The 144,179-nt window shown below is 38.1% G+C and overlaps 11 protein-coding genes across 26 annotated transcripts; 6 read left to right on the forward strand and 5 right to left on the reverse strand.

The window, feature by feature from the left end:
• Positions 1-30,556: 30,556 nt before the first annotated feature.
• On the reverse strand, positions 30,557-31,288 carry LOC144706056 (uncharacterized). Its single transcript, XM_078578930.1, has one exon. It carries the CDS (start codon positions 31,191-31,193, stop codon positions 30,642-30,644), a length of 552 nt encoding a protein of 183 aa, XP_078435056.1. The 5' UTR covers positions 31,194-31,288; the 3' UTR covers positions 30,557-30,641.
• Positions 31,289-31,683: 395 nt separating this feature from the next.
• LOC144705375 (Rhodanese/Cell cycle control phosphatase superfamily protein) lies at positions 31,684-36,194 on the reverse strand. The gene is made up of 13 exons (XM_078578004.1): positions 35,903-36,194; positions 34,342-35,334; positions 34,153-34,253; positions 33,502-33,616; positions 33,294-33,371; positions 32,951-33,043; positions 32,795-32,878; positions 32,626-32,724; positions 32,505-32,567; positions 32,405-32,435; positions 32,243-32,289; positions 32,072-32,130; positions 31,684-31,988 (listed from the first exon to the last, which is right to left on the reverse strand). Exons 1-13 carry the CDS (start codon positions 35,951-35,953, stop codon positions 31,778-31,780), a joined length of 2,025 nt encoding a protein of 674 aa, XP_078434130.1. The 5' UTR covers positions 35,954-36,194; the 3' UTR covers positions 31,684-31,777.
• Positions 36,195-40,511: 4,317 nt separating this feature from the next.
• LOC144705773 (uncharacterized) lies at positions 40,512-44,555 on the forward strand. 5 transcript variants are annotated; one of them, XM_078578594.1, is made up of 5 exons: positions 40,512-40,950; positions 41,402-42,507; positions 42,695-43,142; positions 43,279-43,603; positions 44,271-44,555. In XM_078578594.1, the coding sequence occupies exons 1-3, from the start codon at positions 40,611-40,613 to the stop codon at positions 42,761-42,763; spliced, it is 1,515 nt and encodes a 504-aa protein (XP_078434720.1). In that variant the 5' UTR covers positions 40,512-40,610; the 3' UTR covers positions 42,764-43,142; positions 43,279-43,603; positions 44,271-44,555. The 5 variants fall into 5 exon arrangements, with proteins under 5 accessions (XP_078434720.1, XP_078434723.1, XP_078434721.1 ...); XM_078578597.1 differs by lacking the exon at positions 44,271-44,555 and having other exon boundaries at positions 42,695-42,882; positions 43,041-43,142; positions 43,279-43,801; XM_078578595.1 differs by lacking the exon at positions 44,271-44,555 and having other exon boundaries at positions 42,695-42,864; positions 42,949-43,142; positions 43,279-43,801.
• A 4,994-nt stretch (positions 44,556-49,549) lies between these two features.
• LOC144705869 (Haloacid dehalogenase-like hydrolase (HAD) superfamily protein) lies at positions 49,550-51,212 on the forward strand. Its single transcript, XM_078578713.1, has 6 exons — positions 49,550-49,721; positions 49,809-49,878; positions 49,948-50,107; positions 50,171-50,252; positions 50,317-50,533; positions 50,741-51,212. Exons 1-6 carry the CDS (start codon positions 49,632-49,634, stop codon positions 51,046-51,048), a joined length of 927 nt encoding a protein of 308 aa, XP_078434839.1. The 5' UTR covers positions 49,550-49,631; the 3' UTR covers positions 51,049-51,212.
• Positions 51,213-52,536: 1,324 nt separating this feature from the next.
• Positions 52,537-55,103, forward strand: MRL7 (polyadenylate-binding protein 2-binding protein). The gene is made up of 5 exons (XM_078578341.1): positions 52,537-53,121; positions 53,224-53,308; positions 54,069-54,180; positions 54,267-54,388; positions 54,871-55,103. The coding sequence occupies exons 1-4, from the start codon at positions 52,559-52,561 to the stop codon at positions 54,368-54,370; spliced, it is 864 nt and encodes a 287-aa protein (XP_078434467.1). The 5' UTR covers positions 52,537-52,558; the 3' UTR covers positions 54,371-54,388; positions 54,871-55,103.
• Positions 54,468-56,369, reverse strand: RNS2 (ribonuclease 2). Its single transcript, XM_078578342.1, has 9 exons — positions 56,080-56,369; positions 55,776-55,804; positions 55,582-55,655; positions 55,410-55,511; positions 55,289-55,292; positions 55,107-55,198; positions 54,869-55,030; positions 54,672-54,771; positions 54,468-54,597 (listed from the first exon to the last, which is right to left on the reverse strand). The coding sequence occupies exons 1-9, from the start codon at positions 56,352-56,354 to the stop codon at positions 54,530-54,532; spliced, it is 906 nt and encodes a 301-aa protein (XP_078434468.1). The 5' UTR covers positions 56,355-56,369; the 3' UTR covers positions 54,468-54,529.
• A 19,299-nt stretch (positions 56,370-75,668) lies between these two features.
• Positions 75,669-84,954, reverse strand: EMB2754 (Vacuolar sorting protein 39). 4 transcript variants are annotated; one of them, XM_078577798.1, is made up of 15 exons: positions 84,735-84,954; positions 84,304-84,427; positions 83,219-83,711; positions 82,573-82,781; positions 80,710-80,841; positions 80,451-80,594; positions 80,177-80,289; positions 79,531-79,948; positions 78,633-78,962; positions 77,741-77,962; positions 77,415-77,657; positions 76,946-77,341; positions 76,618-76,716; positions 76,259-76,474; positions 75,669-75,839 (listed from the first exon to the last, which is right to left on the reverse strand). In XM_078577798.1, the coding sequence occupies exons 3-14, from the start codon at positions 83,649-83,651 to the stop codon at positions 76,292-76,294; spliced, it is 2,922 nt and encodes a 973-aa protein (XP_078433924.1). In that variant the 5' UTR covers positions 83,652-83,711; positions 84,304-84,427; positions 84,735-84,954; the 3' UTR covers positions 75,669-75,839; positions 76,259-76,291. The 4 variants fall into 4 exon arrangements, with proteins under 4 accessions (XP_078433924.1, XP_078433923.1, XP_078433922.1 ...); XM_078577797.1 differs by having other exon boundaries at positions 83,219-83,706; positions 84,293-84,427; XM_078577796.1 differs by having other exon boundaries at positions 76,284-76,474; positions 84,293-84,427.
• A 14,205-nt stretch (positions 84,955-99,159) lies between these two features.
• Positions 99,160-103,306, reverse strand: LOC144705684 (GDSL esterase/lipase). 9 transcript variants are annotated; one of them, XR_013582083.1, is made up of 6 exons: positions 103,185-103,306; positions 102,963-103,110; positions 101,824-102,264; positions 100,488-101,177; positions 99,534-99,643; positions 99,160-99,415 (listed from the first exon to the last, which is right to left on the reverse strand). XR_013582083.1 is itself a non-coding variant. In XM_078578455.1 (3 exons), the coding sequence occupies exons 1-3, from the start codon at positions 103,107-103,109 to the stop codon at positions 100,521-100,523; spliced, it is 1,245 nt and encodes a 414-aa protein (XP_078434581.1). In that variant the 5' UTR covers positions 103,110-103,304; the 3' UTR covers positions 100,448-100,520. The 9 variants fall into 9 exon arrangements, 1 of the variants encoding a protein (XP_078434581.1); XR_013582085.1 differs by having other exon boundaries at positions 100,488-100,566; positions 100,654-101,177; positions 102,963-103,304; XR_013582086.1 differs by having other exon boundaries at positions 99,534-99,664; positions 100,488-100,566; positions 100,654-101,177; positions 102,963-103,304.
• A 3,467-nt stretch (positions 103,307-106,773) lies between these two features.
• Positions 106,774-112,447, forward strand: LOC144705140 (rab GTPase-activating protein 22-like). The gene is made up of 11 exons (XM_078577683.1): positions 106,774-106,953; positions 107,293-107,454; positions 108,426-108,524; positions 108,780-108,883; positions 109,017-109,663; positions 109,768-109,890; positions 110,007-110,095; positions 110,185-110,385; positions 110,464-110,838; positions 110,904-110,987; positions 112,156-112,447. The coding sequence occupies exons 2-11, from the start codon at positions 107,332-107,334 to the stop codon at positions 112,210-112,212; spliced, it is 1,902 nt and encodes a 633-aa protein (XP_078433809.1). The 5' UTR covers positions 106,774-106,953; positions 107,293-107,331; the 3' UTR covers positions 112,213-112,447.
• A 109-nt stretch (positions 112,448-112,556) lies between these two features.
• LOC144705141 (histone H2A deubiquitinase (DUF3755)) lies at positions 112,557-116,304 on the forward strand. Its single transcript, XM_078577684.1, has 7 exons — positions 112,557-113,123; positions 113,918-114,017; positions 114,482-114,544; positions 114,838-114,952; positions 115,370-115,452; positions 115,533-115,594; positions 115,879-116,304. Exons 1-7 carry the CDS (start codon positions 112,900-112,902, stop codon positions 115,991-115,993), a joined length of 762 nt encoding a protein of 253 aa, XP_078433810.1. The 5' UTR covers positions 112,557-112,899; the 3' UTR covers positions 115,994-116,304.
• A 14,143-nt stretch (positions 116,305-130,447) lies between these two features.
• Positions 130,448-132,795, forward strand: LOC144706131 (uncharacterized). Its single transcript, XM_078579028.1, has 2 exons — positions 130,448-131,340; positions 131,425-132,795. Exons 1-2 carry the CDS (start codon positions 130,779-130,781, stop codon positions 132,630-132,632), a joined length of 1,770 nt encoding a protein of 589 aa, XP_078435154.1. The 5' UTR covers positions 130,448-130,778; the 3' UTR covers positions 132,633-132,795.
• Positions 132,796-144,179: the final 11,384 nt, after the last annotated feature.

Consider the following 144,179-nt stretch of genomic DNA (forward strand, 5'->3'; position numbering starts at 1 on the left):
GTGGTCTTCTCCTTTAGTCGGAACAAGGCCCAGAGGCCAGATGGATTTTCATCAGAATTCGACATAGCTTGCTATGATATAATAGGCACGGACTTAGTGTGAGTTATCAAAGAGATCTTCACGCGTAAAGTCTTTCCCAGACGTTGGAAATCCACTTTTCTTGCGCTTATCCCAAAAGTTGATAATCTAGTTTTTTTAGAGACTTTTTCCCCATTAGTCTTTGTAATGTATGCTACAAAGTCACATTCAAAATCATTTCAGATCAACTATGGACCGTCCTTGATACACTCATATCTCCAGAACAATGTGGTTTTGTCAAGGGTCGACAAATCCATGATAGTATCATGCTAGTTCACAAGTTAGCATAGTCAATGGACACTCATATTCCGGGTTCAAACATCATTATCAAACTCGATATGTAGAAGGCTTTTGATAGAGTCGAGTGGAATTTCCTTACCATAATGTTACGTCGCTTTGAATTCACCGATGTATTCATCGATCTAGTTGATACTTGTATTAGAGAGAATCAATTTTCCCTATCGCTGGACGGAAGCTCCACTCGTTTCTTTACTGCCACACGAGGTATACGGCAAGGTGACCCTATCTCACCCACCCTTTTCATATTGATGAAGGAGGTCTTTAGCCGATCAGTCACACGAGCCATTGCCCGAGGATTCATTCAACCGTATTTTTCATAAAGGTGTTGCCTGGTAATCTCACGTTCTCTATTTGCATATGATGCTATACTTTTCCTTAATGGATCTAAAAAATCTATTAAGGGGCTTATGAGTGTACTCAATGCGTACGAGTGAGCTTTTGGCCTCAAATAGTAACTTTATGGTTGGCCCATCCACCGCCGTGAAGCACTCACATATCATCTGAAAATATAAGAGATACTCATGAAGATGCCTTCCTTTCACTTATCTTGGATGCCCCATCTTTCTCGGCGGAGCACGAAATCATTATTTTGATGCCTTGTTGGCCAAGTTGAGAAAGAAGCTAGATGAATGGAAACTTTACTCTCTATCCCTTGGGGGACACATCCAACTAATCCGACACGTCCTCTTGAGCATTCCACTACATACCCTAGCAGTACACTCGTTATTGCTCACTGTTCTTTGCTTTGTGGAGCGTCTATGCGCGCATTTCCTATGGTTGGTTCACCTTTAGTGAGGCCATAGATACCATTAGATTTCTTGGCATAAAGTATGTTGACTGACGAAAAAAGGGGGTCTAAGGATCAGGTACCCTTAGGACATTCAAGACATGCTTCAGAAGAAGCTTGCATGGCATATGCAAACTAGGAGCTCCCCATTGGGGAGCTTCATCTCGTCCAAGAATGGTGAGTGGGCTAGTATGGAGTCTGATATCAAGGGCCAAGAAAGGTGGCAAACTTACTAGCGACATTGGTTAGAGGTATCCAATGAGACCCGTTGGCACCTCAACCCAGGCATGATTAGTGCCTGGAATGATATCTGGCTCGCCGACACACCCTTAGCCCACCACCCTCATTTTGTCTATCATCGACCACTGTTAACTGTGCCATAGTTTCCAACGAGGAACACACGACTCTTATGGGAGCAGCATGATCTCCCGTTAGATGCCTTACCGCAAGAAATGGCTACTACCATAGGGCCCTCACCCGGTCAACCTATTTGGACACTCACGATTGATGGGAATTTCTCTTGTTAATCCTCTTGGGACCATTTTTGAGAGGGATTCTCTATACATACCTGGGGTTGCAACATATGGTGATTCTCACTCGTGTCTCATTCTTCCTTTGGAGGCTCATGCATCATGGCCTCCCTACTAATGATTGGGTGACTCGTATTAGTCAGTCACTCAGTTCGTGCTGCCACTATTGCCCCGTCTCTCCTCATGTTGAGACTATGTAACACATTTTCTTCTATAGTGAGATTGCTATAGAATGTTGGAGCCAATTTACTCTTCATTGGCACCCACTCCTACGCACCCACACTGATCTAACACCATTAAGCATTTTTTTACAAGATCTTTATCACGTCAACACATCTTGAGTGGAGCCTCTATCTACACATCACCATAGCTTACTTACTATGGGACATATGGAAAGGGTAAAATTCCTCTCGATTGAAGGGTTCCCCTTGCGAGCACATGATGCTACGTGATGCGTCAAGCAATGGTTAAGGCGCACACACCACCTCATACCGCACATTTCCTAGAGCTCCCCAATTACTTTTAATTTACTTTTAATTTACTCAGTGGCCTTGACACCCATCACCACTCGGCTACAGATTGTCCATTGGAAACCACCACCAATTGGCATTCTAAAGCTCAATGTGGATGGTTGACTAGTCGGACATGGTGGTATTCTACGAGATCACAGAGGGAGTATCATTTTTGCCTTATCATATGTCTACGGAGTCCAAACTAACACAACAACCGAGGCTATGGCGATTCGTGATAGTTTGCTCATCTGCGAGGAGCAAGACCTTCACAATATCATCAAAGAATTAGACTCAAAGTTATTGGTTAACATGCTCTGTGCATGTTCATGCTCATAGCAGCATTTTCGGAGCGTATGGCAAGACATCATGTGGTGTCGCCCCCGTGTGACCAGCATTTGCTACTAGTTACATGAGCAGAACCATGGCAAATGCACTCGCCAACTATGCAGTACGCTCCCGCACCCCCTCTCTCTTCACTACTTGGCAAGACCTCCCTCATGTGGTTCGTGGTTGTCATTGTGTTGAGAACCTCAGCTTGCCTGTTCTCCGCATTGTCACCTCTGGTCGAAGGCTAGCCCCCGAGAGTGGCATATCGCACAGAGCACTAGTGGTGGGAGTGCGTGATCTCCTGCCAAAATGATGTCCCTCAACGCACTTCCATGCTCAAATCCAAAGATGGCGCGAGGACCTTCATACTCCGCATAGCATCAACTCTGAGGTACATGCACATGGCGTGGAAGCCTACGGCCTTCTCCAAGAGCAGCCTCGGTGTAATCTCTTGTAACTTTTCCTTTATTGCACCATGGGTGTGGGTGAGAATGGTCGATGTGTAGTTGGGACATTTATGCTCACCTCACGCCTATAAACTCTTATAAACACTCCACTTAATATATAAACCCACCCCCCCATGGCATCCAAGGCATGACATGATCGGTCTACGGGCACGACCCTTGGGTTGGCCATACTCGGCACCATATCTTTTGCCAAAAAAAAATTATCAATCTAGTTAATGACTCCTTTGATCCAATAACCTCTATTTGACTTCCAAATTAATTAGTTATATCATCATATAACTTAATTAATGTTAGATCAATTAAACAAAATTGATAGGTTGAGTCTCCAGCTCGTGAGGTACCAAGCTACACCTCATGCTCTAGAAGATACAAAGAGTATGCATCGACTCACTCATGGAACATGTTTGCCATTGATTAATGTGTACATATAATCTCCCATTTTCTTGATGCTCCTAGGATGACTAAGGGTATGGTCAACTGTCAAACCCTAATCACTTACCCGAGTTAGTGCTAATGCATTTGGAAATCATCGGAGAACTCTTCTCAATATTTTACTACCTTGGCCAAGGACTTCATTGCATCGTGTTCCTTGATAGGTTGAGTCTCCAGCTTGTGGGGTGCCAAGCTACACCTCGTCCTCTAGAAGATATAAATAATATTCTTCAACTCACTCATGGAACATGTCTACCATAGATTATTGTGTACATTTAGTCCCTCATCTTTTTAACGCTCCTAGGATGACTAAGGGTATGGTCAATTGTCAAACCCTAATTGCTAATTTGAGTTAATACAAATTTATTTTAAAATCAATGAAGAACTCTACTTTGATATTTCACTACCTTGGCCAAAGGCTTCAATACATCATCTTCCTTGAGATGTGTACTCATATATGTAGGGAGGACAATTCAATCTTGATTAATCAATCATCATTATCAATTTCTTGCATAACTTGAACGAAGACCGTTTAGAATTTCATGGTTAGGAACTCATGGTTCATATTTAAAGTAAAATCATCCATCAACAAGATATCTCTAGTGTCTCAGGTTTAAGGACCACTTACACAACATGGACATGAATCAACCTAGATGACAATTTACTATAATACCATTAAGGGATTCACTTGGATAAATTCTGTGAATTCTTTTACATTAAAGGGCACCTACTATTTATCCTTAATGTACCCACACTAATGGTTATAGTTCCAACCATACTCATCATATGATTGTGTCTGGATAGTGTTATTCTATCCAGATACTTTGATATCCTTCTCAAGTATCCTTCGAGTAAGAATATTTAGAACACATGCTTAAAGACTAGTGATCTACATACTACGATCACAACATAGTTCACTAAGTTCAATCGTGGAATTCATTATAAGCATCACACATGCACTTTAATGAATACATTATATAAATGAACGTGGAACGAGACATGGAATGTGTGATTGGCTTGTCAACCACATATATTTCTATTCCGATGAATACATTCAATTAATGAACATGGAACGAGATGTGGAATATGATGAATATGGCCAGTTACATATCCTTAGTGTCTCCACACTAATGGCTATGAGTTTGGCTAAACTCATCATATGAGTGACGATGGATGGTATTATTTAATCTGGATACTTTGATGTCCTTCTCAAGTATCCTTCCAGTATTAATATTTAGACGATGTGCTTTTAGACTAGTGATCTCTATATTACGATCACATCATAATGCACTAAGTGATGAAGCAAAATTATTTGTTTTAATATGTCTTTGTTATTAATTTCACTTCAATCAAATAGTTTTGAAGAATATTTAATCTTACTCAAAGATTCATAGTAGACAGCAGGGAAGTCTCCGCAGGGTTTGACTCTTGGAGATAGAATTAATTAAGGAGTTAGAAAAGAGGGATAAGAGATATTAAGATAATATTAGTAATATGCAAATTTATTATTATTATTTAAATTCCAGATAAGGAAAAGGTAGGAAGATATCCCTAGAGCGGTGAAGAATTGTACGAAAGGAGGGAAAATAAAGATAAAATATGAAGTAATTAAGATGAATTTCAAGATGTTTGTGGGAATGATCAAGTGAGAGAGTAGTTATCTAATATTTTATTTATAAAAAACTAAAATTATTTTTATTTTATTACAAGCATTAAAATTGTAGAATAAGATGGCTAATGGTTTTAGGGGCATTAGGAATTTTTATAAGTTATGTATTAAAAATGTGGGAAAAGCAAGCAAAAAATAATTTGAAAATGAATGATTATGAGGTGTTCAATGAAATGCCTAAGAGAAACAATATTACCTTTTTTGTTTGACTTTTAGTTAATATATTATTTTATTGATTCTATTATTTCTAATCACCTAAGTGTGACCTAATATGAATGTAGCAGACTTATCAAATGTCACTGCCATGAGAGATCGCCGACGGCTTCAGATCCCTCTCCTAAAATAGCGTACTGTCAAGCTCTGCTTTCTCAAATCCTCTATTTTGTCCTCTCATTCAATGCCCTTCCCTTAGGAGCAAGGAGTTGTCACCCCCTAGTTCTGAAAGGTTCAATGAACAAGGAAGAAGATGCAGAAGAGGATCTTCCTCTATTTATTATTACAAAACTCAAAATTGGGATTCAACAAAAAAAGATGATTTAACAATGATACAATTCAATTTTTAAGGGGGAGGAAAGCTAAAGGAGGGTATACTATTGATATGGGATGAAACCCATCTTTTCTCCGGCATCTAGACAGTCGTTTCATCTATCTCTGTCATTAGAAATTGTTCGATTGTGACTGAGGCAATGGTCAGGGGCAAAAATAGATGAGATAGCCCCTAGCCATTTGATTTCTATGATGGAGGGTTTAATGAATGCTACTAAATTACAGCCGAGGACCCTCACAAGTGGTTGTGATCCTCTGTTCACGTCAATATCTAATAGTACGCATTGGTGTTACGTGTCACATGTATGTTTGGACATGTGGGCCATTCACATCGTGAAATAATAATAATAATAGCATAGTATGTAGCAGGATTAATCATTATTTTTCTGTCTCCTTTAAGATGATCCACAATCACAATTAAAACATTTCTTTTTGTTTTGTTCATACTGTGGCCCATGGTTAGTTTTTTATATGTGCCTTGGAATGTCGTTCACTGTATCTAAAAGTGTTAGGTTTGTTAATCCCTTTTCAAAATGTTTAAAAATAATCAACACTATTTAAATCTCAAGATCATATTCTATGTGAATTTCAAAGACACACCTCCTTGTGCATGTACGCACAAGTCTTGGTAAAATTACCTCTCCTCTAGCAACAACTGCCCACTCTGCTCCATAGTTGCCTCCGGCTGTGCTCGCGTACGGACCTATAGTGATGCCCATGGTTGTGGCTGCGGCCCTGTGAGTTTGGTCTAGCACTTGCGGCCGTTGCTGCTACTAAGACCGCTTTCATAAGCTAAAAAATATTTTGGTTGTTTTTGCAAAGAAAATTCAAGCATTAAAATGTACTTAAAATGACTAAAATGCACTTCAAGGATTAAAATTCTCTATCTTATTTTTGCAAAAATCATGCTTAATTGAAAAAAAATGAAAGCATATATATAATGTGAATCAATGCATGAAACTGAATTATCATTCAAACACAAAGATATATGCATCATATTTAAATGCATGCATGAATTTTGATATGTCACTAAGTTGATCATGGACTTCATTATAAGCATCACACAGGCACTGTAAATACATTATATTAATAAAAATGGAACAAGATATGGAATGGGTTATTGGTTTGTCTGCCACATATTTCCACTATAAAGAATACCTTATGTTAATGAACATAGAATGAGATATGGAATATGATGACTATGGCTGATCCCATATCCTTAGTGTTTCCACACTAATGGCGACGGGACCCACCATACTTATCACATGAGTGAGTTTGGATAGGGTCATTCTATCTGGATTCTTCAATGTCCTTTCCAGGTATCCTTCTAATATGAATATTTAGATAACATGATTTAAGACAAGTGATCTCGGTATTAAGACCTAATCATAATTTACTAAGTCTGATTATGGCATCCCACATGCACTATAAGGAATAAAGTCTATTAATGAACATGGAACGAGGTATGGAATGTGTGATTGTCTTGACGGCCACATATATTTCCATTAAGGGGTTCCTAAGGCTGATTTGCACGAGAACTTGATAATTGGTGTCCCTTATTTATCTTCTTTTGGAAAGTTTGCATAGAAGCCCTTATAATTTGAGTATATACACCAATGTACATAGATCTGATGTGTGTGACCCTCTAGGTGTATGTATCAGCCTAGTTGATACTATTAATGACTTAATATCATTTAGTAACCAGCTTTATTAAACTAAATACATCAATATTTAGAGTAATTTATCAATTTAACCTAATGATAGGTTCCATTTCAAGCCAAGACAGTGTCATACTACATCCCGTGATCAAGAACAGACAATGGAGTAGAACAACTCTCTCATATAATCTTTAAATTCATCAGTTATCATGTATATATAATTCTTTGTCTAGGGCAGTCTCCCAAATGATAAAGGTTATTGTTAACCATCAAACCCTAATCCAACATTCTATATAGCAATCATGCTTAAAAAAACATTGTACAACCCTTTCCACAAACCTACCTAAGGATCGGAATCCATCTTCTTTGAGTCAATATCTTCTTATACCAAGGGCAGACGATCCCATCTTGCCCATCCAATTATATTCATAGAAATATTTCTACATCAAAGATTGGACTCGTTCAAAATGCATGATTAATGATCTTTAAGTCAAACTAAAAATATTATCATATATCCACAAGATTTCATTTGTGTCTCGTCATAAGACAACTTATATAACCGTGATTCGTCGTTAAGTATAATATTATTAAGGGACTCGTAAGAAGTAAATTATTTAACTCTTTCCTTAACGAAAAGCCACCAACCATCCTTAATGTTTCTCATTAATAGGCATAAGATCACCCATACTTATTATATAATTAGCTTTCGATAGTGTTATTTTTTCTACATATTCGGATGTCCATCTTGAGAATCCTTTGAATAATAATATGTATAAGCAGGTTTAAATACTAGTGATCATTATGTGATCGTCACATTATTATACTTATTGTAGTAATTGAATATCGTCAATGACTTCATTATAAACATCACAGGAGAATAATAATCAGTGAAATTACATTTTAATTAAGTTAAATGATAAACGAAGTGTGATTGGTATGAAGGCCACATAATATTCATCAGAAGTAGTTGGACAAACGAGTAGGTGGTCACCTCTTTCATCTTATCCAGCTCCAAAAATGATATGTGATATTTGGGATAGACTATTGCGTGCAAGTAATACCCCTCAGTTCTTTGCGGACGACATTTACCAATTTTCAAGTTTTTACAACCCCTACCTTTTCTCTCACTCCACCCATCTCTACATGACCCTCATCACCAAATTCCTGAAAGCAAACCCACCAGTCCACAATAGCCCCTTCACACCCTCCTCTCATTTCCCTTCTTGGTTTCTCCCTCTCTCCCAGTATTCTCTTTTCCTTCCCCTAGTAGTAGAAATAGTTGGAACCACAAGGAGCATCATCAATGTTAGAGTGTACTATGTGCTCATCTCTCGCTCCTTAGTTTATTAATATTCATCGGTTCTAATCTTTTTAATTTTCATTTATATCTTATGAATATCATTCTGTCTACAAGGGGTGGAATTTTTTGACAATATTTTACATGTATATTCAAAAATGTAAATATGACTTCCATTACCTAACCACATAAGTTTTTCTTTAATGGAAAAATACTCAGTGCCGGGTATGTCCAACCTTACGGTTGTGCCCGTAGACCGATCTAACCGTGCCCTGGATGCCACCTAGGGGATTTTATACATAAGTGGATTGTTTATCAATGTTTATAGGTGTGGAACGAGCATAAATATCCCAATTACACTCGGATCCTACTCGTCCACGCCATGTGCAAGAAAATAAAAAGGTACATCAGTGATACCTAGCATGTGCTCGGAGAAGGACGCTTGTGTCGATGTCTCAACAAGTCCCCCTGCAATAGTGATGATGCATGGAGTGTGTGGAGCTCTCCCCACAATCAATAGGTGGCATCGTTGAGGCGTGTGGCAGGACATCAGTCAGGCGAGAGGGCAAGCACTCTTGCCTCTAGTGCTCCATGCAATACGCCAATCACAGGGTCTATCCTTAGAGTGCGACGCGTGCGAAGAGCCGGCAAGCCGAGGAGCTCAATGCAATGGCAACCATGAGCTGCCCGAGGGAGTTCCTACCAGGAGGAGTAAAGAGTATAAGGGGCTTGTGTATACCGCATGGTTGGCAAGGGCATCTGTAGTCTGGTTGCCCTCGCGCAATTGGTGTCGGATGCTAATCAACTAGGGGTGACACCATATGATGTCCTTCCACACTTGTTGTAGCCGCCACTAAGAGCAGGTACGTGCACGGAGCATGTTTACTAACACATGTGAGTCCGATTCTACGACAGCATTGTGAAAGTTTTGCATCTCGTAGAGGAGCAAACTATCACAGATCGCCATACCCTCGGCTATTGTATTAGTTTGGATACCATAAAAAGATGAAAAGGCAAAGAGAATACTCACTATGTGTTCGCGAAGGATACCGCCCCCTCTTGCTAGTTCTCTTTGGCCACACCATCCATATTCACCTTGACGATGCCAATTGGCAGTGGGTGCCAATGGACAAGCTGTAGCCGTATGGTGATGGGGAGGAGGGTCACCGATATGCCCCAAGTGTGAAGAAGATCGCATGTGAGGGTTGAGCTGCGGGCGAGGGGCGGTATAAGATGATGAGTGCGTCGTATCCACTGTTGGACTCGTTGCATGATATACATTGCTCACATGGCGCCCCTCAAAATGAGAAGAATTTTGCCCTTTCGAGATCTCCTATAGTAAGTAAGATATGGTGACATGAAGGAATGGGCTCCACCTAGAGCGTGGTGGTGAGAAAAAAACCCTGCCAAAACACTCTAACAATGTTAGAATAGAAGGGGTATATAGCAATGGGCGCAAATGATGTGTAATTTGGCGCTAACAGTCTAGGGATGTCTCACTGTGGAAGAAAAGGTGCTCCATAGTCTCAGCCTAGGGAGATGTGGGACAACACTAGCAATGAGATCTGAGTGAGTAACCGATATGAGTCACTCGATCATCAATCGAGAGGTGACGATGCATGAGTCTCCAAAGGAAGAAGGAGACTCAAGTGATGATCGCCTGATGCTAGATGCAGCGACCCTAGTGGAGAATGGGGAATTTCTTACAGAAATGCTACCTAGAGGATCGGCAGGAAAAGTACCCATCGAGATTAAGTGTCCAAATAGGATGATTGTGAGTGGTCTCGATGAGAGTACTCTAGGCCTAGGATATCATGTATAATGGGAGGCCATGTTGTTCCCAAAGGAGTGTGTGTTGCCCGTGAGCAGTTCTGCCACAATCAATCATAGACGGTGGGGTGCCAAGTGGGGTTGGTGGGCTAAAGGCTCGTCAGCAAGCCATATATCATACCAAACACTAATCGCACCCTAACCGACATGCCAACTAGTGACATTGGCTATCTCTAGCTAGTGGCACTACAAAGTTGCCCTCTGCGAGGGTCTCGAATGTCCAACTCTCCACGAGCCCACTCACTGTACTTGGCCGAGATGAAACTTCCCAATGGGGAGTTCGTGGTCCACATACGCCACACGAGCTTCTTCTGAAGCATGTCTTGGATGTCCTAAAGGAGTCTAATCCCTAGACCCCCCCCCATTCGTTAGCCGACAAGCTTTTTCCCAAGAAACCCAGTGGTGGCGACGCTCTCTTGCAAGGTGACCAGACCATAAGAAACGTGCAAATAGTCGCTCCACATATTGGGGGACTATGAGTGATAATAAGTGGACCGCTAGGGCGTGCAGTGGGATGCTCATGAGGACATGTCGAATAAGCTGGATGAGGCTGCTAGAGGATAAAAAATAAAGTTTCCATTCGTCTAGTTTCTTTCTCAGCTTGGTAACCAAGGCATCAAAATAATGATGTCTAGCAGGTCTAAGAAAGATAGGGCATCCTAGATAATCGAAAGGGAGGCATCCTCGCAAGTATCAGGTATATTGTTGGATAATTTGATAGCGCTTTGCGGTGGTAGATGGACCAACCATAAAGCTTCTCTTTGAGGCATTGACGAGCTGGCTAGAAGACCACTCATACGTAGTGAGGACACTCATAAGTTATGTAAATAATTTTTTAGATCCATTGAGGAAAAGGATGGCATCATTTGCAACTAGAGAGTGTGAGAGGATTGGGCATGCCATTTTTGTGAAATATGGTTGGATGAGGACGCGGGCGATCGCTAGTGTGAGCAATCGGCTGAAGATCTCCTCCATCAATATGAAAAGGGTGGGTGTGATTCTCTCTAATTCATGCATCCAGTAGAGCAATGAATGAATCGGTAAACCCAAAGCGATGTAACACTTTGGTAAGGAAATTCCACTCAACTCGATCAAAGGCCTTCTCCATGTCCAGTTTGATGATGTCATTCGAGCCCCAAATATGAGTGTGTAGTGATTGGGCTAACTCATGAACTAGTATGATATTATCACAAATCTTTCAACCCCTGACAAAACCACATTGTTCAGGCGAGATAAGTCTATCAAGGAAGGTCCATAGTCAATTTGTAATGATCTTGGATGCAACTTTGTAGTATACATTTCAAAGACTAATAGGGAGAAAGCCTCTAAAAGAAGCTGGAGTGTACACTTTTGGAATAAGCGCCAAGAAAGTGAATTTTCAACTTCTAAGTAGGACTTTACGCGTAAAGATCTCCTTGATAACAAGCACCAAGTCCATGCCTACTATATCCCAACATGCTATGTAGAAATCCGTAGAAAACCCATCTAGTCCCAAGGCCTTGTTCAACAAAAAAGAGAAGACCACCTCCTTGATCATGTAGAGATCGTTCCATGATAATGATTGTGCACAAAGCTATGAAAGTCTTCATGCTCTAGCCACATAGCTTGGAATCAGAATGAGAGGCAGCGAACTCGAGTAATCGAGTCCAAGAGAAGGAGAATCAGTGAGTGGTCTAAGTAGTATCTCAATCATGATAGTACAGTGCATCAGCGTAGTGCTATTAGTAAATTAGCGATTGAGCCGCTCATATGTGTGTGCATCTGTCTGGCGCTCATTGCACCATGTCCACTTCTCACCTATAGTGGAGGCTCCACAAGTGAGGCCTGATGAATAAAGTCATTGAACTCCTACATGGATAGTGACCTGTGAGGACGACCTCCATGGCGTTCACTGACTGCCCGTATGAAATTGAAATCCAGGGGAGGTCAACAAGCCGATGGTGGGCCTGGATATGTTAAGTGAGTTCCTCCAAGAGGGCCTCTCCTACACTTGATGTCTATGAGAGGTATGGACTACAGTGAGCGTGTAGGGCTTCAGGGAGTACGATATAGTCAAACTAACGTATTGTGTCCCTTCGGCAAGTAATTCCAACGAATAATTCTACTTCCAAAAATCTAGAGCTTATTCGAAGGATGACAATAAATGTGGTCCATTCCGAGTTTCCCCGTAATGGATGATTCGATGTGGTCCATTCGAAGGATGATTCGATGTAGTCATCAGCTCAATAAGCCCAACTATCCCTAGGTTGTGCGTATTGATTAGATAAAGAAGATGTGACTGGGTTTGAGGGTTGTCAATCCCTCTATAATTCCAAACAAGACTTGGGATCATAAAGCTATTGGCTCGCGTGATGCACCCTCAATTGGGTGTTATATGTGCAACATGTATTAGGAGCATCCCAATGATGTTCCGAAGGAAGGGAGGTGTCCATGTCTGAGTCCTCAGAGATGGAGGCATCGTCCTCGTCTTCCGTGGAAGCGTGACCGCTAGTATCCCCACAAGTATCCCTAGAACTAGTGAGAGAAGCTTGGTGGTAAGTCAAACATTCCTCTCGATCGAACGGGATATGGGATAGTTGGAGGTCAGGCAGGGAGGGGATTATATTGGGTGGGGGCGATATATGGCTAGGATGAGATGGTGGGCTAGGTTTGTGGGAGTGTGGAGGAGGTGAAGGGGATGGAGGTGGAGCGGCTAGGGGGGGGAGCATGATGATGAGGTGACACGAGGGGGTGGTGGAGGGGATGATATAAGGGATGATGATCGGGGTGATGGAAGAACAGGGGAAGATGGTGAGGGTTGGGAGGATATAGGGCGAGGGGATGATGAGGGTCAAGAGGAAGATGAGGGGCGGGGGCATGTAGACCGAGAGGATGGAGAGGGATGGGTGGGGATAGATCCAGAGGGGCGCCTGACCTCCGTGCAATCATGGATATCAGGTCCTTCTAGTACGTCCAAAAGAGCAAATGTATTTGCGGTGAGGGTGTGTGCCCTAACCTCTTTACCCTTGCCCCTCTTGGTGCTAATAGAAGGAACATCCTAAGCCCGGGGTAGGGCATGAGGGCGCTTATCAGCACCCTTCTTCACCCATTATGAAGTTGTAGGTGTAGGCTTGGCCGAGACAGGCTTATTTGACGTAGGATCCCGAGGTAGGGGGGTGGTACACTAGTCACAACCTATAGTGTGGGGATGGGCCATGTATGTGGAGGCAACTTTTTGTTAGGGTGACGCCCTTGGGGGGTGGACTCTGCCTCTACTATGTATTCATCATTGGGCAAGGGATGAAGGTACTCTTCCGAGGAGGGCAAGGTGGCCTACGATGTCTTTTGCCGACACGTATGGAGAGGGTGACCCAAAAGGATACAATGTGTACAGAACTATGGGAGGTTCTCGTACACAACGGTCTGGCGGATCAACTCATCACCGTTGTGAATGAGTATCATACGATGAATAGGCTTGAGTAGATCTATCTCTACACATACTCTGGCATATCTTGGGCCGTTGAACAGATGTTCATCATTGCCAAGACGTATAAATGTGCCAACATCACTAGTTAAGGATTCCAAAGCAATGGGCATGAAGAGATGTGGCTGTAATCCAAGGAAACCTATCCACATTGGGACAGAGTGGGGGAAATGATCCTGTGAGCTGCTCATCTGCTCGGCCGTCCATCGATAGGTGTGCATAATGGAGCCATTGATTGTCCAAGAGGTGCAGCTCCAAGCCTTTTGAAAGTCATCTTCCACTTAGAATCGGATAAATACACTCATATGATTGCAAGCTCTGATGACCACCGGTTTGAGATAGTGCCCTTGTGCTAAAGATATCTAGGTAATGTCATCGATTAGGGGGCGCTTAGTAGCAAATCTGCCTAATGGCACTGCCATTTGTGACACCTCCTCTTTAGAGAATCAACGAGCCACACTCCCTCAGATTCGGAGTAACCGCGGGTCGGAATCCTATCATCGTAGAGGGGCAGAAGTATGGTCTTTGAAGTTGGTTGGGTGGCAGCCATCGGTGAAGATCCAACCACTCTCGTTGCCTAGGTCATCTGTGGTGATGGTCCCCATGGTTGCCTGTCGTGCGAGTCCCATCTGGGTGGCAGACAGTCAAATCTACTTGAATAGGGCCAATCAAGCCAACTCTATGGGGCCCTTCCAAGCCCCCTTGGCTTAGGTCGCCCACTACAACCAGGGAGGCCCCCTATGTGTTAATCGAGTTAAAAGCGGACTGTTACTGTCGATTCGGCCTGGTCAAGCTCGGCTGGTTTGACCAAGTCGGGCTTGACAAAATCAACTGAGTCGACCCCTCTTGGGTCGGCATGGTCAGTAGGGTCAATTTTGGCCATTTGGACCCGTACTGGGTTGGCTTTGGTCAGTAGGGTCGATTTTGGCCAATTCGACCGGTATTGGGTCGGCTGGTTTGATCGGGTCGGATTCGACCAGTTTGGGTAGGCTGACTCGGCCTGAGTTGGCTGGGTCAACTAGACCGGGTCTGGTCAGGTTGAGCAGGTTGACCCAGTCTGAATTGGCTGAATCAGTTGAGATAGACTCGATCTGGTTGATCAGGTCAGTCTGGTTGGAATCGACTAGATTGACCGAATCAGCCAGGTCTGGATCGTCCGGGCTAAACGAGTCGGCCCAATCGAGATCGGTCGAGTCGATTGGATTGATTGGGAAGGCATCGGCCGAGGCGATCACTTTGGATCCAGCCGAGTTGACCAAATTGACCAGGTCAGAATTGGCCAGGTCAACCAGACCGACCAGGTCAGAATCGGCCGGGTTGATCAGATCGAACCCGGCCAAGTAGACCTGGCTGAGCTCTACCGGGTCCACCGGGTTAACCCGTTCTGGATCGGTCAGGTGAACCGGATAGACTCAGCCTGCCTCGACTGAGTCGACTTGGTCTTACTCTCCCGGGCCGACCAGGTCAACTCGGTCTGACTCGGCTGAGTGGACCGGGTCAACCCAATCTGGTTGGGTTGAATCCTGACCGTACGATCGATGGGCCATGGGGGAATCGGATAGTGATGATGCGGAAAAGGGCTGCGGCGTGGTAGATGAGATTTTAGACAATTCATTTAATGCATTGTCGGGGAGTCTGATTCTCATCTCGAAAGCATCTGATGTGGGAGATGTGATGATTGGCAGGTGCTCAAAACTGATGAGATTTAATATGGATTGTTGAAACTAGCGTGTCCAGCTCGCAGCTCCTAATAGAAAAACTCATGTTTTATGAGTTGCCGGCATTTAGTGCTAATGACTCATTTTTTTGAATCGCAGGCCACTGGTCCACGGGTCCATCATCTAGACCATCGTCATTGCGACACATGGGCCAAACAATGGTCCAGATCGGCCCGTTGGCTGACTCGCTCCGGATAACATTAAATGTTGTTGGGGGCAGGGGAAGAGTAGTTATTTTTTTTATTTATTTTTTGCTTTTTATAATAAACCATGAGTGTTGGATTTGTCCAAGCTGTCAGATCGGACGGCCTGGATGAGTCCTTGCGTTGACGTGGGCTTCAGGCTGCCATCTAACGCGTAAAACATGCCAAATGGAGTCTTTGTTGGTTAGTCCACGGGGACCGCTAGCTTGAGTTGGCTCATCAAAGTGGCGTCCATGTCAAGTGGCCAGCTAAGGGCAGCCTCCAGCACAGCCGCCCGCATCGAATTGTAGGCCGCGTCATTTTTCAACGAAAAAGCATATTTTAAGTCATGAAAAACTCATTAAAATAACAAAAAAGTATATGAGATATGTATACCAATCGATTCAGTTCATTGAGACGAACAAATTAAACTTAAAATTGATGTATAAATGCCTCCTAAATCGAAAGAAAATTGAAAATAAAAGTCGAGAATAAAAATTAACCTTGGAACTTTTATCAATTTGATTGGGAGCCATACTGCTCTGTTGGAAGCAATTTTGTAGTTGATTCCTATAGGTAAGGCCTTCCGAATCCAATGAAACAAAAATTAGCTCGATCAGAGGCATGTAGCAAAAGTTATGGCAAAATCGCCAAGTTCAAGGGAGATAGACTTTTTCCTAGTTTGGGGGAGAGGCGTGTAGCGAAAGTTTCCTAACCACATAAGTTGCTACCTCTAATTTTAAAAATCACAATACACAGTTTTTTTACCATATAATATTTTGTGCACAATATTTTCCAAAATTCTCAATTTGAACTGATTTGACTTATAAATAATAAAAATTATAAATCCAATTTGTGTGATATTAAATAATCATACCTATAATGAGACTAAAATATCATTTTTGGTATTACAATGATAATAACAGTACTATATTCATTTGTAAATTTTCTCATAATACGCCTACAAGATTTATTTTAACGTCATGATGATGAAAAAAATGGTATACGTTTTACATTTATTGGGTACTACCCGTGTCAGATTCAGACCAGAGTGGCCATAAAGAATTCAATTTCAAGCCTCTAAAGAAAAGTTGAGATCCATAACAAAGTTCCAATAGTGTTCACAAATGCGTGGCTTACACTTAAGATGCATGAACTTTTCTAGATTATTATATTTATTAAAATGTATTATATGTGACAAGTTCTAGTGTGATTCAATCTTACCTTGAAAGTTCAAATTTCTTTGTGATTGTTCATATATTAAAGTTCCTCTAACAAACATTTACTATCCAATAGTCACCTTGTTTTACTTACATCACTAAAATGATTTAAAGATCTACCTTGTTAGAGCTCGCAAGATATCTTTAACAATTCAGCATCTTCATTGTCAGGAGGGAAATTATGGTCCCCTTTTATTAAGAGGGTGCAAACATCCCAATTATAGGTATTGCATGGGAAATCACTCATTTCAGAAAATAAACGGGGTATCATTTCTTTCATTAAATTATGATGTATCACTCATTTTGTGAAAGGATGGGGTCATTCATTTTTGTGGGATATCTCATGTTGAAAAACTATTTGGGGATCATTTATTTTAGCAAGGAGAGATCCTTATGATCTGAGATACAAAAAAGATTTTTGAGTCAAAGCCATGGTCAATGGATGACCCATTGATATATGGGTTATTCTGACAACTGACATACGAACAAAAAGATGGCAAACATGCTGACCATCCCACCCACATGTCCCTAAAGTAGGAAAAACACCTCGAAACACCAAGTAGCCGGATACTAGACAAGACACATGCATTCAATCGAGGCTTTTGAAGCTCACTAATGTGGATTATCAAGCCCCTAAAGCTCAATATTTATGCTATCAGATACATGACATCTCATTTATAAGCACCAGTGCAGTAAGAACCTACACCTCATTGTGTTCATGAATCAAAAAAATGCCCAAACTTCTGAAGGTGATGACTGGGATGGGGAGGTGGAGGAAGTTGCACCAGATCTAAGCCATGTTGGATTTTAAAAGGGGAATGATGGTTAATATATGACGGTTAATCCAAATCACAATACCATGTTTTACTTAAGTTCAATGAATAGAATATTAGTTCATTATTATTCCAGCAGGAATTTTATAATGAAGTCCATGAATTCATGAAATGACTTAGTGAATCATGAATGAGATCATATAAAAATGATCGCTAGTCTTTAAAAATATATAATGAACATTCCTATTGAATGGATTATCTAGATGGGCATCGAATTATCCTGATACAATAGCACTATCTAATCCTACTAATACGATAAGTATGGGTTATCATGTGACCATTAATGTGGAGACACTAAAGACAGATGGTGGGTGCTCTTTAGAGAAAGAGTTCACTGAATTCATATTTACGAATCCCTGAATGGTATTATACCTATACATAAATCATTTTGATTCAAGTCACGGTTGTATAAGTGATCCACTGATCTGGGACACCAAAGACATCTCGTGGATAGACAACTATGTTTTTACTACAAATTACAAGTCTCCATTCATAGGATTCAAACAAGTTTTAGCTCGGATATAGAAAGAATTCCACGTAAATGGTTATGTAGCCAAGATGAGATCTTATGTCCTCATTACAAGAGGAGATTGACTCAAGGAAGACAATGCATCCAAATCCTTGGCCAGGGTGGTGAGGATATTGGAGCAGATGTTCTCGAATGATCCCTGTTACACATCAGCACTAACCAAATGATGGATTAGGGTTTGACAATTAATCATACCCTAAGTCATACGCGAGTCTCATGTGGATGAAGGATTATACATGTAAGGTACCCGATGATGGAAAACATTCCATAAAAAAGTCAAAAGACTACTCAATATCTTCTTAAGCATAAGGTTTAGCTTGGCACCCCACGGGTTGGAAACTTAACATATTGATTGGGTTAAATTGATCCTCTATTAATTAACCTATATGTTTATATATTTAATTCATAAGGTCAGTCAATAAATGTTATTTGGCCTGCACGGCCACATCCATAAGACTAAACAGATATTGGATGATATAATTTATTTTAAGGGATTTTATTAAAAAATATTAAATAAGTATAAATAAGGGGGCCACCTATTTTAGGTGCCCATGCAAGCCAGTACTGCCCGCCTTTCTTCATTCTCTAGCTTCTCCACTCATTCCACAAGTCTCTTTGATGGTGAGAAGAATCAACAGATCTTCAAGAAGAAGTGGTGAACCAGGAGAGGAGATCTAGCAAACTTCAAGTCTTGTGGATACTGTTGGAGGCTGATTAATTGATCGACTTGAAGAAACTCTCCCTGGAAGCAAGTCAAGGGTGCAAAAATTTCTCAAAAAATATACTAGTTGCATTACATGTTTTATAGATCATTTGTGAAATGATCTAATGCTTCTGATGATTAAATAAATTTCATGCATCAAAATTATAGGCCTACAACCCAACATAAGATTCATAAGAAAACCTAGAACACCAAGCATAAACAAGTTCCTTTGGACATCAAACATAGAATATAAAGGTAAGAAAAACACCAAATTATGCCAATAAAGGAACATAATAAAACATACCACATAAATAACACCAGAAGTTTGTATATATAGGTCTCCATCTTCCTCAAATGTTCAAAAGAACCTTCCTAGGCTCAATTGGAAAAACAAAACCAAAGGGAAACAAAGGAAGACTACTAAAAATAAATCAGAATAAAAAAATTAAAATTATATACTTATATATTTGAGTATGTAACCTATATCTCTCATCTTGGTCCTTCATTTTACTCTATCTTCATCAGAAAATCTAAAAAAATAAATACAAAATGTAAAAGATAAACTGGAAAGTATTAAAAAAGTATTAAAAAAGTATTAAAAAACTAACCAAACAGCAAGTATTAAAATTTTCATTTGGACATCAAACTTATAAGATGAAGTTAAACATAACACATAAATAACATCACATGTTCTGATGTAAGTCTCAAAATCTAGAGCATAACATCATAAGTGCAGAAAGACATCTCAAAATACCCACCCAACCTGCACATGAGAAAGCAACAAAATAGTTAGGAATAGAAACCAATAATACAAAGCACTATCATTCGAGGATGGAAGAGAGATGAACAAGTGTATACCCAAGCATATGAAGATGAGTGCAGCAAAAGATGGGTGTCCAGAAAAGCCAAGTATCTCCCTTCTTGATTCTTTGTTTTACAATTTTGGCTTAAATGTACCTATGCAAAAATAAAAAAATGTATCGGATAAATGTAAAAAACTAGATTATAAAAAATGCATCTTGATTATAAAAATACTAGTTTCAGAAAAGCATGAAAAAACAGCAAAAAAGACAAAAGTTTCAAAACCAAGCATGGAAATAAAAATCATATTATATAGCATCTTTCACACAGATGAAAACTGAAAATATCAAAATAAAAAACATAACATTAGAAGTGTCGAAAGATATCTATAGACATCCAGTCAACCTGCACATGAAAAAATAACATAATTACCTATAACAAACTAAAAATACAAAGTGATATCATTCAAGGAAGGATGAGAGATAAACAAATCTATATCAAAGCATATAAAGATGCGTGCAGCAGAAGGCCGTTGATCCAGAAATTCAAGTATCTACCATGTTGATTCTCTGTTTTACAGTATCTGCAGAAAATTATCTATGCAAATAAATAAATAAATGTATCAGAAAAACTTGATTTAGAAAAACATGACAAAACATAAAAAGAAGAGAAAAGTTTCAAAACCAAGCTTGCTATATAAAATAATATTATATAGCATCTTGCACAAACATAGAAACATAAAATATCATAATAAAAGACATAACATTTTTAGTGTAAATATTTATCTAAAAATACCCACCCAAGTTGCATATGAAAAATAACAAAATAATTAGCAATAGCAAAGCAAGCATGGTAAAAATCATGTTACATAGCATCTTGAACAAAGATAAAATATCATATGAGATAAATATCATTCAAATCAACTAGATGAACAAGAGAAAAAAAAAGAAAAACTCCAAAACCATGTGTGTCACATAAAATCATATATAATAGCTTTTTGGACAAAGTTAGACACATAAAAGAACATAATAAAAAACATGACATCACAAGTGTAGAGGGATATTCAAAAATACCCACACAACCACTGCATGAGAAAAGAAACAAAATAATTAGCAATAGCAAAGAAAAAATACAAAGCATTATCATTCAAGGGTGGAAGAAAGATAAAAACATCCATATCCAAGCATATAAAGACACGGGCAGTAGAAGACAGTTGTGCGGAAACACCAAGTATAACCCATCTTGGTTCTTTATTTCATAGTACCGCCATAAATGAATCTATCAAAATAAATAAAAAATGTATCAGATAAATTAGATTCATAAAAAAATTAAAACATCAAGTATCAAAAATTTCATTTGGACAGCAAACTTAGAAGACGGATGTAAATAAAACAGCACATTAGGCCAAGATAAAAACATGATAAAACGTAACACATAAAATAATAAAAGGTCAGGTATAAGTTTCTATCTGTTTACATATTATAATTTTCAAAAAAAATGGACAGAATCTCAATAGGAAAAAGTATCTCCTTTTTGGGTCCATTTTTTTGTATTATCTTCATAAATGGATCTTAAAAAATGATAAAAATGTTGTGGATAAGTTAGATTCGGGAAAAAAAACATAAAACAACAAGTATAAAAAAGTTCATTTGGACAGAAAACTTATAACTTAAAGGTAGATAAAATACCACGTAACATGAAGATAAAAGCAGGATAAAATATGATAAAATATAATGCATAAATAACATCATAAATTCAGATATAAGTTTCTTTCTACTAATAATAACGTTCAAAACAGTCATCAAAATGTTAATCAGAAAAATAAACAAAGAATAAAAAGGGGGAAATTACAAAGCATTGTAAATGAATCATAGAAGGTAAATTGGAACAGAAACGAACTGGATAAATATAAAGAAGACAAAAAACGATACTGGTATAGCAGAAGAGATGGTTGGGAGCAAGAGAGAACAGAAACAAGCATGAAATGAGAGGGGACGGAGTAAGGGACAGGGAAGAGGGGGGTTCGAAGAAAGGAGGGTGTTTGAATTGCAAGGGGAGGGAGAGAGAGAGAGAGAGAGAGACAGAGAGAGAGAGAGATCAAAGAAACCCATTGGAACATGAATTTATTAAGAAGCACTTTCCATTAAAAAACAAAGAATTAAAATTAAAAAGGTATGTGGTTTTGTCTATACCTCTCTTCACCAATGTCTTTCCCTCTTTCCCTTCTCTCGATCACCCTCTCTCGATCCCTCTTTTTCTTCTCTCAATCAACCTCTCTCTTCTTTCTCGATCTCTCTCTCTCTCTTCTATCAACCACATTTCTATAGATGATCATTTATTTCTCTCTCTTCAAAAAGGCATCACTTCTATAGGCATTTGCCACATGATCAAATCCAAAGCTAAGAACGATGCTCAGATCAAACACGTGCCAACCTCAACACTTGGGCAGGAATGCTAAGTAGTCTTCACTTGTGGAGCACAAGTTTCTTTGGACAGCATAAGATTTCTTGGAGGTTAAGGAGAGAGGGTAGGGCTAGGCCCTTAGCATGAAATCTGAACATTATATTATAATGAGTAGAATTACATCAAAGGTTGTATTCATTACAAAAGAGATGACCAGGGATGATACAGAGGTAATGAGTCAGGGCGCAACACGCACCATTGGGTAGTAGCGTTTGTGAGCCTTGAGCTCGCATCCCTGTGGAAACTGCCACTACAAGCCTGCCCTCGGGTCACGCATTGTGCGTCTATGAGCCGTAGCCCTCAGTGCTCCACCCGTCAGTCATACCACATGTCCCCAATGTCCATCCGTAGCACCCTCTGTGATTGGTGCACATTCTTAACCCCTATTGTTTTGGCCTGCATCAACACCACTGTGCTCGGTGCCCCAAGCCTTGGCACCTACATGCTGCAACACTACACACAGGAGTGCCCCACGTCCCACAGTAGTCTCAGCGCTCCATGCACCATGCCTTAGTCTCCATGCGCCATCCCTCAACAGCCTTAGTGCACATCCTGGATGGCTCGTGCGCCTCTTCTTGCACCCATGCTGTGTGTCCTCGGTGGCATACGAGCGCAGCATCCACTGTCTGTGTGCACAACCTACCCTGATCCCCCACACTTGTGCACTGGAGAGTACGAGCACCATGTAGGCCTTGGCTTCAAATATTAAGGATGTGCATCACCACTCATGATGCGTGTGGTGTCCACGCTACAAACTTGTTCTCGTATCTCGAGCCCAATTATATGGGCATATCCTCGACAGTTAGCATGCATGCCTCAATGCAGAAATACCACGTACTTTGGGGCCTGACAGCATTACATAGAAGCTTCAATTACAATTGCAGGAGAAACAAAAAAGTTCCAGATTAGGAGGAAGAAAAGAAAGATTCCCATAAGTTGACCTTACTAAAACTCTATGGATTACAAAATCATGAAACCCAGAGAAGACTAGGAACAAAATTATACATGTATTAATTGACTTCAATAAGTAAATGAAGATACATTAAAGCTCTCGAGTTTTCTCCATAATTTTAATCGAATCTCTATGATTCCTATGCAAATATAATTTAAGACATAAATACATCTAGAACTATTAGCATGCCCATTATTTTGTTGAATGTAGAATGATTTATACTGATTAAAAAAAATCATCTAGCAGTAGTTAATAACTCGAATGATTTAGCCGTGCATGTATTATACAGTCCATATGTGTCACTTATAACTTAAAGTAAAGCCACTCCCTAATATTAAACACATCCACATTACATTATTACTCATCATTCAAAGAGTTCAAAAATTATTGTTGAGAGATTCCATGTAAAGCAAAACTTATTACCCGGCTTTCAAATTATTACAAATAAATTCCACGTGATACAAAACTTACTACCCAGCGTCTAAAGGGTTCACAAATCATTCCTGAGAAGTTACACATGATACAGAACTTATTACCCATCATCTAAAGAGTTCACAGATTACTATTGAGAAATTACACCTAACACAAAACGTATTACCCATCATTTAAAGAGTTAAAAAATGATTACTGAGAAATTACACCTAATACAAAACTTATTACCCAGCATTCATAAGTGCACATTTTAAAGAAAAAACATCAACTTTAAAGAAACCATAACATTATAGCGGGGTTGTGCAAGCACCTTCATAGGTAGATGGATCGGGAGTAGGAGAGAGCAGCATTACATCAACATCCATTCATTTATTACATCAGTCCATCAACAACCATTACAATATATCCATCAACATCCATTCATTACATCATTCCATCAGCATCCACTAAGTGTCCATCGGCATCCATCCACATCCATCTATCCATTACATATATCCATCAACATCCATCCATCCATATGTCCATCAACATGAGATCCATTCATTGCAGGAAATAAAGTGAGTTTAAGATACATCAATTTTCATGGTGAAATTTGTTGATTAAATCAGAAATGCATAAGAGAAGTAGGAGGGCTTTCTCCTATTACCACAAATCACTTTTTTCCTAATGGAAAAAAGTTCCTTAAAATTAAATAATCATCGTATTCAGCATGCATCCTTACACATCCATCACATCCGTTTATCAACAACCATCCATCCATTACATCTGTCCATCAACATATATTAATCCATTACATCAGTCCATCAGCATCCATTACATATGTCCATCGACATCCATCCATATCCATCTATCCATTACATATGTCCATCAACATCCATCCACATTCATATATCCCTTACATATGTCCGTTAACATCCATCCACATCCATACATCCATTACATATGTCCATCAACATTCATCCACATCTGTCCATCAACATCCATCCATTACATCTTTTCATCAACATTCATCCACAAGCATCCATCACATTTAATTTGAATCCCCCATAATCATCATGACTATGACCCCCATATCCATATATATGCACAAACTATTACATATATCTACTATTAGTTGTGAAATTCTCATGTCACATATTTCTTACATATATCTTATAAAATATATCTTTTCATTTCCCAATCATAATATCAAAAGTCGTTGATTTGGTAATCTTCATTTCCTATAGGGAAGACCCTTTTCATCACTATATAATCGTATTTATTATATCCAAGGTTTCATCTAAATTTTATTAACTGAATTTATGAATGACAAATTAAACCTCGAAACTTGACGTTCATCAACAACCGTCCTCTAACTAGTCTTTCACAGGATTTCCATTCAGTCTCAACAATAAGCGCTCCACCTGACTGCTTCCTCTCTATCAACACTGAAGTATAGTTGAAGGGGTGCAGCTCACTATGTGAAGCATCTGACATCATGTGATCATTAAATGTTCATTTTGTGCTGAGAATAAACTTTGCAATCGATATGGGATGATGGAGAAGAGGAATCAGACAACGTTAACAAGTACAACATCAAAACCTTATGACCTAAATCATCAACAAAAATATTATAAAGAACCATGTAAAATCATATAAACTTACTGTATAAATAATCATGTAAACATATCATAAATTTATATTTTATCTTTAAAACAACTCCCTATTCTCATAACAATATTAATAAGTTACTGATCAGAATAATTTGGCTGATCATGAGAAGAGATTTATTTTTTTATAAATTCATCAAAAATAAGATATTTTGGAAAAATGAAGATTTTAATATATGTGAAATGAAAATATTACTCACAGTGTTTGATATTTTTATACTACAGACTGACTGAAGGATTTTAGCATTATATGATACACATCAAAATTTTCAGATTTTAATCAGAATGTATCTTCAATTTTCCAATATGCATATTAGATGATATCTTGTAAACATTTTCCTGCATAAACATCATGTATAATAATCAAAAATGGGTATGCGAGAGGATCACTATGGTGTATCAATATAATATCAGGTCATTATTAACTTGAGCTAGAATCATAGTTATTTTATTAAATGACAATACAATGCAAAGTAATGTAGGAAACTAAAAACAGTAATTATCTTTCATACCATGCCTTTTTATCCGCATACAAATATAATACATCATTTTTATTGTTCACCAGAGATATTGATGTTGATGATATATTCATATAATTAAGGAGAATCAAAGGTTTTCTCTTGAAATGTTTTCTCAGTCCCTAGCCTTTCCAGTCAACCTAACAGTCATTATGAGATTATTTTTAAAAATAATATGTCCATAAAAATTAGATTAATGTACCCCTCAAGTGCACAATATGGCCAGATTCATATATGAATATTATTATAATGATATTAGTTAAATTATGAAAATATTGAATATATAATTATTTAAATTAATCAAAAATATTATGTAAGTGGCTTAGAGTTTGAAAACTAATAAAAATATTATGTACATGATTTCATTTGACCATCACTAGTCGTGGTGACCAAGTCAAAGAGGAAGCATTCTGCAATAGTGCTGAGAAAAATGAGCATGTAGTATGTATTACAACCAATCATTGGTTCATGATATTCTTTTAATAACTTAGTAATATAATTTTGTATGATCTATGGAATTTAACCTAGGACTCTTTATTTTATTATCATCAAATTATACATTATAATAGGTCAATAACAGATGGGCGATTTGGTTCTTTATTAATATAATTAATAATGATAAAAAATCATAAATCTCCACTCAAATTTTGATTATCCTGATGTGATTTATAAATGTAATAAGTTTCATTCTGAAAGATAACGCAAAATCTTATATCCACATATTTCGTTGTTCCAATTTTTTATTTTGTTGCTGGTCGCATTTTCACTTCCTCCTCTTAAAGTTGTGTATGTGGATGCTTTATCAAAAAAAATTTCTTAATAATGCTTAATCCTTCCATTAAGATTTGTTCCTTTGAATTTATTCTCTTATAATGTATATAACCACTCAAAACACATTAATTAATTAATAATATGGGAAATACCGTGATATATTCTTATATTTTATAAAAAGTATTTTTAATATATCTTGTTGTATTTCTCTTCACGTTTATTCTTGTATATTTGGTCCAAGCATGTCTAAGGTGTTTTTCCCCTTTGAAAAAGAGATTTGGAGATTCTACTGTGATCTAAAATTTATTCAAGAGAATTAAATACTATAATTTATAATGTTAATTTTTTTAACGACCTCTTAACGCTTGAGGAAAAATATCTGAAGCCAAATATTCGAGATTAATTCCTTCAGATGGCATCTATATCATATTAAGTTTCATTAGATAATCTTAAGGCTCATCCATAACTCAAAATGTCAAGATTATGGTATGCAAAAAAGATTCCGGCAAGGAGAATTCTCAGAATAGTAGACTTGAGGACTATTCCAAAGTTGCATGAAAATAGTTGTAGTAATTAGTGTACTCTATATGATTTTTATAAGGATGAATTTATTCACATCTAAAATAAATAAAATATCTAAGAATCACACATAGAATCTTAAATTAGTCACCAAAGTCAGTATTCATTTATTAAGAAATAACTAAATGACTAAAACATCAGTAAGAATGTATTCCAAATGAATAAGATATAACCACTTTAGAAATAATCACTCTTCCCATGTCTTCAGAGTATATTTAAGATTCTTGGAGTTGTGAAGAAATTTTATATTTTTAATAAAATTAAAATATATACTAAAACTTAAAAATCAAATAAAAATGCTTTTAAATTTAAAATGAATCTTTTATACTTTGACTCATTAATTAAGTAGATTAATTTGAGCTTATCTTCCCTTAGAGTTAAAAAATCTTAAGAGTCGACTCGTTTGGATGCAAATTTGATTCTAGAATTTATGCCAAATTTAGAATAACAATAAAAAAATGACTTATATGTGACTGATGGGTCCATGATGATGATTTTAAATATGAAAAAAAGACAATAAAATTATATTCTAAGATAAGGATCCTCAAATTTCCTATAATAGTGCAATACTAAGAGAAGGGGAACAATTTAATGTTTTTAATGCATGCATAGTGGCAAAATCATTCAAAATAAGTTTGCTTAAAATTTTCCTTCCTCAGTACTCTCCTCTTATTTCCAATACTAAAAAACCATTCGACAGATTAACATATCGTAATATTTTTATCATTATATTTACATGAGGACATGAGTTTCATAACAATTTAAGTAAATAGGAAAATATATCTGTGACCTTAGACAATTGGGCATAAAATAAGTGTATCATATTGTTTGGATTTTGTGTGTCCCACCAACATCTAGAATATGGGTGTATAAATTAAGACAATGATTTTGATGAGTAACACTAAATAAACATAGATGTCATTTCATGACTTTAAACCATAAAAAATATATGTTTTCCTTCATTTCCTTCTATCTATTTAACCATTAAAATTAGTATAAGTTTATTAAAATAATTGAGATAAAAATCAAATACAAATTACATTTTCAACATCTTTATCATTGGTAACATCGCCACTTTAATTAATACATGTAATATATTAACCAATCAGTTTTCCGTGCAATAACTTCTTGAGAACTCAAAGAGAAGTGTATCCTTAAGAATTTAAGGAGTGGCTAAATCTGGTATATCTGTATTAAGTCTTTACAAACCTTTATGAATTTATACCATATCATCGGTGTCGAGGTATTATACAAAATGAGGAATTGAGTAGAATATTTTTCATATCTCATCATCTTGGGGGCTAGGTTAGGTAGAGTAAAATTTTCTCACATGATTCATACAAGAAATTTATACATTATTATAAAATTATCTTTGTGTAATTATCGCAATGAATGCGCTCAGTATTTTGTAACATCATTAGTGGAGATATATCATTATCACGAAAGACTTGTGACCAATGGTGTAATGCGGATACACAGCAAAGTGGTTCTTTACCATTAAGTATATCAGATCCTGATATCATTTATATTTACTAAGTTTTTGATAATATTAATCAATCATGATATCATATTGTAACATTACCTAGTTAGTTAAAAGTTTCACTGAGACAGTACGGCTTATTAAAATACTTGACCCAAGACATGTATCAGAACAATATCTTACTCAGGGAGAGGTAAAACAGACATTTTTGATTAAAAATAACGGAGGGACGAGGGAGGAAAAATCATTAGGAATATATATTTTTTAATGGGTAGGCCCAATATTTGGACTTAGTGCATCATCCATACTTTTTGCGAAGAGATCAATGTTCACCAAGCAATATTCATTGGCAAATGTTGGTATACCGAGACAAAAAAAAATGAACATTTATGTATTTAATTAACTAGTGTCCACTTCACACAATCCCCTTTTCTATTCCAAATATTTATCAAAAAAAATTTTGAATAATAGCCATTCCTGGTCCTGTAATCCTCCAAACGAAATTTAAGCCTTAGGTTAATGTATTTAAAAAATATTTTTTCTTGGTCCGGGAGATCATACTCATAAAGGATATTTATGTCTTTGTATTCTATTTAGGTATGAATTTACATAAATATGGTGTAAAAATGCATTTCTCCTATAGATTTGATAAAATAAATTGCCATATGAGCGAAACTATTTGGGTACTAAACAGTCTCCCAGGGCTTTTTTTTTGGAAATTTTTCTTCTGTAGAGAAACACTTAAACAAAAATAAAATTAATCACTACCATACATTATTCATAAACAGAATATGAACAAAAAAATGGGCAAATGAGTTAGTTTATGTAGATTAGATAACAGTAACAGGTGGCGATCTAACAGAAATTAAAGTGTCTAAAGAATTTGAAAAAAAAAAATCATGGATGAGTTATTGAATTGTCTTATTTACCTTTTGGCACATCGCTATCTCAATAGGATTGTATTCTTGATTTTTTAGCCGAGATAGGTTTTCTAGACAGTATACCTTGAAAACAATAAGTACTAACATTAAAAATACAGATCACAGAGTAAAGGAGTGAAACGTGTGGATCAAGTAGTCTACCAAAGGTTTATTGGGAAAGTGATTTGCTTATCTCATGCAATACCAGATATTTATTGACTTGTTCTGGCATTAAGCAGATCCATGTATTCTCCTTACATCATGCATCTCAAATCTGCACATAACAGAACACGTAAGTATCTGAAATACACAACATCAACCACAAGTGAGTGATTTGAGATATTTCCTCTACTTAGCTTGACGTGATTTGAGAGACACATAATTACAACTTGTCCTTACTTCTGGTGATTTTTTCCCTCGTCAGTAATTATTTTCAGCAAATTATTTATATTTATAATTTAATTTTTTCACATGTTGCTTCATGATATCAAAACTATTTATTTTAAAATAATTAATATGAATAAAATAAATTATTTTAGTTTTATTACTAATAGTTTATTATGTAAAAATATTGTTCGTGAAAGGTGTTTTCAGATTTTTTTATTTTGTGAATGATTTTATTTTAAACTAATCTTTTTATTTTAAACAATTTAATTTATTCATTTTAATTTTATTATTTAATATCTTATTTAATGATTATGTAAAAATATGTCACTAATTTACGTTCTCAATCAGACTCGCTTAGCTGACAAAGATTTTTCTTATATTTTATTATACGTATTCTTTCTTGGCTACAGGAGGAAAATAACTAAATGGCACTTATTCAGCGATCAAATGATGCAAATCTCTCTTGTTTTCTCGCTCTGTTCATCAGAACGTTATCATATGCAACCGAACCGACGAACCCATCAAAGAAATGAAAAAATTTAATTCCCGGAAAAAAAACTACAAACATCAGAATCTTGTGATTCACACAGAACCGCTAAGGATCGGCACTAAACCTGGAAGGGCCAAGGCCAGGTGGACAAATCATCCTGCTGGACCTTGTTGCTCCGCCTGGCAGCATCAACATAAGCATAGTACCTGAGCATGAAGGCGAGCCCAAGAACAACCCACTCGAGGCAGAAAATCGCGGCACAGAGCCCCCCCGCCATCCTCAAAATCACCATCCCGTCCTCCTCCCGAACGTAAGATTTGAGATCTCCGAGGAAATCGCCCGTGCGAGAGAACACCAGCACGGCCACGGCCCCTTGGAAGATGGCCGTGAGCACGGTGGACACCATATGCGCCGCGTACCAGCGGTCCGATCCCGATCCTGAGGCTGTGGCGCATCCCGAGACGGCGCCGGCGATGGTGAGAACGTGGAGAAGGATGAGGAAGAAGCCGCACAGAGAGGGAATTAGGCGGAGCGAGAGAGTGAGGAAGATGCAGCTCGACGCCGCGCCGAGGAGAACGTAGTTGCAGAGGAGGAAGGCCTTGTGCGCGTGGTAGTGCCGCGGCGACACCTCTACTCCTCCCTGCGGCGGCGGATTCAAGGTGATTCCCATGGCGATCTCGCTGATGATCAAACGATCGATTGATTGAAGATCTTGATCGAGGTTTGTGGAGAGGAGGAAGAAGGGGGCAGAATTAGGGTTTCTTGCGATGATCGAAGAGCGATGCTCGTGAGTGAATTTATGGAGACAGCGTCTTGCAATGTGACCGTTGCGGCAGAGAGACGTTGCGCTGGGCCCCGTAACGGCTAGTTCTTGCTAAAGGAAATACCGTGAATGCCCTCAAAGCAGGTTTTAAACAGGGTTAGTACTTTTCAAATTCTTATTTAATTAGGTTATTTATACCAAAAGATTTAAACACGGTCGACGTGTTGATGACGTCACCATTGCCTTTAATCGAAATACAAATACGCTTGTTAATATTTTAATTTTTATTTAATAAGTTAGTTTATACAAACTGATGACGTCATGAAAGAAAAGATTTGAACAGATTTGACGTGTGAATGACGTCATCGTTGTCCATGAATCTGATATTATACAGAGATAGCTAAGATTGTTAATATTTTCAAATATTATTTGATAAGTTTATTTATACAAAAAAGGAAAAAAAGAGAGATGGAACGGGGTTCGGGTTGCCGTCAGGCCTCCGCGGCGGGGGCGGGCTCGACGGGAGGGGTCTGGCCATCGTCGGAATCGGACGGCTGAGATTCGTGCTTGGCGGCGGCCTGGATGACGCGATCTTGGACAGCCGTCGATGATGGTGACGTGGCAAGCCCAAGCTTGCTCTCCTCGTTCCCGGCGACTCGTGACAGCGCTTGGGCCCCCAACGTCAGCGGACTCAGCAACCGGCTAAAGAACAAAAAACAATTAAAATTCTAAAAAAAGTTACCTCAGAAAAAAATAATTAAAACATAAGTTTAAAAAAAAGTTACCCAAGATCCGCCTTCAGATCCTCTGAACTCTGGTAGGAAGAAAACCTCCTGTACAAAGACTGCCCAACAAGGAAAATAAAAATGGGTTTCAAACCCAATTATAAAAATACAATTAAAGAAGAGGATATATTGTATTCATCGTTATAATTTTGAAACAAAATTATAATATACCTGACCCAGGCCGATCACTCCGATGAGTTGTAACGTCTTCTCCCACTCTGCAGAAAATACAACTAAGTCAAAAATTCTGCCCACACTAACATCAGATGTTATCTCACCCAATAATTTATTCATTATAGAGATAAAGATTAGTGTGATTGGAGGTGAGCTCACCGAACAAAGCGTACAATGAAGCAGCGGCCCCCTGTTGATGAACTCAGAATTAGACGCATTTTATAAAGGAATAAATAAGTCTACGAAGCTCAATTCTTACCAAACTATAGCCAATGATAGATACAGGCGTTGGCTTGATCTCCTCCAAGATTGCCTCAGCTTCCTGTAAATTAGATATTATTCGAATTTTCCGAATAAGTAGCCGAGAAGGAAAATTTTACCTCATTAATGATATCAAGAGCGGTCTCAGGTTTTAGTTCCTTGATTCGAAGACCATTTTTCATCCAAGAGCGGTAGCCACCTCCAACCAGATAAGTTGTCTGCAATTCCGAAAAATGAACTTCAGAATAGATTTTTAACATATAAATTTATTTTCGCAATCACACTTACCTTGACACCAAGTTTTCTCAAGGATCTTGCAATACTTTTCGACTGCTCGCCGCCGGCATCCAAAATTATCACCTTCGTTCCGTTCTACACACAAGTAAAAGTTGTATAATTGAATCAGTATCTTATTCGCTTCATGACTCTAAGAATATTACTCACTTTCACAATCTTCAGGTTGCGGATGATCGATGCGGTTAAGGCTTCGTTAACTTCTTCGCCGCTACGAAGTAGTTTTTTCACAGAACCATCGACCTGAAACGATGAAATCAACCAAAAATAATTGAAAATTTTCAAATTGACAGTAATTAAAGTTATAATCTCATCGGGTTGAGTTATAGAAATAAAAGAACTGACGAAGAAGAATGCATGAATAAACAACGACGCAAGGGAAAAACTATTCGACAAACAAAGAGAACTGATAATCTAGAGGTATAAAAACCCATAAAATTCAACCAAAGGGAGAGGCGAAATAATGCACAAAAACCCATAAAATTCAACCAACCTCAGGAACACCGACGCTTGCATATTTGAACCGCGCTCTTCTCCTCAGGTCAGGAATCCCGTCTCTCTCCCTCAGATCCTTCAGCCAATTCACACAAAAAATGCGAAATCAGAAAAATTATAAATAAAAAAGGGATCATCTCATTGAAGTGGTATAGAGTAGAAACGTTATATTAAAGCAAAAGTCAGGTGAAATTACAGCCTCTTGCCTCAGGCCGGATATCAACGAGCGCCACATTGTCCTCTTTGTTTAGCAACTCAAATGTTAATTCTGGGGACAAGTCTCCGGAATAACCGCCATAAAGAAGAAGCCAGTAAGAATACCTAGAAAAGAGGTAGAATTAGATGTATAGTGCAGGGACGCGGACGGGACGATTTTTTGTCCCTGGATGAAAAAATTGTCCGGTCCGAGGGTATGGACGAATTTCGGGACAAAAATTCGTCCCCGGGGACCACAGGATGGGATGGTTTTCGTCCCGTGGGACGAAAAAATCGTCCGTCCGGAGGTCTCCGGACGGTGGACGGACGAATTTGGATGGAAAACCGCCGGATTCACATCTGACGGTTGAAATATTGCCACGTCGCCTCGCTAGGACAATTTATAATATATTATAATCTATTATAATATATTAAAAATATAAAATGTGTTTTTTCATCCTGGAAGAATTTCAGGACGAAAATTCGTCCCGGGGAGGACTGGACAGGATGAAAAACCGTCCCGAGATTATTGGACGGGGCGGTTTTTTTGTCGATGGACGAAAAACCGTCCCGTCCTTTGTCCAGGTCCGAGACGATCCGGAACTATAATTAGATGTGATACTTGAGAAAAAAATGCACAGTTCAAAAGGTAGATGACGAACCCAAAAGTGGCAGACCCTGCAACAAGTAGTATGAGATGGACTAGCGGATCATTAGGATCAATGCCAATACTCCTCTCAACTCCTTCAATAGCAACGTAAGCCTGTTCAACGACATAACCAAATAATTAACTTATCGAATAATCAAAGTAAATAATCAAACTATTAGCCATGGTGTGTCCATAAGCTTACCTTCCCAAAAGCAAAACTGATTGGAGTAAGGACTAGCGAGGATTTCTCTTCTGCAGAATTTACTGCCTCCTGAAGCTCAGAGGGAAGGAAAGACTTGGCTAATTCATAAGAGAACACAAAAAATGTCGTTGCATTTGACAGGAAACCTTCAAATGATACAACGGCTTTCCTTAACGCATCAACAGCAATACCACCAGCTTCACTAAAGTTCCCCTTCAGATTGCTCGAGACGACTGTTAATTTGTCTCCGGCTTGATCCTTGGACTTCTCAAACGAAGACATAAATCTGCTGATTACACTATCCATTGAATCCGTTCCTTTCTCAGCAGTTTTCGTGATGGATGAAACAAGATTTTCGTATGCGTCTTCAATTGATTTTTGTGTGTTAGATACAGAAGCATTTGACGAATCCCGAATTCCGGCAAACAAATCGCTAACATTCTCTTTTATGCTGGAAATATCATCTAGAGAAAAGGAAGATGAACTTTCAGGGATGGAGCCAGACACTGAAAGAGATCCAGAAACTGTAGATTCAGAAAGAATATCGGAGTTATTGGTTGAAGATCCATCAATGTTCAGTAGCACGTCGCCAGATTGGGGAGCATCAAGAAAATTTTCAATATTTAATGGCGGTTCTGCTACAACTGCTGCACTTCCCTGATCAGCTTCTGTTGAATAAGTCACATTTACTGCTTTTGCGTAAGAATTCCACTTCTCTGGCAAAGTGTCAGTGTCCTCACTTGCATAAGTACGAACATTGTCATCAAAATAACTCGGGTATGGAGAAAATATGGAGGAGTCTGTAGAACTAGGGCAAGACTCCGGTGCTTCCATGACAAGTGAATGCGAATATCCCGAAGCATGGGGTCTGAAGAATGTTTCATGTTTATGAATCCCACCTTGTGGGTAGATAAATCCTTTTCCATCTAGAAGGCATTTCTCATCGCTTCTCCATAATAAAGATATCTTCCTTGAACCTGCAGGAAAAGAAATCTGAAGAAGCACCATTTAAGAACTTGCATTGAAAATTTTAAAAAAGAGGAGAATAATTGACAATAACAAGAGTAATAATTTTCATCCAACAGATGTAGCTCCTGGCCACAATTTAAATTGGAAGTTCGGATTCATCGACGTTCTCGGGTGATCTTCCCTCTTTTCTTAAAAATAAAGTTTTAATTGGAAGTTTTTACTGTGAGTAGACCTAAACACCATCGGCGTTTATGAAATTTGAGGAGCATGAAAGCACACCCGCGTGTAAAAAAATGAAGAACATGAGTACCAGACTTCAAGCCCAATCTAAATAACAGTCTAAGCTTTCTCCAATTAAGCTGCGATCATTCATTGATTACTGCACAATTAAGCTGTCACAGATGGATACCAGGCCGGCATCATGAACAGACCAATAATTGATCATTCAAAAAAGGAAAAGGTCTGAAGCCCAGTATCATCCAACCTCTGCATCTCATCATTTCCGGGGGTGAAAAATGCGTAATAAATCCAAACCCATGAAAATGCAGATCGGCAAAGCACGGTAAAACAACCCTAAACGCATCGCACTCACCGGGAAGTGAGAGGAACAGCTAGGCGAGGCCGAACAGACAAGCGGCATCATCGTAATCGAGGTCTTGGGGAATCAATCGGCCATGAACCGGAGAGGAAATCACGATGTCAAATTCGAAATTCGCTCAAAACTCGGGGTTCCCGGGATGAACTCGAAGAATTGAGGAGGACGGCGTCGCCTGGCAGGGAATCTTCCATCCAGTGAGAGAGCTTCGATGGAGATTGGAGAAGATCTGATCGGATATGATCCAGACGATCGATCGTGTGGCTGATCAACACCGCGGGCCGGTTCTTCGGATCGTCCTCACCACTCGTTCCCTCTCTCTCGCTATATTCAAGACTCCACTTCGGAGACACGTGGCATTTTACTGCCACGTGTCAGTGATGACTATTCCACGTGGACTCATGTGGCCCACGTATTGGGCCCGGTTGACGGCCCGGAAATGCTCGGATGACGGAGATAACACTCTCCCTCCTTCCACCACTGGTTTAGTTTTTTTTTTTTGCCAAAAATATGGTGCCTAAAACGACAAACCCAAGGGTTATGAGATTTTATATATGTAATAGTTTTTTTTTTCTTTTTTCATATATGTAATAGTTGAAGGTTTCTAAGAGTTTATTGGCGTGCTCGACACCCCCTGCGTACTGCTTGGTTTATCATCGTCTTTGTTTAGTGAAACTCCTAGTCTGCACTGATGCTCTTACTCTGATGTGCAGTAATGCGGTTTTTGGTGGTGCTGAAGCAGCTTGCTTTTGTTGCATGGTTAGTCCCGAACGTGGACAAAGGACGGGGGGGGGGACAAATTTCATCCCGTCCTACGTCCGATGTTAGCTCAGGGACGAAGGAGGGGACGGTTTTTCGTCCACTGACAAAAAACCGTCCCGTTCAATGATCTCGGGATGGTTTTTTGTCCCGTCCAGTCCTCCCTGGACGAATTTTCGTCCCAAAATTTGTCCCAGACGAAAAAATCTCATTTTATATTTTTAATATATTAATATAGATTTTTCTAAGTATTTTAAGGTAAATATGGAGGAGAGAGAATGCAAATGGACATATATACAATTAATTCTGAGCGGCGTCAGTTTGCACGTGCGAAAAAAACACAAGGACCTTGATGCAAATTGTCATAGCGAGGCCCCGTGGCGAGATCTTAACCGTCGGATGTGAATCCGGCTGCTTTTCGTCCACATCCGTCCGTCCATCCATCATCCGAGACCTCCGGACAGACGGTTTTTTCGTCCCACGGGACGCAAACCATCCCGTCAGGTGGTCCCCAAGACGAATTTTCATCCCAAAATTTGTCTGTATCCTCAGACAGGACAATTTTTTTGTCCGGGGATGAGAAAATCGTCATGTCCGAGTCCCTGAACTATAGTTGTGTGGCCAAGTATTATCATTTTTCTGTTTATATCCTCTGTAAAGGTTGGTGATGACATTATAATTATTGGATCAATATCATGGATTTTCTCTCATATTTTTATATGTGTGTTCTCAAGATTAAAGCGATTAAAAGTGATTGTGTTTATAATAATATTCTGAATTTTTGGATTTTGGGTACTTTTAAGGAATTTTTTGATATCATACTAGTAAAGAAAATAATATTTCCAAGTGAAATTATATTTCAAGAATTTTATGACATTAAAATAGTAAGGGCAGAAAAACTAGCTCAGAGCATATATTTTTAATATGTTTATGAACTAAAATATGTTGTTTGGAATTATTTGAAATAATTTGATATTTTGTGTTTTTTATTATCAGAAAAATGTGTCATTATTACGTCACAAATAATGATGTCATAGTACCAATCATTATATGATTTTTTCTACTTCTTTTATTCTGGATTATGATTATGAACTAATAAATAGAACAAGGAGGGTGACATGAATCAATGTAATAAACAGGATATATATCACAATCACTGTGACTTCAGAAGTTTAGATAGTGTGCACACACTGCACATTTTTATTCGCAGTTAGAGAATCAAATGGATTAAGATTTCTTGCTTTTGGAAAATTCAAGAAGCACTCTTATTGGCTTGACGAAACGCGTTGGAAAATGATTAAGAGATAAAAAATAATAGGTGTAATGTTCAGGAACTCATAAGATTCTCCGTCTAAAAATCACTGATTATGCAAAGAGCTCCCTGATTTGTATGTATGAATCCTTTAATACAATTATACCTAACGATTAGTCAAGTTGGTTCATGTCATTTATGGAGTTATGACATTACATAAAATAGTTGACATCTCATGTGCATTAACATTATGATGTCATTTTCTAAAATTATGCCGATAATAATATTTCTAATATAAATTTAAAGGTAAGTGATCGCCGTATTATGAATCATCATAATTCAATAATCATTGGACACATCATCGGGGTTGATTAAAAGCACACCATGTGCATTATATGAATAAATGTCTATCACTAAATATTCAACAAGACATTGAATGCACAATTGGCTTGCAACAATACATTATAATTATGTTAATATTCAACAATTTCATTATTATCATTACACAATAATAATAATAAACACAATTCTGTTTCAATGATTGTAAACAAGACAGAGTGTAATTAGATTATACAATACATAAATCCAGCACTTGTATTGTCCTTCTCGTCCTTGCCCTTTGACTGTCCTACCACACTAAGTTACCTTACTGTTTTTATTTATATCAATTGTGTATATAAAATAAATACATAGTCATGAATCTCATTTATTTAAATATTCAAATTTCAACACATTTCAGTTGTTTCAGATTTTTTACAAACATTCCACATTTATTTTGTGGGTTTTCTATTAACTTTAATGGTATTAATTTTTGTATTTTTCATCGGCATTTGCTACTATCATCAGTGTATTATTTTCTTTAACACTATTAGTGCCATTAACATTTCTCTTTGATGTCCTTAATAACTATCCCAATTATTTTCAATATATTATAGTAACGTACTGGACGACATGTACCGCCCACGATCGATTTTTGTCCTGGGCAATTCTGATGTAGACATCCTCAATCCGTTGTGAAATGGGTTGGATTTTGTTTGTTATGCTACTAATGATTGAGGTCACCACATTGAAATTTGAACTCACAAACCCCCTGATAGAAAACATGGAGAATGCAGGCACTTTACAAACCATGTGGTATAGAGATGCACTTTTGATGGCATGTAGTGCAATGCATGTGAAGCTCTCAGATTACACATCTTGGTTTGGAACAATCAGACCATTGCAAGTGCAGAAATACTAGAGTCATTTTTAAAAATCAATGTCATTGATCCCTTATTCCACCCCATGATTCTCTCTTATCTAGGAGATCTCTTAGAAGCTATAACACATATTGCAGACGAAGACAACCCTGCTCATGGACAATCCTAACATGTTCCAATTATTGCCGCCTGCCCAAAGTCATAGCCATGTTCAATTTCAAAGCAAGAGCTTGAGAAGTATAGTAACATATTGTGCAACTTGGATGGGAGATATCCCCTTGAGTTGGTGGAAGGTCTGCACATGACACTTTCCTAACTAAATTATTTATCTTGAATTCCTTCTAGTGGAGTGACCATTATTCATTGGTCATGACATCGAGATATATTAGAACTCAAGCATGAATACGCAGAGTTTTGTGATGCTAATGAAGTTGTGAGCATGGTTCCATTGCCTTATGACGACAAGGACAATGATGTATTTCATCTACTTTAGTTCGTGGGAAAATATTTATTCCACCAAAATTTTTTTTTTCATTCAACATTTCAATCGTGCAGGACAGGTGCAAATAACTAGAATAGTAAGCATGTCATTACTGTTTTTACGTCCTAATGGAGAGTAAAGTTTTAGTTACAATATTTCCAATATCATACGGTTGATTGGCATTATTCCGTGCAATTCCCATCTTAATACGTGATTTCTGACATCGTATTTTCGCTCCATTCAGATTCATATTCATCGCTCCCGTTTGTAAAAACTCACGCCTGCTCATAAGCACCTAAACGCTCGTAAACTCGCGCCTCTCCGCATAATTAGCATCAAAATGGCAGTGGACGGCAGTTCCCTAAGATAGATTATAGCAAGAGATATGCACAAAGTTTTGGTGTCTCAGGCTATTGATGAATATTCTCCCTGATAAATTGTGCTCAACAATTTTTTTTACTCCAAGCAAATTAATTTTTCTTGAGCCACTATGTTTCTCACTTCCACCCAGAGTAAGACACCATGACATTAAATAAAAAACACAGTCTCCAATACTAAATTTAATGAGCAAGATGAAAACTGACAGAAATCATAGGAATAATCAACCGCTTCATACTAATAATTGTAGCAATCTTTTCACAAAATTGTATCTACTGGTTAAATATAACAGAAAATTCACAAAAGAGATGAACAGAAAAAAAATGGAAAACCCAGAAAAAGGTAAAGAAATCGGCCACCTACGAACTGAATAGAATTATAAGCTACAAAAGCGCAAACAATTTTTATAAGTTATATAATTTGTTAATGAACTTCATTAACCACTTAATGAAGTGCTGAAGTAAGTTCATGGCTTGGAAAGGTGATTGATTATATATAAATGGAAATAACCTTCTTCGCATTGATTATCAAACATATAATACTGGATTCACCTCTCAATCGTTCATTCTTGTCGAATTTTGCTTCTTCTTCGTGGGTTTTGCTCAAATCTTCTTCGTAGGTCGAGGGTTCGACGAGATGGTCGATTTGTTCTTGTCGAAGCCTTCCGATGTTGGCGGTGAAGGCGACTCGGCGGAAGAGAGAATTCTTCTTCTTCGGAACTTGGAATCAGTGATTTGGCGGGTGATCACTTCTAGCGGCAGATACGAGTCTCGTCTTTGGTTCTGCAATACTATTTCGCGTGTACGGGATGTTGATCACACGGAGCAGCAGAAGCTGTTCTTGGGGATTCTGGAATCCGCTCCATCTAAGCGAGAAGTTGCTGCGCAGATCCTTCGGATGATATTTGACAAGAAGCCTGCGAAGGCGGGGGCTTTCTTAGCAAGAAAGTGCTACATGCTTGAAAAATTCTTCCAAGGTCAGAACACTTGCTTCAATTTTGTATCCGAGATGTTTATACTTTTAATCTTTCTCTTCTCTTGGATTCTCCCAATGAAGTATGATTTTATTCATATTTTTATCAGAATGCTACATCCGATGTTTAAGCTTTTTGGAAGAAATCTTGTGAAATATATTTCTCGAAAGGATTCTCGTGTAGATATTTTTTCAAGATTCAGATTGCTGTTTACTCTTACTGACCAATGAAATATCTATGATTGGATTTGTAAGAATTTCTTCATCCTATTTCATTGAGAAAGAAACCGGTTCACAAAAAAATATTATCCTTCTTAACAACACTGTTAAGAGGTATATCCTTTTGAATCAACATCAAGACGTATCTCTCCTCTTTGAATTCTTAGGGCTAGGTATGTTTTCAACATTTATTATGATTCGAGTTCTATCATTTCAATTTACTGGCGTAATTGCAGGGCATCCCAAGCGTATATTGAAATGGTTCGATCACTTTGCTTGTACTGCTGATTATGGGCATAGGAAGGGTGCAAGGGCAATGTCCCAGTTTGCTTTTACCAACAGAGATATATGCTGGGAAGATCTAGAATGGAAAGGCAGGCACGGTCAATCGCCAGCCGTGGTTGCGACAAAACCGCATTACTTTCATGATTTGAATATTCTAAAAACTGTGGAAAATTTTCTGGAACACGTACCCGAGTTTTGGTCCTCAGATGAGCTGGCAGAATCTGTCAAAGATGGTCAAATCCTGCACATTGAACCTCAGTTCTTTCTGGATCAGTTTATCCGTCTGATGTACGAGGATAATGTAGAGGACGTTTGGGCAATGATAGAAGACTTTATCATTGAAGAGCAGTTTTCAAGTTTATGCCAGCGGATTCTGATCCTGCTTGGCGAGCACGAGCTCCATGATTTTGTAACCTCTCTTTGTAAATTGCAAAGAACTAGATGGGCGTGTGAGAATTTTGGGTACCCGTCCGCCTGGCTTGAGAGTCTTCTTTCAGCATCAGATTTTGAAGATATCACCTTGAATGACCTTATCCTGGTAAATGCTGTCATAAATGAAGGCCGCCAGATCATTCGTCTTCTTGGGGAGGAAGAACATGAGCTCGAGTCGCGTAAAATTGAAGAGTTGTTGAAGAATGAAACACTCTATAGCAGTGAAAGCCATTGGAGCCTTCTGAGGCGATGCAGCCGAGTTGACCTGTTGATGACAATTAAATGGCTTGGGCTTGAGTCTTGGATTATACTCTACAACTTGTCAAAGGAGACTAAACAGTGCGAGTATTTTGAATCAGTATTCATCAAGAACGGAATTAATTTCAAGAAGTCTGAGGAGCATTCCTTGATAGGCTCGGGAGAAGTTTCTGACAGAAGCCTCTCTGACAGTGATGATTTGGATTACAGGAGGAAGTCCAGAAAGAGAAAATGGCGCAAGAAACAAGTTGGCAGGAAATCCGATGTCGATGAAGTTTTTGATTTTAGAGTTTCTGATGGAGATTTATTTGCTGGAAGAGGGATTTGGTTGCTATCCACGGATGGTTTTTCCTCCCCCTGGAACATGGTGTGTTTTTACCTACTCTTTTGGAACTTTTTTTTCTGTTCAGAAATGTTGATTTTTAACTGATCTTGATGAATATGGGTTTCTATCCGGAAATGTTCGGATGGTTCTTTGTGAATTTCTTTTGAGTTGATGATCCCTCTTTTTTCTGGAATCAGCACCATTTAACCTCCCTCTGTACGGTTTTCAGAAAGATCTGCCGGAGCATCTTTCGAGGCACTGTTTTTCTATGTGGATGAAGTGGGCTCGCTCTGACTAAGAGAGACTACACATGTTACTTGCTTTCCTGGGAAAGCTTCGTTTCCTTGTAGCTCCATCATGCTCGCTGGAATCACGCAAGATTTGCCATTTGAATTACATGTGAGCTGGCAAATTTTGGTGTGTCTTTTATTTGTGTTCTACATTAGGAAGATTTCCTTTTGTGGCTTCTTATTTTTATTCCAGGGAATGATCTGGAAGAACCATGAGGCTGTCTGTTGAATGGGTATGTGTTGGCTGTTTTAAAGAAGTCCTGACCCTGTTGAATGGATGTCCAGCAACCAGGTAGACAACCTATCACAGTGCCCCAAAAGAACAAGATCAGTCTGACATAAAAAACAAAGCACCACACCGAATGCAGCATCCAAGGAAGATCAGAGGTAATCCAAAAGATTGCCTGGAGGAAGAGGCTTTTAAATGTCATATCATGCCCACATTGTGCAGGCTCTTCCTTTGCCTTCTTCTTGTCCATCATTTTATCTCTCTGTAATGCTTGCCCCTTTTTTCTTATTTAAGGAGGTCCTTCAGGATCATTCTGATACAGTTCCGAACAAGGGGTGGTAACCAGTCAACAAACATCAGGAGACCTTGTATCTCTGGTGGTGCTGACGTGGCCACTAACTCCCAGTCTTGACTGTGAGTGGGAGGAGGAATAAAGAATACCTATAAATTATAGGTGAGACCTCAAAGAAAGGCATCTTCTGGTTGTTGGACTCTTGAAGGTTGCAAGGGGTCATCCGTGAGTGCGCATGTTATCAAGAGGAGCTAGCTACAAGAAGACAGGCGATATCTCGATGCTCAGTCGAGGGATCTCTACCTTATAAGTGGGATATTCACATCTGTAAGTAGAATTCTCGTTTTCTTAGCAATTTGATACAGATCGTACCACATTCTCTCTCTTCCCATGACAAGCTAGGAAATATTATGTCATTTTGAAAGAAGATCCATATGGCAACTGAAGTGTACCTTGTGAGGACACAATTGATCTACTTCTTGGAATGGTGGGGGTACTGCATTATGGACTTTTGAATTCTTTTCACAGCAGTTTTGTGTGATTTTGTTAACGTTTTACCATGGGGTTGAAGAGGAGTCAGCAAATTGTCAGAATACAGTAAAGAGCTGACGTGGACCAATAGGAATATTAATAAAGAGTAGTTAGTAAAATGGAACATGTGTCCCTTATACTCGTTATGAGATTAGTGGTCATGATTAAATATAGGATTAAACATAGACAGGATTAAACATAGTTTGGAATACACATAGACAGGATCCAACGGTGATTATTTGTCTTGTTATAGCCATTATAATCTGTTATAACGGCTATGATTTTAACATAATTATCTTTATATTACAACTACAACTACAACTACAGACAATATAACTACCGACCTATGTAATCATCTAAATATGGGATAAACAATGATCTTAATTGTGCATCCTTCTCTTCTTCTTCTCTTCTTCCTTCTCTCATCTCTTCTTGTTATTGAGTGAGATCTGATTTCTTTCAGGGGTACCATATTTTAACGGACAGTTGGTACATAGCGTTCGAACTCAGTAATCTACAATGAGTCTTCAGAATGCTGGACCAGACTACTCTGAAACGGTACACTCATGATATTGGCTGTATTTATTCATGAAAAGCACACATGATTTCAAGTGTATTTCTTCATGAAAAGCATGCACAGTTTTTTCATGAGTTTTTTGTAGCTATGGAAAACCTAATTGGGTGTATTAGTATTGACATTATCCTAAGCTTTTCAGCTTAGGTAAGTAGGCACCTACTAACTTAATGTAATACTATTTATCGAGGTGGGATAAAAGATAAGTACTGTGCAAGAATTTATTTTGTTCAGCTACACCCTAATCTTGTCCTAGATATTTTCCCCGGAGCCTAACTCTCAATGTGTAGGCTACAAAACCTAATCCATGTGAAGAAATCTCATTTCCACATCTGGTATTCTATTCAGACTATATCTCTTTTCAATATAAGATATTTCAATTTTACTCTACCTCAACCCAACTTGCTACTTTAACTTCTATATTACCTCCAATTCAGCACTAGGGAACACTATTACTTGTTCTCATTTGAATTTAATCAGATCAAATACTGCTATCCTAGCTCTCCTGTAATTCTACCATAACCCAAAATTCCATTCAATTCTTCATGTTTGAAGCTCTCTTTCCCTAATTTTACCTCATCAAAATTTATCTCAATTTTCAGTCTTGCTATCACCTAACTGATCTCGGTGTTGGCAATTGATACGCATACAAAGGATATCTGTCTGATCGAATAACCAATATTGGTGTCAAATATTGTATACTTCAGAAATTGATATCTCAGTATTTGGATGCCAATATCATATATCACTGGCGGATATCAGATACTGGTTTGAAATATATGATATTGGCCGAATTCGTATATATTCAAGAATTAAAATTGTGCACCATAAGAAAGAAACCCTATGACCTAGGACCAAAGGAAACTGAAACAACGAGGGGAAAGAGAGAAAACAAGAGGGGAAGGAAGGGGAATCCGGACAGGATAAACCTCCCACCTGACATGTGGTTGCAACGATTTTAAAACGGCAAACGGTGAAGACTGAAACCCAAATGACGAACAAAACGAGAACGTGAAAACGAAGATAGGGCGTCCGTTACCGGGGATATTTGAATCGAGGTGTACGTACCGTCGCCTTGGCTTGCCGAGCGGGTTGCACATGTACGGCTGGCGGTGTCGGGGGCGACGGTGACGTCTCCGAAGACGTATCTGGGGCTGCTGCCGGTGGTGCGCCATCAATCACTCAGACCGCGCGGAACCAGGACCGTAGGTCTGCCATTTTAGGGCGGACCGGTTGGTCGAGTAGGTTTAGGTCCAAGGGTCAAAACGGACGAGAACTGGAAGTAAGTCATTAAATATTTATTTAATATTTTAGTAAAATTTTAAAAAATATAAAAATCTTACTTGCCGAGGAGGTCTATATTGAGCTTAGCATAGTCACCGCATATTTGACTATCCGTGGGTTCCCACTTGATAAAGAGAAGCACTTCTTCAAAGGGACACTGAAAGAACTCATCACTATTGAAAACTTCTTCCTTCTATATTCACCCTGAAAATTATCCATAAAGAAAGAGAGCTCTGGAGGGAGAAAGACACATAGAGGGAGATAGAGGAGAGGGGGCAATGAAGAGAAAGGAGGCAAAGGGGCATTCTTGTTGATAGTCAACATGAGTTTTCTACTTTGACTTTGACATCTACTTGTCAACCTGATCAGACCAAGACTGAACTGGGTCCAAACAAGAATGGACCCCAACCAAACCAAACTTTATGTAAAGTTTAAGTCGTAGCTAAAAACTGGTACTAGACTGGGACGTCAAACCCTAGTTGTCATGTTGATGTCCACAAAGTGGAGTGTAAATGATATTACTGACAAAGAAATCATATATTATAATTTTTTTTGATTTTTTATTGAAAAAAAGATTCAGGTGAAAGAATACTCATGTAACCCTTATCACCATAATTAAAGAGTTCAAGGTCATCAAATGAGTGGGATAACTCAAAATCCTGCCTTGGGAATCAATCAAACTAGTCTTTCATACCTTCCTTCTTGATTAGTGTCATATTTATGATCACAGAGTCGAATGTAACTGGTGTGACATGTTGATAAGGATGGGTGCTTCTTTTGGGTAGGATAATGCCCTGTTGTTGGCATAGGGGTGTGAGGAATTATCCTATATTCTCTGTCATTCTGTCTTCCACGCTCTCATTTTTTTTTTATTTGTATATTTAGAATTGTGTGGAGTCAAGCCAAACAAACAGGTGACTTACAGGTCTGAGGTCATGAAGAAAGAAAAAGGTGATTGCAGTGACTTCATAACCTGAAAGAGCGTTCTGAAATAAATAAATGATTACAGAATTTAAAAGTAGATCTTAGATTCTTCTTTCATTCATATGCTGAACTTGGTCTTCTCAGTAGGAAACAAATGCTTTGTACCAATTGAGCCCGCTCATAAATTCACACCTTTTCCATTCATGGAGAAATCCGATCAGCAAAATCAATAAAAAACCATCATGGACCAAGATACAAATGGTCAATCTTATTATTTCATATCTCCTAGGGAGCACTTGCACAATTCACTTTTGGGCATGACACCGCAACTCAAGTACTTGTTGCATTTGAAAAATTCTTATGTGTATTGGATCATCTGTTATGTTAGCATGACCACATTAGTCGCTTGTAAACTCGCACCTTATTCTTATAAAGGAAAACTCCCCACCCAAACCGTCTTCAGACTACCAAGCCCTATTATATGGATTCTATAATAGAATTTTTCAGTGTAGATCCTGGGACAAATCTTTCACTCACTGAGAAGTGAAAAACTGTGATTATATTGTCCTGAATACATATCTTAGTAATTAAAATTTTAAATGTATAGAACTAAAAAAATATATTTTTGTGGACTACACTGATTATTCTCAAACTAAAGTATGATGGTCACATAAAATCACCTCCAAAGATAGAGGAAAATTATAGGTTAATTCAAGGGATGTAATATAATTTGGTAAAAATATTGAATCATTTGATTTTTCACACACCTATAAACATAGAAAAGTGAGAAAGTTTGCTAAAAAAAGTAGAGGACCATGTTGCACATAGGAACTAAAATTAGAGGATCAAAATTATGCAAAGGTCTTGTAATGAAGATAATATTTCAAAATGTGACCAATTCAATGCTGAATTGAGGAGTATAAATAATTTGTGACGTTTTTGGAAATAGAATATAGTTCTGGTGCTTCAAGAGTCTTTTAAGTGATGTCCTCCTTCTGAAGGTATTCCCTTAGATGTATACAATGTTGTCATCTTTTAGCATTCATTTTCAAATGCTTGAGAGTCATATCCTAGTCCTCTACCTCTATTACTGAGATTGAATTATATAACTTGGCATCTAGCTACATAGCATATCTCTTATTATGAAGTATTATACATTTGTAAATACCCAATTCATTCCTCTTAGGGTTTCCGTAGTTTCTAGAAACCAAAAAAACATTTGACCTTTTTTGTCATCATTGATCTTTTAAAAAATAAAGGGAAAATCCAACTTTGGCTAGCTATAAATTAAATCTACTAATTTCGGTATAGAATAAACAATCATTTTCATGAGCCAACATGTATCGTGATTTCTAAAATACAGTATAACAAAATGAAAATGCTGATTTTTTAGTTACTAAACCAATCAAGAATTACCACAAAGTGTACCCCTTCTAGATAACGATGACCTCATACATTCATGATGATAAGTACACACCCATGAATTAACACTATTACTACAACTAGATTCAGATCTTTGTTCAATCAAAGCAGAAAATAATAGAATGAGGATCAAGAGAAAACTTCAACCAATTCAAATACGAGGATTTTGTAAAGTAGTTGTCTGATTCTAATATAAGGTTGTTGTAGACACAATTGGATGACGAGGGTGTCATGACAAGGAGGCTGCAAGACAAAGACCTTTGTGGGTAGCCAAATCACCAAGGGATCAACCTAGCAAAATAACCAAAAGCATGAAATGATATTGAAAAATGAAACACTGAGCTAGATAGTCAAGTTGTCTGTCTTAGCAAAAACATGGTCCCATGCACGACCGACAGTAGGGTCGTGCGCCTAGACCAATCCAGCCATGCATTGGATGCCACACAAGGGGATTTTATATATGCTCAACATTAGTGTTTGCAAGAGTTTATAGACGTGGAGTGAGAATAAACATCCCAATTAAATCACATATACCACTCATCCATGACCCCGATAGGAAGAAAAGGCATACAACAATCATACCTTGGCAGGTCACCAAGTACGCCTCAAATGCCAGAAGCAAAGTACCAACTAGGGATCGCCCGTCCCGATACCGGTGTCGGATAACAATATCAGGACGGATGCTGTACCAGATACCGGAAATCAAATTTCCGGTACCCGTTTTTCCCGATATCAGGATATCGGTTGACAATATCGGACATCGGTTGCTATAATACCAATATATGATATCGAAATCCGTTTCGATGTCGTCATCCACCTCCATCTCTCAGGAAGGATGACGATATCAGGTATTGGAATTGGATATTGGATTTCGATATCCAACATAGAAAGGTTGTAAAATAAGTATAATCGTCGTAGTTGTCATCGTGACATAGTTTGGAGAGGAATGCTGTGGGTCAGCAGGTAAGCAGAGAGCTTACTGATTAATTTAGTAGCTAGTTTAATACATACAGCTCAAAATTTTTATTTTATTCTATATGGGATAATAGGATTCGGAGTTTAACATTAAACTCCGAATCCTATTATCCCATATGGAAGAAAAAGAAAATTCTGAGGTGTATTTATTATACGAGATCACATTATAGTAAAAACATTTGTCGTTGTTAACATAAATCATCTGCAACCATGATAATTATTGATTTTTCCTCTTGATACCGGATGTCGATATCCGGATACCTGTTCCGATATCCGGATATCTAAATCCGATATCCGCCATCCAATATCCATCTCGTCCTTACCCATTCGATAACCATCCCCGATATCTGTTTTCACCTGCTAGACGAAATTTCCTCCGATATCCGATATCAGACACCGTCCCAAATTTTCTGATACCAGATATCGGAAGGACATTTCCTGGTACCAACTTCTTAGGAAACAAAATTCTACACTCCCCCATAAAAAAAGTCATTTCCACTTCATTTAAAATTAAACTTTCTTCACCTTGTTCTTGACCCCCATCCAATCAATCTCTTTGAATGTCTGTTTAAAAGTGTGGTCGTGGTGGATTCTGCCCCAAATTAGACCAGCGTCGTCGCGAGGAGCAGAGAGGAAGATCGGCGAATGGCGACCTCTCCTCTCCGCTTCGATTCTTCCCTATCCTTTCAATGCTTGGACGGGATCCGCCATCTCGTCGAGAATCGCCGCTTCAAGGTATTTCCGATCATCTCCTCGATTCTTCTCGCCGATCCAAGTTTTGAAACGATCGGACACCGCGCAATTTGAAATTTTCTGTTTCAGGCGTGGTTTTTGGATCAATTTGGCGTCCTCCACGACGGAAAACATCCCTATCCCGGCGCAATCTCGACCTGTACGTTTATCTGACTATTGTTGGATCCGTGAACGATCCGGCGAGATCATCTCTCTGAATCCGGCGCAGTGGAGAAGCTCGCCGGCTCCGGGGCGAAGATGGTGATCATCAGCAACTCGTCCCGGCGAGCATCGACGACGTTGGAGAAGGTGAAATCGCTCGGATTCGACGCGTCTCTATTCGCCGGAGCCGTCACCAGCGGCGAACTGACTCATCAGCATCTCGAAAGGTTCTCCGACCTCGAATCCTCTTTTCCCCCAACTCAATTTCCTCATCCGTTCTTCAAATCCAGGCGGGAAGATCCCTGGTTCGCGTCGCTGGGAAGATCGTGCATTCACCTGACATGGCGCGATCGAGGCGCGATCTCTCTCGAGGTAGGCAAAATCTCTCAAAAATTCCACGGAAATCTGGTCTTAAAATCTTCGTTTCTCGGCAAAGGGATTGGATTTGGAGGTGGTAACCGATCCGGAGACCGCCGATTTCGTTCTTGCTCATGGAACTGAAGCTCTCGGGCGATCCTCCGGCGATGCGATCGCGATGGAGCTCCCCGCCATGGAATCTCTCCTCGAGCTCTGCGCGAGAAAGGGTATCCCCATGATCGTCGCCAACCCCGACTTCGTCACCGTCGAAGCCAGACATCTCCGCGTGATGCCCGGTGAGCAAGCCAAAAATTTTGTATTTCATAGAAATTTGGGGTATATTACTATAGTCCTTACATAAAGTAAAACCCAGTTGTTGAAAATACTAAAGCAGTAGTACTATAGAAGTTAAAAACGGACAGTATGCAAATCCACTATGTTAAGAATCTAGAGCTATTGATCAGGAAGATCGATCAAGAACTTTGCCTGATCCGACGTTCCAGGTACGCTCGGCGCCAAGTACGAGGAGCTGGGTGGGGAAGTGAGGTGGATGGGGAAGCCCGGCAAGCTCATCTACGAGGCGGCGATGGCAGCGGCGGGAGTCGGCGGCGCTGCCGAGTGCATTGCCGTCGGGGACTCCCTCCACCACGACATCAAGGGTGCCAACGCCGCCGGCATGGCCGCCGCCTTCGTCTGCGGCGGCATCCACGCTGACGAGCTTGGTCAGCCTGTTGACTTTAGAAAAGTCAGCTCTCTCGCCTCCAAAGTCAACGCCCGGCCCTCCTTCGTCCTCCCTTATTTCACTTGGTAGATGGGTTGGACATTCAGGACGGACGACCGGTTGGACCGAACCTGGACCGCAGGTCTGCCGGGCCAGCCTGTCAAGCAGGATTAGGTTCGAGGGTCAAACTGGACCGGGACCAGAAGTAAATTATTAAATATTTATTAATATATATTTGCAGTAGAAGTGTAAAAGTAGTCTACAATTATGCTTCCCCTCTCCTCCCGGCTCTAGCATCCAAAGCCTGGTTGAGCTATGAGTAGAGTTCCGGATAGGGAACAGGACGTCGGGACGTGATGCCCCGGATGTGACGGAACGGATGATGAAATGTGACGCACGGTGATGTGACGAAACTTTTGTCACATCACCGTCACGTCACGCATCCCAGTATATGGAGAAAAAACCGTCACGTTACCATCACGCGTCCCTCCATGTGGCGTCTCGTCACGCCCCTGTCACCGGACGACGTCACCGTCACCGGTGACATGAAAAAATCCTAACAAAATTATTTTCAATTATTAGGGGAATTTGGAGGACAGAGAATTGAAGGGCATATCCAAAAAATTGGAGGGCAAAATGCCAAGAAATCAAAATAGCGACGCCACGTGGCGAAATCTCGGCCATCGTAAAGCTTAAAAAATAATGATTTTTATGCATATTTTCTGTCCGTTTTTAACTTCTATACAAATCCGTCACAGCCGTTATCTGTGATGGCTGTTCCATCAAGTCGCGCGTCCGAGGCACCTCGTCACCGTCACGTTCCCTAACTCTGTCACATCTTCGTCACGGTGATGTGTGACGTGATTAGACATGGTTGTTCTGTTCATTTTAAACGAACAAAAAATTTGCACAAAAGAACCGCACAGGGCCTTGTTCTTTGTTCTGTTCTTTTTTTTTCAAAAACAACAAAATTCGCACATTCGCACAAAACTAGAACAAAACTCGCACAAACCGAACAAAAGAACTGCACATGGGTCTGTGCGATGTTCTAATCGAATTTGTTTTTGTTCTGTTCGGGAAACTGAACAGAACGAACAATTCATACAAAAAGAACAGAACGACCATGTCTAGACGTGATGGATGATGCCTGCCGATCCCTGGTTCTGGATCGTCCGGGACGGGACGACAATGGTGTTGTAAGACATCCAGAATCAGTCCGGGGATGCGGACCAGATAGTTTCATCATCCGAGACCTGCGGACGGGACGATTTTTTCATCCGAGTGGACGAAAAGCATCACGTCCGATCGTCTCGGGATGAATTTCCATTCCAGTTTTCGTCCAACCTCGCAAACTGGATGGTTTTTTCGTCCTGGGACGAAAAAACCATCCATCCGGTTCAAGGACAGGAAGAGTTCTCCATGAAGAAAGGGAAGAATGGAGAGAAAAAAACCAGAGAGTGAGATAGGGAGAGAGATAAATTCATTTCCAGTGGTTCATCAACTGAATTTTCTACTTTGACTTAAATATTTAGATAGAAGGGAGGGGGACCGTCCAACACTATATAAACAAGAATGTCTTCGTCACGAACCAGATAAGAGAATGACGAGAATAGCAGCGCTACCTTCCTTCTCCTGGACTGTCCCTCATCCCAGCCGTCGATTCCCGGCGGTGCTGGCGGCGGCCGGGAGGAACGCCAACCCTAACCCTAACCCTAACCCTAACCCTAGCGGAGAAGGGGAGCTGAAGCCGCGGCGGCGGCGGCGGGGGCGGCGGGGCGAGGCGGCGGCGGTGGAGGACTTCGTGCGGGGGTCGCTGGAGCGGACGATGGCGGAGATCCGACGGCAGAGAGCGGAGGTGATGGAAGGGAAGGAGGAGGTGATGAAGGCGAGGGCGGAGGTGATGGAAGGGGAGGAAGGGAAGGAGGCGGTGGTGGAGGAGGAGGACGAGGATTGGCCGGCGGACGCAGAGATCGGGTGGGGAGTTCGCGCGTCGGAGTACTTCGAGCGGCATCCGATAAGGAACGTGGTGGTGGACGGGGTGGAGATCGAGTGGGAGAGAGAGATGGAGGAGGGGCTGGTCAAGGAGATCAACTGCTTGGAGTGGGAGAGCTTCGCCTACCATCCCAGCCCCCTCGTCGTCCTCGTCTTCGAGCGCTACCACAGGTTTTTTGAATTTTCCCCAAATTCTTCTCTCTATGTATCTCTCTCTCTCTCTTTGTATGTGTGTATGTGTGTATCTCTCTCTCATGGGTTTGTCCTGGGCAGGGCGGCAGAAAACTGGAAGCTTCTCGGGGAGCTGGAGAAGGCCGCCAAAGTGTACTGGGCTGCCAAGGACCGCCTTCCTCCTCGGGTTTGCTCTCTCTCTCTCTCTCTCTGTATATCTACCTACCTGTCTACGCTCTATCTATCTCTCACCATCATTCTGTCTTCCTATCTCTCGCTCTGTCTGTCTACCTACCTATCTACTGTCTGTTTCTCTAGCTCTCTACCTATCTCTCTGTCTATATATCTCTCTATCTCTCACCATATATCTGTCTCTCTCTATATTCTCTCTCCATCTATATTTTCTTTCTATTTATCTATCAATCTATCTCTATCTATCTATTTATCTCTCTCTCTCTCTCTAGTTCTCTCTCTCTATCTCTATCTATCTATCTATCTATATATCTATCTCTATCTGTATACATCGATCTATCTTTATCTATCTATCTTTCTCTCTCTCTATTTCTCTATCTATATTTATCGATCTCTCTCTCCCTCTCTATCTCTATCTATCTGTATCCATCGATCTATCGTTTATCTATCTATCTATCTCTCTCTCTCTATTTCTCTATCTATATCTATCTATCTCTCTCTCCTTCTCTATCTTTCTCTCTCACTATTTCTCTCTCTCGCTCTTTATTTCTCTATCACTATTTTTTTCTCTCTCTCTATCTTTATTTCTCTAACTCTATTTATCTCTCTCTCTATTTCTATAACTCTATCTATCCATTCATCTATATCTCTCTTTCTATCTATCTATGTATCTCTCTTAATATCAATATATCTCCCTATCTCTCCCTCTCTAGGGTTTATGTGATTGATGTTGGGCATTTTGGAGGTTTTGGCAGACGGTTAAGGTGGACATGAACATCGAGAAGGACTTGGCTTACGCTCTCAAAGTCAAGGAATGTCCTCAGCTGCTCTTCCTCCGGGGGAATAGAATCATTTACAGAGAGAAAGGTCTGCAACTCTTTATTACCATTCATGTCTTCAAAAATTGTTGTGTTGATCTTTTTTTTTTTTTTTATACATTTCTGGATCTGCAGGGATGAGAACGGCAGATGAATTGGTCCAGATGATCGCTCATTTCTACTACAACGCCAGGAGACCTTCCTGGATTGACCCTGCGGCTGTGGCGCCTTACTATTAGCATGTTAATTAGACACAGGTATCAGAAATCATTAGTGATATAAGTTAGAGTTTATATCAAAAATATTCTTGAAGTGATTTTCTTTAGACAGAAAAACTAAAACATCAAATAATTTTCTGAAAAAAAAAGATGGGTTCATGGTCTTCTGATCATTTACACCTACAGTAATAAAACTTCCAACGCTTGGCGGTCTTCTCCTTCTGTCGACTGCTTGAGCTTGGATTCGGCTGCAGTAAGTGGGTATTAATTAGCTGAAGCAAAGAAAATGCAGAAAGTGGGCAAAAAAATAATAATAACTCACTCGGGCGGGTGAACTTGGGGAGCCTCACATACATCGGGCAGGAGTCCTTTGAGTTTAATTCCCCTTGCTCATTGCTTGCAAGAACTCCGCAATCTCGGGGCTGTTTCATAGATAATTAAAAGAATCAGATGATATGTTTATGATTATAGATCAATTTTTTGCCACTGCTAATATTTTGGGAATTATTGGCGACTTACAGAGAAATCCTTGTGGAGACAGAGTCGAAGCTCCTGAACGAAATCGTGAGAGCATACCAGCCAGGGAGTACCGCCCGTTGCGTTCTTAATAGCGGTTGACACCTCCGCTAATTTGTATTTATCATCGTTACTCGAAGAAAAACCAGCGCTGGTCAACACTTTCTGTAAGAAATCACCCGGTTAATTATCTCAGATAATGACTACAAGTGGGAGATAATCCTACTGTATTCAAACTTACCGTTATGTTGTACTTGAAGTACAGGTCAAGAGTAGTGGAGAAGTAGCTGTACTCATCTTGGAGCACGGGAGAGGAGCAAGTGCCGTGTTTTTCTGCATACAGACGATTATTAAAGAATTTGAATGGAAATCATAATTAGTGCGGTTAATGAAAGAATCAAGCATAACCCACGAAACACTAACCCCACTGCATCGGAATCAACACGCAGGCAGGAACGGATTATTTGAAGACAAGAAATTTAATTTTTGTCAGAAACCATTGATAATATGATGAGTGAGATTTGGATCAGGAAGATTGAACCACCTCGTGTGCCCAAAACAGGCCTTTCCCCCCATGACAAGTTGATGAAGGGCTACAGCTCAACGTTGGCCAGTACTTGGAGAGCTTCCCGATCAAAGGCGAAATCTGTTCTATCAAAGTGACAAATCTCAGATAATATGCAGGAAGATTAACATCTAGTGGCTAAAGAATTGACCTTTTTCGGATCATAGAAGACATTGTTGCAGCAGGCAGGCCAGGTTCCATCGTTGTAGTTTGGCCACAAGCCGTCTGTTTTTTGAACAAACATTTAGAAATAAGCTTACTAAGGATCTAATGATCGGAATATTGATTTGCGGTGATGATCGAGTCAATAAACGAGTTGATTAATCCGAGATTGTTGCTCCTTACGGATGGTGAATTCTTCCAAATCGACAGACCTGCATGCATACTTGAATCAGTCATATCGATGAAAAATTTAGGGGAAAAAACAAAATGATAAATTAATCCACGACGGAAGAATCCAAAACGAAGATCAAAACGCTATAAAGCAAGCATCAAATCAAAAAAAATCTAATTTCACCAAAAACGAATTCAGTGCCACGGAAGAAACATGGAAAAACGCGAAATCAAACGAATGATGGTCCTCTCGGAAGCGATTTTAAGTCAGGTAAGGGCATTAAACAACAAACAATGCATAAATGCGACAGATCACCTCTTGCAGCAACCGTTGGAAGGGCAACAATGGCGAGTCCTCCTGCAGAAGGTTCCCGGCCATTGAAGGCTGAGGAGGAAGTAGTCGAACTCCCTCGCCCCATCGACTGCGACGCCATCGCCGGAGCAGAGAGAAGGAGAGAGAAGAGAGAGAAGGAGAACGGCGGGGAAGGCTACCTCCACACTCTTCATTGCTTCCTCTCCCCGCCAGCCATCCATCGCCTCCCCTTTAAATACCCTCTCGCGGTTGTGCGGAGGTCCACCGCATCGGCTCATCCTGACCGCCCATTTCGTAGTCCCCCCAAGTGTCCGATTTTTCACGTTTGAAATGTATTAAATTAAGAAACTGCAAATTGGCATGTATTACATTTAATGACATTTTTAATTTGGAGGAGATTTTGTTGGGGGTATTTACCATTTTTTTTTTAACAGTATTCGTTTATTAATGAAGAGTATGTTTTTCTTCTTGAGTGGCTTTATACCCTTAGAGAGGCTTTAATTAATTTGAAAAAGGGGGGAATTTGGAATATTTTCCCCAAATATTCGAATCTGAAACGGTTTCCATCCACGTATCCATCTTATCTTCAGCTACAATTATTACAGTTTACAAACCCTTGGGGCCCACCAGCTCTAGGGCGTAGCTCTTTTTTCCCATTAGCTACCAGTGAAAAGGTCTCAAGGTAATCTACTCCATAAATTTGGAGATAACCCCTTTCCTACTAATCTAGGTTTACATATTTCATTCCTCCATTTTATTAATGTATTTCTGTACCTACACATTTACATATCAGAGTTTTTTTTACTTTCAAAAATATAGATAGCCCCCAGGTATCGTATTTAGTAGGGCATCTAGTTCATCCTCCATAGCCTTTTCTACCTTAAATCCTCTAGTGCTTCATTCACAGTCTTAAGAATTCTTTCATATCCATCATCAATGAATAAACCTGTGTTCAATTATGATACATGTTTATATGTAAAGTAATTTTGAATAATATATTTTATCAAACTATTTTTCCTTCTCCTTATTATAGGGGATACAAAAATATCAAAAACTTCTCTCATCTAATCTAATTTCATCTCCTTCATCATTATGAACTAGTTGGACTTCAGAAGCATTCTCCTGATGTTAATATTCCATTATGTCGTATTATTTAACTACAAGGATTGGAACCTGGTTCTCCATATATTTTAAAGGCTTTTCATAGTTATATTTTGGGTTTATAAATTTGAGATAATCAATTAGATTAAAAAAGATACCATTTTTCTCAGTCAAAAAATGTATTTTATATAATTTTAGAATTATATTAAATTAAAAATATGAATTAATTAAATATTATTGGCTTTAATATATCGTTGTGCCACATATTACCTTTGATCATCGACTTTGACAATGATTTGTGTTGCCAATTATTGAAAAGATGCCACTATGGCATCATAATTCATGATGCCACAATGATGAATCATTGACTGATGCATTCTCATTTTTTATTTGCAACAATGATGTGGCCTGATTGGAAAAAAGAGAGATACGTAAATCACAGTAAATGTGATACAAAGCCTGAGAAAGTCGAAACAAAATATGATTAATTCTGACTTTATAACATTTTTAATGAAATAAATACATGACGCCAACCGTGTGCCATCATACAAGAGATCCATGTATACATGTAGCGCACACATGTTTATGTGGTGAAGTTTTATTTGAAGATAAAAAATTAACCTATGGAGATGGATTCAGTTCCCTGTCACTGATAAGCCTAAAAATGACGTGTAAATATATCGTTGTTTGGGCTTTTAGACTTATGCAATAAAATTGATAAATACTCTTAATCATTAAATACAGTGTATAGAGAAAGCAAGGGGTCGAACCACAGGGAAACAACAAGCAAGAATTTTTATCCAATTTTAAATAGATTAATTCAAGGGTGGATTAATTTTGCAATTAATAAACCTTAAATATATTTAATTATGTTTTTAATTAATCAAAATTAAGTAAAAACTTAATTTTGATTTTAAATATCTTCGGTCAAAACACTCAAGATAGGATAATTTTAATTATCAGATCAGATTAATTCCGATTACTAATTTCCCTATTATTATAAAATTTAAAATATTTTTTATGAATTAAAATTGGGAATTAATAATCGATAAGGGAAGTTTGAAATTGGACTTCAAGATGGATGAATTTTTGGATCAAATTTTATATTTAGGTTTTTTATATATTTAATTAAATTAAAAAATAATCAATTTTGAAATATAGAGAGAGAAAATAGATGAATTAACCTAGAGAGAGAAAGTGAATACTTTGGGGGGAAAGTGAAATCCGACCCAAATTTAAAAATCTAAAAATGCAGAATTGTTCCAAACCTATTTAAAACTAAAGATTAAAAATCATATCTTGAATCAGAATCAAATTGCAATGCTAATTTACTTCAAAACAACTTCTAGGGCATGTACATTTCGCCCATGCCAAGGCGTTTGAGAATCTCGTTTGAGAATCTCTCAAGAAGAAGTTCAAAATACAAATCAGAAACTTAAACTTTGAATGTAGAATCAAGATCTGTCGATTTCCAAAGCAACTTCTGTGTCCTTCCTGGCCAAATCCTTGGGGAGAGCTTCAAAAAGTGAATTTCGCCCTTTTCCAGACCTCTATTTTAAGATCTAACAGTCTGGATTGTAGAGGGGGAAAAGCCAAACATACCCTCAAAATTTCAGCTCAATCGGACGGCTAGTTCTCAAGATATCATCGTTTTACTGAGGATTAATCCTAGTCGTTGGATTAATTTTATCTCTCCTCCAAGAAGGTAGAAAATGACATTTTCTGATTGGTTGGCACATTTTTTTCTCATTTCCCCCCTTCTCGGACCGCGTACTGACACGTCGTTGTGCGCATCCGCACTGCGCAATCATTGGAGAATGATTGCTGTGTTTCAACGGCTAGAAAAATGCCACGTCACCCTGTATTTTTTTAAAATAAAAAGACAAAAGAGACCTTTTTCTTTTCATTAGAATTAATAATACGTAGGCATTTTCTGCGTGCATTTAATGCATGCGGCAAATCGAATGCGTGCGTATAATAAATACGATGCAAATATTGATTTTTATTAATGCACGTGTGTCGGTAGCCAAGGCAGCTTGGATTGTTCTTGACCACAGGAGGAGATTGTGGCCATTGAATATATTGCACTTTGCAAGCACCGGAAGATGCGTCAGCCATCGATCCGGGACGATCAACTGGTGCCCAGATGATGTAGACGATACGGCCGGGGCCTGAATCTTCACTGACTCCTCAGTCATGGTGTAGAAGCAGCGGAAGCAATTCTCTGGATGCTTTAGGTAGCCTCCCGTAGGATGCTCTTAAGCTCCAAAAAACAACAAATATCAAATGCAAGATCAGAGATCCTGCTCTGATACCATGACAGAATTGTGTAGACACTCTTGGGCGAGAATGAGAGAATAGAGGAAGTAGAGAGAAAGAACAGAATTTAAATGCACGCGGCTTACCGCCTGCGGTACGGGGTAGATCACCGTTTAATAAATGCACGCGGAGATCGATTCTCCACTTGCATTTATTGCACGAAAAAGTTAACTAAAAAAATGAATCTTACCTTTACCTCGCCGCACGTGCCACGTTGTCTTTTGAGCAAATCATTCGCTCATTATGGCATCGCGCATTGCGATGCCATAATGAGCAAATCATCCTCTCTCTCCTCTTATAAATCCCGAATTTCAGGCAAATGACGTGGATGCCACATCGTATTTATGTAAATTAATTATAAAACGCTTTCTTAAAATGTCAAATACATAGAATATGTTTTATATAATTTCGTAAAATCATTTCTTGGCTAAATATTGGTCAGAATAGTATAAAAAAATATGGGAAAATTCCAGAAAAATTAGGAAAACATTTACCAACCTTAGCCAATTATTTTAAGCCCTGTAAAAAATATTTCTTCAATGCAATGAGGTTAAATACCATGTAAAAAATACTAAAAAATTAGAAAGAACAATAAAATCAAAATGTATATCATTTATATCCATTTATATATGATAACATGCAAATATGGTCATTAAAACACATAAATATAATGTTAAATTCATCAATTAAATATTTTAATTTTCAAGTTATCATACCCCCCACTTAAATCATTGCTAGTCCTCAGCAATGTACCGTTATTACTTTAGATGACTTCTTCATCTATCAATCATCATTCATCTGCATGAAGTATTAGAATTATCAATAACATGCTCAAACGGAACTCCCCTCGACAATTTGGATTCCACCTTGTCAGGAATGTGGGTGCCATTCCTCTTGGTTCAAGTAGAGCTAATGAAATGAGATAGAAAGATGTACTTCTCTCTATATTTGACACTATGATCTAAAGGTTCCTTATTGCACTCTTCAAGTGGTGGACCTCTCACCTCTCATATCAAGATCACTCTCTTCTAGGTAACGGCTACTTTATGTTAAAATTCTCCACTAAGTTTCCTCCTACTATATGATAAAAGTTATACATTCTCCGTCTCCCAGTTAGCACAGAATATAAAAATGTTGTGATGGCAATTGTCAGAGAATAAGAACAAATGAAAGATGGAATGCTCAAATGGGAAGAGATGGATTTGGAATGTATGGTTTCATCAAGGTTATATTATTTCAGGTTGCCTTCTCCCAAGACTTAGACGAATGAGATAGATATAGAACGAAAGAAATCATGTGTGATGCCCTCACTAGATTCAATAAATTGTATCAAGATTGATGTACTAAAATGCTTACAACAAAATCTTTTTTCTTTTTTTTGATTCCTCTGATTTTGCTTGAAGTTGAGGACTTTTTCCCCTTTTTTTATTTTTAAGGGGTAAAGAACTTGCTAAAAAATTGTGAAAAATTAGAGAGAAGAGAATGATAATTGACTCTGATGAGGGCATTATATAAAATCATTGAATAGAAGAAGAGGTATTAAGAAATTGAAGAGCGAAATTAGATAGAAATGGTGATAGAGATGGGATATAGGTGATCCCATGGACAGGGAGATAGATGGCTTGGGAGATGTCTACCATCCTTGAAAAGTTGTTGGTTCAGATAAAGGTTCAAAGAAATAGAAGGTGTATGGCATATGGTATAACAAGTGGAATGGCAAATGGAATGACATAATGGAATGACAAAGTAGATGGAGAATCAAGAAAAGGAAATTATGTGCTTAAACACTTGGAGAAATGCCTATCTTCCACCCTAATGTAAGATTGACTCAATGAAAGAACAAAAACGTTCAAGTAGGATTGACTTAGTGAATGGTGGCCCGGTGGGGGTCCTCAATTCACTCAGCTCTCTACCTTTTTGAGTCATAGTACTTCAATCCTTCGATTTTCCTATCCCCTACACACCCACTAGATACCCTAGCCATTTGGAAATTGACTCCCACATTATCCAAAATCAAAGTTTGTTTCATCTTTGCATGATCATGATCCGCTATATAAAGCCAAACATCCCTACACATGTAATTCAAATTAATGGATGAAGGTCTCCTAAAGGGGAGTTTTCAATTATAAATGGGATTTCTATGACAAAGACCAAATAAAGGTTTGCAATTCTAAGCACATGAAATGTTCTCCCTCCCCCACTAAATTATGCGATGTCATCAATGCATGGGAATTAATCATAAATATAATTGAGAAGTTCAGAATTGCAAACCTGCTTAGGCGTGATCCTTGAATTTCTTTGAAGAACAGACTAATGATGAGCCGACACCTCGTTGTCATGTGTGCAAATTTTACTTGTTCTTGTTCTTTATTCTTGGAAAAACTAAAAACCAAAAAAAAAAATAAACAAAAATGAAAGCTAGGGAATTAGGTTAATTCCCATTATTTGCGAAGTGAAAATGCAACAAAGAGAAAAAATGTAGAATCCAAATCCTAAGTTGGTGTTTCCTATTTGGTGGGTGCAATCGTGCTTTCCAATATTATTGTTGTAGGTGGTGGTATATTTTTTTCTTCCAAATACGGCTTTAATTCCATGCCATTTACTGTGAACTCCTTCCATGTCTTAGGATCTAAAATCAAAACTGCTCCATTATCATATGTGTCAGTAACTATAAACGGTCCATCCCATCTTGATTTTAACTTCCCTGGAAAAAGTTCAACTTAGAATTATAAAGCCATACCTTTTGATGTTTCTATGTTTGCAGTTAATGTTCTTGTAAAGAAAATGCATCATCATGGTTTTATAAATTCTTGAGTTTTCATAAACTTCATTCCTCAGCTCCTAGAGTTTGTGCATCTACAATAAACATTGTTTTCCTGCTGCATCTAAAGAGAGTTTAATTTTTTTAATAGCCCAATAAGCTCTATGTTCTATTTCAACCGGAAGATGACATGCCTTACCAAAAACAACGTGATAACATGCAAATTAATATACTTAATTACTGAATTATACATTCTATTTATGTGTTTTAATGGTCATATTTGCATGTTATCATGATAAACTACATTGAAATCAGTTAACATGTCATTTTTCTATTATTTCATATTTTTTATCATTTTTTACATAGAATTTGACATTGTTTCAGTGAAGAAATATTTTTACATGATTTTATTTGCTTGGTTTAAGGTCAGTAAATCATCTCCTGATTTTTCTGAATTTTTCCCATATTTTTATGAATTTTTCTGAATTTTTCTGACCATTATTTAGGCAAGAAATGATTTTCATTTAATTAAATAATATATTGATTATTTATTTTGCATTTTAAATGCATTTAAAATGAATATCCACGTCATTCGCCCAAAATTCGGGCGAATGAAGGGATATATTAATTAAATAAGAAAGGAGAGAAGAGAGGAGAGAGATAGGAAAAGTCAAATAGAATGATTAAAAGAGAGAGAGAGAAAAGCGGAAATCGACGCCGACCATTGGCGTTTATTTAAAACAATGATTTTTTTTCTTTTTCTCTCTCTCTCTCTCTCTCTCTCTCTCTCTCTTCTAACCAAGCGAAAAAAGCACTATTTTGTCCTTTTCTGTTTTCTTAAAAAGCAGCGAAAAAGTGCGGCCGACGCGGACAACGAGGGTGCACGTATCCCGAAACACGGAAAGCGAGAAAATCAAGCCCAGCCAATAGGAAATTCCGATTTTTTAGAGAAAATAAAAGAGATCCAACGGCCCACATTTGATCTCACTAAAACTGCGATATCTTGAGATCTACAACTCCGATTGGGCTGAAATTTTGAGGGCAGGTTTGTCTTTTCCTCCTCTACAATCTGGACGGTTGGATCTTTAAATAGAGGTCAGAAAAAAGGCGAAATTCACTTTTGGAGGCTCTCCCCAAGCAATTGGCCAGGAAGGACACAGGAGGCATTCTGGAAGTCGTCAGATCTGGATCTCTTTATCAAATTTGTAAGTTTCTGAATTGTATTTGATCATCTTCTAGAACGATTCGAAAACGCCTTGGCATGGGCGAAATGTACATGCCCTAGATTCATGTTTTGAATGCATCAGCACTTCTTTTTGATTTGGATTCGAGATCTGACTTTTGATAATTAATACTTAATTATTTTAGGACATTTCTGCTTCATTACATTTTTAATTTAGGGTCGAAATTGGGGCTTTCCCCAATTTCTTCACTTTCTCTCTCTAGGTTAATTTGATTTGTTTATCTCTCTAGATTTCGGTTTTTATTGTTTAGGAATTTAATTTAATATATAAAAAACCCAAAAATAAAATATGAACCGAAAATTCATCCATTTTGAACTCCAATTCAAAAATCACTTTCTTGATTATTAAATTCCCAATTTTAATTATGAAAATTATTATAAATTTTATTAAATTGGGAAATTAATAATTTATATTTTTATGAGCTTAAAATAATAATAATATTCTTATCTGGAATTATCTGACCGAAATCAAAATTAAGTTTTACTTAATTTTGATTATTTTAAGAATATTATTTAATATTAATTGAATTAAATATTGCAAAATTCAAAATTACTTGACTTGATTCATAAAAATTGTTTGAAAATTCTGAATTGTTGCCTCCTTGCGGATCGACCCCTTGCTTGCTCTATATTCTTATTTAGTAATTAAGGGAATTATAAATTTATTGCATAAGTCTAAAAAGCGCAACGACCACGTAATTTTACGTGATTTTTCGGCTTATCACAACCCTATAAGGAGACATCCCTAAGGGTGTTTTGTAAGCAGTTCTATATGCCCAAAGAGCATCATATAACCTACTTGACCAATCTTTACCATCAGACCGAATAATCTTTTTAATGATTTTCTTAATCTCTCTATTTGAATTCTCAATTTGACCATTGTCTTGTGGATGGTATGGGGTAGTGATTCTATGTTGAACCCTATATTTCATTTACATGGTCCTGAATTGAGAATTATTGAAATGACTTCCTCCATCGCTAATAATTGCTCTTGGACAACCAAACCTGCAAAATATATGTTGTTGAATGAATTTAAGGATTACTTTATGATCATCAGACCTAGTGGGGATTGCTTCAACCCATCCGAAGACATAATCTACTCCCATCAAGATGTACTCATGTCTATCTGAATTTGGGAATGGTCCCATAAAGTCAATCCCCCATAGGTCAAAGATTTCCACTTCAATTATGGACTGTAGTGGCACTCTATCTTTCTTTTTTATATTTACCATAGCTTGACACTTTAAACAACTAGATCAGAACTTAAAAGCATTCGAAAATAAGCTTGGCCGAAAGAATCCACAATTTAAAACTTTAAATGCAGTTAATTTTGGAGCATAATGTCTACCACATAAAGAAGAATGACAAGCATCTAATATGCTCCATTGTTCTTTCTCGGGTACACATCTTCTAAACACATGGTCAACACCTAATTTAAAAAGTTCAGGCTCATCATAGTAATAGTAATTAATATCTTTGTAAAACTTCTTTCTATCATTAACATCCCAATCATTAGGTAATAATACTGTGACAAGAAATATGAGCATACCATGGAAGCTTTTTACCTTGAATTTCTAAAATATATTCATCAGAAATATCATCATAGATAGGCACAGATAATTCTGTTGATAATCTAGAAAGATGATCTCCAACTGTATTATCTATTCCACGTTTATCCTTAATTTCTAAATCAAATTCTCGTAAAAGTAAAATCCACCGTATTAATCTAGGCTTGGTTTCTTTTTTATTTAATAAAAACTTTAAAGCTGCATGGTCTGAAAAAACAGTTATTTTACTACCTAGAAGATAAGAACGAAATTTTTCTAAGGCATAAATAATAGCAAGCAATTCTTTTTCAGTTGTTGAGTAGTTTACCTGCGCTCCTCCTAAAGTTTTGCTTGCGTAGTAGGTGGATTCGACAGGTCCATCAATTTACTTCGTAAAATATCAATTTAAGTAGGGACATGCACCAATGAAAAAAAATATAGATTTAAATTTTGATCAATGCAATTTTGGAGTTTTTGAAGGCACAAAACGCATGGTGTATTTATATTTGAGAGAGAATTTAGGTTGCTATGATAGATGCTTTTCTGAGTGTTCAAGGAGTGATTTTTTTCTTGATTGAAACATGTTGACAGATGACTAAAATGCAAAAGGTATGATGGAATCTTCAGAAACTCTGATAATTTTGTGCACGCCAGGGATTTGACACATAGGAGAGAGAGAATAAAATTGTTCAGAATGACTCAATTTCAAATCAAGATATCTCACAATGTAGGAGTTTCATGGTGAAGTTTTGATGGGGGCTTGATCTCTCTTTATTTCTGCTTTACATACATACCTTCTGACCTATAAATAGATCCCTCAATATGTAAAAATCATCATGGAATTTCTCCCACTTTAGCAGGCCAAGTGAAATAAAGTGATTTCAAGATCCATCAAGTTTTCTTGGAGTTGTTTGCGGATTGTTATTTTGCACAAATTACATTAATCTTGGCAGAATATAAGGATCTATGGCAAGCCTTCTTGTGCTTATTCTTTATCTTATTTCTTAACATCATCCATCTATTCACGCCCGCCCATTCAAATAAATCCATCTCAGTCTACCCATCTACATCCATATCATCTACAACATCCATTCACATCATCCATCCATTCATCATCTCCGTTCATTCCACCCACTTATTCCAATTATTCATTTATCCACATATTATGGAGACAACCTTTTTCATTACTAACTAGTAAATTCTTTAGAGTCAAGGTTTATGAATTTTCATCATTTACTGAAATATCAATGCAAATTATTACCCTATATTTGAGGTCATCACTCTACATAATCAATCTTAAAGTTTTGGGTGTATCCCTTCACCACTAACCTGGATTTTTATTCACAATATTTCATGGTTTACACCTATCTGTAGTCACTAAATTTTTTACAGTAAGATCATGGGAAAACTTACATCCATAATTTCTGTTAAACTTTCCATTTTGAGGACCATATCCTTATTCAACTTGGAGATATAACAGTGTCTAGAAACAATCTTTAGAGGTATCACACTACCTATGAATCTTTAAAAAAATGATTCTTAAGTTTTAAGTGTTAATACGTAACAAAGGTTGATATAGGATACTACTGACTTCGATTACACTATGACCTTCCTTTAATTTAATACCCAGCTTCTTCCATAATATCTGGATCTTTCATCAGTATTAAACATATTAGATTTCATCATCATTACATGGGTTTTGACATCATAAAAATTTTGGGTGATGTCTGACAAAGATTGATATCCGAGTTATGATTAAATCCCACATTTTCCTCTCTAGGACACCATTTTGTTGTGAGAATTGACACATGATGATTCATGATGCATTCCTCTGTTGGTTAAAAAATTCAGAAGAGTTTCATTAAAGAAATATTTTCATTATATAATTGAAAGACCTTTCCTCTACCCCCCTACTGATTATAGACCATTGAGAAAAAAAAATCATAATAAATTATCTCACTTCTAACTCATGCTTGAGGAGACACTACCATGAAAATAATGTACATTCATATATGAAAATAATAAACCATTGAGCCCCTTTGGAAGATGTTTTTGGACTAGTACCCCACAATCCAGATAAAAAGTTTGCTCATCCTCTCAATTTGATTTCCAAAGTATGATTGTGATTGTTTTGCATACTTTCATTCATCACTTGTAATCTTTGATAAATCAAAACTTCGAGCAATGACTAGAAATAAATTTCCCAAAAATTCAAAAATTAATTTCCCAATAAATTTCCCAGAAAATGAAAGAAGTTCACTTGTTCTACACTTGAAGGCCTATTCTCATTAGATTCATGTCATTTCCTACAACCCAGCTGATTAACCTTAATTTGGATTCAAATGTATTGTTTTAAGGCTCCACTTTTACATAATAATTTTATAATTTTGTGTTCATTACTATAGGGTAGGGTTCAAGTCCACATGGACGATGTAATGAGAAATTAAGTTTTGATTAACTTTTTCAATTTATTTGGCATTTTATTTTATGTAAAAATTAAATTCACTTAAAAACTCATGATAACTAATTTAAATAAATGAAATAATATTTTATTTAATTCTAGTTACTTTTTTGGGATTTTTGGAACTTTTAGGAGTTTTATGAAGTTTTAAAAGTTAAAAACTAAATAAAAATTACCTTTAGTTTGGTTTGATTGGGTCAGTTAGGTTCATTTTAATTTTATTCGCGATATATTACCACAGTAGACTGAGTTGAGCTTGTGTAAGCCAATTTGATGTGATTGGATTGTCTGTTTCTCTCATGAAAACTGGTTGGTTTGCCAATAAACTAGGTCAGTTTCTATTTGCAAGCTTTGCAAACCGGCTGAGAAGTGGCAAGATGTGATGTCAAAGAATTGTAGTACCTTGAACTACATATAAATGTTTGAACTTGACTTTTGTCTTTGGAAAATTTGATGACTAGGCCATCCTCTCAAATTCTTTATTATATAAAACAATGATTAAATTCAAATAACTAGAGATCACACAAACTTCTTTGTCACTTATACCAAGGGCAGCATGGTGCTTTTCTTCCAAGACTCTTGATCAAACCCTCAATCTCTCTCCCAAAAGTTTTTTGAATAAAGAATTAAGGAAGTATGATGCAGAGTCTAAGATGATAAACACAATTCAATAAAAGTAACCTAAATCTCCCAGACTACAGATTTAACTCCAGAGTTTAGAGGGCTAAGATTCCTTCATTTAAATCCTTGATATACCTCCATTATTTCCCAAAATTGAAAATTATGGGTTAGTTCCACAATTCTTGCCTATGCCTGACTTGTTTAAAAATGGCTTAAATGGAATTCATGAATGAACTTTGTGTATATAAAGCCTCTTTCTCCCATTCAAGATGCGGTCTGAATTCCTTGTTTAGTTCAGAACGTGGCTTGGGCCTCTCTTGTTCTTCCATTTTAATCCAGAAATCACCATTAATTTTCTTGTCTTGAATGTATATCAAACTTCCAAGACGATGTAAGCCAAATCCCTTTGAATATAAGGAGTCAAGTGGGGTTAGTCTCATAAAACAATAAAACACAAAAAATGGGCACATGAGAAAATAAATTCGCATTTTAACCTTAAAGGATGAATAATGCATGTCCAAACATAAAAATAAGAATAAAAATAAAGTGTAAAGCAAATTAATCACTAGAAACACTCGTCAATAAATCTAATACTTCAATTCAACTCTTTGAAATAAAATAACCAAAAGAACTAAATTTTACAGTAAAGAATGTCTCATTAACCAACTTCTAAGGATAAATAAGTTAGGTTGAGCGTAGTGAGATGAGGAACATAATTTAGAGTCCCTAACCCATTTATTTTAGCCACCCTTAGTTTCTTACCTTATGGATATTTTAGGTTATCAAAAATAAGTTAGGTTATCAAAAATAAGTTAGATTATCAAAAATAAGTTAGATTATCAAAAATAAACTTAGTGTCTTACCTTATGGATATTTTATGGCTGTCAAGTTAATCACCCTTCACTGAAATAAATGTTCATTCATTATTGTTAACATGTGAGGTTTATAATAAATTTTTATAGAATATAAGTAATGGCTTAGTAGATTATGATGGTATCATAATACAATGATCACAAGTCTCTAAATATTTATTCTAAAGTTTCTATTAATATGATACTCAAGATGAACATGGAACTATCATGAAAGAATAACACTATCTAATCCTACTTATATGATAATCATGTCTGGTATTGTGGCCATTAGTATAGAGACATTAATGGCGACTATGGGTGCTCTTTTGGGAAAGAGATCACTGAATTTATATGCATGAATCGATGAATTCAATTATACCTCAGTAAAATTAAGATCAATTTGTGTAAGTGGGACTTGGACATGATACACCAAATATATTTTGTGCATGGAAAGCTATATTTTGACAATGACTATGAGTCCCTAAGCATGAGATTCAAATTATTCTTAGATCACATATATTAATCAATGCATGAAGGTGATGGAGTGGCCAGTATAGGATAATTTGATCTTGGTGAGAGGAGAATAGCTTGAGGGAGAAGATAATTTAAATCCTCATCCACGGTAGAGGGGGCATTGGATAAGATGATCTCCAATGATCCCAACTAGAGATCATCACTAACTAGAGTGATGGGTTGGTGTTTTCGTTGGGTTCTAGAGGCCTAGAACTTCATGAAAATTTCAAAATGATTCGCAGCAGAAGACTTCAGCAAAATCGTAACAACGTCGATAAAAACATTGAAATGAAATACCTCAGCACAAATCGCATCTGTGATTCTGTTGATCCTCGAATGAGTTGCGTGGAAAAAAACTGCTCATGTGTGCATCCTCTAGAAGTATCCATGAGGTCCTCGACACGTTGGATCTCCTCCTTCTCATCGATGAGCCCCGTTCATGCTCCATCGTTGTAGTTAGGGTTCGCCCAACCAATATTTGTCAGATATCCGGTATCAGACAACCGATATCCAGGAAAAAATGGGACGGTGCCGGATATCGGATATCGGACGATATCCGTCTCTGAGGGGTAGACTGATATCGGTACTGGATATCGGGGGGTGAGGATGAAATGGGTATCGGATAGCGGATATCGGATTTTGATATCCGGATATCAGAACCGATATCCGGATATCAATATCCAGTATCGACAGAGAAAAGTAATCTTCGTATCACGTTAGACGAGTTAGTTTAATAAGTGTTGTTTGGTTTTGATTTATATTCAATCTCGGATAATATATAGAGTGCAAAAAAAAAATTCTTCCATATGGGATAACAGGATTCGAAGTTTAATGTAAACTCAGAATCCCATTATCCCACATGGAAGATATCAGAAAAGTTTCTCTATATATATTAAATGAGTCTGACATTACATTTAATCTTAAAATAATATTTATATCAATTATCGCTATATTTTAAGACCCTTATATATATTTATCATTTAATATATGAGGACACCGTCCAATAAATAGAAACAAAGAGTTCTATTTCCTTCCATATGGGATAAAGGGATTTCGAGTTTAACACAAAAACCGAATCCTGTTATCCCATATGGAAGAAATTAAAAATACTCGACTGTATATATTAAACGAGATGTGTGACTAATCAGAAAGCTGTTCTCTTACTCTCGTGCCCACGTTAAACAATGTGAATTGTTGAACATTTATTAATTAAATTATTTTATTATAATTCGATGTGGATATCGGTTTTCGATATCTGCATCTGATATCTGATCTCGTCATCTGCCCCGTTGAGACGAAGACGGATGCCACATCGAGACGGATATTGGTATCAGATATCGGCACTATAGCAACCGATATCTGATACTGATATCCGGTATCCGGATATCGAAAAAAATGGATACCGTAAAATGCCTTTCTGGTATCTGATACAACATCTGTCCCGATACTTGCATACGGTACCGGTATCGGGACGGGCAAACACTAGTTGTAGTTACACAGTTAGATCTCATTGTTGTTGTTACGCTGCCCCTAAATAATTCTAGCATGGGTGAATTTCATTCGAGGCCTTCCTTTATTTATACTAAGTGGGTATATTTCATAAAAATCTCCAAAACCAAGTATTTCTTCCAACATCAGAAATACCATTTGCGTGTAACCCTATTGGCCCCATGTATCAATCTACTTAACGACTCGAGCAGCCCAATAACCTTTATTTGGCTTCCAAATTAATTAAATATATCATCATATGGATCAATTAAAGCCGGATCGATTTTACCCAATCGATAGGTTGTTTCCAACACGTGGGGTTCCAAGCTACATCCCATGCTCTATAAGATACAAAGAAGTGTGTATCAACTCCTAGGATCGTGTATGTATAGCTCCTCATCCACTTGACGCTCCTTAGGATGACTTCGGGTACGGTAAAATGTTAAACCCTAATCGGTTGTCCGAATTAGTATTAATGCGTTCCGAAAATCATTGGAGAACTCTTCTCTCGATATTTCACTACCTTGGCCAAGGACTTCATCGCATCATCTTCCTTGAGCTCTCACCTCTTATTCCAAGGGTGGTCGATCTCATCTTGATCACTCAATCGTCTTCATGAACTTCTTCATGCACCCGAACTAAGACTATTTAGAGTACCATAATTAGGGACACATAGGTCATTGTCAAATTACAATTGTCCGTCCACTAGACGTCTTTGGTGTCTCAGGTCCAACGACCACTTACACAACCGTGACATGAATCAACTTGATTTGAGTTCAGTATAATACCATTCAGGGATTTTTATGGATCAATACTGTGAAAACTTTTCACTAAAGAGCACCCACTCTCTATCCTTGGTGTCTCCACACTAATGGCTATGGGACCGGCCATACTCATCATATTAGTGAGGGTAGATAGTGCTATTCTATCCAGATACTTTGATGTTCTTCTTGAGTATCCTTTGAATAGGAATATTTAGAACACACGCTTAAAGAATAATGATCTCCATATTACGATCTCATCATAATTCACCAAGTCTGATCATGTATTCATGAACTTCATTATAAACATCACACGCAAACTATAATGAATATGTTCTATAGATGAATATGGAACAAGATATAGAATGTGTGTTTGGCTTGTGGGTCACATATATTTCCATCAGTTTGATGATACACCATAACCTGAAATCATTGATGAGTCTCTTGATATGAGATTAATTGTAGATCATGAGGCATAGCTTGGCAAACCATGGGCTGAAAATTTAACCTATCAATTGGGTTAAAATTGATCATTGGTTAGTAAATCTATATGTTGATATAGTTAATAAATAAATTCGGTCATGAAATTTTATTGAGCGATATAAGTTATTAACCAGACTAATGCACAGGCCTGAATGGCGACCCATGTATTATCTATGTATATTGGTGGATATATTTAAAATAGGAGGACTTTTATGAGAGGTTGAAAATAAGTATACGTAAGGGGAAACAATTTTCTGTCCATGCCAGTCAGATCTAGGCAAACACTTGTCTCTCCCCTTCTCAGAATCTCCTTTCTCCTAATGAGAATTTATGACGGGAATATCAACCAGATATTCAATGAGGATTAAAAATTTTCCAGGAGATATATGTTATTGCGATCGTGTAGATACTTCTAGAGTTCATATACATTAAAAGCTTGCAGATACTCTTTAGAGAGAAAAGTGAGAGTGGAATTAGTTACACATAAGTTGATGTGATCATGTTACATTTACATATTTTGATTTGATTTTCAATGATCAATTCTGCACAAATCAATTTTAGATAACCAACCAGCCCCACTGAATCCAATATCCCCCCAGTAGTGCACACACTTTGGTTTCTAGCGAGAATGAAGTACTCCAATCAGCTAGATCTATGAGAAGTCATATGATATAATAATGTAAAGTTATCTAAAATATGGTGGGGGGCTTAAACAGTGCATTAAGATTCGAATATTTCAGACTTCTTACTAATACACACGATGTAGAATCTGGATGTCACATGGTGAAATTAAAATTGGGGTATTTAAAAAACATTTACTCCTAAAAGAAATATGATTATCTATTGATGATCAAGGTTCATCTTCATTGGGAAAATATATTGTGGAATTAATACCTCTTAAATGGTAATTAGAAAATGAGAATATACTTTATAAGATAAGAAATATGGTGAGATGAGAAGGCGAAAAGGATAAATATATGTAATGATAAATATTTTTATATATGGATGATGGATGATGATAATGGTTAATGTGAGATATGATGGGTGGATGGATATGGAAAGGTGAATGTAATGGATGGTTATTGAGAAGAAGAAAAATATATGATCAAGGAACTCATTGTACATCCTTATATTTGGCTAATATTAATGCCATTGATGGCAGTGGGAGACCCTTGCACTTCTTTTTTGTATTCAAACTCTAATCAGCAATTTGGGCACAGAATATTGATGGCGCATGTAATTACTTCACTTCTGTAGGCCTACTTATGTTTTTTACTAGGTTATAATTTTTAATTTACTGTTCAGATTGAGACAAATTTACCCTTAAAGTTTCACCCTAAATCTATATCTGGATCATTTAGTGTCGCATTCTGAAGTTGAATCATTTTGAACCATTTTGTTTTTGTCCAAAACTGCACCTGTTTTGCACTTACACACACTTTCTAGACCCACAAAATTGCATTTAACTTGCTATGCAGACAGGTGTCTTACTTTATTTTCACATTTATGTCAATTTTAAATCATCGTATTTTTTGATTTTACACATGGCTGTTGTATCCATTGCATTTATTTTAAAGAAAATTGATATTTTTTCCCTATCACCACATCTCCTATCACATAACAAAAAATCATTCATTAACTCATGATTGACACATTATGATGTAGTAATTTTATGATGCTATAGTGTCATATTTTTAGAATAATTATTCATGATATTCAATGAAAAATCTTAATGATAGATAACTATCCAATAAATCAGATGACTATATTTAAAAGATATTTTATAGAATTAAAAAATAAAATTTATACCCTTAAAGTTTTTACAAGCCAATCCACATTACATACATCATTAAATGTTCATTAATTTAATATTCATTATAATTCACATGTGATGTTTACAGTGAAGTCCAAGAATTTATGATTCGACTAAAAGAATTATTATGAGATCATGGAAAAGAGATTACTAGTTTCTAAGCATGTGTTTAAAATATTCATATTCAAAGGATACCCAACAATGCAATTGAAATATATGGATATAATAATACTATCTAGTCTCACTAGTATGATGAGTATGGTCTATCTCTTAGCCATTACTATGGAGACATTAAGGATAGATAATGGCCACTCCTTACGAGAAATAGTTTGTCAAATAAATGCGTGTGAATCCCTAAATTGTATTACATCAAACTGTAGATTAGGTTGACTTACATCATGGTTGTGTAGTGGTGCTTATATCTGAGCCATCAAAGGCATTTTGTGGAGGGATGGTTTTACTTTGGCTATGAGCTAAAAGTTCCTATCCATGGAATTCTAAACTGTCTTAGCTCGGGTACATCACAAAGTTTACCAAACAAGGAGATAGATTGCAGCGCAATGGAACATGATCTTAATAATATAAGAAAGAAAAAATGATCAAGCTTCGAGCTGATCCAGGCCAAAACATATGTCATAACAGGTTTTGTTTTAAGTATACACACATAATCGCAGCCTTCCGACCTTTTTTTATAAGATCAATTGCAGAGATTTAAAACATTTTTAGGACTTACTCTTATTTCATCCTAGATGCTTCTGATTCATCAGCGTCTGCTAATAACTTAATCATAACAGTTTGACCCATCTTGTGGAGACTGAAAACTGTCCTCCACTACCTGGTCGTCATCCCTGTCGGCCGACCGGCGAAGGCCAGTAATGTGAAGATGTAATCCAATCAAATGGCCCTAGGAGGGCTTTTGTATCATGGCTGATACAGTCCAGAGTGGATAGGTTCTCTCTTCACCCTTTAAAGCCTTGTTTTGACCCCAATATCCCCATCTTCTCAAGAAAGAAGGTGAATAGCGAGGACTCCTTTAGAGGCACTAGAGGGCTAGAGGAGGCACACTAACTCTTCTCTTTCATCTTGACGGTCTTCACGAAGATCAAGAAGGATTTATATCATGAGAGACTCACACAAGGCACACAAGGCGCACTAAGTTTATGGGGTGGGATTAGACACCCCCATTCTTTCTCATTGAATTGGGGTGTTCTATAATCAGGAATAGGAAGAAGCCCCATCAAATAGATATTTTTTCTTTCATCCATATTTTGATCGTTAATACGAGATATAAGGACCAATACGGCAAGTAGCACTACGCCTTTTATCCTGAAATATTTATTGCATGTTGAATCATGCGAATCACGTGAAAGTACATTACTCAAATTCGGGGGTCAACGAGATTCATAAAATGTGCTTGGTGGAAAAAAATGTGAGTGAAAGATCCCACTGAATCAAATTTGATCCATGAATCTAAGAAATAGTGAGAATTCTTGATCTCCCTCAATATGTCACTGAATTCGAAGATCCAGGATTTGAATTGATGTTGTTTCCTCCTAAAGATTTCATTTCAATTGGATGGTCCCTGTTAAAGATTTCATCCCTGTTAAGCACCCAACTCATAATTGGCAAATTTGTAGGTTCAATTCCTGCTGGATTCATGCCAATGGGAACGTTAAATTCAACAAGTCTATTGGAATTTGCTCTGTATCAACGGAATCTCATCACCCATACATAACGAACTGGTATGGTATATAAGGTCACCCTCTGAGCTAAAATCATATTCCTTTAAAGTGTGGAGATCCTGTAGAGCCACATTCAAATAAATATCAGTGTATTTTAGTTATGGACGTAATAATCAGGAGAGAGAAAGGGAGAGGGAGGAAGGGGTAGATAGATAGATAGATAAAGAGAGAGAGAGGGAAGGCGGTAGATATACAGATAGAGAGAGGGGGGGAAGGATGTAGATTAGATAGATAAAGAGAGCGGGGGAAGGGAATTGATAAATTGATAGATAAAGATATAGATAGATGTATAGATAGATAGATGGATGGATAGATGGAGTAAGGAAAGTGTGCAGATAGAGAAAGGGAGGGAGGGAAGTGAGTAGACAGAGAGAGAGGGAGAGAAGGGAGTAGGTAGATAGATAGAGAGAGAGAGAGGAAGGGAGGGAAAGGGGTAGATAGATATGTATATATATACAGAATGAGAGAGAACAAATACCTGTAAAGATTATCAATAGACTTACAGATAACTTCAAGGTCCAGCCCTCAATCTTAGCCTCTGAGACTCCCTAAAGCAAACAAAGTGTACAAGTGTCTTCCTGTTAGGGTAGACCACGAAGACACTGGTCCCTATTTTCTTTCGACATAGAGAACATGTGCTGTCTCCGTCGATCTTAAATCCTGGCTTTTGCTGCTTTAACAGCTCTTCCTTTGCCTGATAATTCCGTTTTGATGAAATGAGTTGGGGGAAAAAATTAGTACAAGAGAACAGTCAACGGTTCTAAGAACACAGGATTTCAAGAACAGAAACCTTTGCCAACAAATGTCTCAAATGAAAAATCATTTCAATTATTTTACCTGGAGGTTTTCACTGTATCTCAAATTCCTTATGATCGAGTAGTTTCTACGTCCCTCGCTAGATTTCCTGAGAAGAGGTTCAAGAAACGGAACCAAATTCTGCATAAAACACAAATACCCAAGTGCTTGTTAGAGAATAAGGCATAAATGAGCAAGTAACTCAATGTAATATCTTCAATAGGATTACTCGGAATTAACTCACTGCCATGCTTTAAAGCAACATTACACATTATATTATCACATTTTTTGAACATTGACCAGTTTTAAATTCTATCTAATGACATAAAAACTAAGAAAAGAAGCCCAAAATTAAAGGTCCAAGTTTTACCATAAGCTTGGTTTTTCCAGGCAATAGACGTAGAGCTTGGGCACCATTGATTCTGTCCCACCTTTGGGTCAACAGCTCCAGCGCATAATTTAACATTGTATGATCGACGCCATCTGCCACATCATCGCTATCACAGTCACTACGCCCGCTATCCGTACTGCTGGGAACATTACGCGAGTCTTCTGCACTCTCAATCGTCATGACTTTCTTGAGTACACGTTGACTGGGTCTGTCTTTAGGCAAAAGATTCCTTGATCTCTTCTCAAGTTCTTTTGGTGAACTACGTGGATTCAGATATAGTTGCAGAAGATTCAAATAGATACTAAAGCCCTTCCTCAAGGAGTCAGTTTCATATACACGATCACAGTAACTCAATGCGAGTTCGGGTAAATGAAGCTGGAAGTTGAAAAAAAATCATTGAATACTATATTTTTAAATTAGGATTTTACTGGGCTTTATAAAGACATACCTTGTGAACATATAAAGATAAGGCAAGGTGATGCTGGTTTAGTCTACCCAGTAAGATGGCGTGTTCTTCATAGAGGGCATTGGGAGGGAGTCGTTTTATTAGGGTTCCAGAGTTGTTTTCTGAGATCCCTTCCAACGCTGAGAGCAGTTTCCTACGCGTTGGAGTGTAAGTCTTCTCGTCCCACTTCCCTTGCTCATTGAGGTCCTTAAACCAATCAAGCACCTCTGAAAGATAAATCTGGACCTGAAAAAAGAAAATCATTACGGTTTAATCCTGGGGTTTCTTAAGTTGTAGGTATACATGGGGGACAGATGGAGAGGCCTTACTAATTCGTACTGCAAATTTGGCGAGACGCCAGATTCATTCATTGAGAGCATTAGTTCAAGATACTTTGATTGCATATTTGGCGCACGTTGTTTTAGATAGGAGTTGACCAAGTCAGACGGAATATTTTCCGATAAGAATAGTTCAATGGCCTGTGTTGGGCAGCTATCAAGGACGTGCATTGAGAATTCCAAAACAAGCATGGGATCCGATCCACAAAGCGGCTGAAAAAATGAAAAAAATAAAAATACTGTCAGTTATCATTTTCTACAGTCTCTTCAAAAAAAAAAAAAAATCATTTTCTACAGAATTCCATAGATTAAGCTATTAAAAATCGAAGATTTATAAAACAAAAACTTAGAAAACTCGTGTAACCAATCCTCTCCCACGGTTATTAAACATGAATAACTTTGGAAATTGAGTTTGAACGGAAGATGAGGAAAGGACTGTCACGTTGAGGGACTTTTAATGTACATTAACTTTTGCAGAAATAACCATTAAATGTAGAAAATAATTAACTCCACCTCTCATCTATCTAAACATATCATAGGATAACATATCAACCAAGTAGCTTAAAGTAAGAGATAGGTTACAGTAGGATAATGAGCTTAGATGAAGTCATTGTTGTTATGGAGAGAGAGGCAAAGCAACCGTTCATACGATCATTCCAACTATATTGAGTATCGTAAATGAAACAAAGTTCGTACCAACTGCTGTTTTTAGAGAGACCGTTCATATGACTTTAATTGGGGTGAGTAAAAGAACTTTCTAGTTCAGTGATAAAATCACTATCTTGGTCAATCTCAAAAATCTGATTTTCAGAATAAAAATATAAGAAAAACTGTTCCCGGTACTATCCTTTAAAAAGGAGTTGTAAGAAATGAAATCCCAAACCTTAAGGTAATCAATAACCATATCTGGCTTGAAATTGCGAGGGTTCTCAGCACTGGACTGATTGGCACTGGATTCTTCAACTAGTTGAACTAGTAGTTTTAGGGCATCACGATGCATTTGATTGCTCTTGTAAAGCTCCAGGAGAAGGTCATGACACTCCTTTTCAAGAAGGAACTCCTCGCTGATCTTCAGATCGCAGTAGTTTGGCCCTTTCAGAATTTCCAATGCTCCACTCGATTGACCGGTAAGAACGATAGCTTGAAGTAGAGCAGTGTCTAGTATGGATGCCCTTTCTCTGGCAACTGAGCTGATGTGATGAGAACCACGGACCTGGACCAATTTTTTTTACAATCACGATGGTTATTTCCAAATTAAGTACTTAGTTGTGCAATGGTTGTAAGTGTTTTTGCAGACAATGATGAAAATCAACATTCTCATCCAAAAACCTACCACCCAAAGACAATGATGAAAATTTTATCATCCTACTGCAGGCAAATAAAGATGCCGATGACAATTTTGGCATCGTCTCTCATCATCATCCTGCCTGCGACTAGCAAAACGACAATGATGAGAGGAGATGACACGACAAAATCATCCTCCTCCTGACCACGGGCAAGAGATGATGACAACTTTGTCAACATCATCTCATCCTGGCAATGATGAATGATGGGGAAGATGATGACTAGCTACCATAATCGCCATCGGCAAACACTAATTGTAAGCAGTGTACAAATAAAAGGTCCATTTTTTGATAAAATGAACGCCTCTCATAAATGTGAAATGGCACCATCATCCCCAACTCAAAACCCTAACAAAGAAATGATAAGAGCCTAACAGAAACGCAAAAATTTTCATCATGGTTAACATTACATATTTTATTGCAAACAGCATAGACTACCTTGCTTAAATTATTTGTTTTGTGCGAACTGCCCTGCACGGCTCGCATCACAACTTCATCTGTCACCTCTGAAACAGCCCTCTCGATTATGGCATATCTCTTCTTATTTAAATATTTTGCAAGCGCCATAAGAGCATTGTGCTGCGTTTTCTTTGCTTTTAGAGCGGCTTTTTCATCAAAATCCACAAACTGTGCAGTAGGTGAGGCTTCCAATTCATCAGAAGCATCTGATGATGCCCCGGATAGGTAATAAACATCTGATAAATCTGGAAGCTTCTCGGCATCTGGAATCACCGTGGTCTTGGGCAGAACAATAGAAGGGTAAAGCGATAGTACATAGGTGATGTCCACTAAAGATGCCATAAACTGATCCATTGCCTCTTCATAATTTTCTTTGTCAAATAAGGAATGGGCATAACTGAAAACAAGTGATTCATCAGATGGCAGGGAGTGAACCATGAATTAATAGACTGCTTTAAATTAGAAATATTCTAAAACTGTGATCACTCTTAGTGTTAATGGATGTCGTAGAAGGAAGGCATTAATTTAGATCAACTGTCTCCTCAACTGCTGCCTTCAAGATACCAATTAAACGATAGTAGATCATCGATCTGGAAAGAAACAAACTATAGGAATTGAATTTCACCGAATATGTATGGATCCTTCTTTGGCTGCTCGCAGAGCTGAATCCTCCTGCGGAAGTAATTTGCATAAAGCCAAAGCCTCCTCAAAGTCTCCGGATGCTGTAAGTTGCACTATCTGTAAAATCCAAAAAGGAGATAAATAAAAATACCCCCTTAAAATACATGTAAAAAAGGACACGTGAATTTTTCATTGCACTCCACAACGTAAGACACTCAATTAAAAATAGGGGGAAAAGATTACAAAGACCCTAGTACTTCTTAAAATCATTGAAGTACCTGAACATCAATAGGAACAGGCAGCAGCCAATACAAAGAACTTCCAGAGGCAGCAATGACATAGCCACTGCTTTCAAGGAGGATATGAATATCTCTCAGGTAAATTGTCTGAACAAGAGGATACGGAGCTCTGAGAGATCTTATCTGCAACCAAAAGTTGGAAGTTAGATAAAACAGCTTACAATTGGGAACTGGTCTTAAAAAACTAGACAGCTGAGTAAGATTTCAATCACATCATCGCCTGAAAAAGACATTCTACCTCAAGATACTTCGGTAGTCTAGCAATTGTGTAGGGCCAGTCGATAATAACAGATGCGGGGGGCTCAACCCAACAAATTCTACCATCTTGTGAAAGCTTTCCATTTTGATCAACAAATACTCCAATATTGTCCTGAAAATTTTTCATCACCACAAAGCACAAGATCTTCATCCCGGGAAAGAACTCAATAAAACTTCTAAAAAATGAGAATTTTAAACAGTCATTGTTAGAAAATGGGCAAAACCATTATTTATTTTCTTTCTAGTCATATATTGAAAATTCTGAGAATTTAAATAAAAAATAATCGGCATAAACGGAACGATCTTCATCAAATTAGTTGAAATAATCATCAAATTTATTAGGCGATGGGAAGCTCATAAAATTTAAAATAATTCGCTAATCATTTGAGTGAAGTGGCGAGGTAGGGAATAAGATTAAAATGGAGGCGATATTCAATGGTGTACGCGTTCTCACTGGAAACAATCAACTGGGGGTAAATACAAATAAACATCAATCTAAAGATAAACTTTGACGTGTAACAGTATTTCAAGTAATATGTAAAGAAAAAATGAAAGGAAAAAAATAAGCCTCAAGAAACTTTAGTAGGTGTAGTTGATTGATGAACATTGTGGTTTCGTTTGCACTTCTTCAAGAAGCTAATAGCTCTTGAATCCTCCAGCTTACAATTGAACAAACGTTATATGTTCATTGAATGTTTCAATAAAGTATTCAATGCAGAATATATTTGTGTAATCCGCACCAAGTACCTTATTGAAACAGCCAACGGTGGTGGAATCTAGAGCCATTAGCTTCTTGAAGAGGCACAAATGAACCTAGAAGGTTCATAAATCAAAGAATTTGTTTGATTGTTTTAGAATCTTATTTTAAGAATACTGTATTTGAAAGTGACCTCAGATGAGGCCTCCGATGGAATCAATCAAAGAATATGTTACGCACAAGACTCCATGGGTGGATGTTACTTAAGATGACGCCTTCTGGGCCTCTCACAGAGGCGGAATGGGGAAGACCTAGAAGCAGTTCGATGGGCCATCTGGCTGCATTCCTATGAGGTTGTTTTCAAGGGGAGGACGACTTCGACAGAGGGCGTGGTTCATGAAGTGGAGGATTTTTTCTAAGATGAGAGGAAGATCACCTGAGGTCAGTGACCCTCTCAATATGATTGATATAAGAGATCAATAAATACACAAGTAACCCAAACGAGCACCCACACTCTCTGTTCATATCCCTCTAACCAAAATGAGACAAGGCAAGTCTTGTCTTGTACGATGTAGTCCAGCAATGCCTGGAGTACCTAGAAAAAACTTCATTACAATAAAGCCATATTACCCAGCGCACTGCAAAAGGCAATCCCCACTCCTCCTTACCAGTTTGGTCCTTGATTATATCTCCATAATATCAGGTTTATCGCCGATCTCGGATGACCTTCCTTTTTTCTTTGAAAAAATTGGGACGACTAATTACAGTGGGGGCCTTATCAGAACTCAACAATAAATGATATGATAATGGATGAGTTAATGGACGGCATTTCATCAAGGGCCAGGTTAACAGCACACAGTTTGATGTACCGGTCTTTGGGTTTCCCACTGTAAGACTGCTTCTCCACTGGCCCTTCCTTCTCTAACCCCTTTGATCCTCTCCGGGAAAGATCAAATACTGATAGAATTTCCATTCAATGTCCAACCTTGTTTGTAGACCATGAGTAAAATTAGTAAATGTTTGAACGACAGGTTATGTTCGGGCAAAAGGTCTCTGGGAATATATTCTAAAATTTTAAAAAAAACAAATCATGTTGAGAGATACTTCGCCTTGAAAAGACAAATTCTATAGAAACAGGGAAGCTACCTTTCCGAGAATAAGATCGCCAGAAGAAAGTGGAATGACAAGAGGAGGAGCAATCCTTCCAGATGGGAAAACCTCTGATAGAGCTCCAGTAGCACTATTCAGAATCATGTACTCCCTCTTGATTCCCAAGCATATGTTCTCACCGCACCAAGCCATGGACTTCACAACGTCAGGAACTCCTAATTCCTTCACTTCCAAGAAATCTCGACCTCCAAACAGGTAAAATCCCGTAAGATAATATCAAAAATTACAAAAGCAAAAGCACACTTGCATTGCACTTTACCATGAAAACTACCCATCTTCCCAAAACAAAAACACAAATTGAAAGAGCAAAAACAAGTTTAACAGACTATTTTGAAGAATGTATTTCCTAATTTCCAGCAGACAGCCTAAGAAATTCTGCCTTCAAAGTGAAAAACCACCCCCTATCGTAACTCAAAATGAATATCCGATTTTTGAGTTTGTGAACAATTCGAATAAAAGTATCTGTCCAGCAATAGATTCACCCTAGTACCAAAAGGCAATGAACCACACCGACATCCATCTAGTCCGCTTAATAAATGATCTCGAAAGAACTAATGCATAGCACTCAACTTAAATTGTAATTTAAGATAAAAAGGTGACAGTACAGAAGTAGAAAGTTTACCATCAAATCGGAAAATGCCAACCTTCTTCTGCCTTCCGACGCAGAGAAAGCCCCTGTGATCGTCCCAGCTATACACAGAGGCACCCTTGGTCTTCCCAATGACTGCCACCGTCTCCAGGTTGGGGAGCCTGTGGAAAGCAATCCACTCTGACAGACTGAGGAGGAGATCCCTGGACTTGGAAACCTCCATGGCTACAGGACTCTTTCTCCAGAAGCCCGACACTGTCCTCTCCAGTACATAATTCTCCTTCCTCATCTCCTTTCCATGTGCCGCCGACCAGCCTAATGTCTCCACTGCCTGCAATGGCGCGTATATCCGAAGAGCACAGTCAGAGCATCCCATCAGAATCTTGCTGCCATGGACTCCGGCAACCTCGATCCTGGCCGGAGATCCCCGCACTGCCTCCACAGCATCAAATGCAGAATGCGCCATTGCCGACGATCTCCGAGTTTGGCGCTCTTTTGGCTAAGAGAGAAAAATGTTTCTTCTATCCTACGTGACAAGAGCAAGCACCCAATTAGGGCTTGTGCCTCTAGCAGGAAGTTCTTTTCTGTCTTCCAAGCTGATGGCTGCCCACCACACAATTAAACATATGGAATGGGAAGAAGACGATTATCCTCAACGAGTGCCGCATTGATGAGAAACCACAGATAAATAACAGGAATTTCAGGAATATATGCATCCTGAAAAGCGTTTGGGGAGATTACTTTGAAGTAAATCATATTGTAGTATTAATCCAGGATTTAAATAAATTGTTTCACTAGAACACACACGTCATTCACAAAATGGTCTATCTTTCTAGCCGGTAATATTTCGGACCCATGAACAAACAGCAGTTCCTTTCAAAAAAAAATTACGAACAGAAGTTAGAATTCCGAATCGAATTGCACATTTCGACCTATCTTTACACCGGCAACCCACAAATTATCACTCATTGATGACATCTTTACTCCTGTAAACATCGACGAAGATACCGATTCCTGGCCGTAAAGTTTACGCATAAATCAGAAAAAAAATTCGTTTAATCGTAAGACGAGCGAGTTATCATCAAAGAATAAATGATGAAAACACACCTTTCGGATACCTCTGACGATGCAACTGACGAGCTGGAGATTCACTCCAGCCCCCCTGCCACACGCCCATCTTCTTTCGTCCCCATCAAGCGACAGTTTTCGAGTCTTCCCCGCTTGTATTCCACATCTAACTACCTGGACGAACAATCGGAGTACTAAAAATGAAACTAGTATCAAATCTGAGAACGATGATTTTCTCCGAGTCAGATCCTATATCGCCCATTAAATCTTTCAAAAAAAAAAACTGTATCGCCCAATAAACGTATGAAAATACGACTGGGTGTTATCCCTCGTCGTAGTCAAGGAAGATCGAGAAAAAAACGATCTTTCATACACGCGTGAGCAGAAAATAGAGGATGTGCATAGCACTTTTCAAATCAATACGAAATCTCGCAACGAGTCCAGACTCAGAAGGCCAGGGAAATCAATCATCGATCATTACCTGCAGATACAAAAATTCCGACCGCAGCGCAGGCGAACAGAAGGACCCGTTCGCGCCATTGATGCATCAGAATAGTCAGATCCTTGGTTAATTGCTAACCTCCGATCGGTCTCACTTGTAGTGGCCGTTTTCGCCTTAAGTACTGTTCGCGACATCCCCCCAATTGCCCATCTTCCGCTGGATGGCGATGTCGGGGCGGATGCCGAACTAGATCTCGGAAATGAGTATCAGATATCCATCTATACAGATATCTGGATGTCGGTTGGTGATTAGGGAAGGGCACATCCGGGATGTGACGCTCCGGATGTGACAGAACGGATGACAAAACATGACGAATGGTGTTTCGTCACGTCACCGTCCCGTCACACGTCCCAGTATATGGAGAAAAAACCGTCAGATTATCGTCACGCGTCCCTTCGTATGGCCTCCCGTCACGTCCCCCTCACCGGACGGCGTCACCTCACCCGTGACGTGAAAAAAAATCCTAAAAAAAATTATTTTTAATTATTAGGGAAATTTGGAGGACAGAGAGTCGGTGGGGTATATCTCCAATTATTTGCAGGCGACGTTGGTTTGTGCACCCGCACGCACAATAACCAGTGACTTATGTGCAAAATGCCAAGAAAGTGAAATATCGACACCACGAAATCTTGGCCGTCGGAAAGCTTAAAAAATATGATTTTTATACATATTTTATGTCACTTTATAAACTTTTTTAAAAATCCGTCACAGCCGTCATCCGTGATGGCCGTTCCTTCACGTCACGCGTCCGAGGCACCCCGTCAACATCTCGTCCTTGTCACGACCAGTCCGTCATCCGTCACTGTCACCATCATGAACCTCTAATTGCGTCACTGTCACTGTCACGTCATCCATCATGTTTCCGTCACAATGACGTGTGACGTGATGGATGACGCATGTCCATCCCTATTGACGAAATGGAATATCGATTGCTACAGTACCAATATTTGACATTGTTCTTCGTAGGGAACACACGGGGTGCGGATGGTTACTCTAAAGGTTGGCATCATGACACAGAGCAGAACATAACCGGCCTTTTTAGAATATTTTGGGTTTTTATTTGAATTCCAAAAGCCACAACGGAACTGGCTATAAAAGCCCCCTCCCTTGAAGTAGACGTTGGTGAAATTTTGAACAAAGAGATTCTTCATATTTACCTTGGGTTCTACCTATGGCCCGACGCTGCCACTGGTTGTAATCGCCGATTCCCTGCTAGGACTAGCCAGATGCCAGCATGATGCCTGCCTATAGCCGTCTTCTGTCTATCCAACACATGCTCGCCTGTAGTGAGTACATTGCTCCTCCGCATGCACGCCGCTTGCCTGTAGCAAGCACGCCACCCCACATTCACCCATTGTCGCTGGCCGGAGCCGAGCATGACCCTCACCCTCCACCATCCGCCATCTTCTCCCCCTTGGTCTCTTTGTTGGCCAACCGTCTGTCACAAGACCGCTGCCACGTTCTGCCTGTTCATCTCCACTTTTCATAGCCACCACTGCTTTCTGCTCTCTCCCATTGTCTTGCATCAATTGCTGATGGATATTATGTAGCCGTCAAGCCAATCACACTACCATGTTTATTTAAGTTCATTGAATAAAAATTTATGTTCATTATTATTCTTTGTGATGTTTATAATGAAGTCCATGAATACATGCAATGACTAAGTGATTTACGATGAGATCATAATACAGTGAACGCTAGTCTTTAAACATGTATTCGAAATATTCATACTTGATGGATAGTCATGACAGACATCGAACTATCATAATAGAATAGCACTATATGATCATACTTATACGATAAGTATAGCTGAACTTGTGGCTATTAGTGTGGCAACACTAAGGACAGATAGTGAGTGCTCTCTGGATAAAGAGTTCATTGAATTGATCTGTATGAGTCCCTGAATGGTACTATACGTAAACGCTAATCAGGTTGATTCATGTCACAGTTGTATAAGTGATCTATGGACCTGAGACACCAAGGACATCTCGTGAATAGAAGACTACATTTTGACTATGACTTAGGAGCCTTTATCATGGTATTCAAAGTAAGTCATATCTCAGATGTAGTAAGAAGCTCATGGATATGATTGAGTGGTCAAGACGAGATCATCTGCCATTGGTATTAGAGGAGATCAATTCAAGGAAGACGATGTAGAAGAATCCCTGGCCATGGTAGTGAGGATATTGGAGAAGGCAATCTCCAATGATCCCCGTTACGCATCAGTACTAATCGAATGACGGATTAGGATTTGACGATAAACCCTACCCTTGGTCGTTTGAGAGTCTCGTGCAGATGATGGATTATACATATACGGTAACCAGTGACGGTAAAGGTTCCATGAGAGAGTTCAACACTATTCGATATCTTCTAGAGCACGAAGTGTAGCATGCCACCCCATGGGCTGGAAACTTAACCAATCGATTGGGTTAAATCGATCCTTACTTAATTAATCTATATGCTGATATAGTTAATTAATAAGGTTGATAAAAAAATATTATCGAGCCACTAAAGTTATTTACTAGAATGATAAATGGGCCTAGAGGGTCAAACGCATAAGTTCATAAGGACATTGGTGGATATATTTTACTTTTAGGATTTTGAAAAAAAACCTTAAGTGAAATATAAAGAGGGAAAAGGGCAATCATTTTAAGCACCCATGTAATCTAGATTTGAGAACCTCTCCCTTTCTTCATTCTCTACATCACTACTCAACTAAGGAGAGAGTCTCCAAGGAGAGTTGAGCAAGAAGAGGTGGAGATACAAGCATCGAGTGATCGCGTAGATACTTCTAGAGGCCGGACGCATGAACGGCTTTGGAATGATCTCAAAGTGAGCATGTCAAGGGTGGGATAAGTTCCTCAAAAAGGTACTGATGCAGGACGCCGGTGGACAGCGAAGGTGGGCGGAGTGCGGGCGAATGATGACAACGGGTCGTCGCAAGGGAGAGGAAGAGGATTCTTCCTCTTCCTGCATAACATTGCCGTCCAAGCAGTGGCACGGCGATAACACGGCGGCGCCGAGGACAGCAGGGGTGAAAATGAAATTCTTTTTCTATTCCAAAATTCACCAACTGTTCACGTCGAGGGAGGGAGCTTTTATAACCTTCTCCTTGGAGATTCTTGGGATTACAATAAAAAAAACTAAAAACTATTAAAAGAAAGAAAAGAAAAATAAAAAGGGATAAACGGAAGTTTACCTAGTAAGGGGGGGGAGGGGGTTCCACTGTCGTTCCCCACCAATTCTCCCCCTCTTTGAGAACTCGCCTCCAACGAGTTACCTGGATGTGTGTTGCAATTGGTCTTGACTCTTGAGCATGCACACGTCGTGTGCTTGGCATGGTGATGGCACTCATTGTCACAAACAGCTAGGGGGTAGGGTGTTTGGCAGATAGACACATGCTTGGGAGGATGTTTGGTTGAGTGTTTGTTCCGGCTCTCTGAGACATAATCACAAACAGTCGGGGCGAGGTCGACCAGGATGCACGCTGGGGGTGTTTCCCTCTGAGTCATTGTCACAAACAGTTGGGAATGCTTGACCCGCGACGTGAGGCAACGGTGCATGATGCGCGGGCAGCGGCTCAGGATGTGCAGCCGACAGCTCAGGAGGCTTGGGCGGCAGTTCAGGCGTTGGCTCTGGCGGCGCAGGCAGCGGCACAGGAGGCACGAGTGGCGACTCGAGTGGAGGCTCAGGATGTGCAGCCGGCTACTCAGGTGGCGGTTCAGGCGGTAGCTCTGGCGACAGTTCTGGCAGTGCGGGCAGCGGCGCAGGAGGCGCGGGTGGCGGCTCGGGCGGAGGCTAGGGATGTGCAGCCGGAGGCTCCGGCGGCTCTGGATGTGCGGCCAGCAGCTTCGGTGGCTCGAGTGGCGCGAGAGGCGCGGGCGACGGCTCGAGCAACAGCTCAAACTAGTTGGTCGGCGGCTCAGGTAGCGGCGTAAGAGGCTCGGGCAGCGGCTCGGGCAGAGGCTAGGGATGGCGGCGCAGATGTTGTGCGCCGAAGGCTGGGCAGGTGGGATCCGATTTCTCTACTAGGGTGGATCCACGAGGCCCAACATGGAGCCGAAACGGATCCATTGTGACCTGAAAAAAAGGCTTGGACAATGTTGGAGTTGGGCAGGCGAGATCGGATCCCCCTGCAAGGGCGGGTTTGCAAGACCCACTAGCGAGACGTATTGGATCTGAAAGCAGACAGTCATGGACATTAGGGTTGGATGGTTGTGTTGCCAGGGGAGATGAGGTCTCCGTCGACGGCAGAGGGGTAGAGACGGTGGGAGCCATGGAGGAGGCTATGGGTAGCGATGCGAATGGCCGAGGTGGCCATTGAATCGATGCTGGCAACGCTTGAAGCGGCTCTAGATGATTCTCCCCACGGCTGACGGGAAGCTCACTGGGGAGAATGGGACGCCTCATGCGTGCTTTGACCCTGTCCATGTTGAACTCAAAACGCTGGAGGGTATCATTAATCTGCTGAATTCCTTCGAATACGGCACGATATGCTGCTTGGTAGAATGAAGAATCTAATTGAGATTCATCCATTAGGATCTTGCGCTCTGATACCAAATTGAGGCAGGACTGCGGTGGACAGCGAAGGTGGGTGGAGTGCAGGCGGATGACAACAACGGGTGGTCGCAATGGAGAGGAGGAGGATTTGTTGTCCAAGCATCGGCGCGGCGATAACGCGACGGCACCGAAGATACCAGGGGTGAAAATGAAACTCTTTTTCTATTCCAAAATTCACCAAGCGTTCACGTCAAGGGAGGGGGCTTTTATAACCTTCTCCCTTGAGACGTTTGGGATTACAATTAAAAAACTGAGAACTATTAAAAGAAAGAAAATAAAAATAAAAAGGGATAAACAGAAGTTTGTCTAAGTGGGGGGAGGGGTCCCTTGTTGTCCCCACCAAGTACATTCAATGTTTCAATTTTAAAGATCAATTATGAATCGATCGACACGCTTTCGCATCCATGGAAACGTGCTTTCCATGGACAAACCCAGGCACCAAACCCAAAAGTTACGTCTTGATATTGGCATATGTCCTCTTCTCAAAGGTTGAATGACGACATTGGCTTTCATCTTCAGATATCAGTTTTTCTTATATCTTACATATGAATAGAAGTATATTTTGAATAACTTACGATGTGTAACTAAGCAATCGGGAGTCACATATATTTTTTATTTGAGCATCTTTTCGTATCATAAAGTTTTTCAATTAATATTTCACTTCTGATTTAGTATGTTCTGTAGACGTACGCAAAACAAAATGGGTCAGATGGCTCCTATTAGGGGGCCCATTATGTCCACGTCGCACATTCAGTCATTGAAAAGGGTAGAGTGCTAGTTTTTTCAACATTCAATTGATCTGAGGTATTTATACTATTGTAAAAACAACATTTATGGGACAATTTGTCCCCCCTTTTTTACTGGTACCCAGAAATTGGATACCAATTTTTGGATATCCAGATATCAGGTTAACTATTTTTGGTACGAGTTTGATGTCGGATATTGGGTATCGAAATCCATAGTCGCATATGCCACATGTAGTGGAGTATGTCATCTGTCCTAATATCCGGTATTGTATGGGTATTTAATATCCATTCAATATCTAATATCCAGTATCTGAAACTTCCCCTGATTTTATACGGATATCAGATATCAAACAACCGATATCGGGATGCATATCAGAAGACCACTTGTAGGGTTCTAGATTGGGTTGAGTTGGGAAGAACTCCTATCCATACCAATATATGATATCAGTGTCTAAATTTTCCTCATTATTCTCAGTCATGAGATGTTGGAGTGTCTGATATCGGATATTAGGATGGATATGAGAGGATGAGCAATACTTATAAGGTTCGGGATTTAGTTTGATTGGGCAGAACTGAGATATGTCTTGATATCTAATGTCGTCATCTGAATTTGTTTTGATTTTCCCATATATGAAACATTGGAGTGTATAGTATTGGATGTCATGATGGATACCAAAGTACAAGCAATAATTGTGCAGCAATGGGATCCACCAAATATATGATTCCATCATCTGAATTTGTCTCACTTTTCTCATATATGAGATACTGGAGTGTCCAAAATTAGATATCATGACATATACTTGCAGTTAGTATCAAGTTTTATTGCACAGACTATTGGATCAAGTATCTAATAATCTCAACTTTAGGGCTTTTAATTTTCGTCGTTGGTAATTGAGATTATTCAATAAGAAATATTTTTAACCGTACTTAAGCATACTTAGTGATGAGTATGGAACGTCTCCATAGGGAACGATGATTAAGGAATTAATTTCTTATGATAGTGATGATTAACGAGAGAAGAGATGAAAACGAGAGTAGAGGATATGAGCTAGTGATATCGAGTGAAAGGATGTAAGTTATATGTTAATTTAACAACGAGTAAGTGAACGTTGAGGATACTGTGATGGTCGAGTGTGCGAAGGATGATAGTGGCTGAATGTAGACGATGTGATGGAGATGATAGAGAGATGAGATAAGAGAATATAAATGAGTAAACTATGAGTGAAGATATGATGAAAAACACTAATTAAGTGAACGATGGTGTTGGAAAAGGATCAACGTAAGGTGAAGACACATACCTTAGATCCTTACATTCCGCCAGGGTCATGGTGACAGATCCCAAAACTCACTATCTTTCAATCTTCCCACAAAAGTAGGAAGAAACTTCAAGATGAATTTTACAATGATCCAGGCCTTTATTTATATTAGAGGGTATGGATGGAAAGAGGGGAAGATGAAGCAATGCTGAAAATTTCAGCTCAATCAGAGTTGTAGATCAAAAATTATGGCCGTTTGAAGTTGAGCCAATCCTAACCCTTGATTTCCTTCTCTCTCCTCATCAACGTCCTCATTTTTCGTGTATGTTAATAAGTCAAAGCGACTGAGATTCTGAACTTTTTGTATTCTCCGCTTGTACTTTACGTATTCCGTGCCGCGTGTACCTAAAAAAAGACAAAGAAAAAAAAAAAGAGCATAAAAACATTATCTCTAGGCTGACGTTGCAGCGCGTGAGCGTGCCATGTCACCCTCTTTCTTCTTTCTTCTTTTTTTCTTTGTTTTATATGAGTAGACGTGAGCGCGCCACGACACCCTGCCCCAAAAAATCCAAAAATACTATAAAAATCATATTAAATAAAATAAAAGCCCAAAAAATATGTATAAATATATATTTAGACTTATAAAAATCATATCTTTCCAAATTTAATGTCAACAAATTTCATAAAAATCATATTCTGTCTCAAAAATTATAGTCTGTTAGAATCTATTGTTTTGAAAAATTTCAAAAAATGCGAAAAATTCATAAAATCATTCTAAAAATAGATTTAATCATTTTAAGCATGATAACATGCAAATATGAGTGATTTAATGCAAATATACATGTAAATATGATCATATTAAAGCGCTAAACATGCATGTTATCAGACCCCCAGGTTAAATCATTTCTAGTCCCTTAGCATTGGAATTTAAATCTCTTGGTTGACTTTCTAGTTAGAATTTCACTTGCTTCCAATTAAATGCCGAGGAGGTGAAACCATAGAAGTCGTCATGTGGCGTCGATCAAGCCGACCATGAGGTTGCCAAGACGTTGGAAGCGAAGGAGCTAAATTCAATTGTTTCTTTCTACCCCTAATACTTGTGCTTTTTTGGACATCATTAATAAGCTTAAAAGGTCAATGGGGGTGGCAAATTTTAGTCATACCACGTGCTGCATCGCATGCTCCTTTAAGTGTATCCACACATAACCCACTTAAACATCCAAGTCGATGATTTCTTAGATGAAGAATGAACGAGGGATCTAGCATATCTTGAATAGTGTGGTGAACCACTTGAGGAGGAAGAGAGGTGAAACTAGGAATCTATCACCACGATCACGATTGACAGTCCTTGGTGTCTCACTTGAGAGTATACGGTGAGTCAGTGTGTGATTCCCTGTACTACCCTGTGAATGAAAATTACCAATCTGAACTTCTGAGCCTATTCTACGGTCATTGATTCTCACCTTATAGCCTTGAGATGCGTTGTAAATCTCTCGTCCCAAGCCTAAGCTCCTAAATTCATATCTACATCCTGCAAGTGGTAAACCTCAAACACCTACAAAAAAGGGTGAAAGCTATGAGAAACAAGAAGCAGGGTATGGAGAAAGGGCCAGAGAAATGTGTGATCTATATGCCTCGTATTTTCAACCCCGCGGATGGCAAAACAAGCCAAAGCAAAACTATAAAGGGGAATATGAAAAGTATACAAAATAAAAAACAGAGAGGCACCAAGCTTAATTATCCACATATTCTCAAATAGAGTGGACGATAGTATGCGTGCTCATCAAGATGTTGAGTTCCATGAGTGTTGGATAGTACCAAAAGAAAGAGCGGGATTGGAATTTTACGAAGTGTGCAGAGAAGCTCATTGAGGAATCTACTCTTGAGGAGCCCAAGTGAAAAGACAGAATGATATGTGGTGAGAATTTCCCTGACCTAACCCTCACCTTCAAAGGGAGCTAACCTACTTGAAAGAGAAGTAGACTCTAAAGTCAACCATCATCATAAGAAAATTTTTGGCTATGTTATACATCATTGCTAAGGGACTACCAATGTTTAAGTAGAGGGGTATTTGTTAGACCCAAAATGTGTCATCTAATCATACACATTTTAAAATTATTTTGGGATCATTTCATGTGTATTTTCTCCAATTTTATAAGAATTTTTCATTTCATGCACTAAATAGAGCAAGTTATTAAAATTGTATTTTAATGTCATTTTTATGCATGTTCTACATACTTAAGAATTTCCTAGTAAAAATATGTTTCAAACATTTTCTAATGCTCTATTCAATATGTTTCTATGCTATTTCAGGGAAGAAAACAAAGTTGGAGAAAATAAATTAAAGAAATAAATAGAGAAAATTAATGAAATGAAGAAGGAATATATATGTATATATATAATTTGGTTTTTTGGGCCGGCCAAGGGCAGCAACACATATGGCAGCCATAGGGCAGGCGAGCATGCAGAGCGCTCAAGCTTGCTCACAACTAGACATGGTCATTCTGTTCTGTTCATTTAAAATGAACAAAAAATTCGCACAAACGAACTGCACATGGGTCTGTTCATTGTGATAGTTCTTTTTATGTGCGAAAATTAAAACATATGTTTGAACAATTCGCACAATTTGCACAATTCACACAAATTCGCACAGTTCGCACAAATTCGCACAATCCGAACAATTCATACAAACCGAACAAATTCACACAAATCAAACAAATTTGCACAAATCGAACAAATTCGCACAACCGAACAAATTCGCACAACTAAACAAATTCGCACAAACGAACAAATTCACACAAAACAGAAAAAAATTTCACATAAAGTTAAAAATTGCTTATATTGCTCGTAAATTGCATAAAATTGCACAGAGTTGGGAAAAAATTGCTTTGTACTTAGCAAAGTATACTAAATTAAAAATATTCTAAGTTATTATATATTATACTAATATATAAAAGAGGGGGATAATAATTTAAACGGATATTTTATTAGGGTGTGTTTGTTATCATGATGAAATAGTTTACTAAGATGTTGGCAAATTCTAGAAGATGACTAGTGCGAGGAGAGATTTTAATTAATATTATTATAAGAAGAATATAAATTTTAGTGGTAAAGGTATTATAAAATTTTAAGTAAGAGATAATATAATTAAAATAATAATTTGAGATTTTTAATTAAAAATGACTAAAATGATAAAGAAACGACTGTACTAATTTTTTCATCTGTAGAGTAGGTCGTGCGAAAAAGTACTATTTACAGAACTCTGGTACCTGCAAATTTACCAGTTGTTTAATTGACAAAATTAAACTTGGCATTTTTAAGTTTAAATTTTTGAGCTGAAAGTTGTTCACTTTTAGACTTGGTATTAATCACTAGAAGTTAAAATAACAAAATTAATGAGTCCATGACAAACAACAATTAGTACGTAAACGGTCATAGATACCCAACAATTCAATATCGTGTAAATCTTATCACAAAAATTTATAGATGGAAAAGTCCAAGCGCATTTAGGAAACATAAAAGATGTTTTGCCAAATTAGTTACACAAACATCAAAGGAGCTGGGAGGCGATATGACTGACATTCTCTGGACAACATCAATCATTGTCGGAGTGAAATTGTGACGCTCCCATAATGTGTTGTCATCCCATTGAGTACTCACGACTTCTCCTCCATGTGTCGCAGGGCTGAAGTTTTTTGACGGGATAGCTAGAATTTCTGTAATGATGCGCTTGGTACTTGTCCCAATAAATATATCTTGAACTGGGCAAAATTGCTCTGTGTAGACTTGGTATTACTCACGACTTCATCCATTTGATGCTCCTAGGATGACTTAGGGTATGGTCAACAGTCAAGCCCTAATCGGTCGTCTAAGTTAGTATTGATGCATTCAGAAATCATTGGAGAATTTTCCTCTGATATTTTATTACATTGGCCAAGCACTTCATTGCATCATCTTCTTTGAGTTGTTTCCTTTTATACCAAGGTCGGATGATCCCATCTTGACCACTCAATTGTCTTCATGAACTTTTTGATACACTCAAACTAAGACTGTTCAAAATCCCATAATTAGGAACTCATAGGTGATAAGCCTAAAAATGCACGTAAATATGTTGTTGATTTGGCGTTAGACTTATACAATAAAATTTATAATTTCTGTTAATCACTAAATATAGAATATAGAGTAAGCAAGGGGTCGAACCACAGGGAGGCAAAAAATAAGAATTTTTATCCAATTTCAATGAATTAATTCAAAGATGAATTAATTTTGCAACTAATAAATCTTAATTATGCTTAATAATATTTTTAATTAATCAAAGTTAAGTAAGACTTAATTTTGATTTTAAATATTTAGGTCCAAAGCCCCAAGATAGAAATATTTCAATTTTAAGATCAGATTAATTCAAATTATTACTTTCCTCATTATTATAAAATATTAAGACATTTTTTATGAATTAAAATTGGGAATTAAATAATCAAGAAAGTGATTTTTAAATTGAACTTCAAGATGGATGAATTTTTTAATCAAATTTTTTTTTTAGGTTTTTTATATATTAAATTAAATTCCTAAACAATAAAAATCGAAATCTAGAGAGAGAAACTAGACAAATTAACCTAGAAAGAGAAAGTGAGGAATTTGGGGAAAAGATGAAATCCAATCCTAAATTAAAAATCTAATGAAGCAGAAATGTTATAAATTGATGTAGAATTAAGGATCAAAAATCAGATCTTGAATCAGAATCAAAGTGCAGTGCTAATTTCATTCAAAACCAACTTCTAGGGCATGTACATTTCGCCCATGCCTTGGCATTTTAGAATGATTCAAGAATAAGATTGAAATACAAATCAGAAACTTACAACTTTGAGTGTAGAATCAAGAACTGTCGACTTCCAAAGCATCCCTTGTGTCCTTCCTGGCCAAATCCTTGGAGAGAGCTTCAAAAAGTGATTTTTGCCTATTTCCAGATCTATTTAAAGATCCAACCGTCTGGATTGAAGAGAGAGAAAGGACGAACCTACCCTCAAAATCTCAGCCCAATCGGACATCTAGATCTCTAGATATCGTCGTTTTACTATCGATTAATCTAGGCCATTGGATCATCTTGTTTATTTTTTAAAAAAACAATTTTTCTAACTGGCTGACGCATTCTTTCTCGTTTTCCGCCATCTTGGATCGCATTCTTACACATGGTTTTCTGCGTCCGCCGCCCACGATGATTGAAAAACAGTTCCTGTATTTTAAATGGCTATAAAAATGCCACGTCAGCCTTTCTTCCCGTTGAGCCGCAATTTTTGACCTGTATTACAAAAAAAGCAGTGAGCTTACCATTTTTATTTATTTTTTATTGTTTTACGGCGTCAATTTCCACGTGTAAGCAGAAAATCGACGCCGTAAAACGTCGATTCCTAAAAAGGATGTCGGTTAGCGCGTGCAATAACTGCACGCGCTAACGACTTATTTTATTTTTAAATAAATTAAGCCTGGACGTGTGTGTCGGTTGCCGCGTGCATTAATGCACGCAACAACTCGACACCGCATGCACGCTGCTTAATTTTTTAACCCACCTGCATGTCGGTGGCCTTATTATTTTTTTTAAAAAAATTCAATCGTTCTCTCTCTCGCTCTTATTATTTAATAAGAATCATCCACTCATTCGCCCGAATTGCGGGCGAATGACATGGATGCCCTTTAGTATATATATAAATACATTATAAAATGCCAAATAAATTAAATATGTATTATTTAAATATATAAAAATCATTTCTTGGCTATATAATGGTCAAAAAAATATATACAAATATGGAAAAATTCCAGAAAATTTTGAAAAGCCCTTACCAACCTTTAGCCAAATATTTAAGGCCCTGAAAAAATATTTATTCACTGAAATGAGGTTAAATTCCATGTAATAAATGATAAAAAATCAGAAATAATAGTAAAATGAAAGTGTAAGTGATTTATCTGTATTTTAATATGATAACATGCAAATATAGTCACTAAGACACATAAATATAATGTAAAATTCATTAATTAATCATGTTAATTTGCAAGTTATCAATAGGTCATAGTCAAAGTAAAATTGTTTGTCCATAATATGTTTTTGGTGCCTTAAATCTAATGACCACTTACAAAACCATGATGTGAGTAAACCTGATTGTAAGTTTGATATAATACCATTCATGGATTGATGCAGATCAATTTATTGAACTCTTTCTACTAAATAACCCCCAAATATATCCTTAGTGTCTCCACACTAATGGCAACGAGACCAACCATACTCATCATATGCGTTAGACTATATAGTATTATTCTATACGAATACTTTGATGTGCTCCTCATGCGTCCTTCAAATAAAAACATTTAGGCCACCCTAAAAAGCCTAGTGATATCTGTTTTACAATCTCATCATAATTCACTAAGTCTGATCATATACTCATGGGTTTCATTGATGGACGTGGAACAAGATATGGAATGTGTGTTTGACTTGCCAACCACATATATTTCCATAAATACTCCATTGCCATAAAGGATGTAATGGCCCCTATTAAGTTGAGTTACTTGAATATTTTTGTTAGTAGAGAACAAAAGAATAATATTTGGCTGGTAATCACTCAAGAAGTCGATCAGTAATATGATATTATTTGAAGATTATTCAATGCATTACTGGTGCACATTAATCTGCATTTCATAGATTATTTCCATTGTGAACTGGCATTTTGCTTTCACGAGTACATAGTGCAGTTGAGAGTCACACTTCTAGTTTAAAAATATGATAACTTTTTTCATACATTATGATATTGTTTTATTTTTTGGTCCCCTAACATTTATGTAATGAAAGAACCTAATTTTCTCTTCAAGCATATTGAATAGTAACTTATAGGGTCTTCTTGCGACCAATAACATGCATTCATGATATTTTTGACTCATTCATCGAAGTGATTGGAATAATGCATGGTAGCATTAATCGTGATTAGTAGATTAATCCTCTTAAATTGGCTAAATTTCATCCAAATACCAATTGTCGTGCCATGCATCAGATTTATGTTTCAAACCTTGAAATTGTATCTTATATACCCTATTAATGTTTTTTTAAGAAAGAGAGAAGATCACCTGATGACGGCGATCAAACCCGTATACACTATTGATGCTAGCCTGTTTCCAAGAATCATAGTTTGACTTTCATTGTATTTTGTACTAGTGTTTGGCCGTCCGATATCCATTCAATATCAGACAACTGATATCAGATGTCCAGATAAAATCAGGGAGGCTTTAGAAACAGGATATCAGACAGATGTCAAATATCCATCTGGTATCAAATATCAGGACGCATATCGTATGCCTTCAGACATGGAGGATGGTGGTACTATATATCAAATCTGATATCCAATATCAAAATCTAATACCTGGATATCAGATATTGAAATCCATACATAAAATTGTTATCTGGATAACGATATCCAATATCCAGGTACTGGTTTAAAAATGAGCACTCACTGTCCCATATGAAAAAATTTAAAAAATTTTAAAATAGTATAAATACTTCTGAACATATTGTAATCTAAAAAAACCATGCCTCTACCAATCCTGATGCATAAGTGTTTGGCAGACACATATTGGGCCCCAATGTCCATGCTATTGTGCCATTTTGGACAGGGCCAGACTAAGTATGAAATATTAATTTAAAACCTTTAAGAAATATAAATGCTTACACATACTATATTTATAGCGCCTTGTAGCTTAGCTACAAACTTAGAAATTATTTTGAATATATTTCTATTCACTTATTGGATATTTTAAAAACCAATATCCGACACAGACATTGGGAGAGATCTTGTCAGCTAACCCTTGAGAAGAAAACAGAAGCCAATATTGGGAGAGATAAATGTATCAGATATCGGTACTATAGCAACCAACATCCTACATCGATAGCCGGATATTGGCAAAGACAAATATCGGATTAGTCCATTTCCAATATCTGTTTCAGCATCCGTCCTGACATCGTCATGAGATATCGAGCTTGGGATGGGCGAACATTAATCTCTACATGTTACCCTCTTCAGGTTTTTTGTGCATTTAAATGTGCTCCCAAATTTTTGCATACCTGAAAATCTCAGAAATATTCACCAAAGATTTTTCTAATATTGATTCAAAGCTTATTACCAATAATCTATGGACAATATTGCCAAATAACCGAGAAGAAATTAGACACAATTAATTACCTAAGTTTACTCGTAGGTCGTCTGAAGTGCCTGAACCATGAAGTGCTGTTGACGACCAATAATGTTATTCAATGGAGACATCATTCTTGGTAGACTCTGGTGCAGCTATTCTGAAAACACCACAGAAGCAACTGCGATGGGGTCAAAATACTTGATATTTTGCTCTTTGACACGCTCCCAGCTTTCATGGTCTGCAAGATAAAGAAGAAGAGGCTATTTTGGCGATGGTTGGCAGAACAGAGACCATATGATTCTCTCTGCTGGGCAATCCTTGTCACGTGGTGTGTCTGATTGCACATCAGTTTCTCTCATCAGTTTTTATGATTTTTAAGTAATGTAATCCATGACTATTTTTCTGTTAGACAAGTTGCAAATGATATGATACTTTTGTCTTCACGTATAATTTCGACTTTCACTATCTTTGACCGAAAAGGCTAATAAATTATAGGGCAGACCGGATGGCCAAAAAGACTACTAAAGTTTAAGTAGGTCTGGACCAGGCACAAAAAACAGGATGAAGACCCACCCTCTCCTAGGAAATTCTTTTCTGATTTCCAAGCTGGCAGCAGCCCACCACTCACAAGACTAGAGGAAAACTCGATAACTAATTCAACAACAATAATCCCGTAAAACAATTGGAAAAATAGCTTCCTTTCTCCAGGCTTATGCTCTGGACATAAGAAAATGAAAACTTCAGCACGTTCTGAGTCAACAATGTGGATCAAAGAAGTATTGATTTTGAAAGCTTTCAGGCATCTCTTCTAAAAGAATGTCTTCCGAACTCAAAACAAATGAAAGAAAAAAATACAGAGGAGAAAATCAAGACCATTTTAGAAAAAAGAGACTAATTTCAGGCGATATAGAGCCACGGCTCCATGGGGCAGCAGCGGAAGAGCCTAATTGACATCAAGAGATCAACAAAAAATCAAATGAATTGATTGAGGGCTAACTAACCCAAGATGAACAAGCGGAGATTAGCACTAGAGGTCAGAAAGTCCATCTGGAGCTGACGACCACGCCTGACGAGCGGGTCCTGCCGTCCGCAGTGTACACCAGTCCAGGCTGCAACGTCAATCTTTTTCCTATGCAGAAGTGAAGGAAACCCTCAATTTGAACACACCTTTCCTGATCATCGCCCGTTGTCCCTCCGATCGATAGACCCCATCCCATCTCTTCCTGGGGGGCATCTGATAGCGAGCAACCCCACTGAAGTTTCTTGTCTGAGCTTCTCAGATTGGGCTTCAGCAACTCTACCCAACCTCTGAGTCTACTGCTCTCATCCAACTCTGACTCTAGCACCATGGCAGCTGATCCTGAAGGCGATAGGGATGCATCGACTGATCCTGAACCACTTGGACACTGTTCAGCTTCTAATTGAGTGCCTGAAATTGGTTCCAATCCGCTCATTTGAAGGATCTGGGTCTGCTGACTTGAGGCCCTTGGATCTTGCCGATGACCTAGTAATGATACTTTTGCCCCCTCAAGAAATTGGAAGTTGACTTGCCCAAAGTAGCTGAATTTGTTTGATGCCGACAAAGCAGCAATTCCAGAGATATTAGAGGAAAATTTGAGCCCAATGCCCGCAGCGCAGCCAAGAGACCGATAAAGCAATGGCGGATCAAGTGATGAAGTCAACAGTGGGCCCTGAATGGATAATTTAAGGGAACATAATATTGAAGACATACAGTAATAGAAGAACTGAAAACGAACTATAATGGAGATTATCAAATATCCATCTTGACAAGAACTGAAAACGAACTATTTTTATGTTAAGATGCTTATCAGGAGTATAGCTCTGGTGTTAGAGAAACTCATTAACACGTTGGGTACCACTGGGCCCTGAATCATCGTACATGGATAATAGAACTAATCACTAAACACTTAGATAATAATGGAGAAACAGTCTAAGATCTATTATGGAGATCATCAAATATCCAACTTGACAAGAAATTATCGATATATTACGATGCTTATCAGAAAGGGATATATCTCAGTTGGTTGAGCAGCTCTTATACACGTGCGTCGACATTTTTCAAAAGAGTAAATGAAGTAACCAAATAACTTATCTCATTGATAATTAATTCAAGGTCAATAATTTTATGATTCTAGGTTTCTTATTTTATAATATGTATCCCAGCATAGATGAAAACAATTCAATTTAGAAAAAGATGAGGGGCCGCTTTCCTATTAAAATTCTTAATTGAATAAATAACGAGAACCGTTTTTTTCCATTTTTTAGCGTTCTAAAGAAGTCATTGATAGAAAAAAAAAAGAGTTCCAATAAAATTACCAGGCTTGGCTGGGATGCGAGATCAAAGTCCTGGCATTTAGCGCCGACAGGGATCGCCACCAATGACAGGGAGTCATTTATGTTTGCCAAATAAGTCACCTTCGATAATGTCAACGGACTTCCAATAAAGTTGATGTCCTGGGCAGAAGGGGTACCTTGCCTGGCCACCAACTCTGCAATTAGATTGTCCCTGTCTCTGGTGACAGTCTCAAATATGAATCTTGACTCAACCCCCGTCGTGATTCCAGATATATTAAGAAATGGGAATGTCCCATTTATGGATACTATTCCTTTCACACATGTGGAGCTGCCAGAGTCCTGAAATGGGCTTCCTCTTCCAGTTTTATAAAAGGTAACAGTTCTTTCGAGCTTTTCTTGCCGTTCGCGCAGCTTCATAATTTCATAGAACGCCTCTCGCTGCAGGCGTTTGAGGATATTAATCTGGAAGATTACATAAACAAAAGGGTTAATATCTTGATCCACATTTTTTCAATGTGGAGTGAAAATTTCCAGAATACTGAACCGAAGATACTGGAAGTATTTCAAGAGATAACATGAGGGATTCTTGGTTGACATATTTCGTTGATAATTTTCATCTAATTGGAAAACAGAAGACACAAAATTATGCCGACTGGGTTACACAATTGAGCACTAATGACAGGCAGATGGATTGGAAAATCTGTCCTCGACTGGACTACATTTCCCCAGAACTTGTTTGATGTTCTCCATAAACCGTATCTCGTTCAAAAAGTAGAAGTGAATTCATCATGGAGTTGAACATGACACCTTATCGAAAGGGATCGTTCCGTATCGTATCATAAACCACTGCATGAGTTTCAAAAGAAATATGTTCAGTTAATTCAGTCCTACACTATACTAAAAAGTACTAGAACAATATCGCCGAGAAGATATCAACAGCTAACATTTGCGGCGCCCAGAGTAAACCCCCTCCACCCCCCAAATCTTGGAATCACCAGAAATCAAAGGACACAGCTTATACATAATTTAAAACCGTTAACTATATCTGAATCCCGACAATCTAAAATCTTAACAGAGAAATAAGAAACACAAATTCGAAAACCAGGAAGACGATAAACACCGAGAGAGAAGATTTAAGGAGAATAATATCAGGGGCTTACGGGATCATCACGCCGCCGTATGTCATCCCCATTACCTCCGCCGATGCCAAACTTCAACAAGGAACTCTTAATCCTTTCTTCGCATAATTGCACCCAATCCTCGGCTCTTGCCACGACAGATACCCAAGGCTCCATTGGCAGTTGCATACTGCGAGAATCAAACCGCTTGATTTCCTTCCTGCAATCTCCTTACCCAAAAATTTATTCTTCGGCAAGTCTTACGGTATTCCCTTCCTCCTTCCTCGCCTCGATTTGATCCTCGCTGGAGTTGCCGGCGGCGCTGCGGCCTGACGCCGCCACTCCGACGATGCTGTGGCGACGCTCCACAAACCTTTTTTTTAATATTCTCCACAAACCTTAATAACACAGACAACATCTAATTGGAAAACTAACTACAGTGTGACGGACGACGGATGACGTACATTCGGTACTATAGCAACTAATGTTCGCCCAACCGATATCCAATGTTGTCAATAAAACCGGGACGGTGTCTGATATCGGATATCGGTAGGTATCCGTCTTTTAGATGTGGACGGATATCGGTGACGGAAATCGGAGGGGTAACGGCGGTCCGGAAATCGGACACCTGATGTCGGATTTCGATATCCGGATATCGGAACCGGTATCCGGACACGATGTCCGGTATCGACAGAAAAAAACATTATTAATCATCATTTTCAATGATTTAAATAGACCCAATGCCATACGATTTTGTTGTATTTTCAACCCTGATTAATTTATACAATGCAAGTTTTTTTATTTTCTTCCATATGGGATAACGAGATTCGGAGTTTACATTAGACTTCGAATCCTGTTGTTCCGTACGGAAGAAAGCAAAAATCGTGCCCTGTATATATTAAACAAGGTATAATATTCATTAAATGACATAGTAATATATTTATAAAAATATATACTATATTTTAAGCCGGTTATATATATATAATATTTAATATGTTAATACTTTGTCCAATAAATTCAGCCCGAATTTGCTGTTTTCTTCCATATGGGATAAAGGATTCGGAGTTTGATGTTAAACTCGGAATCCTGCTGTTATCCCATATGGAATAAAAAAAAGTTCGACTTATATATACTTTGTCCAATAAAAAAAAAGTTAAACGTGCCACTAAATAAATTAAAAAGCTCTAAATATCCTCTTCTGCAAGTTGATTCGTCTAACCACTCGTTACTATTGAATAAAATATATTTTTAAACAAACTCTCTAAGTTGGATGTCGGAATCCGATATCCGATAGTGTCATCCTCCACCCTGAGACAAAGGTGGATGACAAAATCGAGACAGATATCGATATCGGGTATCGGCACAGTAGCAACCGATATCCGATATCGTTATCCCATATCAGGATATCGAAAAAAATGGGTACCGAAATTTTGATTTTTGGTATCCGGTACAACATCCGTCCAAATACCATAATCCGATACTGGTATTGCGACGAGCGAACACTAATAGCAACAGATAGGGTTTGACGGTCTAGACCTGATGCAGCTCTAGTACAAGAACGATTTAGGGACGGGACTTGAATCCGCAAGCCTTGGTCTACTTGAAGGAGCTAAGTCCCAAATCCACAAAACTAGCTTCTCCAACCCTTGAGTCCATAAGGAGTGGTTGAATCCACAAGCATTGTAAGCACTCTCTAACAAATAGAACACTTAGAGGGGAGAAACAACAGTTTCAACAAAACAATATACTTTAATAGATAATCCTTCAAGGGTATGCTGGGGCTTTATATAGGTCACAACTAGTGCAGGGCAGTCCGTAAATGACTGTACCCATGAAAGGACAACTCAAACATTGGGAAAAATAATTCTGACAAGCTAAAACAGAGGATAACCAGCCTGACAGGCTTGAGCAAAGATATTCTGCAGATTTTGGGGCATGTCGAAGCTGTCAGGAGATATTTGTGCTACTCAAGAAGATCTTGATGGGACAAAACAAAAGATATGCAGCTTTGAGAAGTTAGAGTAGAGATACTGGCAAAAGAAGAATCTGTCAGAGGATTCTTTTAGATATGACTCTCTCAGACAAAATCTCGTCAGAGAAAATTCTGTTAGTAGAACCTTCTGCACCTCTTGTCAGTTCTATAAGAATCTCCTTCTTGGGCCACAAGTTGCTAATAACCCTCGAAAAATGGGCTTCTAGGCTACATCACGACCGGACCTGGAACCTTAACTAAACTTCGGTCCGGTTCCAGTCCGTTCTTGTTCAGTCCGATTTGGTCAGATTGACTTATAATGTCAAAGTCAAAGTAGAAAATTTATGTTCATAATAATGTTAAATATCATCTACATCAGGTGGGTCTCCACAAATGGTCAAATATATGCTAGCTATGCAGAGCTCAATAGAAAACTCTCCGTTGAGTTGGATTTGATTTTTTTAGAATTGTATAAAATTTATTAAATAAATATTAAATAATATACTTTTGATTTCGATCCAGTTTGACTATTGGACCTAAACCTGTTTGACAAATCAGTCCATCCTCAAATGGAGGACCTACGTTTCCGTTCAGTTGGGTCAAACCGGTCCTCGGTCCTAGATGTCCAACCCTAACAACAAATGTCTAATGCCCATGTTTTGATATGACGTAGGGACGGATGCTGAGTCGAACATTGGAAGGCCATGCTATCAGATATCTATTGCTACATTATCAATATCTAATATTGATATCAGCATCCGCCTTTGTTTGGGAGTTCAAGTGTCTATATCAGTGCCGGATATTGGTTTTTCCAATATCCGCATCAAATTTATTTAATATATGTTTAATATTTTTCAGTATGAACACACAAAATAAAATAGTGAATAAATACAAAAATAAGCGCACTAGTTTAATACAAGTACAATAAAAATGTAAGATCTAGCTATAATATGTGATTTAACAAGTATTGTTATGTTTAGGATAACAGGGACTTAATTGTTATGTTTACTTATCTTTATTTCTTCTATTGTTTTAGTAATGAGCTATTTTTACACAGTTGACATACACGTTGCTAATTTCAGAAAAAGAGTCCTGGAGAACTGTATACACATTTAAAATTCTACATCCAACATTGAGATTTTGTAAAACATTGACTAATATCTTTTAAAAAAATTGTATGCAGCAAAGTTACTTTACAAACAACATTCCGAATATCCGGGAATCTGAAACAATATCAGATCCCAATATCAGATATTGTTATAGATATCGGTTTCCAATCACCGGCACCATCATCCGCGGTCCACATCCCTTTGGCATCTCTTCTGCTATCCTATATCAACCAAATTAATGACATGTCTTACCATTCCATACCATCATTTCTTGGATATCAAAACGACAATGGAACAGAAAAGGGATGAATATCAAGTACGACGGATGACGTTAAGAGACTGAAAGATTGACGGATCGTCATCCGTCCCGGACTCCCTTATTGTATATCGGTTCTTGATCCGACCCGGTAAGTAAAAGCGAATCGTATTAAAGGACCGTTACGAGAAGATCTGGGCCGTTGATTCTGGCCTATCTCGATCGGCAACGGTCGCATGACACAGGATTAGACAAAGAAATAATTAAGCCACGTGGCATTAATTAAGTGGCCCATGGTCGGCGCGGATTACCATTAAAAAGCAGATGATTAGAGTTTTTTTTATAGTTTAAGAAGGGTCCACAGATCCAACGGACATAATTCCATCGTCCCCCGGTCGGGAGCGTCGGTGGCGGCGATGAGCCCCATCAAACGGACGATCAGGATGACTTTGAGAGTAGATCTGGAACAGATCTGCCGTCCGTCCTCGTTACTAGGCTTCCCCCTTCGTTCTTGCATTAACTGACATTTCTTCTTGTTCTTGGTCTCAGCAGAAGAACAGTCCACCCTTTCTCCGGCGGTAGAGAAGTAGGCTGCAAGCTTGACCGATCGGAGGAGAGCCAACCGTTCGTTGCTTCAATGGATCGATCAAGTTATTCCGTTCGCCAGCGGTGGACACGGATCTTTTGCATCCGCAGGTAATGATCGTCGCCCATTTTCCTCGTCGGAATCGTGAGATTTGCTAGATCTCCGGTTTTCGTGCGCGATTAGAGTTTCTCTGCCTCCGCTCCTCCTGTTTTTACACTATTCCCGCACCGGCGGAAGATCAAATGATTTCCGTGAGCTTCGTACACTATGACGTTGGATTATTGGATTGGGTCACCGCCAGTGTTATTTCATGTTTTAATCATATTTATGGGGTAATTTAAGTAATTTTAATTTTTTTCTTTAATGAGTGTTGTGATTACTGACTTAATTAAATCATCGGTTTCTAATTTGATTTCTGTTTCACCTTGCGTTCACAAATTATTGTTCAGGTAGTCAGAGCTGGACTGGAAGTGGAGAAGAATCAATTAATGTCGTTCGACGGGGACGAAAGAAGATGGATGTGTGGCAGGGGTGCTGGAGTGAATCTCCACCGTGTCAGTTCCATCGTCAGAGATATTCGAGAGCCGTGTCTCCATCATTCTCCTGGCAAGGTGCTTCAGTTTGTTCCTCGATGATAACTCGCCAGTTTCATTGTCAAACGATTTTTTTCCTGATTTACGCTTAAAATTTACGGCAAGGAATCGGTATCTTCCTCGATGTTTACAGGGGTAAAGATGTGATCAATGAGGGATAATTTGTGGGTTGCCGGCAAAAGCTAGGTCTGCAAGTGGAAATGTGCAATTCGATTCGGAATTCTAACTTCTGGTGGTTCTTGGATCTGATATATTTCTGACTTGCGAAATAGAGCATTTTTTTTGGGGGAATCGTATGTTTGGGATTATGTTGCGATTTCTTTAGATCCTGCTGTGAAACCATGGCGTGATTTACTGAATTTGTTCATGAAATTCCTATTGATCTTCGGACTCTCTTCGATGAAGAAAAATCGTCAAGAAGAATGATTCTTTCCAATGTGTAGTTTGTAAATGAGGCAGGGACACCAAATCATCACGAAGAGGAATCAAATCATACGTGTGCAGAATCATCATCGAAGAGTGAACTACCCATCGCGAGTCTTTGACGATGATGTTTTGGATATTTGAGTATTTGAATATTTTAGGATGATATTTGCACTTCCTTCATGATTATAATGGTTCTATAGTCAGCATCCAAGTAACCTTTTTAGATGGACGATTTATATTCTCTATAGTACTTTGCGAAGGAACTTTTATGGGGCCTTTTAGGTTACTACGACGGTTTTTTTCCCTAGGACGGTGACGGGAAGACGACATATTTCTTGTTCCTTCTTCTGTCTCCACTTCCCTTTTTATACATCATGTAGCGATTGATTCAGAGACTGCGTGGCAGTTGACAGATGCTTTTTGTGTTCCAATATATGAATGCATTGTATATTTGACATGATAAATGTGAGTTGTATTTCAGGCGGCGATGCTAAGATTTTTTTATTTCATGCACTCTGCTTCTAATCACATATTGTCTTGTCTTTTATGGTTTGTATCAACAGAGACATAAAATGCTAAAACCCGAGAGGTGGCACTCAATTTTTGACAATGATGGAAGAGTCATTGCTTTTCGAAAAGCCCTCAAATCTATCATACTGGGGGTAAAGTGCCCACCTTTCTCCGTCCTCTTGATTTCAAATTTCTACCCTTTTAGCCTACCCATATTTCACAGTTAAAAATTTTCACTGTGGTATCATAAGTCTCCTAAGAGTTTCTTAACATTTCGTTTTATTAAATAATTTATTGTACCCATGAGGCAAACTTTTTCTATGAGACGAATTTTTTATTTTAAACTTCCCTTGCAATGTGTTGCAAACTGATTTTATTTTTCTAAATTCATTTCGGCACAAGATCAGGGCATCGATCCGTCTATCAGAGCAGAAGTGTGGGAATTTCTTCTTGGTTGTTATGCCTTGAACAGCACCTCAGAGCACCGAAAGCAACTAAGAATTGCGAGAAGGTCAGCATTTGACTTGGAAATCATAATAGTTTCTTCACTCATTTTTCATTCCAGTCAGGAATCGAAAAATTCCAACCGTTTGTTTTCAACTTATGACCATGATGCACTGATTTTCTTGTCGGTTTTTTTCCAGGGAACGGTACGAGGACTTAATAAGGGAATGTCAGATGATGCATGGGAGTGTTGGTACGGGTATGCTTGCTTACGCCGTTGGTTCTAAGCTGATGGACGTTAGAACACCGTCAAAGCATACCATAACTGGAGAAATCGACGATAGAAAAAAAGATGTTGTTGAAGTACAGAAAAAGAAGAGTTCTGGTGATTCTGCCAACTTTATCAGCCTTATGGAGAGCAAGGATAGCGTGATGTTCGACGCTTCCTCTGCTGCTGAAGAATCCAGAGAAAATGATGGTTGCCCCGCGAAACCTGAGGAAGTAGCTTTCGATGATCGATATGGGTCTGAAAACTTCTTTGACTTTCCTCCGTTACCAGTCACCAACTTATTTAGGAATAATTATAGGGAGAAGCAAGGTTTTAAGGCGCCGGATGCCTTGGAGGATAATTGTAGATTGGAGGGTGGAATTGTTCATTCTTTTCAAATTAGTGAGAATGCTGACATTGTTATAGAGTCCGAAAATACTCTCCTCCATCCGAAGAGTTCTGGGACTGGAGGCTTGGATAAAAAAAATCAGATTAGTGGGTTAAATGGATCTGCTTCTTGCGAACAGCCTGTTGGCGACAAGAGAATATCTGAATGGCTTTGGACACTTCATCGAATTGGTAATTTGAAATTCTTTCTCAAGTTTTATCCGATTAGTCTATCATAATAACTCTCAGAACTTTATTTTATATTTCAAATCATGAGGTCAGATTAATTGTTACAGTTGTTGATGTGGTACGAACGGATGGGCATCTTGAGTTTTACGAGGATTCAAAAAATATGGCCAGAATGTCGGATATTCTAGCCGTTTATGCGTGGATCGATCCTGCTACTGGGTATTGCCAAGGTTCTCTTCCTATCTTTCTTTTTGAACTTATTTTTACATAGTTTGATGTTTAAGTTTCATTATGCCTTACGTGGAGTAATTTGAAACACGGTTGCTGATTCAGGGTTTTATTTCAGGCATGAGCGATCTGCTGTCTCCTTTCATCGTTCTTTATGAAGATAACGCAGATGCTTTTTGGTGTTTTGAAATGCTCTTGAGGCGGATGGTAATAATTCTTTCACGCTGTCAAAGGATCTTGTTCTTACGCAAGAACTTTCAAATAGCCTTAAATTAAAACGATTTAATGTTTGCCAGCGGGAAAATTTCTTGATCGAAGGACCAGTTGGTGTGATGAAGCAGTTGCAAGAATTGTGGAAGATCTTGGAATTGACAGATGCTGAAATATTTGCGCATTTGTCACTTATAGGTGCGGAAAGCCTTCATTTCGCTTTCCGGATGCTGCTGGTGCTTTTTCGCCGGGAATTATCTTTCAATGAGGCACTTTCCATGTGGGAGGTTCACAACCAAACTCTAATCACATTAATCTTATATTAAATTCATTCTACAACAGTTCATTATTCCGTTTTATTGCAGATGATGTGGGCTGCGGACTTCGACGAGGCTGTCTCATGTCCGACGAATGAGAACGGCCTCCAGTCATTATCTCTGCAGTTACCCGTTTCCGCCGACTTCTCAAGATCAGGTGATCTTGTGCCGTCCGATCCCCCTGGCGATGGGCATCCGCCGCGGCAAGACAATGTGGATCGTCCAATCTCGAGAAACCCGTTCTGTGGGCTGGCGAGGGCGAGCTTCTGGGCCTCAAGGCAGGCCCACGACCAACTCTCTTCCTCGACCCCGGGAGGGAATCTCCGGTGCGACCAGCTGCCGGTTTTCTGTGTCGCCGCCGTTCTCATCCTAAACCGCTTCAAGATCATGAGGGAGACCCAGTCTAGTGACGACATGATCAAGGTAGATCTTCCCGTTGACTTAGATTCCTGATTGACTGTTGACCTCGCGGTGATCGTTGACTGCAGATGTTCAACGACAAGCTGTTGAAGATCAATGTGAAGAAGTGTATTCACCTGGCGATCAAGCTCCGGAAGCGTTACTTTTATAAGGTTGGCCTCTCTTCCAGTAATTAAACTATGATTAGAGGACCAATGATGGTTCGTCAGACTGGGGGAAGACGTTTCCATCATTAGTCAGCAGTCATCCATCTGAGATGACGGCGGACGGTGACGGAAAATGACAGAAATGGCCGACAGATGATGGAGAGGAAAAGAGAGATTGATGGATCGTCAAGTCCCATTCCGTCATCCGTCATCATCCACACTGTGGACAGATGACTGTACGAAGATATTTCAGTCTGTAATCATCAGTCATCCATCCAAGATACGTCTGACAGATGACGAAAAATGACAGTAATGAAAGTTGGATGATGGAGAGGGTAAGAGAGAATCGGGAGACGGGGAGACTGATGAGCGACCGAAGGAGACTGATGATGGAACGGTGATGATGATGAAATTATAGTTCTGGATCGTCCCGGACATGGACGAAGGACGGGACGGGACATATTTCGTCCTGTCCTACGTCCGATGTTAGCTCAGGGACGAAGGTCGGGACGGTTTTTTGTCCACCGACAAAAAAACCGTCCCGTCCAATAATCTCCGGACGGTTTTTCGTCCCGTCCAGTCCTCCCGGGACGAATTTTCGTCCTGAAATTCGTCCTGGACGAAAAAAACCCATTTTATATTTTTAATATATTAATATAAGATTTTTCTAAGTATTTTAAGGGAAATATGGAGGAGAGAGAATGCAAATGGACATATGTACAGTTAATTCCTTGCGGTTTCTGTTTGCACGTGCGAAAAAACACAAGGACCTTGATGCAAATTGTCATAGCAAGGCCATGTGGCGAGATCTCAACCGTTGGATGTGAATCCGGCGGTTTTTCGTCCCCACCTGTCCGTCCATTGTCCGAGACCTCCAGACGGACGGTTTTTTCGTCCCACGGGACAAAAGCCGTCCCATCCGGTGGTCCCCGGGACAAATTTTCGTCTTATAATTCATCTGTATTCTCGGACCGGACAATTTTTTCGTCCCGGGACGAAAAAATCATCCCGGCCCGAGTCCCTGAACTATAGATGGAATGCAGACAAATGACTGTCCAGACAGATGTCTGAACGGACGGCTATTCAGTCACATCCTGTCCATCTGCAGCCGTCATCCAGATCTTTTAATTAAACGAATATAAACAAATTCAATCTGAAAATAATTTTCCTGCAGTTGACCAAGCTGGCAATAATGGGAGCCGCAGGTCAACGCGAAGGGGCCCCGTCCTGATGGTTGACCCCGCTCGTTGACTCCCCGGCTGCGACCCCCCCTCTCTTCTTTTGTAATTACGCCGGCAGACGTGGAGCCATCGGTGCCGTTGGTGCGCGTTCAACACAAACTCCGCCGTCGGATTCACTCGGGCCGGGGGGATATTTGATAAAATATAGAGGCGGAATTGTCTTGTTGCGGTCATATCTACGTCGTCGTCATAATTATTCATCAAAGAAAGGATATTTGATGGTTACGTGTTAATACATCTGGCTCTTAATCGTTAACGAGATAATTACGCGTCAAATAGTAGGTAATAAATAGGAATTTACTTCGTCATTTCCCCGGAAAGCCGTACGGGGAAAGCATAGAAAGGGACGGGGGAAGAGAGAGAGGTGGGGATTCGAGCATGGAGCGCGGGCGATAGTTGCCGGTCGCGATGGAAGAGAATCATCGCGCAAATCTTCGTTCTCGTTGCATTTCGTCTCTCGTTCTTGCTCTCTCTGTTCGTCGTCTGGTGATTTTGCGGCTCGGTTGAGGTCCGCAGTTCGTTTATTTTTATCCGTGTTGTCGTTCTTCGAAAGTCCTCTTTTGAGCTCAATTCGTTTGGCGGGGTTTGTCCCCGAGAAAGGCGGAGAACGATGTTTTTTTTTTGCGCTGAAGTTGCTGTAAATTGAATTGGATTATTGTCTGTTGTTACGATTGGGGATGGGTGCGAGTGCGAATCCATCGGGGAATCATGAGGCTGCTCGTGCTTCGACTTCTGTTCAAGGCACCAGCGGTGCTCCGTCGGTCGCGAACCCTAGTAATGGGAGTTCCGTGAGTCCGGTTCCCGATAATTCGCCGTCGACTCAGGCTCTGAAGCATAATCCGGGCTTGGCAGTGGAGTGGACTTCAGAGGAGCAGTCCATTTTAGAAGAAGGGCTTGCCAAGTAAGTGTCGAATTCCGTTCGTTTTTCCTCGAATTAGCTTTCTGGATTTGTGAATTCTGGTTTTTGATGAAAGGACGCTTTGCCCTTTCGATCTAGGTTGGACTCTTTCCTCCACATCGGTCCTTGATTGTGCTTTGCACCTGTGGAATACGCCTGTTTTATTTCCATTCTTGTTTTGAATATCGGGATTTTGAGTATCATCGTGTACGCTCGTCATTTTTAGAGATATTATTACTGTGCTCACCATATCCTATTATCGCCTTCTCATTCTTCTTATTGTAGTACCACCGTGATGAGTTTTTTTTTTCGTTTAGGCCCATTTAACCTGAAATTTCTGAACCGCCGTTGTCAAGATTATACTTAAGCTTGGTTATTGAAACTAGAATTGTTTTATACTTTGGATAATGATTTCACCTAATATCTATAAACTCTTGATGCCTTCTCATAGAGCTTTAATATTTGTCTATCCCTCCTCTGGTAGAGTTTAATCGTTTGAACTTTTTCTAGCTTTTAGCAAAATTAAAATGTTACATCGGTCGTTTCCTTCCACTGGAGTGGTTAAACGGCTTCCCCGAGCTCTGCAGAATACCTAGGAATCGATATGTGAGGATCATTTTGCAGTTCATGGGGCATGATGTTTTCGAGATACCTTCTCATGTCATCACCTAATTCATATTTCTACTATCTCAAATTCCGCGTATGAAAATTAAAGTATTGTATTCATTATTTGACTGCTACTACTGAAATATTCGAATTATTATTTCTAAGTTTCTTGTATTTTTGTTGTCCGTTAGACATTCTTCAGAGCCCACCTTAGTTCGCTATGCTAAGATTGCTATGCAACTGCATGATAAGACGGTCAGAGATGTTGCTTTGCGATGCCGATGGATGAGTGTAAGTCCTCACTTCTATTATTTTTTTCTGGTGTAGCATCCCATTTCTCGCCATTTAATGTTGGGTTTGTTTGGTCTTCTACGATGTCAATTTCCTTGGTGACATTTGACAATTCACAAGAAATGCGACTCCGATTAAAATTTATTGCTTTGAAATATGTAGGTATGAAGTAAAACAACATAAGAAAGGAAATTAATATTTCCTTGGATTTCTTTCTGTAAGTGGTTGAAATCAAGTTCCTGATGAGGGAATGCAAATCCAATGCCTGCTCTCTTCACTTTTATTTTAAATTAGATTTCTATTTTTAAGATTTATTTCGATGGCCAATTTTCGTGCCCTGCTATTACTCTTCTAATTTATTTTCTTCCTTTTTTGAATTTTTGCTTTCATAAAACACCCACAAAGTAAATTAGTTTTTTATGTTCATGCTGCAGGTCATCTTATTGTTATTTTTCCTATTTCAGAGAAAAGAAAGTGGCAAGAGAAGGAAAGACGACCAGAGTCTTTCAAAGAAGAGCAGCAAGAAAGTGAGTCTGATGTTCTTCTAGGAACTTTCTTTTTCTACTGGTGGAAAGTTTTACTGGCTTTTGCATGCATTCCATACTGTTCTATGGGGATAAGTGAAACTAGTTTTTTTCAGCTTCTGCTTGTCAGGCTTTTCCCAATGAATAATCTGATAGGTGCTTGTATGCTTAACTGCATTGCATATAGATATTTTTCTAATTGCGGTTTTTATTGAATTCATTTTTCTTCTTTTTTCCTAGGGGTTTTTCTCGTGCCTCTTTCTATTTTCATTAGATCAGCATTGCATACATTTCAGGGCGTTTCAGATTCCTCGGTAAAAGCGCCAGTCCAACTTGCAGCACGACCTAGTGTACCTGCATATCCAGTACCATCTCTGTCTATAGACAATGATGACGAAGTTTCATACAAAGGTTCTGCTCTGAATTTCCTTTTAAAAGCGATCTATCAGTTAATTACAGATATATATATTGGACGTTCTTTCTTAATAGGCTTTTGCGCGCCTGACTGTATAACAAAAGGTTGAACTAGTCTCGTAAAATTAATGGGAAAAAAAATCTTTGACACTTTTTTTTATCCCCTGCAGCTTCACGTGTTGTGTCACACTACCAAGATTTCTGTTTTTTCTTTGGTTATTCTCCTATGATAATTTTTTGAGTATCAGTTATTTATTATTCTCATATATTTGTCTGAGAGGTTAGTAAGGGTTGTCATATTTCTCATTGATCAGTCTATTCTATGAAAATACATTTCCTTCCCACAACGTGCTTCTGATGTAGTCTTAATTTTATTCTTTCACTTTTTTAATCACTCTACTTTTATATCTGCAGCAATCGGAGGTACGACGGGACAACTTCTGGAGCAGAATGCTCAGAACTTCAATCAAATATCAGCAAACCTCTCATCCTATCAGGTAAACTGCATTTGCTTGACAGTCTCGTCAAAATACGACAGTTCCATGCGATAACGTGACATGCCTAAAATATGCTGCAGGTACAGGAAAACGTCAGTCTCTTTTGCCAGATATGGGATAACATTCTTACCCTCTTGAATGAGTATGTACCAAACTCTCGATCACCTTGATATTTACTATTTGATAAGCACAGTTAATGCTCAATTCGGACTGATTTTTAATATAACGATCTACCCATTAGTGTGGTATTCGTGTACATTTGTGATTCCCAAGTTCGCCCAGGTTTTATACTTCGGTGGTTCTTCACACGTGTGCATCTGTTACTTATAGTGAATGAAAGCCAGGCAAAAACCAAAGTGTTATTCATCTGAAATGTGAATTTTTACACATTTCTTATTGTTTTTTAAGAAATTTTATTTTTTGCAGAACAAATGAGATCCCTGGAGAGATGAAGCAGATGCCGCCGCTACCCGTGAAGGTCAACGAAGAACTAGCTAACTCCCTCCTGCCGCACCGGACCTCAACTCCCATGCAGTCATGATGTTCACTACTGACAATTGTCGTAGATCTGTTGTGGTTTCAAGAGAGCGGTTGAAGTTAGCTTGACTTGTAGATCAAAGGTCTGGTTCATGTCCATCCCTAGAACTTAGATGAAATAATGAAGGATCCATCAATGTCTCAATTGCAATCTTTCCATGCGGAGTTATTTATCTGGTGCAGGCTAAAGGCTACTCCATTTCCTGGCAAATTTTGAGAAGGTATGTATGTTGTATGCTGTATTTCCCCAAGACACCATAAAAAATGTACATGGAACCTGCAGCATTATAAGGGCCTGTTTCTCTTTTGGGACAATATCTGAGATCCATTTTTTCTTCAAAAAGAATATATCTGTAATCCATTTAGGGAAATGTTCTTTAAATTTTCATTCAAATCTTTTGGCGATTATCAATTGCTTTTGTGATTGGAGGAAGGTGTCAGTATTTTTAAAGGAATGTTTGACGTCAAGCTGATGGGCTTGGGTAAATTTGATGATCAAACCTTTTGTGTTTGAAACTTAGGGTGCATGAATTCAAATCATAGTGTTGTGGAAGATATTGACCCACTATTGGAGGTAAAATGTGAGCTTCTAAACAGCTTCATACAGTTTCAGCATACCAAACTTCATGAATAATGGTTTGATAGTGTCTTCGCAACACATTCAGTGTGTGCCACTGGCCACATCATGTCCAAATCACATATGATTTTTCATACATTTTTTCTTAGTAATTGTGGTCATATAATCTCAGCATCAATACAATTATGACGTCAGAAAAAACAATACATTTATTAATACTTTATACCAGTATCACAAAATAGTTTGATAAACTAAGATTATATATTGTCTCAAGATAATTGATTTGATGAATTTGTCATACATGGAAAACTGCCGTATTCTCTTAACATAAATTTTCTTAGTATATAATGAAAATGTTGAGCCCCATGAAAATACTGCTTAATATGTATTTACTGGGGAGCTCATCTTGTAGATGAGACTGATATAAGATTGGCAGTAAGAGATAAAATTTTAAAATATACAATCTTCAAAACCAACTAAGTTTGAAATTATTCACTACCCGCACGGCACAGAATAATTTTGCCTCAAATTTTCACTCTATGAAGTGAAAATGGAGAAAATACTTTAAAAGACTTGCATCGCCCTGCCGAACAACCTGGATTCCAGAAAGGCTTGTCTTTTGAGCTATCCACTAAAAGCACAAATCCAAAAGGGAGAGAGTGATAGAGGGTAAAAGACTATTTATACATAGTGCATAGTTAGAACAATGTATCTTTTAATTTTCTAAATCACTTTCAATGCCATTTTCTCCTATTATCACTTCTTCACTTGAATTTTGCATTCCTCTCTTGGAGGAAAGTTGTTGGTGTTTGTCATATAGAGTTAGATCATGGCCCATGTCCCTCTAATTTTGAAGTCTGAAACTTCAAAATGCCCTATTCTTGCCTTATTCCCACAATAATTAGCTTTAATATCCCATGAAGTGTGCCAACCCATTGATAATCATTTATATTTGATTATTAACAATTTCCACACAAATGAAACCTGAAAATATTTCTCTGTATTGAAGCTTCTTAACTTCACAGAAACTTTGACTTGAGGTACAGTCAATTCTCAAACCCTAATCAGTCATCAGAGTTTGTGCTCTTGCATTGGGAACTCATCAGTCAGTCCCTTATATCCCACCACCTTGGCCAAAGACTTCATCACACCATCTTGCTTAAGCCGTCTTCTCTTGACCCCCCAATCATCTTCGTAAATTATTTTTACCCATCAATACTTCCTCGATAATTTGTATCCTTATATTTCTCCATGATATGACATTTTTTAATGCAAACAAGAGAAGACATTAAAAGATAACTTCAGAAAACTCACCTTGAGCGAGCTAAAATACTTAGATTGTAGAGAATAACTTGACTTAATATTCATGAATGATTTCTAAAACAACCTTATTTATTTTCTGCTCCTTTTCTCTGTCATTCTTTATTCTTTTTTCCACTGGTTGAGACTTCTCTTCTAAATAGTGCTGATCCCTGTTAGGAAGTATTTGAGGGCTAAATAAATGTATTGGACATAACATGTATATTACCTTAGAAACATCCTGCACATTGATATAACATGTATGTCACAGTAGAAGCATCATGCACATTTCAACAATACTTACATTTAAATGACCATATTTACATGTTATCATTTATAAAATAATTTTTGTTATTGTATATAACTGTCTGACTTTGAATTTATTAATTAATTTTACAAATTGGTGAATTTTTTTGAATTGTTAAATACATTTAGTTGAAAAATTGGAATTTTTTTATTTTTCCAGTATTAACTAAAGACTAAATTATAGATAAATTAAATTTTTTAATGGTTTTGTCGGCATGTGCAGTACTATGACATTTGAGTGAGGCGTGAGGGCTCTAGTGACAAGCCACTGTTGGGGCCTTTCAGACAAGAAATAAATTTAATAGTATTCGGTTGAATGATCCACATACCAGATATAATAGCAGATGTGGATGAATGATCCATATTCTAGATCCTTGCAAAAAGATTGATAATGATTTTTTATGAATTTAAATTAATTAATTAAAATTAATGGGGTTGTGACACTTGTCATATTCTCTTTGTCTCGGCAAATGACTGGTGCACCCAATCATTGGAGAAGCCATGATTGTGGTGTAATGCCCTATTACCTAATCAATGGATAATGTAAAAATATCTGTTTTTTATTTAATAGTATTTACAGGTGCAAACACATCGATGAATAAAAACATCTCAGCCTTTTTTGTGAAATAAATGCAGCATATGTTTCTATGAAAAAATTGAACTTTATGAGTGAATGTTGTAAAACTAAGTTCTATTAAACATGGACCCCTTATTTCATTAAAATCAGCATCATAAAGATGCTAAGTTTTTTATTAAGTACACTAACCATTTTTGAGTGCCCAAGACATGTGGCAGATTCAATTTTAAACACGGCGTTGTTATAGTAATGAAACTGGGCCATGAAGGCATATATTTTTTATTTTAATATTTTGAGTGCTAGTACTCGTAGACGAACGAGACTGGCCAGAATGGAGAAAAAGTATTTTTTTGACATTTATTGATTATTGAGACACCCTCATAAATTAGATGATTACCAAATATCTTTACTTCTGTTCTTCCTTCCTAAAGATGTGGCATCAAGTTGTTGATTGGTGAAGAAAACAAAGAGAAGGAAGGTGACCAATCAGAGTTAGGATTCTGGTTCAGCTGGGACCTTGATGGAGGAGATAAAGAAGATCTTATGGCTCATAATATTCCAAATTTAATGTGTGATATTACGAGATCTAGCGGTATAACTATGGCCAAATTTTAAGGGCAGATTCACATTTTGACACTCTACCCATCTGTATGGTTGGTTATAATTAGACAAGTTGGAAACAGATTTAAATATGTTTTGGTCCTATGGCCTTGACTTGGATGAAACAAAAGTGACTCGTGCAACACAAGACTTCTCACAAAATCAAAATGACTTCTACAAAATGATGAACAAATTACCAAGGGATAAATCAGACACATGATTTCCTGGATCCTCCAGTGAGAAGTATTGAGCTACTAAATTGTGCAGCCTCTAAACGTATCCACGTGATCCCTGACACATCGAATCTCCTCCTTCACCTTGACGAGCCCAATTCATACTCCAACGTCATCATTACGCCATCTTGATCGCATCGAGAATGGAGAGGAGCCAAGGGGAGAAGGGAGATGAATGGGAAGGGTCCTGAAAATTTCTGTCCCGGGTTTTTTTTTTGGGCCTTGCCCTTTTTATACTAAGTGGGTGTTTTCATAAAACCCCCAAGCTTAACATACATCTTCTAATGTCCAAAAGCTTAACATACATCTTCTAGAAGTCTAGGTAATGTCTCCAATGTCCATACAACCTTTAATGGATTTTGAAATTAATTGACTATATCATTATGTAGATTAACTCATGACGAATCAATTTAACCCAATCAATAAGTTAAGCCTCAGCCTGTGGGATGCCAACTTGGTCTTGAGAGTGCATTGAGAGTGCAGATAAGCTCCCTCTGTTCTTTCTAGTCTCTTCCCACACACCCAGGACACCAAGAACAAGCTTAAAGGATCCCAGAAACTCACTATCTTTCAATAAACCCACATGGGTAGGAAGCAAGTTTAAGGATGATTTTGATAATTATCCATGCCTTTATTTATAGATCATAGGGTATGGATAGAAAGAGGGATGAAGACAAAGCATCCTAAAATTTTCAGCTCAATCAGACCTCAAGATTGTCAGATATCAATCTTTGAAGTTGGAGAAATCCTAGCCATCCATTATTTTCTCTCTGCTCATCACTTACTCTAACGCTTACTCATTTTTCTGTTGACGGGTGAAATGTCCAATTGTCAATCGTTTATTGATTGTCATGATCACCTTGTATGTCGTGATTGCGCACATAGAGAGAGCCACATGTACCTGTAATAAAGAAAAAGAGAAAATAAAACTAAGATATTCAATTCTTGTGATGTGGCAGCGCGTCGCCATGTGCCTTGTCAAAAGATTCTCCCTTTTTATCATTTTATATTGAATGGCCTACTGACATGCATCATTCACACCATAGAAGGGGGGATATTCCCCAATAATTGCTTGACATGGAACATATCTCCATATGCCACTCAGCATTTATCTCTCTTTTAAATCAATTGCAGTGATATATGTGGACACCACGTGTACGGCTGCAACTTTTGAATTTATTGCACTTAATTTCAATTTAAATACTTCATTTTTCAATTGGCCCATGTCTCATCTATAAACAAAAATTCAAACTGCAAGTTAATGATTGGTGCATTATGGCATCGCAATTCACAATGTCATAATTACACCTTTTTGCAATGACTGGCGCATCTAATGACTACATGCGCTTTTGATTGGTCTTCATTCAATGAATCGAAGGCAATATGTGATGGGGCACATTTTTAAAGAAAAAAATGCATTAGTGATTCATTATTGAAATAATACTATTTCATTTTTTACTTAGAAAATTCATATCTTCATAAGTATAAGGGAAAAAATTCATTAAAATATATCCTAAATCAGCAGATTAATTTCTTTAAAATTATCATGTTGGAAAAATCCTTAAAAGTACCATGAAATCTAAAAAAAATCATAATTTCACTATAAAGAATATATCTAATCGTTTAAATTTTGATAACATACATTTATAATTATCTTAGTGCATAAACATGAGTAAATTTCAAAGAAATAGCCCAATAATTTATGTGTTGTTGGTGGTCCTCTACGCCTTTGTAGCATTTTAGTTAATGATTCCATGGTTTCAATAACACTTTATTTTATAACCTGATTAAGTAAATGTATCTGAAGAGTAATATAGTTAATTATGAATCAATTTAACCAGATCAGTAGATCTACTCTTTTTTTGGGTCAATAGGCCTAGTCGTGAGTTCCAAAAAGTACAGAATAGTTTATCAATTCTTTTGTGGAACATATTTGTCATCAATTATCTTACAGATCCCACATCTCTGTGACACTCCTAGAATGACATAGGACATGTTCAATTTTAAAACCCTAATTATGCATCCTAGATGAGATTATCACGTTGGGAAATTATCAAAAAGATCTTTTACAACATGTCCACTACCTTTCTTATATCAAGAGAATGCATAATCACCTTTGTGGACTTTTTCTACGTCTGATATAACAATTGTTTAACAAATGGTAATTATGATCTTGTAGGTCATAGTTAAAACACAACTATCCATCCAAAATATGTCCTTCGTGTCTCAAGGCAAAGGATCACTTACACAACTATGAAATGAATCAACCTGCTTGACAGTAGTGTTTGCCTGTCCCAAGCCCAAAATCGGATGACGATATCAAGAGAGATGCTGAACTGGATCTCAGAAATGGGCTAATCTGATATCTGTCAATACCGATATCCAGATACCAAATGACAATATCTGATATCAATTGCCATAGTACTGATATCCAATACTGTTATCCATCCTGATATCAACATCCATCCTCGTCTCGAAGATTGCATGTAGATATTGGATTTCGGTGTCAGATATCAATTTTTTTTACATCTAGCGTATGAATAGAAATAAATTTAAGATTATTCTTAAGATTATACTTCTAGAGGTCAGATGTGTGAACGGCTTCACAACGATCTCAGAGTGGCAAAGTCAAGGGTGGAGCAAGTTCCCCACTAGGTACATTCGATGTTTGATTTTAAAGATCGATTATGAATAGATTACCACACCTCCGCATCCATGGAATTATGTTTTCCATGGACGAACCAAGGCACCGAACCCAACGGTTTCCTCAATAAAAATTTTAATATTTGAAGGAAACTTGAGAAGGACATCTATTTATCTGAAAATAGTAGAAGTATCTAATCATGATTATGTAATAAGTATGGATCATTGTGTGGCCATTAGTGTGTAGACACTAAGGATAGACAATGTATGTTCTTTGGGGAAAGAGTTTATTAAATTGATTTGTATAAATCCCTTTATTATAAGTGTCATCAATAAGGTCCATTCGTGTCACCTTTGTGTAAGTGTTCTTTAGACTTGAAACGCTAAAGACACCTTGTGGATGCATGGTTATGTTTTGATTATGATGTATTAGTCCCTAATCAAGGGATTTCACACCGTCCTAGGTTGAATATAACAAGAAGCCGATAAAGATGATTATGTGGTCAAGATGGAATCATTCACCCTCGATATTAGCGAACATTAAATGAAGGAAGATGATGCAATAAAATCCCTATGTAGGGTAATAGAAATATCACTAAAGGTGTTTTTTGATGATTTTTCCAAAAAAATAATTACTGAATAGAATGTTTGACTAAGTCATTCGAGAGTATTGCACATGTGATAGATTAAACATACACAATAACTGATGATGTTAAAGGTTCCATTAGAGAGTTGACATATTCTTTGTACCTTTTGGGGCATGAGATGTAGCTTGGCACCTTAGGAACTGAAGACTTTACCAATTTATTTGATTCCCTCATTGATAAATTATTTTTGATATAGTTAACTAATAAGGTCATCACAATAAAGTTTTTTGGGCCATTAAAGCTACATGCATAAGAATGATACATAGGCCTAGAGGGTTACACACATTGGTAGATATACTCTAAGTTTGGTGGCTTTTACTAAATTTTCTCAGAGATGGGGACTTTTATGAAAAAATAAATAGGGGGCTCCCACATTTGATACCCATGCAAGTCAACTTGAGCGCCCCCTCTCTCTCTTCTCTTCCTCTTCTTTGAGTGCTGCTTCTCGTGGAGACTAGACAGAGAGGAAATCATATTTTTTGCAGCCCAATTCACATAATAAGAAGAGATCTAGTTCTCTAAAGATCACTTGGATATGTCTAGAGTCCAGACATCTAAACACCTTTAAGATGCTCACTCAAGGAACAAAGAAATAATGGACTCAATCTGTGCAAATGTGGTGATTTTAGTTTTTCTTTGTTTTTTGTTTTCATGTACATGCTTAATTTGATTTTCTAGTACAGAATTGAGTTTGGATCCGAGCCTATCAATGACCCAAAATTCCAACACTTCATGCATGAGAAAAGTTTCCCAGCATGAAAAGGTCTTAGAAAAAAGGGACTGGATTTTATGAGTGGAAGAACATGATTGGAAAATATAAACAAAAGAAACAAATCAACTAAGTACTATTAACCTCATTGTTTTGCCTAACTTGATTCTTCCATGCTTGCACGTTGGTTTCACTCTCTTTTATTTTTTTCATGGAAATTCTCAATTAATGGATTGATATATATCATCAATGTGGGCTAGTTGTCAAGGGGGTTGTTTGAAGGTGTCAGTCTATGAGTGGGTTTGACTCCAGGAAAAGGATAAGAATACTAACATGCTGGTTAGCCTACTATGAGGAGGCTTAAAACCATTTTAAGGGCTTAGTTTCAACCCCAGAATTTTATTTATTACTATGTATGGAATCTTATTGAGGCTGAACATTTATTACTTATTTACTGAACTTCGTACCAAGAATCATTTTTGGAACCATAGATTCAACCTCATCATTTGTTGGATAATGTCAAAAGGAGGGTTTTCTTTTCTGGTTAGGATAATTTCTTGCTATTGGAATATGACCTTCAGAAATTATGTGCAGTCAAGCCATGCAGATGGGTGACTTTAAGCTCCAAGGTCACAAAGAAAGAGAAAGGGGATTCTAGTGACTTTCTACTATAAAGGGACATTCTTAATTTAAGAATGGATGAGAATTTTTAACCATATCTTCGATTCTTTTTCAATTTAGATGCTAAACCTTGTCTTCTTCGGTGGAACCAACTACTTCATGATTAATATTATGTGGTTGTTGAGCCAGTGTCACACATATGTCATATATGAGCTCATTGAAGTAAATGTGTATTCATTATCATTATTGTATGATGTTATAAACAATAATGATAATGGCTTAGTGAAGTATGATGTGATCATAATATAATGGTGACTATTTGTTAAACATTTACTCTGAATATTCCTACTTGAAGGGTACTTGAGACAGATAACACTATCTGATCTAATTTTTATAAGTATGGCTGATATTATGGCCATTAGTGTAGAAGTTCTAAGGAAAAACAATGGGTTCTCTTTAGGAAATTTTTTCACTAAATCAATATGTATGAATCCTTCAATGGTATTGTACCAAAATGTAAATTAGGTATTTCATGCCACTGTCAAATTAGTTGTCCTTAAACGAGAGATACCAAAGGCATGTTGTGGATTGCCAACCATGTTTTGACTATGACTTTAAAGTCCATTATCATGGAATTCAAACTAGTCTTAGCTCAGACATAGAAATAAGTACATGAAGGTGTTAAAGTCTTAAAGATATGATCATCTCCCCTTAGTATAAGAGGCTATTGACTCGAGGGAGAAGTTGCATTGAGTGCATATCCAGGGTAATAGAGATATTGGAGATTTTCTCTAATGACCTCAATTATACATGAGTACTAATTGGACTGCCGGATTGGGGTTTTATGGTTGAACACATGCTAAGTCATCTAGGGGCCTTACAGAGATGAAGGATTATTCATATGGAGTAATCAATAATGGTAAAGGTTCTGTGATAGAGTTCATTTAGTTATCCACATCTTCTAGAGAATGAGGTGTAGAGAGACACCTGGAAAATAAATTGATCGATTGAGTTAAATTGATCCATGATTAATTAATATATATCTTGGTATGCTTATTTATTAACATTTGTTGATATAGACTATTTGGCCATTAAAGTTATAAATGCATATAAAATTTGGTTTCTTTGCTCCTTCATTTGTTGCGCATATGAGTTTGTTTATGTCAAACATGATTCATCACTTATTACCTTAGGCTTGAAGTTGCAACCTCCATTTTCTTTGTAATGTGATTAAATTCTTTTGCTCCATGCTTATTTGATCCTAAAGGCGCAAATTTGAATTTTTTTAGGTAACTTTGTTTCACCTATTTAGCTAGGTGAGGCATTTGTTTCACCAATTTGTTCCAAACATCTTGGCCTTGGTTCCTTAGTGATGGAACACGAAGGACGACGAGATCGAATGGCTCGTGTTACACCACAAGGATGGTGGGGAAATCATGTCATGCAGCGGACATGAATAATGCAGGTGAAATGCAACATATAATATGGAAATGAAATCGATGAGAAGGATAAAACGGGACGTTGACAAACTCCGACATCCATTAAGTCACGATAAGGGGGACCTAGGAATGCCATTAGGCTCCGGATGACCCAAACGATGGGTTGAAGGCCAACGGTGCGAGCATGGCTACTGCTGCTAGTGTGTGCACCTTTGATGCACCAACCAAGGTTGTACCAAAAAAATCCTTACCGACAGAACGTTATTCCTGTCTATCACTGTCCTAACCCTGGCCGTGGAGACACGTTCGGGAGGTTCTGAAAGAAATCAATGAACGCGTAAAAAGGGAAGAGGTGCGAGCGTACCAGATTAGTTACCGTCCTAACGTCTGTATCAATGATAACAAGGCCGATGGGCGACCGGGTAATGACGACCGTCGGTGGACGGCGATCGCTGATGAGCAGAGACGATGGCCATTGACGAGTGGCGAAGGCAGGCATTGATGAGCGGCAGCTGCGGGGGCTGACAAGCTGTGGCAGTGGGCGCGGCTGTGGACGCGGGGCAAGCGCAGGTGTCGGCGCAATGGCAGGGTGGCTGCAGGAGCGGTGGCAGGCAGTTGGTCGCAGATGATGACGGCATGTGGCCGCAGACAATGGGCGCCGCGGGGCTGCAGCTGTGGGCAGGTGCAGCAGTGGAGGCAGACGAGGGCGGGACGACTGCGACGGCGACAGTGGTGATGGTGAGGAATACGACGGCACGGGGCGCGGTAGTGTGGGGCGCCAGGGGGGGGAGGGAGAGGGGAGGGGAGGCGGCGACGGCCAAGTTAGGGTTTTTAGATTTCAAATTTGCAATGACATTTTTTTAAATAAGTGGAAAACAAAAAAAAACTAAATAATCACCTAAAACTTCAAGGAAAGAGGCCAAAAAGGGTCACCTTTTTCTCATAATTATTCTCTCTCTTCCAATGGGTACCCTCCCCCCCCTCTTATAGGGGGTAAATATAGGCCTTCCCTGGGAAATAAAGGGGAGAAGGCCCAAATAAAAGGTTCTTAGGGCCCCTTATAAGAGAGAGGCCCATGAATAGGCCCACACATGGACACACACACGCACAAACATGTAGGTCCATACAGCGGCCCAAGCACGTGCGAACAAACACACACAAACACATATGCGGCTCACATACAAGGCCTAGAAAGCAAGGAAAAATAAGTGAAAAATAACGTCAAACCTCTAGGGCCGTTGACTAGGCCAAGTACTTTGAAGACCGGATCTCGCAAATCAGCCCTCACTTGACGAACTGGTCAAGACATGGTCTTCAAAGCTAGATGGTCCCCCATCACTTAGTCCACAAGGCGTAAAAATTATTTTTCGAAAATCGTCCGATTCTAAATAGCAACCAGGAAACTGTCAAATAGATCAAGGGGGAGTTTAGGAGAAGAGAGATTTTGGGGAAGTGAAAAAAGTCAGATATGGTGGTTGCAACAAAAAAATGAGGGGAGACAATTAGAAGAAAATGTTGGGTTCTAGAGGCCTAGATCTAGATGAACAAATCAAAACGATGCGCAACGGAAGTCTTTTGTGCGAATCGAATGGCATCAACAAAAACATTAAACAATGTACCTTTGCACAAATCTGATTCGTGATTTCTTCGATCCCAGAGTGAGACGAGTCGAGCTGCTCAAGTGTGCAGCCTCTAGACGTATCCACACGGTCCTCGGCACGTCGGATCTCCTCTTTCTCGTTGACGAGCCGCGTTCTTTCTCCGTCGGCGTCGTTACGTCATCCCAATCACATCAGGGATGGAGAGGGGGTGTGGGGAGAGTGGAAAAGAAGGGGAAAGGTCCCTGAACAATTCTGGCATGGGTGAATTTCGTTCAAGGCCTTCCCCTATTTATACTAAGTAGGTATTTTTCATAAAAACCCCCAAAACTTAAGTATATCTTCCAACGTCCAAAAGACCATTTGCGTGTGACCCTCTAGGCCCATGTATCAGTCTAGTTAACGACTCCAACGTCCCAATAACCTTTATTGGCCTTCCAAGTTAATTAACTATATCATCATATAGATTAATTAACGTCGGATCGATTTAACCCAATCGATAGGTCGAGACTCTGACACGTGGGGTTCCAAGCTACACCTCGTGTCCTAGAAGATACAAAGGAGTGTGTATCGACTCACTCATGGAACCTGTTCATCATCGGTTACCGTGAATGTATAATCCCTCATCCACTTGACGCTCCTTGGACGACTTAGGGTATGGTCAACTGTCAAACCCTAATCGGTCATCCGAGTTAGTACTGATGCATTCGAAAATCATCGGAAAACTCTTCTCCGATATTTCACTGCCTTGGCCAAGAACTTCATTGCATCGTCTTCCTTGAGTTGTCGCCTCTTATACCGAGGGTGGACGATCCCATCTTGACCACTCAATCGCCTTCGTGTACTTCTTGATGCACCCGAACTAAGACCGTTTAGAATCCCATGATTAGAGACTCGTTGGCCATAGCCAAAGTACAACCGTCCGTCCATAAGACGTCTTTGGTGTCTCAGGTCTAAGGACCACTTACACAACCGTGACGTGAATCAACCAGATTGACAGTTCGGTATAATACCATTCAGGGATTCATACAGATCAATTCAGTGAACTCTTTCCACTAAAGAGCACCCACTATCTATCCTTAGTGTCGCCACACTAATGGCTACGGGATCGGCTATATTCATCATATGAATGAGGCTAGATAGTGCTATTCTATCCGGATACTTTGATGTCCTTCTCGCGTATCCTTTGAATAGGAATGTTTAGAACACATGCTTAAAGACTAGTGATCTCCGTATTACAATCTCATCATAATTCACTAAGTCCGATCATGTATTCATGGACTTCATAATGAGCATCACACGTGCACTATAATGAATATGTTCTATTAATGAATATGTTCTATTAATGAATATGAACGAGATGCGGAATGTGTGATTGGCTTGCCGGCCACATATATTTCCATCAGAAAAGTCAGAGAAAAAAGGAGGGGATAAAATGGCGAGATTTTGGGGAGAGTCAGAATGTAAGATATGGTACGCTGCCACCTGGTCCTGTTTCTATTGAAGAGGGCCAAGGGATGATGGTTAATGGGGGAAATTTAAGACCATATGGCTGTCGTCAAAGACCCAAAGGCAGAGGCCGACGATGCCCATCTATCATATACATCTCGTCCCCCTCATGCTGAAATTTTGACTCTGTCACCATATATCTCAGGAATTTATGGCACATATTAAGGTGTAATTTAAGCATATTGGCATATGAAAATACGTATTTATTCTTTATCCCCTTGGTGTATTTCCATCTTCTATGATCTTTATTTCTAAAACTTCACATGTTTCTGTATCAATCCTTTTCTCAACTTAGTACAGTAACAAAGAGTAGGAATGTGTCAAACCTCCAGCCACATATTGGATAATGCTCAGATCGAATTCCACAATCGGATCACACTTTCTCTGACCACAATGAACCACATCTATGCCAAATGATGATCAAGTTGGATAATGCTCAGATCAAACTCTACAGCCGGATCAAACCAATTGATTTCTATATTTCAATCACAATCGAAGAACCGTTGGTCTAAATAAAGGGGATGTCTAATGTATAAACTTTATAATGTGGGAGGGGCTCAGAGTCTTGGATTTTAATATACCCAAATCCCTCTTGATTTTTATACCCAAATCAGGTCAACAATGTAGATCTTTCAACTAAGTCAATATTCAACGAGGCTGAATTGATGATCTGCATAGATTGGTAGACACTTGGAAAGCTTCTTTCCGCGACCAAAATTTTGTTGGTTACCAGAACATACCTGAGGCAAAGGGAACCCTCGTTGCAGCTCTGACGTTTTCTCACACCTCGCTCGCACCACTGCTAGATGTCTGTCTCACAACAGCTCCGTCACCAGCAGCTACCCATCGAAATTCCATCACCAGCAGCTACCCATCGAAATTCCATCACCAGCAGCTCCACAAGGAAAAGCTGAAGAAGAACAGTTCCACAAGCCCTAACACAAGGCCATGGCAGCACACTAGTCTGTGTACTCTGTAGGAAACACATATTGGGCCAATAAAAAGTAAAATATGCCTATTGGCCAATACGAATATAGTTATCATTATCCGACATCTGTTCTCAATATCGGACAACGAAATACATAATACTTTTAAAACTTGGAATGGTGACAGATAACGTTACCGTAATGGATAATGAACGAGAATTTTCCTGTTCTCCGATATTAATATCCGACAACTGATATAGAATGTAGACTATGAAAATGTCAACAGGGTACAAAGTCTGAACAAAACAAAATCCGTCACGTACCCGTCACGCGTCCATGCATCCTCGTTCCGTCATGTCACTGTCACGGTGACGGAAATAATAATATTTATTTTTAATATGTCAATAAACATAGTCGAAGCATAATATTATTTATAATATTTATTTTTTTATGTTAATCCGTCACGGCCGTCATCCGTGACGGGCCTATCGTCACGTCACGCGTCCGGGGTATCCCGCCACCATCACGTACAGCTCATCACGTGTCACCCTTACCGTCACGCCCCATGCATTCTGTCACCGTCACCTTCACCATCACGTCATCCGTCACGTGGCCATCACGGTGACGTGTGACGTGATGGATGACGTTTGCTGATCAACTTGCTAGCCTTAGGTTGGCCCTTTAAACTTCAGTGGGCCGGCAGGTGCGTAACGATATTCTGCCTCTTCAATTATACTCGTTCATTTTGAAAATTCGAAATACTTAAGATCCGTTCATCTTCCTACTTGGCCGTCTCCCCCGCTCCTCACAGGCTGCCGCTGTAGATTTGTACATTTCCCATCTCTCTGTCTCTGATCTCTAAACATACTCTTCCAAAGATCCTCACTGGGTCTCTAGAAATTCATTGATATCTTCTTCACCCGACCCGTTTCTCAGGGATTCTCTTGAATGTTGTTTACTATGATGATCTGTATTCCTTGTCGGTTGTTCTCCAATTACAGAGCATTTTTTTCGTAAATCCCAAGTTCGATCTGCATCAAGCGGAGGCGTACTCTTCCTGCTTTTGTATCCACGATCGGTAAATCCTGGTGTGTGAAGCGCACCGATGAAGTTTCCGGATCAAAGATCATGCCAAACTGTTCAGAATTGGACATTTTCCGGCATGGTGGGTGCGTTCTTAGATCTGTCGTTGACATTTTTCGTGCTCTGCGGTGCCATGGCAGCCTTCCTCTCTTCAAAATTCCTTCAGATGTTTGGGCAGCGCCTTCCCTGCCCCTGCCAAGGTCTATTCGGCCGTCCCGGTGGAGAATGCCTTCTGAAGAATCTCTCTGATTATCCTCCCCAGAAACTATCGCAAGTTCAGAAGAATCTTCAGAGGAGATTTCCCTTTGCTCCTGTCTGCTCTCAAACAGAAGGCTCCTGCTGCCGATTTCACTGGATGAATCACCAAACCCCAAATATCGTAGTCCCCAAAATGGACTCAGAGGGCGACTTGTGCGATTCAGCTTCTAGCTGGAATTGTGGCCAAGGTCGAAACCCAGTTGTCTGTGGCTCTCCATTGATCGATGGAGGAGAAGTTCTTCATGGGTCTTCCTCTCTTCGACGCCGGCGCATCATGTTAGCTGCAGAGTCTCCATTGACCCACCAAGGGCCTCAGAATTCTCTGGGTACCATTTCATAATTTAGACGTTCGATTCAGCATATTGTAAATTCTTAAGCCATGAAACACCCGAGTTTGTGTTTTTTTTCAGGAAAGATTGAATATTCTTCAAGCTCAGCCAAGCAGCTGACCAGATTAACTCTCTCAGAAAACGGTCTCGAAGAAGGGGATCAGAATTCCAGAACGATCAGAATTCTTGAACGATCAGAATTCCATGCTCGTCTTGCTCTGCAGCTCGAACTGGAGAAGGAGAGGAATGCAGCGGCTTCGGCTGCGGATGAAGCCATGGCCATGATCCTGCGGCTTCATAGGGAGAAGGCTTCGATAGAGATGGAAGCAAGACAGTTTGAGAGGATTGTGGAGGAAAGAGCAGCCTATGATGATGAAGAGATGAACATTTTAAAGGAGATCATAGTGAGAAGGGAGAGAGAAAATCATGTCCTGGAGAAAGAACTGGAGTTTTACAAGCTCACGATGATTTCAGGAGATGGTCTACATGAACAGCCAAATCATTCTCTAGAAACTTTCGGAGAATTAAAAGAACAGCATTGTTTAGAGCTAGTAGCTAAAGACTGGATGCCGGCTGAAAATTCTCAATCTCCCGGCTGCCCAAGCCCCTGTGCAGAAGAGAGATCTAAATATATCAGGATCCCAGGTAGAAATAAACTTAGAGATTCGGTTCATACTCCTTCAGAAGCTGCAGAAAAAGATTTTTTTGTCACTGGTCAATCCTTAAAACCCCATCTTTCTGACACCTCAGAGAATGTTCCAATCATCGGCTCTGATGTTTCCCTCGCTAGAACTGAGAAGAGTGATTCAGTCCAGGCTGAGAGGTTCACTGAAGATGATAAACAGGGTGGGAATGATGAAGGGTTTGAAGATGGAATTGGCTCTCATGATGTGCGCATAATGGAGAAGATGATGAACACGAAGAGATATTCTCTTTCCCCCATAATTAGAGAATCTGAAATCTCTTCCTGCGATGGAGTTTCCAAATCTAGCGGAAGAAAGACTATAGACTTGAAGAGAAGGTTTTCGGGCAGTGCTTTCATGGAAGCTCAGGGGGATATGAATAGAAAGTTTTCCTGCTCAAGAATGCCATTTCAGCCGATGAACATGTCCTTTGATAGCATCTCACTGTCCACTTTTTGTAAAAATTCTACGTCAGATAAGGAGAGGTTTGAGCTGGAAGCTGAGATTGAATTTCTGAGAGACAGGCTGAAGATTATCCAAAGTGGAAGAGAGAAGCTGAGTTTTTCTGGGCACAAAGAGAAGGAGAACTTCCCTGTTGCAAAATAAGGAGCTTGGCACTCAGTTGTATGCTCTTATAAAACTGATGCGAGCATAGAAACTGAAGAAAAAATAGGGGTCATTAGATATGACAACTAATGAGGTCCGGCATTAATGTTGTTCTGTCCCATATTTTCTTCTCAAATAATTGACCTGATTTTTTTGCTTGCTACATGGTCAAACACTGTTCTTCAAGCATCACCCTTATTCCGAAATGAAAGGAATATTTTGACTGTGTAGTAAAAAATGTTTGGCCAAGTTTCTTCAAAACAAATTCCACCTTTATGCTCATATTTTTTGAAACTATTCAATGACGCTTAACGTTGTCATCCCAAGGATTGAAATTTAGAAAAGTGATTAAAACTTGGATTTCTTTCTCTGGGTTGTGATGCAGCTTATCATAATGTGAATGAATATATCATTTAAGTTTCCTTGGAGTCTAGCATTAAATACTGAAGCAAGCACTTGCTGCATCAAGATGGATGTATTATAATTTTGGGTGTTGTATCTTATGAATTGTATGAATCATGATCCGAGAAGGATTGGTGTCTCTGACAGACGGATGCCATCATAAGATGGTATCATCTCTATTTTGGTCAGCTTTCCCATTTATCCAACTCCTTCCAGCTCATAGAGGCTACTGAGGAAACTATAATATGAGATAATGCTCAACTTTTTGATGAAGCATGAACATCCAAAGTTGTAGCTGCATTTACACCTACAACTGTAGTGATAGTAACAACCATAGTTTATGCCCATAATTTCCACCATCATCGATGGATTGTTGAGTATTCTGTCATGACTGAGTACCCTCTATCATTCTTTGATTTGTTTCGCTAGGTCGACTGAGTCACCTATCCATCTCATTGGGTAGTCAATTTTTTATTGCTCTGAGTTTTAATAATCAATAGTCAACATCAATGGTCGACACTCAGCAAATAACAAAGGTGGATGGCGGATCATGGGATTATCAATGTTATTCGAAGGATATGGAGTGTGCTCGATTCTTACTTAAGTAAATCATGCATTCCGCCTTCATTCAGGAGTAAATCATGCATTCCCCCTTAATTCCTTTGTGATGGAAAGCAGAGCGGAGTTTAAAGAAGGAACCCATGAATTCTAAGGACTAAATATTAAAAATGTTAATAAAACGTAAGAAAAAGGTAAATTACAAAAAAAATGCAAAAGGATATATTGGGTTGCTTCCCAACATAGTGAGTTTAAAGTCTTTATTCTAATTTCTGGATCTCATGTTTAATGATTCTAAAGATCGGATGAAATCAAGATACATATGACTTCTAATATGATATTCATCAATAGTGAAAGTCAACCTTCTACAATAAGAGGGGGTGAAATTCATATGATTATGCAACTTTGCTAAAAAAAATTCCCTAACTGCATATAAATAGTTTCAAGTTTAAATGTATCATTTGGAGAGTTCTCTTTTTCAACTGATATCACCCTTGAGAAGTTGAAAACCATATTTTGCTTTCCTGATACATCCATCAACTCATGGTTCCAAACTTCATCTTCACTATGAATGTTTGGAAGAAAAGTAGTCCCATCTAAAGATATAAATCCCACAAAATGTGCTCCATCATATGTCACGCTAAGATGATATTCATCAAGGTGAATATATTCAGATATCATCAAATAATGAAATAAACCTTGTGCAAAGAGTATCCCAGAGATCTCACAGAAATAGTTCCTCAATAGAATGGATTAATTCATTTTTTCTTATGAGTATGATTATCTTTCATGCACACTTTTTTTTCAGGATTTTCATCTTAAAAAATAATCCCTCACATTTTTTTTAATATAAAATGCTTCAATATGATTAACGCCATATTATTTAAAGTAATTATATATTAATTAATAAAATAAACTGATTAAAACTAATTCAAAATAATTCTAAAATGATGAGAAAATAATTTTCCTAATTAACCTAATATGTTGAAAATATATTTGGGAGTTTAATTAAATTTTCAATTATAAATACTCATTACTGTCTCTAATGATGATAGAGATGGAGGTGGATATCCATGGAGAGCTGCAGAGTTGGTGGTGGCATGCGTGATGGTGAAAAACTTGGATATCAAAGAAAATAACATAGGGAAAAGATGAATAAGTGAGTTTGAAAAGTTGAAGATCACATTAACATCATGTACACATGCCCAACAGGCAGAGTGGTGCATTCTCTTCACAAGTCTTGATTGGATCATCACTCCCTCAATCCTTCCCACTTGGAAATCAAGAATGAAACCAAACAAGATTTTGAATCAGAAAAGTAATTCGTAATAGTAATTAGGAAAGAAATCCAAGGGAGCATTTCTACAATGATGGGGGTCTTTCTAAAGATCAGGATCATGGATGGATAGAGGAAACAGTGGAACCACCCCAAAAATTTCAGCCCATAATTCTTAGATCATTGATCGTGAGTAGCACAAGCATGTCCTTACTCATCTTCCCTTCCTGCCTAGAATTATGTTCCACACTATAATGACATTAACTAGTGATGTCTCAATTGGGGGGCATCTAAGAGTTGTAAATGGATATGACTCTATTTCTAGCAGTCATAGGAATTCCAACCCAGGGATGTTCAAAAGTGTATAATGTTAAAAAAATGAATTATACTGACTATTTTTTAAATATCGGGGAATCATTTTAAAAATAATGCAATATAGGGTGATCTGTATCAGTGATGACTCAAACTCTAACATCCGTGATAGTTCATGCATGGGTCCTTATATCAAGGGAGTATTTTTTTGTAATTCTGATCATATAAATCAGATTAAGATAAATCTGAATAGTAATATTGTGTCATTGCATCTCCGCAGAGATAGTTGTGGCATTCTGTCAATACTGAACCTAAATATAACTATATGGTCTTTGTGATAGGATGAAAAATACTAGTGGAAATACCTAATTGACATCCAAATGTGTTTTTTATGGATTATTTAGAAGTAAAATAGTTAAAATATTTTCACTTAGGATCCTCAATTACCTAATTAAAATTGGAGAATTGGGATTAACTTATAAGATGATTCCATTGAGTGTTTTTCCCTGAATTGACATCTACTAGATGAGATAGTTGCTAGGTACTAAGTAGAGAGAATGTAGTATGAAACCCTAGAGTGGGTGAGGATGTGAGATTTAAAAAGTATATCAAAGATTAATGGTCAAGGTAAATGCCACATCATCAATAGGTAAAAAATATGAATTCTACTAAATCTAATTAGAATAGATGTAAAATTTGTATATTAAGTGGTTGTGCTAAATGTATTATGTGATCACTAAATTAAGTTGGTTTACTTAATCATCCATCATGGAACCCAAAACAACTTGTGGAGACTCACTTAAATATATAGTTGTATTTAATAAATATTGATGATAGCCAATCTTTCTTTAGTGGTTAATTTAACTTGGAAAATTTTGGCCCAGAATATTGATTTATGAAAATAATACTAGTGAAACGTTAATAATATAAAATTTATGTAATATATCTATTTATTTATCCAAATATCAAATTTTATATGGAGGTATTTACAAGAATGGATAGAGTATTTCTTCAAAAATATTGAGCAGATTTAAGGTACTGTAAGTAGTCATGAATAAATTATATTCACTTCAAAGACTTCAAAACCACGAAAAATGATAATGATTTTAAATTATCTTAAATCTGACAAATATAGATAGAATTATCTTATGCTAGCCCCAAATTTTTATCATTAACATTAGCATTATATTATAATTAAAAACTAAGACTTACAAAAATATCTATAGCTCACCTTCATATTATCCTTGGCACTGAAATATGAAACACATATTTGAACAATACAATCGACATAAAAATATAATATATACCTAAATCAACTCTCATTTCATCATTAAACCCTCCATTGATGGAACAATTTTGTAGATCCTTCTAAAGGATTGCTCAAAAGGAAATATAAAAGTATCATTGTAACATGAAACCTATCCCAATTCAATGCCTCGATTCCCATGAAGAATTCTATTTGATGACAGGGTTTATTAGAATGATACTTTTAGCCCTAAAACCTATTAACTCAAAAAAACAGTGAGACCTAAATTTCTTACACACTTTAGGGGATAACTGTGGATCTAGCCTCATACCCACAGAGGTCAGAATGAGATGATATATATTATAGTGTTGGAGGATAAAGTGAGATAAATTATTACAGGAATTAGAGAAATTAAGGTACAGAGTTGTATTATATTCAGTCTTGAAACCCCAAAAAAAAAAAAAATTTGGCATAGATGTAAGGATTTGCACCACTGGATAAATATTATGACCTATTTCACTTAAAATTATTTATAACGAATATGTAATATATCCTTCTGGGCAAGAGAAACTATATTACTCAAAAGTATAGATGGGTTTTTCTTTTCTATAAACTTTACCTCTTCCATGCTCCAAATATCTCTTTTTTATTTATGTCGTGTGCTTTACTTCACTCCTTACCTCACTTCCTCCCAACAAAAATATTAAATATCATTTATATTAATGAATAAATAAATAATACGCACTAGGGAGAGGCTTTCACTCTGTCCAAGGTTGGCCTGGATATCTTGGAATTTGAGATGACAAGCTGTGTACGAGGATCTTCATAATCTAATTCCACTCTATTTTTTTAGTTATTTTCCCCAATTCCCAAATTATTCATTTTACTAATTTCCAATTTTCGTGCCCCCTCCACTTTTCCCTGTTTCCTATTTTTCTTCAGGTCTGGTTCCAGTTTTATTTTCACATGGCGCCACTCATTTCTGCTTTGTGGGCCCTTGTATCATTTTTGGTGATTGAAAGGATATGACAAAATCCCTAATTCTCTGATGATTCGGGCCTTTATGACTCAAGATCTCGTACATGAAAATATACTCATCCCATGACATGTGACTATGCCCTTTAGGTCAAATGTAATATTATTTTGGATCCATTTGAATGCATATCCATCCAGATCCATATATGCATGAATAATTTTGGTCCATCACGACATTCTACACTTATTTTTGTAATTTTCTAGGCCACATTTATGCTTATTCCATGCACCTACATTTGGGCCTGGTCCGTGAGTTTCTCAAACATCCATTTGGCTCAGGTGTCTACCAAAACAAAACATTATTGGCATATTTCCTCTTTCATACATCATCAAATATTATACCACTTATTACCTACGTTCTGAATCATTATAATAATAATATAAACATAATAATATAGTCATCTTAATTTCAACAAGCCTAATTGGTTTAATAAAATCCATAGTTCCAACAAAATAGAGATAATTAGGACTTAAGGAAAAATGTAGACGATTCTAAAAATTATTACAACGATAGAATCAAAATAAAACAATAAATTAATTCAGTAAACTATATATATTTAATCTTAAAAAATTATATTGGATATTCATATATCTATAGATGTTAATGCACGGAGAGTATTATTGGGAACGTACCCATTGGATAGCAGTCAACATATTCATTTGCATATTAAATAAAAGAGATTTTATTTTAAGTATAAAATTTTATGACTTAATAATAATTAATTAAATTTACTATTCTGCCACTTGATGGTCAACAAATTCTATATTTAGGACAGCATCAAGGTATCATCTTCCCTATCTCAAATCTTTGTGAACAAGCCATTACAGGTTTTCCTGGCCTTGCTTGTTTCAACAAGTATATGGGGCATCGTCCCAGTTGACCTCAAATTTGATTTGGCCTTGTTTGTTTCAACAAGAATATGGGGCATTGTTCTATATTTCAATAGTTTGGTTTTCTTTAATGAAAACAAACTCAAAATATAACTATGCAAAAAATGTAAATTTAAAATTAAATCTTGGAATTTTCTATATTTTTAATCAAAAAAATTAATTCAAAGCATGTCTTTTAATTTCATTTGAATGTTTATTTTATGCTCTTTTATGCACAATTGTTTTTAGCGTATGAAATGCTGAAGATAAATGTGATTCTAGGGAGCTTTCAAAATAATTATATTGTTAAAAAAATTTCACATTTCACAAATGGCATGTTATCAGATCCACAATATGTTTGGCACATTTCCATCAAGAAACAATCAATATAGGTTTTAAGGAGAATGCATAAGAAGGGTGGGAAGATGTTTACTCCTTTTAAAAGTATTTTAAATTAAATTCTTGCGAATCAGGTGAGTGAGAATATGAATTTCAAAAACAAACTATTATATAAGTATTTCATCAAATTTTATAGATTCTACATAAAAATTAGCATATTTAAATTTATTTCATAAACTTGAGGCTAGAAATATATTTTCACATATTTTGTGACACAACTATTTTTATGATGTGAAATAAAGATAGCATGAAAAGCCAAAAACCGCATCCCACCTATTTACCAGCCCCCAAAAAAATATTTTTATAAACTCATATTTTTCTATCTCATGGAAATCATTCAGTTTTATCTTATTCATATTTGAGTGTTCGTATGCTTCATTCCTCAACTGATTCAATTATTGAATCTTTAAGAATTTTATTAAATGATGAAGTTTTAATGTAATTCACATGTTAACTTAGTATATCATATTATTTTATAATTACTATCTTGAGAGCATACTAATTTGGTTATGATAATGTTTCAACCAATATTTTTATATTTCCGTTGATCTTGATTTGCTTAATTATAACCTCAATAAAAAAATTGGATTCTAGGTGTCATAAGATAATCATACCTTTAGGTATACTGTATACTTATTAAAGAATACTCCAAATGTTTTCAGTATAATTTTAGAAACGAACACTAATTATTTTATTTATAAACCAAGGTATATAAAAAAACCCAAGTATCATTACTGATAACGACATTGAGGTATCTTTTTTTTGTTTTTTAGTGTTAGATAATTAATTTAAAAAATATTATTAAAAAATAGAAAAAATAAAGTTTAAGTTAATTAATTTAAATAATTTTGGTTACCACTTAGGCCATTATTCATGGTAATTCTCAATATCTTGGATGATGATTCATTTACTAGGTTTTTCCAGATTTTTCTAGAACTCCTGTGGATCACAAGAATGTATTGCCTAATAAAGTTGAGAAGTGAAATAAAAATATGCATCAGCACACGCCAGCAAGTGATCACTCATATTACTGAGCAGTGCCTTGTAAAGCTGATCTGGCTCATCCAAGGCCTTTATCATTCTATGCCACTTAACTGTCATTATAGTGTGATATTCTGACTAGATTAAGCATGACCCACTAGCGGTCAACACTATGGAACATCATTCTGGTTGGATTGTGTTCTCCCCAAAACTTGGAATGCCATCATAGATTCTGGAAGAATATAGTTTTCTGAGTCAGAAAATGATTTTTTTGGAATTTTTTAACATAAAATTCGAAAAGATATGTATTTTCTATTACAAAATATATGTGTATCTGTATTTTTTGGACCATCATTTTATTAAATATGGATTTTAGGACTTTTTTTTAATATCTAAATTCGTGTTGCCACGTGTTGCAGTTTGATTTGTCGAACCGCAATCAATCAGAGAAATTGATAATGATAGGTGACAGCCAATCATTACCTCAGTCAATGATTGGCGTCAGCCAATCATATATCTAAGCAGTCATGGCATCGCAATCAGCGATGTCATAACTGCATTTAGTGATTTACGAATCAATTTTTTGGCCTTTTTCAGTCGAAAGATGACATGGATAAGTAAAAAAAGGAGAGCTCTTGTCTTAATAAATGCTTGCCTGGACCGAGGCAAAAAAGACAAAATTCAGCTTTTTTTCTTCTCTCTCTCTCTCCCTCGCATTGGAACGATCAACGAAGGTGGATGGGTGACGTGTCTCCACAACACGGTGTCACGTGTACATGTTCGCGCTTGTCAGCCATTGATTGGATGAAAATAGAAAATGCTGACGTGACGCATGCTAATTCAATGCCACGTCAGCCGTGAGAGCATTAAAATAATATCTATTTAAATAATTTAGTGATTATCTTTTGGCTTTTTCCTATTGTAAGTACACATGGCCGCTTTAAAAAAAACACAAAGCATGTAAGATGATGCAGCGTAGAATTCTAGGGATGTGACAGTTTAACGGAAATGGAAAAAGAGGAAGCGTCAGCGTTACTGATGAGGAGAGAGAAAGAAAGGGCTAGGATTGGTCCAACTTAAAACTGTGATATATGAAAATCTACAGGTTCGATTGAGCTCAATTTTTCAACATTGCTTTGTCTCCCATTCCTCTTTCCATCCATAGCCTTTTATCTATAAATATAGGCCTAGATCATTGTGAAATTTATCTTGAACTTGCTTCCTACTTGTGTGGACTGATTGAAAGATCGTGACTTTTGAGATCCACCAAGTGTGTTATTGGCGTCATGGGTGTGTGGGAAGAAGCATTAGAGAAGAGGAGAAGCTTACCGACACTCTCATATTGCCGTTATCCTGGCAGAATTTAGAGTAAGCATATTTCCCTCACATTGTTCTTTCCCGACACTCTCTTTACCCTAATTAAGGGTTTAATATCACCTTTTCACTATCATATCATCTACTAACGTCCCGAAAATCTCGTCTCTTGCTATACCATCACACTGTTCACACACTTGATCACTGCGTATTCATCACGACCTCTACCATATTCTTGTACATGTCGCATGATTCTACTTTTATTTCTTCTGTACTTTGCTAATTATAAGTTTTACTTACAACTTTTACTCGATACCAATATCTAGCTTATTATATTCTCGTATTCATCTTTTGTCGTATTGTTGATAAATATAGTAAGAAAAGTAAATCATTAATCATCGTTCCTTGTGGAGATGATCTATACTCATTACTAGCTAATTATTCCTAAGTAAGGGAAAATATATTTTTATTGAATAATCTCAATTATCGACGATGAATTAAAACCCTAAATTTGAGATTACCAAAAGCAATGGTTCATTATAGACCATTTAATTGACCAAGTCACCAAAAAATGGAAAGGTTTATTCAGTACAAAGAATCGTGGCCTGTTTTCACCCTATTATGACCTATGTTTATATCCTTGTATGAAAAGTTTTGACTCTATGTTACCATGTTTCTTCTTATTTCATTCACAATTTTGTGTACCCTTTTTCTGAAGGTATGTTGGCCATTATATATATTCCAACGAATAGTAGTGGAGGCAGGAAAGACACCTCTAATTTCCTCTAATATACTTGGATGAACTCGACATTTTTATTTCTTCCCTCTCATACTATCTCCCTCATGGTTGTGACCCCTGTACCACCTCCATTCATCCAGAAAGAAATATCTCGTCTTTATTTGAGACCTCCCCTTCTATTGACTCAAAACTTTTCTCCACTTTTCCACAAATCTCTTCAATCCTAATGGCAATTATTTATCATGCACTTACTTCAGATGCATAAAAACCTTGGTGTGCATGCATTTTTTGGATTATTCCATAGCAAGAAGTGCTAATGTTTCTTTACTTTATCATCTGTAGATTTAATTTTTTATATATATATTATACCCCAGATATTTACTCTCTTTTATAATTATTTTTTCCATTAATTTAGAAGAAAAGGTTATGGTATAAGTTTAGGTATACTTTGAAAAATGAGCTTTAAGATAACAATATTACATAATATTAAAAATAATTATGATATTAATTCATGGGGTGATCCCTTTTCTTCAAGAAATACTTGCATGTATGTGATAATATCATTGAAGTATTGCATGCATCATGAATTCACATCAAAATTATAGTGATTTTAACATTGAATTGATACATGTTTAAAACATTTTCATTTATTTTATACATTTTTATTTTTTTGTGCGCAGACATATTTTTGATTACTTTATCTGAATTTAATATAGTTAATTATAAAATATTATGAATGAAACCCAAAATTATATGCAATTTGAAGCTTTATTTCTCCTTAATGACTCTAATGTCCCAAAAATATTTATTGGACTTACAATTAATCATCATATATATGAACTAATGACAGATCAAGTTAACCCAATCAATAGGTTGAGTCTCCAGCCCATATACATCTTGTGCTCTAGAAGATACAAAGGAGGGTACTGACTCACTCATGAAACTTATCTTTGATTGGTTACCATATGTATTATTCAGTTGATGCTCATGGGATGACATAGGGTATGGTCAATTGTCAAACCCTAATCAGTAATCCAAGTTAATACTGATAAATTTGAAAATCATCTGAGAACTCTTCTATGATATTCCACTACCTTGGCTGGGGACTTCATCGCATCATCTTCCTTGAGTTGTTTCCACTTATAATGAGGTTGGACGATCCCATCTTGACCATTCAATCATCTTCTTGAACTTCTTGCTGCAACTGAACTAAGTGGACCTTAGAATTGTGACAAAGCTAAGGCATCTTGTCAATGAATGTTTGTGACTATGGCATACAAGTCCCTAATCATGGGATTCCAAACAGCCTTAGCTACATTGGAACAACAAGTCCACAAAGGTAACTGAGCAGGAAAGATGGCATTGTCCATCCTCGGTATAAGACGAGACAACTCAAGGAATATGGTGTGATGAAGTCCTTGATCAATGTACTAGAAGTATCAGATAAAGAATTATTCAAAGAAAATTTTAATGCATCAATCCTAACTATGATGACCAATTAGGGTTTATAGTTGACCCCACATTATATCATTATGATAATTTTTTCACATGAGGGTTTATACAAACACCATATCTGTTGACAAAAAAAGGTCCATGAAAAGGTTGATGAACTGTTTATACCTTTTAGAGCATGCACTATAGCTTGCCACCTCACATGTAGTTCACTAGATTATCGATTCAATTAAATTAAATTTTGCTCAATTAATTTTTGAATTTGATACAGTTAATTAGTTTAACCAATAATGATTTATTGGGCTCATGGGCCATTAACTAAACTAGTGCATGGGCCTCGAGGCTTACACATAAGGTTTACTGGATGACATGATATAGTTAAATCGCATGGGTTTTATGAGAAAAAAAATCAGTGAAAGTGCAAAAGAGAGGAAGTCCCCAACAAAATATGCTCGTGTTAGTATTTTCTTAGTCACCCCTCCTTATTCCTCTCTACTTGGGTACCCTCTCATCCTTGTGCCGCTGTGATAGTGAGAAAAATCATTATCGAGCAATGGTCGTGATTATCAAGTAGAAGAAGAGGAGGTTCAACATACAGAGGTGAATGTGGATGTCTAGAGGCATAAAACTTGTGCAGCTCATGATGACTCATTCAAGGAGCTATAAGGATGGGGGATATTACACTTTGGTTCACCCTTCAAACCCCACTAATTGTCATCAATCGTCTGTTTATGCAATGGCTTATCTGGTCTAACCTCATCGTCCCCAGCCATTGTCCCTATTGGTTTACCATGTCTACATGCCTGGAGGAATGACAGAAAGGGACAGAATAAGTGATGGTGATTCAGTGGTCCACCAACAGTAGATCCAACTAAATTCTAAGATCAGATCTTGCCAGTACAAGTTAAACATCTTTGAATGAATTTTAAAAGTTTGGACTCAAGTGCATTTGGCAGACTGGGA

Source organism: Wolffia australiana, chromosome 7 (genome assembly GCF_029677425.1).
Source record: "Wolffia australiana isolate 7733 chromosome 7, ASM2967742v1".
In the NCBI taxonomy this organism is placed as follows: domain Eukaryota; kingdom Viridiplantae; phylum Streptophyta; class Magnoliopsida; order Alismatales; family Araceae; genus Wolffia; species Wolffia australiana.

Bases quoted from the DNA above. Each gene is read 5' to 3' on its own strand.
- RNS2 (XM_078578342.1), bottom strand. From the start codon at position 56,354: ATGAGCCGATGCGGTGGACCTCCGCACAACCGCGAGAGGGTATTTAAA. The intron at 55,512-55,581 runs GTCAATTCTTTA...TTGATAGAACAG, and splicing joins TCTTCTATGATCCGAAAAAG to ATTTCGCCTTTGATCGGGAA. The intron at 54,598-54,671 runs GTGAGTTATTAT...CACTTACTGCAG, and splicing joins CCCCAAGTTCACCCGCCCGA to CCGAATCCAAGCTCAAGCAG.
- LOC144705141 (XM_078577684.1), top strand. From the start codon at position 112,900: ATGGGTGCGAGTGCGAATCCATCGGGGAATCATGAGGCTGCTCGTGCT. The intron at 113,124-113,917 runs GTAAGTGTCGAA...GTTGTCCGTTAG, and splicing joins TTAGAAGAAGGGCTTGCCAA to ACATTCTTCAGAGCCCACCT. The intron at 115,595-115,878 runs GTATGTACCAAA...TATTTTTTGCAG, and splicing joins ATTCTTACCCTCTTGAATGA to AACAAATGAGATCCCTGGAG.
- MRL7 (XM_078578341.1), top strand. From the start codon at position 52,559: ATGACGAGAATAGCAGCGCTACCTTCCTTCTCCTGGACTGTCCCTCAT. The intron at 53,122-53,223 runs GTTTTTTGAATT...TGTCCTGGGCAG, and splicing joins GTCTTCGAGCGCTACCACAG to GGCGGCAGAAAACTGGAAGC. The intron at 54,181-54,266 runs GTCTGCAACTCT...CTGGATCTGCAG, and splicing joins AATCATTTACAGAGAGAAAG to GGATGAGAACGGCAGATGAA.
- LOC144705140 (XM_078577683.1), top strand. From the start codon at position 107,332: ATGTCGTTCGACGGGGACGAAAGAAGATGGATGTGTGGCAGGGGTGCT. The intron at 108,525-108,779 runs GTAAAGTGCCCA...GCACAAGATCAG, and splicing joins TCAAATCTATCATACTGGGG to GGCATCGATCCGTCTATCAG. The intron at 108,884-109,016 runs GTCAGCATTTGA...GTTTTTTTCCAG, and splicing joins CAACTAAGAATTGCGAGAAG to GGAACGGTACGAGGACTTAA.
- LOC144705375 (XM_078578004.1), bottom strand. From the start codon at position 35,953: ATGATGCCGCTTGTCTGTTCGGCCTCGCCTAGCTGTTCCTCTCACTTC. The intron at 34,254-34,341 runs GTAAGCTTATGG...GTCGTTGAACAG, and splicing joins TCAGTTTTGCTTTTGGGAAG to GCTTACGTTGCTATTGAAGG. The intron at 33,372-33,501 runs GCAAGAGGCTGT...AATTGGCTGAAG, and splicing joins TCGTTGATATCCGGCCTGAG to GATCTGAGGGAGAGAGACGG.
- LOC144705684 (XM_078578455.1), bottom strand. From the start codon at position 103,109: ATGCAACTGCCAATGGAGCCTTGGGTATCTGTCGTGGCAAGAGCCGAG. The intron at 102,265-102,962 runs GTAAGCCCCTGA...GTAATCTTCCAG, and splicing joins TACGGCGGCGTGATGATCCC to ATTAATATCCTCAAACGCCT. The intron at 101,178-101,823 runs GTAATTTTATTG...TTATCCATTCAG, and splicing joins TCGCATCCCAGCCAAGCCTG to GGCCCACTGTTGACTTCATC.
- LOC144706131 (XM_078579028.1), top strand. From the start codon at position 130,779: ATGAAGTTTCCGGATCAAAGATCATGCCAAACTGTTCAGAATTGGACA. The intron at 131,341-131,424 runs GTACCATTTCAT...GTTTTTTTTCAG, and splicing joins AGGGCCTCAGAATTCTCTGG to GAAAGATTGAATATTCTTCA.
- LOC144706056 (XM_078578930.1), bottom strand. From the start codon at position 31,193: ATGGGAATCACCTTGAATCCGCCGCCGCAGGGAGGAGTAGAGGTGTCG.
- EMB2754 (XM_078577798.1), bottom strand. From the start codon at position 83,651: ATGGCGCATTCTGCATTTGATGCTGTGGAGGCAGTGCGGGGATCTCCG. The intron at 82,782-83,218 runs GTAAACTTTCTA...ACCTGTTTGGAG, and splicing joins TGGCATTTTCCGATTTGATG to GTCGAGATTTCTTGGAAGTG. The intron at 78,963-79,530 runs GTAGTCTATGCT...AAATTGGTCCAG, and splicing joins AAACAAATAATTTAAGCAAG to GTCCGTGGTTCTCATCACAT.
- LOC144705773 (XM_078578594.1), top strand. From the start codon at position 40,611: ATGGTCGATTTGTTCTTGTCGAAGCCTTCCGATGTTGGCGGTGAAGGC. The intron at 40,951-41,401 runs GTCAGAACACTT...GCGTAATTGCAG, and splicing joins GCTTGAAAAATTCTTCCAAG to GGCATCCCAAGCGTATATTG. The intron at 42,508-42,694 runs GTGTGTTTTTAC...TACGGTTTTCAG, and splicing joins TTTCCTCCCCCTGGAACATG to AAAGATCTGCCGGAGCATCT.
- LOC144705869 (XM_078578713.1), top strand. From the start codon at position 49,632: ATGGCGACCTCTCCTCTCCGCTTCGATTCTTCCCTATCCTTTCAATGC. The intron at 50,108-50,170 runs GTTCTCCGACCT...CTTCAAATCCAG, and splicing joins ACTCATCAGCATCTCGAAAG to GCGGGAAGATCCCTGGTTCG. The intron at 50,253-50,316 runs GTAGGCAAAATC...TTCTCGGCAAAG, and splicing joins GAGGCGCGATCTCTCTCGAG to GGATTGGATTTGGAGGTGGT.